Source organism: Pristiophorus japonicus, chromosome 9 (genome assembly GCF_044704955.1).
Source record: "Pristiophorus japonicus isolate sPriJap1 chromosome 9, sPriJap1.hap1, whole genome shotgun sequence".
Taxonomy (NCBI): Eukaryota; Metazoa; Chordata; class Chondrichthyes; family Pristiophoridae; genus Pristiophorus; species Pristiophorus japonicus.
The window spans coordinates 16,599,721-16,743,899 of NC_091985.1; positions in this window are offsets into that span (position 1 = coordinate 16,599,721).

Consider the following 144,179-nt stretch of genomic DNA (forward strand, 5'->3'; position numbering starts at 1 on the left):
TAAAAATCAACTTCACTAACGTCTGGTGACTTGTGCCAAAATTGGGAGAGCTGTCCCACAGACGAGTCAAGCAACAGCCTGACATAGTCATGCTCACAGAATCATACATAGAAACATAGAAACATAGAAAATAGGTGCAGGAGTAGGCCATTCGGCCCTTCTAGCCTGCACCGCCATTCAATGAGTTCATGGCTGAACATTCAACTTCAGTACCCCCTTCCTGCTTTCTCGCCATACCCCTTGATCCCCCTAGTAGTAAGGACCTCATCTAACTCCTTTTTGAATATATTTAGTGAATTGGCCTCAAGAACTTTCTGTGGTAGAGAATTCCACAGGTTCACCACTCTCTGGGTGAAGAAGTTCCTCCGCATCTCGGTCCTAAATGGCTTACCCCTTATCCTTAGACTGTGACATCTGGTTCTGGACTTCCCCAACATTGGGAACATTCTTCCTGCATCTAACCTGTCTAACCCCGTCAGAATTTTAAATGTTTCTATGAGGTCCCCTCTCATTCTTCTGAACTCCAGTGAATACAAGCCCAGTTGATCCAGTCTTTCTTGATAGGTCAGTCCCGCCATCCCGGGAATCAGTCTGGTGAACCTTCGCTGCACTCCCTCAATAGCAAGAATGTCCTTCCTCAGGTTAGGAGACCAAAACTGTACACAATACTCCAGGTGTGGCCTCACCAAGGCCCTGTACAACTGTAGCAACACCTCCCTGTCCCTGTACTCAAATCCCCTTGCTATGAAGGCCAACATGCCATTTGCTTTCTTAACCGCCTGCTGCACCTGCATGCCAACCTTCAATGACTGATGTACCATGACACCCAGGTCTCTTTGCACCTCCCCTTTTCCTAATCTGTCACCATTCAGATAATAGTCTGTCTCTCTGTTTTTACCACCAAAGTGGATAACCTCACATTTATCCACATTATACTTCATCTGCCATGCATTTGCCCACTCACCTAACCTATCCAAGTCGCTCTGCAGCCTCACAGCATCCTCCTCGCAGCTCACACTGCCACCCAACTTAGTGTCATCCGCAAATTTGGAGATACTACATTTAATCCCCTCATCTAAATCATTAATGTACAGTGTAAACAGCTGGGGCCCCAGCACAGAACCTTGCGGTACCCCACTAGTCACTGCCTGCCATTCTGAAAAGTACCCATTTACTCTTACTCTTTGCTTCCTGTCTGACAACCAGTTCTCAATCCATGTCAGTACACTACCCCCAATCCCATGTGCTCTAACTTTGCACCTCAATCTCTTGTGTGGGACCTTGTCGAACGCCTTCTGAAAGTCCAAATATACCACATCAACTGGTTCTCCCTTATCCACTCTACTGGAAACATCCTCAAAAAATTCCAGAAGATTTGTCAAGCATGATTTCCCTTTCACAAATCCATGCTGACTTGGACCTATCATGTCACCTCTTTCCAAATGCACTGCTATGACATCCTTAATAATTGATTCCATCATTTTACCCACTACCGATGTCAGGCTGACCGGTCTATAATTCCCTGTTTTCTCTCTCCCTCCTTTTTTAAAAAGTGGGGTTACATTGGCTACCCTCCACTCCATAGGAACTGATCCAGAGTCAATGGAATGTTGAAAAATGACTGTCAATGCATCCACTATTTCCAAGGCCACCTCCTTAAGTACTCTGGGATGCAGTCCATCAGGCCCTGGGGATTTATCGGCCTTCAATCCCATCAATTTCCCCAACACAATTTCCCGGCTAATAAGGATTTCCCTCAGTTCCTCCTCCTTACTAGACCCCCCGACCCCTTTTATAACCGGAAGGTTGTTCGTGTCCTCCTTCGTGAATACCGAACCAAAGTACTTGTTCAATTGGTCCGCCATTTCTTTGTTCCCCGTTATGACTTCCCCTGATTCTGACTGCAGGGGACCTACGTTTGTCTTTACTAACCTTTTTCTCTTTACATATCTATGGAAACTTTTGCAATCCGTCTTAATGTTCCCTGCAAGCTTCTTCTCATACTCCATTTTCCCTGCCCTAATTAAACCCTTTGTCCTCCTCTGCTGAGTTCTAAATTTCTCCCAGTCCCCAGGTTCGCTGCTATTTCTGGCCAATTTGTATGCCACTTCCTTGGCTTTAATACTATCCCTGATTTCCCTTGATAGCCACGGTTGAGCCACTTTCCCTTTTTTATTTTTATGCCAGACAGGAATGTACAATTGTTGTAGTTCATCCATGCGGTCTCTAAATGTCTGCCATTGCCCATCCACAGTCAACCCCTTAAGTATCATTCGCCAATCCATCCCAGCCAATTCACGCCTCATACCTTCAAAGTTAGCCTTCTTTAAGTTCTGGACCATGGTCTCTGAATTAACTGTTTCATTCTCCATCCCAATGCAGAATTCCATCATATTATGGTCACTCTTCCCCAAGGGGCCTCACACAACGAGATTGCTAATTAATCCTCTCTCATTACATAACACACAGTCTAAGATGGCCTCCCCCCTCGTTGGTTCCTCGACATATTGGTCTAAAAAACCATCCCTTATGCACTCCAGAAAATCCTCCTCCACCGTATTGCTTCCAGTTTGGCTAGCCCAATCTATGTGCATATTAAAGTCACCCATTATAACTGCTGCACCTTTATTGCACGCACCCCTAATTTCATGTTTGATGCCCTCCCCAACATCACTACTACTGTTTGGAGGTCTGTACACAACTCCCACTAACGTTTTTTGCCCTTTGGTGTTCTGCAGCTCTACCCATATAGATTCCACATCATCCAAGCTAATGTCCTTCCTAACTATTGCCTTAATCTCCTCCTTAACCAGCAATGCTACCCCACCTCCTTTTCCTTTTATTCTATCCTTCTTGAATGTTGAATACCCCTGGATGTTGAGTTCCCAGCCCTGATCATCCTGGAGCCACGTCTCCGTAATCCCAATCACATCATATTTGTTAACATCTATTTGCACAGTTAATTCATCCACCTTATTGCGGATACTCCTTGCATTAAGACACAAAGCCTTCAGGCTTGTTTTTTTAACACCCTCTGTCCTTTTAGAATTTTGCTGTACAATGTCCCTTTTTGTTCTTTACCTTGGGTTTCTCTGCCCTCCACTTTTCCTCATCTCCTTTCTGTCTTTTGTTTTTGCCTCCTTTTTGTTTCCCTCTATCTCCCTGCATTGGTTCCCATCCCCCTGCCATATTAGTTTAACTCCTCCCCAACAGCACTAGCAAACACTCCCCCGAGGACATTGGTTCCGATTCTGCCCAGGTGCAGACCGTCCGGATTGTACTGGTCCCACCTCCCCCAGAACCGGTTCCAATGCCCCAGGAATTTGAATCCCTCCCTGCTGCACCATTGCTCAAGCCACGTATTCATCTGAGCTATCCTGCAATTCCTACTCTGACTAGCACGTGGCACTGGTAGCAATCCCGAGATTACTACTTTTGAGGTCCTACTTTTTAATTTAGCTCCTAGCTCCTTAAATTCATTTCGTAGGAACTCATCCCTTTTTTTACCTATGTCATTGGTACCAACGTGCACCACGACAACTGGCTGTTCTCCCTCCCTTTTTAGAATGTCTTGCACCCGCTCCGAAACATCCTTGACCCTTGCACCAGGGAGGCAACATACCATCCTGGAGTCTCGGTTGCGGCCGCAGAAACGCCTATCTATTCCCCTTACAATTGAATCCCCTATCACTAGCGCTCTCCCACTCTTTTTCCTGCCCTCCTGTGCAACAGAGCCAGCCATGGTGCCATGAACTTGGCTGCTGCTGCCCGCTCCTGGGAGGTGCTGGCCAACGTCCCAGAATCCTCCATCACCACCCCTGAGTGTGTCCTGTCCCACCGATAGGACAGTCCCATCAGGCATGGTGGCACAGTGGTAAACAGATGGGAGGGAAAGCCAATTCTGCGGACACAAAAAATCTGCAGAGGGAGTGGGCAGAAATTTGGCAGATGGAGTATAATGTGAGAAAATGTGAGGTTATCCACTTTTGCAGAAAAAATAGAAAAGCTAATTATTTAAATGGAGAAGAATTGCAAAGTGCTGCAGTACAGAGAGACCTGGGGGTCCTTGTGCACGAAACACAAAAAGTGAGTATCCAGGTACATCAAGTGATCAGGAAGGCAAATGGAAGGGGGATCGAGTATAAAAGCAAGGAAGTCCTGCTACAACTGTACAGGGTATTGGTGGGGCCACATCTCGAGTACAGCGTGCAGTTTTGGTCTCTGTATTTAAGGCAGGATAGACTTGCATTGCAGACTGTTCAGAGAAGGTTCACTAGGTTGATTCCGGAGATGAGGGTGTTAACTTATGAGGATAGGTTGAGTAGGTTGAGCCTATACACATTGGCGTTCAGAAGAATGAGAGGTGATCTTATCGAAACATATAAGATAATGAGGGGGCGCGACAAGGTATTTGCAGAGAGGATATTTCCACTGATAGGGGAAACTAAAACTAGGGGGCATAGTCTTCGAATAAGGGGCCATCGATTTAAAACTGAAATGAGGAGGAATTTCTTCTACTCAGAGGGTTGTAAATCTATGGAATTCTCTGCCCCAGAGAGCTGTGGAGGCTGGGTCACTGAATATATTTAAGGCAGAGATTGACAGATTTTTGAGCGATTAGGGAATAAAGGGGTTATGAGGAGCGGGCAGGAAAATGGAGCTGAGTCCATGATCAGATCAGCCATGATCTTATTACATGGCGGAGCAGGCTCAAGGAGCCAGGTGGCCTACTCCTGCTACTATTTCTTATGTTCTTATGAGAGGGAGTAGTCCTGGGAGCCCTCAACAGTGACTCTTGACCCCATGAAGTCTCATGGCATCAGTTGTACCAAGTCAGGAGTGTGATGGAATACTCTCCACTTGCCTGGATGAGTGCAGCTCCAACAACTCTCAAGAAGCTCGACACCATCCAGGACAAAGCAACCCGCTTGATTAGCACCACATCCACCACCTTCAACACTCACTCCCTCCACCACCGGCGCACCGTGGCTGCAGTGTGTACCATCTACAAGATGCACTGCAGCAACTCGCCAAGGTTTCTCCGGCAGCACCTCCCAAACCTGCGACCTCCATCATCTAGGACAAGGCCGTCAGGCACATGGGAACACCATCACCTGCAGGTTCCCCTCCAAGTCACACACCTCCCTGACTTGGGAATATATCACCGTTCCTCGATCGTCGCTGGGTCAAAATCCTTCGTAACAGCACTGTGGGAGCACCTTCACTACACGGACTGCAGCGGTTCAAGAAGGCAGCTCACCACCAGCTTTTCAAGGGCAATTCGGGACGGGCAATAAATGCTGGCCTTGCCAGTCATGCCCACATCCCAGGAACGAATAAAAAAATGTAGCACACTCCTTATCGCCACTGCCAGCGCCTAATCACTCCTGCAGTTGTACACTTACAGCACTAGCTGAAGCTCCATCAGCTCCAGAAGCTACAGATCCCAAACCTGTGCCAACAATTCCGACAACCTCACTACTCCAGGACACTGTCAACATTCTTGACTACCCTCCTAGACAACAGGATCACCAGTTCCTCTTTCCTTTACCTCAGTTTACCCGTCCATGTTTAACTAAATGGTTTATGGGACTTTCCTGATTTGTGTTTTTCTCTCTGAGAGACTGAGTCCGCATGTTGCTGCCAGCAAGTTGCCTGGACCCCATTTCTCCCCTTGTGGCGCTGCCTTTTAAAATCACATTACTTCCTTTCTACCTGTTTGGCCTGGTTTTTGTAAATCTGCCAAGTTTTTCTCTCTCCAGGCTGTTTCTGCCACCTCCCTTCATATCAGCAGGTTCACACCTACCACTAGATAAAACTTTATGTAGACATACATACGATATACGGCACAGAAACAGGCCATTCGGCCCAACTAGTCCATGCCGGCGTTTATGCTCCACTCGAGCCCCCTCCCGTCTTTCCTCATCTAAATCTATCAGCATAACCCTCTATTCCCTTCTCCCTCATGTGCTGGTCCAGCCTCCCCTTAAATGCATCGATACTATTTGCTTCAACCACTCCCTGTGGTAGTGAGTTCCACATTCTCACCACTCTCTGGGTAAAGAGGTTTCTTCTGAATTCCCTATTGGATTTCTTGATGGCCATCAGAGGGTTGTAAATCTGTGGAATTCTCTGCCCCAGAGAGCTGTGGAGGCTGGGTCATTGAATATATTTAAAGTGGAGATGGACAGATTTTTGAGCAATAAAGGGGTAAATGGTTATGGGGAGCGGGCAGGGAAGAGGAGCTGAGTCCATGACCAGATCAGCCATGATCTTATTGAATGGCGGAGCAGGTTCGAGGGGCCAAATGGCCTACTCCTGCTCCTATTTTTTATGTTCTTATGTTCTTATGATGGCCTCTAGTTATGCTTTCCCCCACAAGTGGGAACATTCTGTATCCACTCTATCAAAACCATTCAAGATTTCAAAGACCTCTACTAGGTCACCCTTCAGCCTTCTTTTTTCAAGAGAAAAGAGACCCAGCCTGTTCATCCTTCCCTGATATGTATACCCTTGCATTTCTGGTATCATCCTTGTAAATCTTCTCTGCACCCTCTCCAGTGGCTCTATATCCTTTTCATAATATGGCGACCAGAACTGAATGCAGTACTCCAAGTGTGGTCTAACCAGGGTTCGATACAGGTTTAGCATAACTTCCCTACTTTTCAATTCTATACCTCTAGAAATAAACCCTCGTGCTTGGTTTGATATTTTTATGACCTTGTTAATCTGTGTCGATACTTTTAGTGATTTGTGTATTTGTACTCCGAGATCCTTTTGCTTCTCTACCCCATTTAGATTCCTATATTCCAAGTAATACGTGACCCCCTTATTTTTCTTATGTAATACCTCACACTTATCGATGTTGAAATTCATTTGCCCATTCTGCCAGATTATTAATGTCTGTCCATTTGTTGCAGTCCTCCAATGAGTTGACTTTGGTGTTGTCCGCAAATTTAGGAAGGTCTAACTGGTCAATATAAATTGAGAGCAAGAGGGGTCCCGGCGCTGGTCCTTGTGGGAACCCATTTCTGCCACACTGAGCAGCTCCCCTTTACTGTCTGTCAGCCAGCCGGCTGAAGGTGCTGTTGAGCTGTCATCTGGAATGTGACTGAATGGCTCGCTAGGTTATTTCAGAGAGCAGTTCGGAGACAGCCACATTGCCGTGGGTCTGGAGTCACATATAGGGCAGCAGATTTCCTTCTCTAAAGAACCTTTGTCAACCAGATGTTTTTTTTTTTACGGCCAACCAGTAGTTCCATGGGCACCATTTCAGATTTCCTTAATTATTTGAATGTAAACTCCCCAGCTGCTTTGGATGGGACTTGAAATGAAGTTCCTCGGAGCATTAGTCCAAGCCCCTAGGATTACTAGTTCAGTAACATCACCACTGCACTACTGCACCCCACTTGGGGCAACCCAAACCAAAGTGGTACACTTTGTTATAGATGCAAAACAACGTATTTATTTTTTAAAAAGCGAACGCGAGCTAGGCTTTGACCCGGAGCGTGGAATTTACAAGCAATGCACTGACCTCAACTACAAAGACAAGCAGCTACAATTATCTGGTGTCCCACAGGAAACAGTCGAGCAGTTGCCTTAAAGGGACAGGCACGCGTGTCAGCTAAATAACACAGCCATGCTCCAGATCCCCCAAATACCCGTGAGCAACACCGCAGGAGAGCCACCAGCATAAATAAATATTTTACGACGTGAATACTGTTTCATATGACAGTGATTGTGACAAAATGAAAGTTAATGAGCAAAACCTCCTGCTTTCCAACAGAAATTTATTAAATTGACTTTTTAAAAACCACCAAAGGACATGACATTAAGAGGTTTTATGACACCAATTAAAGCTTATTGATGTCAACTATTGCATAGCATTTTGAAATGTTATGCTGTGTTTGCATGCCGGATATTGTCGGCTGGTCTGGAGAACAACAAATGACTTTTACCAGGAAATACCTCAACATTGTCTTTATTTTTTTTGACAGATTAAAAAAAACCCAAAGGACCGGAACACGAAACGTCACATTGTAAGAACAAACACCTTTCCATTTATCACACCCACAGGGCAGCCCGAGTGCATTACAACCAATGCATGTTTAGCAAAGGCAGCTGCTCGTGCTCTATAAGCAAATGCAGTGCTGTGCATGGCAGGATCCCACGGAGAGCAAATTAGACGAATGACCAGTTCATCTGCATCCGCGGCGTTGGGTGAGAGCTAACCATCGGCTGGGACACCGGGGGAGTTTCCTACTGCCCTTCGGATAGTGGCATGGCACCCACCTGAGAGGGCAGATGCAGCTTCAAGATAATGGGCCTGAAATTTGCGCTCTCCATGGGTGTGTATGAGGTGCACAGGCGCCTGTGAGACCCCTGCAAGTTCCGGGTCTAGGTGTGCGAAGCGCCTGGGCCGAAACCGGGCACTTGCGATCTGTCAAAACAGATTGCGCGCATGCGAAGGAAAAGGACCTCTGCGGGCGGAGAGTTGGGCTATTTGCTCAACTCCTGCCCAGCGAATGTCCTTCAAATTTTTACGAGTTTAAAAAAATAGAAAAATAAAATGGTATAGGGTATCACTCATTTATGTATTAAAAACCCTGTCCATTAAGGTAAATTTATCCTTAGCCCTGTGAAAACATTTTTAAAAAGAATTTCAACAAAATTCCTTTTTGTATAAAATATTTAATAAAACTGCATTTTAGTTAATTTTTAATGTGTAATGGCCCAGAAATCCCAGTCGGCTGCTTCCCGCGGGCGATCGGGTAAAAAAAGTTTTTTAAAAAAGCGCACTTACCTGTTCCTGCTGTGCCCACGCGAGTTCCCGGTCCTGAGGCCTCCACTGACTGCGTGTTGCAGCGCGTGCATGTCAGGACATGCGCAGGTCTGGAGCTGTAGTCACATGGCTCTGGTCAGCCAAATCCAGGTACAGTATTTTCTCATTCATAATAATGGGAACTCTGTAAGTTGGAGTTCCCATGATTATTAATGAGAAGCCCCCCCCCAAACACACAAAACACGCATAAAAAATAGAAAAAAATACACACCATATTTTAATTTAAATTAGTTATATATATTTTTCCGATTTTTTAAAAAGTTTTTTTAATTATAGTTTAAAATAAACTTACCGTAGTGGGGAGGGTTTTTAACAATAAAATATGTTTTTAAAATTTATTTTATAATGTTTTTGTGTATTTTAAAACTCTTGCGCCTGTAAAAGTAGGCTATGTGCTTTTACCAGGAGCAAGAGTTTTTAGGACATCAGCTGGGCAAGTTATGGGTAAATACCACAATCTTGCCGGTGCAAATGTCCTGGCTGTGAGGATACGAAGGATCTATCAAGCTGGAGCTTGACAGATTGGAAAAGCCGGTTTTCAGCGCATGCGCACTGTGCACTGAAAATCGGCTTTTGCGATGCCTTCTCGGGTCCGTACACACTCCATACGGACCCAGGGAAGCCGGGCTTTCCGGGCCATTGTGTTTTGTAAGTTTATTTTCAGTGTTTGTGTGTTTTGGGGGGTATTCCCATTCATACTTACGGCAGCTCCGTACATTCAGATTTACCAAAAGTATGAATGGGATTTCGTCTACTCTGATTGGTTGGGCCGGCCCACGTGCACTGGTGATTCCTTAACATGAAAGGGTTAAATACAACATAACATCAATCAATGTAAACTTTAACTGGCACCAAGGTGATGGGCACCATTGATGTCTGAGCTGCACACACACAGCAGTGTGTCAGCGTTGTCACTCACACCAGCGCTCCTTCAGGCAAATCGTTCAGATTTCAGCTCCTCACGTAAGAGTGGAATTTAACAAATGCCAACCACACTGTTGACGTTCGTTCAGAATAGTTCCACTTTTTGTGGGTGTTTTTTTGGGCGAGCGATATTGTGGGCGATATGTGTGCGAGGTGGGGAAATTGACGATGGGCAATCTCATGACGGCTAGTTTGGGTAAATGTGCTCTTTACGACAAAAAACAGTGGGCAGGCTTTAATATTGAATCTCGGTGTTAATTTCTTGCGGAAAGTAACGCTGGGTGATATTATGGGTGTTGATTTCGGCCACTCTGATGATTTCGCCCCAAAAAAGTGGGCTGGCGGTAATATTTTTCCCGCCGTTAAGCCCATTGGGAAAGTAATGCTCGGCGATAAGTTTCCTAAACATGCCCGTCAGTTTCCATTTTGTGCCAAAATGGGCGATATCTGGCCGTTATACATCATTTCACCGTTAAAATGGGCGTTAAGTTGGCGTTAAGCAGGCAAACAAAGTGGAGGTTTTAGCCCCATGTATTTTATATTCCATCACTGCTCACCACATCCGCTGCACATCACAGCCTGATCCCCTCCCCCATTCTGATCCCCCCTCCCATGCTGATCCCCCCCTCCCATGCTGATCCCCCCCCCACGCTGTTCCCCCCCCACCCTGATCCCCCCTCCCAGCCTGATCGCCCCCCCACCCTGATTCTCCCTCCCACCCTGACCACCCCCCCACGCTGATCCCCCCCACCCTGACCACCCCCCCATGCTGATCCCCCCCTCCCTGATCCTCCCCCCACATACTGATCCCCCCCACCCTGATCCCTCCCCCCAGCCTGATTACCCCCTCCCATGCTGATCCCCCCCTCCCATGCTGATCCCCCCCCCATGCTGTTCCCCCCCACCCTGATCCCCCCTCCCAGCCTGATCGCCCCCCCAAGCCTGATCGCCCCCTCCCATCGTGAACCCTCCCCCCAGCCTGATCCCTCCCTCAAGCCTGATTGCCCTCCTCCCCAACCTGTTCCCCCCTCAAACCTGATCGCCCCCCTCCCACCCTGATCCCCCCCCTCCCACCCTGAGTCCCGCCTCCCACCCCGAGCCCCACCTCCCACCCCGAGCCCCGCCTCCCACCTCGAGCCCCACCTCCCACCCAACCTCAGGACAGTGTCCGACTTGGAGCCTAATGAAACACTTATATTTATAATCAGGGATGCGGAAGAGGGTAGAATTAGAGGAGCACAGACGTCTCAGGGGATTGTGGGGCTGGAGGAGATTACAGAGATTAGGGAGGGGGTGATGACAGAGTGCACCATGAGACAAACCAGTCCTGTCCTCACTTAAGAGCCACAAACAGCCACTTTCCAGCATGAAGCAGCACTCATGGAGTAGGACTCCTGGCAAATGTTTCCCCATCTTAGCCCAAAGCCACCGAGACCAATTGTTAACATCTGTGTACACCAACTGGTGCCTGAGAGCAGCTCACGTGACACAGACCACCGGCTGAAGCCGGGATCTTCCCCATCTGTATCGGGCAGGAAGTCTCTACACCAGTTGTTTGAGCGAGAGAGCAAGGCTCATCTCAGCACTATCACCACCAATCACATCACTCATTGGCCATTTCTGTCAGTTAGGAAGGTTCACCAGGTTGATCCCTGGGATGAGAGGGTTGTCTATGAGGAGAGATTGTGCAGAATGGGCCTGTACACTCTGGAGTTTAGAAGAATGAGAGGTGATTTCATTGAAACATATCAGATTCTGAAGGGGATTGACAGGGTAGATGCTGAGAGGTTGTTTCCTCTGGCTGGACAGTCTAGAAGTCTCAGCATAGTCTCAGCATAAGGGGTCGGCCATTTAAGACTGAGATGAGGAGGAATTTCTTTACTCGGAGGGTTGTGAATCTCTGGAATTCTCCACTCCAGAGGGCTGTGGATGCTCAGTCATTGAATATATTCAAGGCTGAGATCGATAGATTTTTGGATTCTAGGGGAATCTAGGGATATGGGGATAGGGCGGGAAAGTGGAGTTGAGGTCGATGATCAGCCATGATCTTATTGAATGGCAGGGGCCATATGGCCTACTCCTGCTCCTAATTGTATATTCTTATGGCTTGTGAAGGATGGTATGAAGTCCTATTTAATTTGCACTGAAGATAGGCAGAGACTGCAGGGAGTTATGCCAGCTTTAGCTCAGTGACAGCTCTCTTCTGTCTGAGCCTTTATTGCAATGGGGATAAAAGCAGAGAAGTCCTGCTACAACTGTACAGGCTATTGGTGAGGCCACACCTGGAATACTGCGTGCAGTTTTGGTCTCCGTACTTAAGAAAGGATATACTTGAATTGGAGGCTCCTATTTCTTATGTTCTTATGAGTCAGACGATCGTGACTTCAAGCCCCAGTTCAGAGACTTGAATGCATAATCTAGGATGGTACACAGGCTGACCTCTCAGGAGGACGTAAAAGATCCCATTTCACTGTTTGCAGAAGAGTAGGGGAGTTCTCCCCGGTGTCCTGTTCAACATTTATTCCTCAATCAACACCACCAAAAACAGATTATCCAGTCATTTATTGCACTGCTCTTTGTGCACGCCTGCTGCTCACAAATAAAAACAGAGAATGCTGGAAACACTCAGCAGGTCAGACAGCATCTGTAGAGAAAGACAGAGTTAACAACGGGGGCGATTTTAACCTCAATCGCTGAGCAGAAACCTGGCAGTTAAAATCGCTCTGGCTCTTCCCTGTCCGAAAGCCGCCATGCTCGAGTCATCTGCAATGTTAACCTACTCTCCTGAGCAGGCAGCAAGGACACCCGCCCGGAGCCAACAGGGTCCTTCTTTGCATGTGCATGTCGCGGCCCGATTACATCATTGAGACCCGACTGTAATTTTAACTCAGGCCTGAGCGGGGAATCCACCTGGGGTTAAAATCGGGGCCAGCGTTTCAGGCCGATGACCTTTCGTCAGTTCACGAATTGGTGACCGCATTTCCCTAAATTACAGCTGTGGCAACACTTTGCAAATGACTTCATTGGTTGTGAGGCGATTTGTGATATCATAAGGATGTGAAAGTTACTGCAAGTTCTATCTTTAGCGATGTACTTTTCTGGGTAACTTTCCGTCATTTCCCTTTTAAATGGCTCGTACAGTTGAAATTGTTGTCAACAATTGTTTCACAGGGAGCCAGGCCAATAGCGATCTCGTGCCCCCAGGGAGAAATTTCCTCAGTTCAGAGTTTCCAGTGAAGCTATAAACATATTCTAGTTATAATGTGAGATTTGGATGCCTTCTAATCTGCACATTACAATGATAGTTTATTGTACTCAAATTAGTATTTACCCATATATTACTGACTTTTTCCTCTGCAAATTTACTTGGCCTATCTTGTCCGCTTTCCTCAATGTCTGTGAAGGGGAACACGGGGAGAAGTGTGCTATGGGAGCACAAGCTTCAAATAGGCCTTAGAGCCAATCCCGAGCCACCTGACCCGAGGAAGCACACTTTGCTGGTAACATATTTTAATCGGCCACATTGGCGTTACTGATTCAGGTGAGTATGAGCACACTTGATTCTTGGCTCATCCCAACTACAACATCATAGGCAGTCCCTCGAAATAGTTCCACTCCAAAAGGCTCATCTCAACTACATCATAGAATCATAGAATAATAAAGCACAGGAAGAGTCCATTTGTACATCGAGTCTGTTCCGGAAGAGCAATCCAGTTAGTCCCAGTCTCCCGCTCTTTTCCCATATCCCTGCAGACTTTTCTCCTTTAAGTATTTATCCAATTCCCTTTTGAAGGCTACTGTTGAATCTGCTTCCACCGCCCTCTCAGGCAGCGGATTCCAAATCCTAACCTCTCGTTGCGTGAGGAAAAGCTTTCCCTCTGGTTCTCTTTACTTACTCTATCTAAATCTTGCATGATTTTAAACACCTCTAACAAATCTCTTCTCGACCTTCTCTGCTCTGGGGAGAACAGCTTCTCCAGTTTATCCATCCAACTGTAATCTCTCATCCCTTCAACCATTCTCGTAAATCTCTTCTCCACCCTCTCCAAACGACTTGCTTAACAGCATTTATATGGAACCTTCTCATGTCTCTCAGAAAACTCTTAAAGCATTTCACACTGTTGTGCCAGAGACCAATTGGCACACAGTGGAGTCCCACAAACAACAACAGTGAGATAGATGACTGACCACTTATGCTATTTTGGATGGTGTTGTCTGAGGGACGAATGTTGGCTAGAACTCCAGACAGACCTCCTACTCTTCACCGAATAGCACCATGCGGACTTTAGCATCGGCCTGAACAAGCAGGCTTAGCCCAACTTAGCATCTGATCCAGAGGCTGGCACCTCTGACAGTGCCACACACCCTCAGTACTTTACCACACTGGAGAAAATCCCGGAAGCCCCGGGCTTCTGAACCAAAGGCTCAAGTCCTACCAACTGAGTCAAGCTGACACTTAACAAGCCACGTCGGCATGAGAAATATGTGTGTCCAACAAATAGTCAATGCACTCAAAATTCCCGGTGACGAGTTCAACATTTCAAATAAATAAAGAGAAAGTGATCCTCATGCATATTGCTCAAAAAAGTGTGCTTCGTAATGATTGGATCTAACTGATAGAGTGAGGCAAAAAAGGGAGCCTGCAATTTAAAGGTTAACATGCAGGTACAGCAAGCAATTAGGAAAGCAAATGGTATGTTGGCCTTTATTACAAAAGGATTGATGTATGAGTAAAGATCTTACTGCAATTATACAGGGCCCTGGTGAGACCGCCTGGAGTATTGTGTACAGTTTTGGTCTCCTTACCTAAGGAAGGATATACTTGCCTTAGGGGGCATGCAACGAAGGTTCACCAGACTGATTCCTGGGATGGGGGGATTGTCCTATGAGGAGAGTTTGAGTAGACTAGGCCTAGATTTTCTAGATTTTAGAAGAATGAGAGGTGATCTCATTGAAACGGGACTTGACAGGGTAGATGCAGGGAAGATGTTTCCCAGGGCTGGGGAGTCGAGAACCAGGGGTCACAGTCTCAGAATAAGGGGTAGGCCATTTAGGACTGTGTTGAGGAGAAATTTCATCACTCAGAGGGTTGTGAATCTTTGGAATTCCCTGCTCCAGAGAACTGCAGATGCTTATATGATGAGTATATTCAAGACAGAGGACGATAGATTTTTGGACTCGAGGAGAATCACGGGATATGGGGATAATGTGGGAAGGTGGAGTTGAGGTGGAAGATCAGCCATGGCGGTGCAGGCTCGAGGGGCCAAATGGCCTACTCCTGCTCCTAGTTCTTATGTTCTTAAATTCTCACCACATAACACCAGAGCAATTAACAAAACAAATTATTTCCTATGTTGCAAAAGTGACGACATTGGCTGTAAAGCGCTTTGAGACATCCAGTGGTCGTGAAAGGTGCTCTGTATATATCCAAGTCTTTCTTTCTTTCAAATAGAATACATGGATATTGGGCCCGAATGGTAGCGTATGTAGGGCCCAGGATTCCTGGAGCATCACTCCCACACCAAGCTGGGAATTCTGCATTCCAGTCTGCCTTGGCCCTGAGTCTGGGCCAAATCTCCAGGACAGGGTATTAATAATAAAGGGGATGATCCATTGGACATAAGGGAATCCTGCCACTCTGTAAAATTGCAGCGCCCTGTCCTGGTGGTACCAATTGTCTATGGGGACACTCATGGCACTGCTAGTTCGAGAGGACAATGCAGCTGTGCCTTCCTGAATTCATGTGTGTCCAGCTGCTTTGTCTAATATTGCAGATATCCCCAGCGACCCCTCTTTGCATCCTCCTCAAAACTTATATTCCCGCCTAGCTTTGTATCATCACCAAACTTGGATATACAGGTTGAACCTCTCTTATCCGGCACTCTCGGGATCTGTCCTGTTCCGGATAAGGGATTTTGCTGGACGCGGGGTGGTCACGTTAAATTGGATGGTCCAGGTGATGAGCAATGGGATATCGGGGCTGTCTGGCTTGGGGCTGGGAGTGCGGCAGAGAGATCACGTGGAGTGTGGGGGTGGATCGCGGGGTCAGGCCAGCGATTGCGGGAGTCGGCAGCGAGGAAGGACTTCAATTTGTTCAATTTGTTCACGTCGGAGTTCTGCGCAAGCGCCACCCGGTGGCTGGAAATGGTGCTGGACGGGGGGGGGGGGGGTGGTTCCGGATAAGGGAGTTCTGGATAAAGGAGGTTCAACCTTTATTTTATTTGATCCCCTCATCCAAATCATCGATATAGATTGTGAAGGGCATAGTGCTTGTCTGAAATGGGGGAGAAGGGGAGGCGGTGGGGCTGGGTAGGGCAGTAGGCTAATGGAAGCCCCTCAGGCACCAAGGCAGATGACAAAAGAGTTGACAACAGCAAAAGAAACCGCCACAGCAACAGCAACAAATCGGGTCGGCACTGAAGCTGGGCGAAGCTGCCATTACTGATCCCTGCCCCGTTGCTCACTGCCACCACCCTTATCAGCGCCCCAAAATAGAGAGAAGGGCAGCAGACATTCCAGGCTAAGCACATCGGCAACCAAATTTTGGGAAAAATCCAGTGAGGATGACGCCGAGGCAAAAATACCAAGGAATGCTCAAAATGAGGCTGGAGACTTAAGTGGGACGCATAAGATCCCATGGGATGGGAATATTCTAAAAAGGAACAGGCAGTTCTGCTGGTGCGACCATCACGCGAAGCCACTGCAGACCATGTAACGGCCACTCTTCCTCGGGCAACCAACACGGCCAAAAAATACAGTATCTGCTCACTCATTCATTCGCTCGTTGTGGGATCTTGCTCTGCTCAAGGTGGCTGCTGAGCCTGTCAAAAATTACAACAGTAACGTCAAAAAGTAATTCACTGGCTGCAAAGATCTTTTTAATTCCGTCTCGGGATGTGGGCACGATCAGCATTTATTGCCCATCCCTAATTGCCCTTGAGAAGGTGGTGGTGAGCTGCCTTATAGAACTGAGCGGCCATTTCAGAGGGCAGTTAAGAGTGAACCATTTTGCTGTGGGTCTGGAGTCACATATAGGCAGACTGGGTAAGGATGGCAGATTTCCTTCCCTAAAGGGCATTAGTGAACGAGTTGTTTTTTTTTTCAATGGACAATCTGGTAGTTTCATGGTCACAGTTTACTGATACTGACTTATTATTCCAGACTTATTTAATTATTTGAATTTAAATTCCCCAATTTGCTTTGATTTGAACTCAAGTCCCTGGATGATGAGAGTGGTAGAAGTTTGGAACTCTCTTCCGTAAATGGCAATTGATGCTAGATTAATTGTTAATTTTAAATCAGAGATTGTTAGCTTTCTGTTATCCAAAGGTATTCAGGGATAATCTCTCCAATCCGGTTTCCATGCCTGCCACAGTAACGAAGCAGCTCTCATCAGTGTCAAGACATCCTTTGTGACTGTGACAAAAGTAAGCTATCCCTCCCTGTCCTCCTGGATCTGTCTGCAGTCTTTGACACGGTTGACCATTCCATCCTCCTCCAACGCCTCTCCACCATCGTTCAGCTGGGTGGGACTGCACTCACCTGGTTCCATTCTTATCTATCTAATCGCAGCCAGAAAATCTCCTGCAATGGCTTCTCTTCCCAATCCCGCATCGTTACCTTTGGTGTCCCCCAAGGATCTATCCTTGGCCCCCTCCTATTTCTCATCTATATGATGCTCCTTGGCGACATCATCCGAAAACACAGCGTCAGTTTCCACATGTACGCTGACGACACCCAGCTCTACCTGACCACCACTTCTCTCGACCCCTCCACGGCCTCTAAATTGTCAGACTGTTTGTCCAACATCCAGTTCTGGATGAGCAGAACTTTTCTCCAATTGAATACTGGGAAGACCAAAGCCATTGTTTTTGGTCCCGCCACAAACTCCGTTCCCGAGCCACTGACTCCATCCCTCTCCCCAACTCCTGTCTGACGCTGAACCACACTGTTCGCAACCTTGGTGTTATATTTGACCCTGAAATGAGTTTTCAACCACATATCCACAGCATAACTAAGACCGTCAATTTCCACCTCCATAACATCGCCCGTCTACACTCTTGCTTCAGCTCATCAGTTACTGAAGCCTTCATCCATGCTTTTGTTGCCTCTTTTATTCCAACTCCTGGCTGACCTCACACATTTTACCCTATGTAAACTAGAGGTGATCCAAAAACATGGCTGCCCTTGTCCTAACTCGTACCAAGTCCCGCTCACCCATCACCCCCTGTGCTCACTGCCCCGTGTCCTAACTCACACCAAGTCCCGCTCACCCATCACCCCTGTGCTCGCTGACCTACATTGGCTTCCGGTTAAGCAACACCTCGATTTCAAAATTTTCCTCCTTGTTTTCAAATCCCTCCATGATCTCGCCCCCTCCCTATCTCTGTTATCTCTGTCTATCTGCCCCACCTGTGACATAGACAGTAATTCCCGCATTGGACCGTTCAGTCACCTGAGAACTCACTTTTGGAGTGGAAGTAAGTCTTCCTCGATTTCGAGGGACTGCCTATGATGATGATGATAAATCTCCTCCAGCCCCACAACCCGAGATATTTGCGCTCCTCTAATTCTGCCCTCTAGAGCATCACTGATTATAATCGCTCAAATATATTGGTGGTCATGTCTTCTGTTGCCTGGGCCCCAAGGTCTGGGAACCCCTGCCTAAACCTTTCCGCCTCTCTACCTCTCTTTCCTCCTTCAAGGTGCTCCTTAAAACCTACCTCTTTGACCAAGCTTTTGGTCACCTGCGCTAATTTCTACTTATGCAGCTCGGTGATAAATCTTTTGTCTTATAATACTGCTGTGAAGCACCTTGGGACGTTTCACTACATTAAAGACGCTATATAAATGCAAGTTGTTGTTGTTATTGATATGGGCCAAAGGAGTTAGGTCGAAGATCTCATTGAATGGTGGAGCAGGCTTGAGGGCTGAATGGCCTACTCCTGTTACCTATGTTCCTATCCAGGCCTCTGGATTACTAGCCCAGTGACATAACCACTATGCTACCGTTCCCCAGAAGCTGTCCTGACAATATGAGAAGATGCCATGTTAAGTATCGAATAACTCCATGAGGCTAAGTACATAAGAATATAACATAAGAACAATTAGGAACAGGAGTAGGCCATCTAGACCCTCGAGCCTGCTCCGCCACTCAACAAGATCATGGCTGATCTGGCCATGGACTCAGCTCCACTTACCCGCCCGCTCCCCATAACGCTTAATTCCCTTATTGGTTAAAAATCTATCTATCTGTGATTTGAATACATTCAATGAGCTAGCCTCAACTGCTTCCCTGGGCAGAGAATTCCACAGATTCACAACCCTCTGGGAGAAGAAATTCCTTCTTAACTCAGTTTTAAATTGGCTTCCCTGTATTTGAGGCTGTGCCCCCTAGTTCTAGTCTCCCCTACCAGTGGAAACAACCTCTCTGCCTCTATCTTGTCTATCCCTTTCATTATTTTAAATGTTTCAATAAGATCACCCCTCATCCTTCTGAAGTCCAATGAGTAAAGACCCAGTCTACTCAATCTATCATCATAAGGTAACCCCCTCATCTCTGGAATCAGCCTAGTGAATCGTCTCTGTACCCCCTCCAAAACTAGTATATCCTTCCTTAAGTAAGGTGACCAAAACTGTATGCAGTACTCCAGGTACGGCCTCGCCAATACCCTATACAGTTGCAGTATGGTGAGTTAGTTCAGGCGTGACCTTACTCCAGTTTATTTATTCACAAAGTGAGGATTCAACATGGCTGCCAACATTATATACACAGCTTGCACGTGTCTGCCAGTGACCAGTAGGACTCCTACAGTCGCGCCCTCTGGTGGCAGGTAAAACCCAGTTAACATACATAACATCATTCCCCTAAATTCCTTGGTATGGGTTGTATTTACAAATTGATACGGTCTGTGGCCTTCCGCTCCCTGGTTGATCTTCTCAGTTCGAACCCAAGCTTGGGTGAGTTAGTAGGACCATTGCTGCATTGTGGAGCAGTCGGTCTGACAGGAGAATCGTGAATGGTAGGTTCGTCTTTGTGAATGACACAGGGGTCAATTGATGGTTGGATGTGTGTCATTGGTCGATGATGAAGTCATCTTCAATTTGTTCTGGGTTGTCTGTGTCATGTATCTCACAGTACTGTATATAACTGCATCTTACCATGCTATACATGACTGTAACTAGATATAACCTGTAACCACAAGCATACTTTACCACCAGGGGTGCACTTGCAGGAGACACTGCATACCTGTTCCACACAGGTATATAAAGGCAGGTCTCAGGCAAGTGTGGCACTCGAGAGCTGTGAAATAAAGGTGCAGGCCCAGAGTGACCTTGACTTCAGCATGTGCCTCGTGTTAATCTGTACTGCAGGGTCAGGACTTTACAGTGGCGACGAGTTACGGGATCACAGAATCAACAGAATGGCTACCAACGGCTCAGATGAGAAATACAATGCTGGAGACAATTGGGAGGACTTTATAGAAAGGCTCCAGCAAAGTTTTGTGACCAAAGACTGGTTAGGCGACGATATGGCAGACAGGAGAAGAGCCCATCTCTTGACCAGCTGTGGCTCGAAAACATACGCCTTAATGAAGGACCTGCTGGCACCCAAGAAACCAGCAAGCAAGTCGTTTGAGGAGTTGAGCACACTGGTGAGAGACCACCTGAAGCCAGCGAGCAGCCTACACATGGCCAGACACAGGTTCTACAACTACAGACGCTGTGTGGGCCAGAGCATACCCGACTTTGTGGTGGAACTTCGGAGGCTGGCTAGTTTATGTGAGTTCTCCGATGAACTAAGGAGAGAAGTACTGAGAGACTTTTTTATTGAAGGAATAGGCCACGCAGGCATATTCCGAAAGCTCATAGAGACTAAGAACTTGACCCGAGAGGCAGCAGCACTGGCCGCACAGACATTCTTGGCAGGAGAAGAAGAAACATGGTTGATCTATACTGCGGGTACGACAACTAACGAAACATCGGAACAAGGGGTTCACAGCGTGAAACAAGCCGCTACCCCCACACACAGACAAAGGCAGGAGAGCAGGCCTTCAACAGCAGGCAGTGGCGCCAGAAGCCATCAAGGGCCACATGAGGTTCACACCTCATCAACCCACAATGCGAGCAATCAACTACAATCTGAGAGAAACGCAAGAGAGATCAGCCAGACGCAGCTCATCCTTTGGAAACAATGGAAGCGGTCTGTGCTGGAGATGTGGGGGAAGGCACTCAACAAGGGGATGTCGATATCAGCATGCTGTTTGCAGAAACTGCAACTATACAGGGCATCTGGCTCACATGTGCAAAAAAACAGCAGCTCGGCTGGTATACGAATCGGAAGGGTCGGAAAGCGGACCAGAAGACAGTGGGGACAGTGCCCGGGATACCGAGGTACAGCGGGTCAACACAATCAATGTCCACTGTTCTTACAACAAGACGCCTCCAATAATGATGAGGGTCCTACTCAAAGGGATACCCGTCAACATGGAACTGGACACGGGAGCTCGTCAATTTCTCATGAGCGTCCAACAATTTGAACAGCTGTGGCCGCACAAAAGCAACAGACCAAAACTCACAAGGATCGACACCAAACTAAGGACCTATACCAAAGAAATCATCCCAGTCCTTGGCAGCGCCATGCTCTCAGTCACACACAAAGGGACGGTGAACCGACTTCCCCTGTGGATTGTCCCCGGAGATCTCCCAGCACTGTTGGGGAGAAGCTGGCTGGCAAAACTAAATTGGAAATGGGATGATGTTCACACCATGTCGTCAGAGGAATGGACCTCCTGCTCAACAGTTCAAAGTCATTTTGAACATCACTTTCAGCCAGGTGTGGGCACCTTCAAAGAGGCTATTTAAAATCTACATCACACAGGATGCCAGACCGGTCCATGACAAGGCTAGGGCTGTGCCTTATGTGATGAGGGAAAAGATTGAACACGAATTGGACCGGCTTCTGCGGGAAGGCATTATCTCACCCATGGAATTTAGTGACTGGGCAAGTCCCATCATCCCTGTCATGAAGCCTGATGGATCCATACGAATCTGTGGGGATTACAAGTCTACCATAAACAGAGTCTCCCTACAGGACCAATAGCCGCTGCTCAGAGCAGAGGACCTATTTGCCACGTTGGCTGGAGGAAAACTTTTCTCGAAACTAGATCTCACATCTGCGTATATGACAGAAGAACTGACCGAAGAGTCTAAGCTACTCACCAACATCAACACACATCGAGGCCTTTTTATGTACAATCGATGCCCATTCGGCATCAGGTCAGCAGCTGCTATATTCCAGCGCAACATGGAGAGTCTGCTCATGTCCATCCCGGGGACGGTTGTGTTTCAAGATGACATACTCATCACGGGTAGGGACACTGACTCCCATCTCCGCAATTTGGAGGAAGTACTAAGTCGATTGGATCGGGTAGACCTACGAGTCAAGAAATCCAAGTGTCTGTTTCTTGTGCCCGAGGTTGAATTTTTGGGCAGAAGGATTGCCACGGATGGAATCCACCCAACAGAGTCCAAAACAGAAGCAATTCGTCTGGCACTCAGGCCCCGGAATGTCTCGGAACTGCGCGCCTTTCTCAGGCTACTCAATTACTTTGGGAGCTTTATGCAGAACTTGAGCATGCTGCTGGAGCCTCTCCACGTGCTACTCAGGAAGGGGTGCGATTGGTTTTGGGGAGACGCCCAGGAACGCGCCTTCGATAAGGCACGCAACCTTCTATGTTAACAGTGTTTTAGCCTTTCTTGACCCAGGAAAAAAGCTAGTTCTTACATGTGATGTGTCAGCGTACGGGGTCGGGTGCATTTTACAACATGTCAATAGTGCGGATAAATTACAACCCATAGCTTATGCCTCCAGGTCACTTTCGCGGGCGGACCACGGGTACAGTATGGTTGAGAAGGAGGCGCTCGTGTGCATGTACGGTGTCAAAAAGATGCACCAATACCTTTTCGGGGCCAAGTTCGCGTTAGAAACCAACCACAAACCCCTCACGTCCCTGCTATCTGAGTGCAATGCAATAAACGCCAACGCCTTGGCGCGCATTCAGTGGTGGGCACTCATGCTGGCGTCTTACGACTACACAATAAGGCACAGACCAGGCACAGACAACTGTGCCGACACACTTAGCAGGCTACCCCTGGCGACCATGGAAGCGTCTGACGAACAGGACTGTGAGATGGTCATGGCAATCAATGCCTTTGAATCCACAGGTTCACCCATGACGGTCCGTCAAATCAGAGCCTGGATGACTAGCGACCCCACGTTATCCTTTGTCAAAAGATATATTTTAACTGGTGACTGGGCAGAGACTCGCGATGCCTGCCCCGAGGAGATCAAACCTTTCCATAGGCGCATGCATGAACTATCACTACAGGCAGACTGCCTGATGTGGGGCAGCTGAGTAGTTATGCCCTTGCGAGGCAGAGAGGCGTTTGTCCGGGAGCTCCACCGCGAGCACCTGGGGATCGTCCTTATGAAGGCCATAGCCAGATCCCATGTCTGGTGGCCAGACATTGAAACGGACTTGGAGCTCTGCGTCCTGCGGGGCACCATTTGTGCCCAACTCAGTAATGCCCCCAGGGAGGCCTCCCTAAGCCCCTGGCCCTGGCCCACCAAACCATGGTCGCGGATGCACACAGACTATGCGGGCCCATTCATGGGCAAAATGTTCCTCGTAGTTGTCGATGCATTTTCAAAGTGGATCGAGTGCACCATTTTAAACTCGAGCACCACCTCCACCACTGTGGAGAGCCTTAGAACCATGTTTGCAACGCACGGAATTCCTGACATATTGGTCAGTGATAATGGTCCGTGCTTCACCAGCGCAGAATTTCAAGATTTTATAGTTGACCACGGCATAAATCACGGCACTGTTCAAGCCAGCCTCCAGTGGCCAGGCGGAGCGAGCAGTGCAAATCGTTAAACAAGGCATGCTAAAAATCCAAGGTCCCACGCTGCAGAGCCGCCTGTCGCGACTGCTGCTGGCATACAGATCTCATCCGCATTCGTTGACTGGGGTTCCCCCCGCACAACTATTGATGAAACGGACCTTAAAGGCTAGGCTCTCATTAATCCTCCTAGACATGCATGAAATTGTTGAGGCAAAGCGCCGGAAGTTAACTGAGTACCATGACAGAAATTCGAGGGGGAGGTGGAATGAGATAGGGGACAAAGTATTCGTGCTAAACTATGTCAGGGGTCCCAAATGGCTTGCAGGGACAGTAACAGGCAAGGAAGGAAACAGGCTACTGGTTATACAAATGGACAATGGCCAAACCTGCCGGAGGCATGTAGACCAAGTAAAAAGTAGATTCACCAACAACCCTGAAGAACCAGAGGCAGACTACAATGTGGAACTCACACCACACCTGGTGGACAGACAGAGGGAACAACCTGAGGAAAGGGCAGTCTCAACAGACAGCCCAGGCGAGATACCAGCAATCATACTGAACGAAACAGACAGCCCAGGCGAGATACCAGCAATTACACCAAAAGAAAAACAGGCACCAAGGCAAACAACTGAACCACAACTAAGACGCTCCACGCGAGAGCGTAGACCATCTGAGAGACTGAATCTATAAAGACAATAAGACCTTGGGGGAGGGTGATGTCATGTATCTCACACTACTGTATGTAACTGTATCTTACCATGCTATACATGATTGTAACTAGATATGACCTGTAACTACAAGCATACTTTACCACCACGGGTGCACTTGCAGGAGACACTGCATATCTGTCCCACACAGGTATATAAAGGCAGGTCTCAGGCAAGTGTGGCACTCGAGAGCTGTGAAATAAAGGTGCAGGTTCAGAGTGCCCTTGACTTCAGCATGTCCCTCGTGTGAGTCTGTACTGCAGGGTCAGGACTTTATCGCAGTTTGGTTTGGTCAAGGTGCTTCTTGCACGTTTGGCCATTTAACAGTTTGACTACAAACACCCTGTTCCCCTCCTTGGCCAAAACCGTGCCAGCAACCCACTTTGGACCATGACCATAATTCAGGACAAACATAAGGTCATGAACAGCAATGTCACATGACACAGTCGCACGATCATGGTACCATTGCTGCCGTTGCCTTCTGGTTTCGACATGATCATTGCGATCCGGGTGTACAAGGGAGAGCCTGGTTTTGAGGCCTCTCTTCATTAACAGCTCGACAGAAGGGACCCCGGTGAGCGAGCGGGGTCTCGTCCGGTAACTGAGCAGAATGTGAGACAAGCGGGTCTGTAGGGAGCCGTGAGTCACGCGTTTTAGGCTCTGCTTCATGGTTTGGACAGCCCGCTCCGCTTGACCGTTAGACTCGGGTTTGAAAGGAGCCATTACGAGTCATAAACTCCTGGAACTCCGAACTGGTGAAACACGGTCCGTTGTCGCTGACAAGGACGTCGGACAGGCCATGGGTGGCGAACATGGCCCGGAGGCTTTCAATAGTGGCTGCGGACATGCTGGATGACATGATTACGCATTCAATCCATTTGGAGTAAGCGTCCACTACCACTATAAACATTTTGCCGAGAAAAGGGCCGGAAAGTCTACGTGAATCCTTGATCACGGTTTGGATGGCCATGACCACAGACTCAGCAGAGCCTCCACAGGTGCGTTACTCAGTTGTATGCAAGTTTTGCACTGATGCACGCATGACTCCAAGTCCGAGTCAATGCCAGGCCACCAAACGTGAGACATGGCCTTCATCATGACAATGCCTGGGTGAGTACTGTGTGTAAATCTCGCACAAAAGTTTCCCTACCTTTTTTTGGCATAACAACATAATTACCCCATAACAGACAATCAGACTGAATAAAAATTCATCTTTGCAGCTGCTATAAGGCTTACTTTCATCCTGCATTTCCCTGGGAATGGCAGACCAATTTCCATTTAGGACAAACCCTTTTACGCTTGACAGTACAGGATCCTGGCTAGTCGAGGTTCTAATTTGGCGAGCCGTGACGGGTGATCCCTTATTCTCGAAGGCATCCATGACCAGCAGCAAGTCTGCGGGCTGCGGCATTTCCACCCCAGTTGTGGGCAATGGTAGCCGATTAAGCGCATCAGCACAGTTTTAGTGCCTGGTCTGTGGCAGAATACATAATCATAAGCGAATATGTCAGTTCTCATCTTTGGATGCGGGACGAGGCATTGGTGTTTATACCTTTGCTCTCAGAAAACAATGAAATGAGCGGCTTGTGGTCTGTTTCAAGCTCAAACCGAAGCCCAAACAGGTATTGGTGCATTTTCCTAACCCCATATACACATGCTAAAGCCTCTTTCTCTACCATACTATAGGATCTTTCAGCCTTAGACAGACTTCTGGATGCATATGCAACTGGTTGGAGTTTGCCTGATACATCGGCTTGCTGGAGCACACAACTGACCCCATGAGATGAGGCGTCGCAGGCCAGCACTAACCGCTTACATGGGTCATAGTGTTCCAATAATTTATTGGAACATAGCAGGTTCCTAGCCTTCTCAAAGGCTCTGTCTTGAGATTTGCCCCAAACCCAGTTATTACCCTTTCTCAGCAACATATGCAAGGGCTCTATTAATGTGCTCAAACTAAATAGAAAGTTACCAAAATAGTTGAGAAGACCCAGGAACGAACACAGCTCTGTCACACTCTGGGGTCTGGATGCATCCTTGATGGCCTCTGTCTTCGAGTCCGAGACCTGATGCAGTCTGCTGCAATCTTTCTCCCCAGGAATACGACTTCTGGTGCCATGAAAACGCACTTAGAGCATTTTAGCCTGAGTCCCACTCTCTCCAGACGACGTAGAACCTCTTCCAGGTTGTGCAGGTGTGCGGTGGCATCGCGACCGGTGATCAGGATGTCATCTTGGAACACAACGGTTCTGGGGATGGACCAGCAAACTCTCTGAAATATGGCTACTGCCTAGTGAATTCCAAAAGGGCATCTGTGGTATATAAACAGTCCTCTGTGTGCGTTGATGCACGTCAGTTTTTTCGAAGATTCGGCCAGCTCCTGTTTTATGTAAGTGGAGGTCAGGTCCAATTTGGTGAACGACTTCCCCCCCGCTAGTGTTGCAAGCAGGTCGTCAGCCTTGGATAACGGGTACTAATCCTGCATCGAGACTCGGTTGATCGTTACCTTGTAGTCGCCGCAGATCCTGATCGTGCCATCACTTTTCAACACCGGGACAATTGGACTGGCCCATTCGCTGAACTCGACTGGTGATATGATTCCTTCCCATTGAAGTCTGTCCAGTTCGATCTCAACTTTCTCCCTCATCATGTATGGAACCGCCCGAGCCTTGTGATGGACGGGTCTTGCATCCAGGCCTAGGTGGATCTGTACCTTGGCTCCTGTGAAGTTGCCGATGCCTGGTTCGAACAACGAGGGAAACTTGCTCAGCACTTGAGCACACAAAGTGTCATCCACTGATGAAAAGGCTTTAATATCGTACCAGTTCCATTTAATTTTCTCAAGCCAACTCCTGCCGCACAGCATTGGGTCATTGGCTGGAACGTTCCACAACAATAAATCATTCACAGCTCCATTGTACGATATCTTTACTGCTGCGCTTCCAATGACTAGTATGAGCTCTTTGATGTAGGTACACAGCTTCGCATTGATTGGGTTCAGTTTGGGTCTTTTTGCCTTAGTGTCCCACAGCTTTTCGAAAGCCCTCTGGCTCATTATTGACTGACTCGCACCCGTGTCGAATTCCATGGATACTGGAACCCCATTAAATTTAACTTCCAGCATTATCGGAGGTAAAAAAATGTACCCTATACACTTCTTCGTCCTGCACCTCAGGTTGAGTTGCCTGTGCCGCTTGATCCTCGCTGGATCGATCATCTCAGCCATGTGGTGTGTCGCAGCACGCTTGCTCGGTTGCGGACACATTCGCTGAAGGTGCCCCATTGTTGCACAGCCTTTGCACACCTATTACTTGAATCAGCATTGATGGGCCCGATGATGGCCCCAGCAACGCCAACAAGGTGAGATTTGATTCACCCCCGATGGCAGACTTTGAGCAGCTACAGGTCTTACGAACGCGGACCTGCCATGTGCAGCTCTGCCTGCCGATGATATTATTTTATGCACAGTACTTGCCGGTGATTTTCAATGCTGGGAAGATATCTGTTCCGAGTTTTTGCCCTGGGCGATCGTGATGGCCTTGCTCAGGTCTAGAGATCCAGCAGCCAGCAGCTTTCGAAGGATGACCTCGTGGCCAATGCCAAGCAAAAAAAGTCCCACAGCATTTCCTCCAATGCAGCTCCAAAGTTGTACAGCCCAGCGAGACGTCTCAGGTCGGTGACACATTCTGCCATGTCCTGGCCCTCGGAGCGTATAAAAACAATACCTCGCCATGATGATGCTTTCCTTCGGTTTAAAGTGGTTCCGAACCAGCGTACACAATTCATTGGATGAGTCGGTGAGAATAGATTCTTGATAAGGCCATAAACTTTGGACTTAATTGCATTATCAGTTCCTTCCAATCCATTGGCTGTGAAGTATTGGTTGAGGCGATCAGTGAAATCCTCCCAGTCTTCCCCTTCCACGAATCTCTCCAAAATCCCTCCAAAATCCTCCCAATTGCATGAAAGTTCGTATTTTTAACTCGTCGCCAATTGTTAAGTATCAATAATTCCACGAGGGTAAGTACGGTGAGCTAGTTCAGGCATGACTTTACTCCAGTTCATTTATTCTCAAAGTGAGGATTCAACATGGCTGCCAACATTATAGACACGGCGTGAACGTGTCTGCCAGTGACCATTAGGACTCCGACAGTCACGCCCTCCGGTGGCAGGTAAAACCTAGTTAACATACATAACATGCCATAACAATACAATTTCTTTCTTTCTCAGCAGAAGAATGTGTTTTGATGTGCTGGATAATCTTTTCTTTGACCTGGGCTGTTTTTGTTGCCCTTGGTAACTGGTATCAGACTTTATTTTGATTTTATTTTGATGTTTATTTGTTTGCTGCAATGTGACAAGTTAACATGACAAACTATCTCCTCTGCCGACCTTCATCTATCAAATTTAAAATCCATTGGAACATTTCTCATTCCAGTTTTCACCCTCCCCCTGCGCCCCCCCCACTGCCCCGCCACTGCACTCATTCCCTGTCTCAAACCCTTTGTACTGCAGGAACAAGAGGGTTCTTACAAGGAGAACATACTGCAGCTGGTGGCAGCTGTAACCAGTTTAAGCCTTGTAAATAAATGGTATAAACCAACTGCGTGTGCAGTTTGGTTTGAGGGTTGCCTGGTTCCGTGACCTTTTCATAGCCTGCAGTGGGTTTGAGCGATGGTTGCACAACATTGCAAATATTTGCTTAATTCCCTGAATTAAACGACTCATTTCAATAAAAAAGTGGAAAGAGCCATTTTGACAGGACATTAGCCTCTGGAAGAATGCTAAGTGATGTCGCCCTGCTAAAGTCAATGTTCGCAGGAGTTAATGGAGACACACACACACACACACACACAGGCTCAGAACTATTGATCTAGGCCAGATCTTATATTCTGGGTCAGGTTCTAATGAGCGTGGATGCCTGTTCCAGCCGTTGTAAGTAGGGACCAATAACTTGCTCTTTGATACCCACAGTGCTGCTACGCTTTGGTCCTCCACCTCGTAGGATGCTGAGACCTGCTGTGCTGTGTACATCCAAATGTTCCTCCGAAGGGCCTTCAGCACTTACAGCCTGAGCATGTGCTGTGCACCGGAGTCACTAAGGGGCCTAGAAGATGTGTCCCGATCGGGCAGTTGTGCCGTCAGAAGTGCAGCAGTGGGATGGCTTCTGTTTGCCCATGTGCTGACCCTGTCCCAAATCCCCGGGGACCAGGTCATTAGCATAAAAGGGGCAGGCACTTGCGCTATTTATAACAACCACCCCCGCAAGGCTCCTGTTTATCAACAACAACAACAACAATACCTTGTATTTATATAGCCCCTTTAGCATAGTAAAATGGCCCAAGGTGCTTCACAGGAGTGTTATAAGATCAAGAAAAAAAATTTGACACTGAGCCACGTAAGAAAAAATTAGGGCAGCTGACCAAAAGCTTGCTCAGGTAGGTTTTAAAAAGCGTCTTAAGAGAGGAAAGAGAGTTGGAGAGGCGGAGAGTTTTAGGGAGGGAGTTCCAGAGCTTGGGGCCCAGGCAACAGAAGGCACGGCCACCGATGGTTGAATGACTATAATCAGGGATGCTCAAAAGGGCAGAATTGGAGGAGCGCAGACATCTCGGGGCTGGAGGAGATTACAGAGATAGGGAGGGGCGAGGCCATGGAGGGATTTGTAAACAAGGATGAGAATTTTGAAATCGAGGTGTTGCTTAACTGGGAGCCGATGCAGGTCAGCGAGCACAGGGGTGATGTTCTTGTTCAGCTGAAAGGAGCAGTAATGCACACCCTATAACACAAACGTGTGATTCCATCATTTTTCTGCTCATCAAGGACAGGATTGTCAGTGCTGGGGAATAGAACACTTCCCAATTCGCTTCTCAAGAAGGGTCCAAGCCCGTAACGTTGTCTGTCTATTCTCTCTACAGGTGATGATCACTCCGCTACATATTTCCAGCATTTTCTGTTTTTGGTCGACCTGGTATCATCTGGGTGAATCTATGCTGTATGCTCTACATGGCTTTAATGTCCGTGCTATTATGAAGCCTGAAGTTTTGTTGGTTGTTGGGGGATGATAGGCTGGCCAACATGGCCCAAGTGAAACTGTGGGGTTGAAATTAGGTTGCTAACGCCTGCTGATAACGCCGGTGTTAAGTGTTAACTGGGAGTTAGGCAGTTGGAAGTGGCGCTGGGTGCTGTTAACGCCTGACGCGAAATTCGGTGGCCATTTTTTAAGGGCATTGAAACGTTACGTCTCACTGGCTAACGCCATGGAAATCAGGACGTCAGTGCACGTGAAAGCCCTCCTTGGCAGCTCTTTCGCGATATTTAGTTTGTACGGCTGCCGTACCGGCAGGAGGCCACACAGCCTGAACAAAGTGTTGGTTAAACAACGGAATTCAGGCGCGATCGGCCAGAGAGCAAGGTACGTTTTGTTTTTTATTTATTTTTTCTATTTTTCATTGGCTGTAACAGTGGGGAAGTCTGTGTGTGGGTCGGAGAAGTTTGAGGTTATTTTTCTTTCTTTCCTTTTCTTCCCGTTTCCCAGCCAGCATCCTCCCGGAGCGGAATTCAGTCGGCCTCCTGAGCTCCCGCCCGAAGGTAAGTGCAAAACACCACTTTATAGCGCTGCTCTCTCATCTTTGGCCGTAAAAACTGAATTTGGCCGTTGGAGCCTGTACCTAACGCCCGGCGGTAAAACCAGCACTCGGGCGGTGACACTGCCCCAAACACGGCGGGACCCAATTACGACCCCCTGTGCTCTTTGCCATCATTCACCCCCACCCTTGGTCATCCATGTTGAAAAAATACCGAACCTCACTTCCCGCCCCCTCGCCAATCACAGCATCCCATCATTTCTTCAATGACTCCTCGATCCTCCCAAGAAATCGCTTGCAAGTGATCACTTCCTGACCTCTTCCATCAGTCTGAATATGTGCCTCCCTTGCACGGCTGTGACAGTGACTAAATATGTGCACAATATAGGAGGATTGGTCTACACAAAGAGTCGTTGGGGGGTAAGAGATAGAGCAATGAATGATGTCTTTCAGACAATGGGCAGGCCTGACAGAACTATTTCTGCCACAGCACATTCCCACATTTAGGACTTTGTGACAAAACAGCAAAAAGAGCAACCCTCCTCCAATTAGATCCAGTGTGGCTGTATCAGTAAATTACATGCCAATATGTGTCAGTCGTGGCTCAGTGAGTAGCACACTCACCTCTGAGTCAGAAGGTTGTGGGCTGCGACTCTTCCTCCTACTCCTCCGGCACTTTCTCCTCCTTTGAACATCTCATCGCTCAATTAAAATTCTCGTTCTCTACCGCCCACCCTATCACGGATATACCTTCACTGCTTTCCTCCCTCAGCCTCTGTACCGAGCGACTTCTCATCCTTCAACCTCCATCTCAATTCTTCATGCACTCTCTCCTCTGAGTTCACTACCCTCCTGTCCTCCCTTAATCTCTACCTCCATGTCAATTACTCAACCCATATTCACGGCCACCCCCTTGACCTTGCCCTCTCTCGTGGCCTCGCTATTCCTACCGTGTCAATTACAGATAAGGCCATCTCTGATCATTTCCTTCAATCGCTCTCCACTCACATCCCCCTTCCCCCACCCAACCCTACTTCCTTCTGCATCTGCCCCGGGAGAAAACTCTCTCCAAACTCTTTTAATACAGCACTTATCAACTCCAAACCGTCAAGTTGGCCCTCCTTTCACCATGACCTTTCTACAGTCACCGATCTGCTCAACCACACCCTCACCACCATCTCTGATGCCCTAGTCCCTATTAAAACCATTACTCTCTCTCACCCTGGCCATTCCCCGTGGTACAGCCCTCAGCTTCGCTCCCTCAAGTCCAGGGGCGCAGACTTGAACGGATGTGGCAGACAACTGGTTTAGCCATTTACCCCTAGATCTGGCTAGACCACATAAAGCATTATTGGGTCCTACTCATGTCTGCAAAAACTGCTCATTATTCCAGGATCATTCTGGAATGCACAGATAACACTCGGCTCCTATTCTCTATTGTCAACCGTCACCTTAAATCCCTCTCCCGTCTCCACCACACTCGCCTCCGACAAGTGTGAGGAGCTCATGGATTTCTTTGTCTCAAAGATTGAGAATATCTGATCAGCTGCCTCTGCCAGTTCCCTTCCTTCTCCTAACCCACCGGGCCAAACTTCCTCTGAGGCTCCCCCCTGCCTTAGCCCTGAACTCACATCTTTCCCAAGTTTCTCTCTGATCTTCCCTCTTGACCTCTCCGCACTCATCTTGTCCACGAGACCCACTTCCTGCTCCCTTGGCCCTATTCTCACTAAACTGCTGACCACCCAACTTCCTTTACTGGCTCCTGTCATGTTTGTAACCACAATGTAATACCACTGTATTACTGTATATACTCAATCTAGATGCACACTGTCATGTATTCAACCAGCATTGTAACCCATGTATAAACTGACCTAAGTTGTACACCGTGAGAACACTGACCACTAGGTGGGAGACACTCCTAACCTGGACCTTCAGGTATAAAAGGGGAAGCTCCACCCACCTTCATCACTTGAGTGCGAAGGAATAAAGGACAGATCACAGACTGACCTTCTCTCAAGCATGGGCCTCGTGTGCATTTATACTGTGTAGTAAGGACGTATCAATGGCAACAAGAAACTGGGATTTAAACCACGTGAGCATGGCCACTAGCAGAACAGACGAGAGGTACTGTGTTAAGGAATGGTTGGGACAGAGATTCAACATTGTTAAAGCAGCACACAGTTCTCCAGGCAGACAAGGGCAGTCAGGCATGCCCCAATATGTAGACGAACCCAGAGGGGGAGTTCGACAGAGACAATGGCAAGCTGAACAGCGATTCACGCCATTGCAAGGGACAATGCGGCCAGTAATGGGGCCATCAACACCTGTTAATGGTGCACTCAAGGACAATAACAGGGGCAGTCAGGGACGATCGACTGGCAAGGGACCTTTTGTTTCAAACCGCAACTCAAGCTGGAGGCGTGGAGGCAAACATTCAGCCGGAGTTTGCAGAGATGACCAAAATACTTGCAGAAATTGCAGAAATGGACACTGGGGGAAATCGCTGGGAGCTGAAGTTCAGCGAGTTCATGTGGAGCACGTATACAATTCATACACCAGGCTGCCACCGATAATGATGAAAGTGCTCCTCAATGGCATCCCAGTATCAATGGAGTTAGACACGGGTGCCAGCCAGTTCCTGATGGGTATCAAACAGTTCGAAAAGTTGTGGGCATCCAAGGCCGATTGACGCACAGCTACGGACTTACACAAAGCAGATCATTCCGATGCTAGGCAGCGTCACGGTAGTCATGACCAACAAAGATTCGGAGAACAGGTTGCCACTCTGGATTGTCCCAGGGGACGGTCCCGCACTACTGGGAAGGAGTTGGCTTGCTGTCATGAACTGGAAATGGGGCGATGTCAATGCAATTTTCTCTGTGGAGCGAGTATCATGCTCACAGGTCCTGGACAAATTTGACTCATTATTTCAACCCGGCATTGGCACTTTCATGGGGGCCAAGATAGTGATTCACATAAACCCGGACGCCAGACCAGTACACCACAAGGCCAGAGCGGTGCCGTACGTGATGCGGGAAAAGATAGAAGACGAATTGGACCGCCTGTTGAGGGAAGGCATCATCTCGCCAGTCGAATTCAGTGACTGGGCGAGCCCGATTGTGCCGGTGCTCAAGGTGGATGGGTCGGTCAGGATATGTGGCGATTACAAGGCCACCATCAATTGGGTGTCACTCTAAGACCAGTACCCGCTACCGAGAGTGGAGGACCTCTTTGCGACGATATCCGGTGGCAAACTTTTTTCAAAATTGGACCTGACCTCCGCTTACATGAGCCAGGAGCTGGCGAGTGAGTCAAAGAAGCTGACCACCATCACGACACACAAGGGGTTGTTTGAGTACAACAGATGTCCGTTCAGGATTCGCTCGGCCGCCGCGATCTTCCAACGAAATATGGAAAGCCTCCTCAAGTCGATTCCAGGGACGGTGGTTTTTCAGGACGACATCCTCATTACGGGTTACGATACTGAATAACACCTCCACAACCTGGAGGAGGTGCTACGCAGACTGGACCGGGTAGGTCTGCGACTGAAAAAGGCGAAATGCGTCTTCGTAGCTCCAGAGGTAGAATTCCTGGGGATGAGGGTAGCAGCAGACGGGATCAGCCCTACTGCATCCAAGACTGAAGAGATCTAGAGAGCACCCAGACCCCGTAACACGACGGAGCTGCGTTCGTTCCTGGGGCTCCTGAACTATTTTGGAAACTTTCTTCCCAAATTGAGCACGCTGCTAGAGCCGCTACACGTGCTCCTACGCAAAGGTCACGAATGGGTCTGGGGGGACAGCCAGGAAAGGGCTTTTAATAGAGCACGCAATTTGTTATGCTCCAACAATCTGTTAACGCTATATGACGCATGTAAGAAACTTGTGTTAACGTGCGATGCGTCGTCCTATGGTGTCGGGTGTGTGTTGCAGCATGTCAATGCCAAGGGTCAGTTACAGCCGGTAGCTTATGCCTCCAGGAGTCTGTCCCAGGCAGAAAGGGGCTACGGGATGGTAGAAAAGGAGGCGCTCGCATGTGTATATGCGGTAAAGAAAATGCACCAGTATCTGTTTGGCAGGAAATTTGAGCTGGAGACAGATCACAAACCCCTAACGTCCCTTTTGGCCAACAACAAGGCCATAAATGCAAACGCATCGGCCCACATACAGAGGTGGGCACTCACGTTAGCTGCCTATGACTACACAATTCGGCACAGACCGGGCACCGAAAACTGCGCCGATGCACTCAGCAGGCTCCCACTAGCCACCACTGAGGGGGCTACCGAGCATGGTGCTGAGATGGTCATGGCTGTTGAAGTTTTCGGAAGCGAAGGCTCACCCGTGACAGCCCGTCAGATTAAAGTCTGGACAAATAGAGACCCGCTATTGTCTTTAATCAAGAAATGTGTCCTGAATGGGGACTGGGCAGCCACGTACAGGGCATGCCCTGAGAAATTTAAACCATTTCACAGGCGCAAGGATGAACTCTCGATTCAGGCCTATTGCTTACTGTGGGGAAACCGCGTAGTCATGCCCCAGATGGGCAGAGAGGTGTTCATCAGAGAACTCCACAATGGGCACCCGGGCATTGTCACGATGAAGGCAATTGCCAGGTCACACGTTTGGTGGCCAGGGATAGATGCAGATCTGGAACTTTGTGTTCGCAGGTGCAACACGTGTGCCCAACTGGGCCATGCACCCAGGGAAGCCCCCCTTAGCCCCTGGCCATGGTTACGCATCCATGTGGACTACGCAGGTCCTTTCATGGGGAAAATGTTTTTGGTTGTTGTAGACGCCTACTCCAAATGGATCGAGTGTGACATTTTAAATTCAAGCACATCCTCTGCCACGGTAGAAAGTCTACGTGCAATGTTCGCCGCCCACGGTCGACCGGACATCTTGGTCAGCGACAATGGCCCGTGCTTCACAAGCACTGAATTCCAGGACTTCATGGCAGGCAATGGAATTAACCATGTTAGAACGGCACCGTTCAAGCCGGCCTCAAACGGCCAGGCAGAACGAGCAGTGCAGATAATCAAACAGGGGATGCTCAGATTCCAAGGGGGTTCCCTACAAACCTGCTTATCACGCCTCCTGTTGGCCTATAGATCCCGACCACACTCGCTCACAGGGGTTCCACCCGCTGAGCTACTAATGAAAAGGACGCTCAAAACCCGATTATCCCTTATACACCCCACCATGAAATAAATTGTCGAGAGCAGGAGCCAGTCACAATATCACTACCATGACAGGAATGCGAGGGCGCGATGTATTGATGTAAATGATCCTGTTTTTGTCCTCAACTACGCTGCAGGGCCCAAATGGCTCGCAGGCACTGTGGTTGCCAAAGAGGGAAATAGGATTCTGGTAGTTAAACTTACCAATGGACAAATCTGCCGCAAACATGTGGATCAAACAAAAAGGAGGTTCAGCAACCCCATAGAAGAAGCAGAGGAAGAACACGATATAGAGTTCACTCCACCACAGGTGACCGAACATCGGAACCAAAGGGAGGAGAGCCCAGTCACTGTGGGCATTTCGGACAGGCCTGAGGCACTGCAAACAGCAGACACTCAGGCCAGCGCCCAACAACCGGAGCCCCAACTCAGGCACTCTACAAGGGAGCGTAAACCACCAGAGAGACTCAACCTGTGATCCCAAAAAGACTTTGGGGGGGGAGGTGATGTCATGTATTCAACCAGCATTATAACCCATGTATAAACTGACCTAAGTTGTACACCGTGAGAACACTGACCACTAGGTGGGAGACACTCCTAACCTGGACCTTCAGATATAAAAGGGGAAGCTCCACCCACCTTCATCACTTGAGTGCTAAGGAATAAAGGACAGGTCACAGACTGACCTTCTCTCAAGCATGGGCCTCGTGTGCATTTATACTGTGTAGTAAGGACGTATCACACACCTTGACCACAAGGGGTGAACTTGTGGGAGACACCCCTTACCTGATCACTCAGGTATATAAAGGGAGGTCCCACACAGGGTCATCACTTCTGGAGTCCTGAAATAAAGAGCTAAAGTCACGGAGTGACCTTGTCCCCAGAATGTGCCTCATGTGGTTTCATGCCCTACAGTAAGGACTTTGCATTGGCGACGAGAAACGGGAATTCATGAACCACGAGAATGGCCACCGGTAGCACAGAGGAACGGTATTGTGTTGGGGAGGACTGGGACGATTTTGTCGAGAGGCTTCAGCAAAGCTTCGTTACCAAAGAATGTCTGGGAGATGCAGCAGCCGACAAACGAATGGCTCATCTTTTGACCAGCTGTGGGCCAAAGACTCATGATGGAATTACTAGCACCTGAAAAGTCGTCAGACAAAACCTTTTAAGAACTTAGCAAATTGATCGGGGAGCACCTCAAACCGGCGAGCAGCATACATATGGCCCGACACAGATTCTACACCCACCGACGTCATGAAGGATAGAGCATACCGGACTTCGTAGCGGACCTCCGGCGTTTGGCCAGCCTCTGTACGTTCACAAATGCCTGCAGGGGGTGATGCTAAGGGACGTTTTTATCGAGGGCATCGGTCATGCGGGAATCTTCCGCAAATTAATTGAGACCAAGGATTTGACCTTGGAAGCGACGGCGTTGTTAGCTCAAATTTTCATGGCGGGGGAGGAAGAGACGAAAATAATATACGCGCGCAATTTTGCCTCCAACGCGGCGATGGATCAGGGAGTCAACATCATCAACGCGACTCAGAGCCCCGCAGGCAGGCAGGGGCAGTTCAACATTCCCCAGGCAGCAATGGACCCCAGAGCAGGGCCTCAACAGAGACACTGGCAGGCTGAACGGACATTTACGTCATCACAATGGACAATGCGGCATGGGATGGGGCCATTGACACCCACTACTAGGGTACTTAAGAGCAGTCAAAGGGACAGTCAGTGTGGAATTCCTGGCCATAGTCCCTTTGTCCCCAACAATGCAAACTTTAACTCATGCTGGAGGTGTGGGGGAAAACACTCAGCAAGATCTTGCAGATTCCAACAGCTTGTCTGCAGAAAGTGCAATCTCAGTGGCCATTTAGCTCGAATGTGTAGAAAGCCTGTAACCAGACTAATATATGAGGTGGATGGACCAAAAGACGGTTCTTTGAGGCAGGGTGACTTTTGGGGCAAATCGATGGACGCCGAGGTTCAGCGGGTCCATGTGGCGAATATTCACAGTTCATATACCCAAACGCCACCAATGATGATGAGGGTCTTACTAAACGGTATGCCAGTATGAATGGAGCTGGACATTGGGGCCAGCCAGTCACTCATGGGCGTTCGGCAATTTGAGAAGCTATGGCCACTTAAAGCTAGTAGACCCAAATTAGCACACATTGAGACACAATTACGGACTTACACCAAAGAAATCATTCCGGTACTAGGCAGTGCAATAATGGCTGTCACACACAATGGGTCAGTGAATTGGCTGCCACTCTGGATTGTCCTGGGCAATGGTCCCGCACTGTTGGGGAGGAGCTGGTTAGCCGTGATGAACTGGAAATAGGGGGATGTTCACGCAATGTCCTCGGTGGAGCGAAGTTTGTGCTCACAAGTTCTACAACAACTCGACTCACTATTCCAACCGGCCGTCGGGACTTTCAAAGGCACTAAAGTAGTGATACACATCACCCCGGACGCCAGACCAGTGCACCACAAAGCCAGAGCGGTGCCGTATGTGATGCGGGAAAAATATCGCGAGCGAATTGGACTGGCTGTTGAGAGAGGGCATCATCTCGCCTGTTGAATTCAGCGACTGGGCGAGCCCCATCATTCCCGTTCTAAAAGCGGATGGCTCTGTCAGGGTTTGTGGCGACTACAAGGCCACCATCAACCGGGTGTCCCTACAAGACCAATACCCGCTCCCAAGAGCGGAGGACCTCTTCGCCACGCTGGCAGGCAGCAAGCTATTCATCAAGTTGGACCTCACTTCAGCCTACATGACCCAGGAACTGGCCGACGAATCCAAACTACTGACCGCCATCACCACGCACAAGGGACTGTTCACTTATAACAGGTGCCCATTTGGCATTCGATCAATGGCCACAATTTTTCAACGTAACATAGAAAGCCTGCTTAAATCCATTCCTGGAACGATCATATTCCAGGACGACATCCTCATCACGGGTCGAGACACCGAGGAATACCTCCACAACCTGGAGGAGGTGCTACGCCGACTGGACCGGGTAGGCCTGCAACTCAAGAAGTCGAAATGTGTGCTTTTAGCTCCTGAGGTTGAGTTTCTGGGCAGGGGGGTTGCTGCAGATGGGATTCGGCCCACCGAACCCAAAACAGAGGCGATTCGACGAGCACCCAGGCCCTGCAACACATCGGACTTGCGTTCATTCCTGGAACTGTTGAACTATTTCGGGATATTTTTGCCGAACTTGAGCACGTTGCTGGAGTCCATACATGTGCTCCTGCGTAAGGGTTGTGATTGGTTTTGGGGGGACTGTCAGGAACGGGCTTTTGATCGGGCGCGAAACCTACTTTGTTCGAACAAGTTGTTGACCCTGTACGACCCCTGTAAAAAATTGGTTCTGACATGTGACGCATCGTCCTATGGGGTTGGGTGCGTGTTGCAGCAGGGTAATGCTGAGGGTCAACTACAACCTGTGGCTTATGCCTCCAGGTCGCTCTCTCAAGCAGAATGGAGATATGGGATGGTCGAGAAGGAAGCGCTCGCATGCGTCTATGGTGTAAAAAAAATGCATCAGTACCTCTTTGGTAGGAAGTTTGAATTAGAGACGGACCACAAGCCATTAACATCCCTGTTGTCAGACAGCAAAGCTGTCAATGACAATGCATCAGCCCGCATACAGCGATGGGCTCCATCTGGCACTGGCCCAGCACTGAAAACTGCGCTGACGCGCTTAGCAGGCTCCCACTGGCCACCACTGAGGGAGCAGCTGAGCAAAGCGCTGAGATGGTCATGGCTCTCGCTCGATGCCTTTGACACCCCAGGCTCCTCCATCACAGCCCACCAGATCAAAATCTGGACGAACAGAAACCCCCTCCTATCCCTGATTAAGAAATGTGTCCTGACTGAGGATTGGGCGCCCGCACATGGAGCATGCCCTGAGCAGGTCAGGCCGTTCCACAGACGGATGGATAGAAAATAGGTGCAGGAGTAGGCCATTCGGCCCTTCTAGCCTGCACTGCCATTGAATAAGTTCATGGCTGAACATGTAACTTCAGTACCCCATTCCTGCTTTCTCGCCATACCCCTTGATTCCTCTAGAAGTAAGGACTTCATCTAACTCCTTTTTGAATATATTTAGTGAATTGGCCTCAACAACTTCCTGTGGTAGAGAATTCTACAGGTTCACCACTCTCTGGGTGAAGAAGTTTCTCCTCATCTCGGTCCTAAATGGCTTACCCCTTATCCTTAGACTGTGACCCCTGGTTCTGGAATTCCCCAACATTGGGTACATTCTTCCTGCATCTAACCTGTCTGAACCCGTCAGAATTTTAAACGTTTCTATGAGGTCCCCTCTCATTCTTCTGAACTCCAGTGAATACAAGCCCAGTTGATCCAGTCTTTCTTGATAGGTCAGTCCCGCCATCCCGGGAATCAGTCTGGTGAACCTTCGCTGCACTCCCTCAATAGCAAGAATGTCCTTCCTCAGGTTAGGAGACCAAAATTGTACACAATACTCCAGGTGTGGCCTCACCAAGGCCCTGTACAACTGTAGCAACAGATCCCTGCCCCTGTACTCAAATTCCCTCGCTATGAAGGCCAACATGCCATTTGCTTTCTTAACCGCCTGCTGTACCTGCATGCCAACCTTCAATGAATGATGTACCATGACACCCAGGTCTCGTTGCACCTCCCCTTTTCCTAATCTGTCACCATCCAGATAATAGTCTGTCTCTCTGTTTTTACCACCAAAGTGGATAACCTCACATTTATCCACATTATACTTCATCTGCCATGCATTTGCCCATTCACCTAATCTATCCAAGTCGCTCTGCAGCCTCACAGCATCCTCCTCGCAGCTCATACTGCCACCCAACTTAGTGTCATCCGCAAATTTGGAGATACTACATTTAATCCCCTCGTCTAAATCATTAATGTACAGTGTAAACAGCTGGGGCCCCAGCACAGAACCTTGCGGTACCCTACTAGTCACTGCCTGCCATTCTGAAAAGTCCCCATTTACTCCTACTCTTTGCTTCCTGTCTGACAACCAGTTCTCAACCCATGTCAGCACACTACCCCCAATCGCACGTGCTTTAACTTTGCACATTAATCTCTTGTGTGGGACCTTGTCAAAAGCCTTCTGAAAGTCCAAATATACCACATCAACTGGTTCTCCCTTGTCCACTCTACTGGAAACATCCTCAAAAAATTCCAGAAGACTTTTCAAAAATGATTTCCCTTTCACAAATCCATGCTGACTTGGACCTATCATGTCACCTTTTTCCAAATACGCTGCTATGACATCCTTAATAATTGATTCCATCATTTTACCCACTACCGATGTCAGGCTGACCGGTCTATAATTCCCTGTTTTCTCTCTCCCTCCTTTTTTAAAAAGCGGGGTTCCATTGGCTACCGTACACTAGATAGGAACTGATCCAGAGTCAATGGAATGTTGGAAAATGACTGTCAATGCATCCGCTATTTCCAAGGCCACCTCCTTAAGTACTCTGGGATGCAGTCCATCAGGCCCTGGGGATTTATCGGCCTTCAATCCCATCAATTTCCCCAACACAATTTCCCGACTAATAAGGATTTCCCTCAGTTCCTCCTCCTTACTAGACCCCCTGACCCCTTTTATATCCGGAAGGTTGTTTGTGTCCTCCTTAGTGAATACCGAACCAAAGTACTTGTTCAATTGGTCCGCCATTTCTTTGTTCCCCGTTATGACTTCCCCTGATTCTGACTGCAGGGGACCTACGTTTGTTATTACTAACCTTTTTCTCTTTATATATCTATAGAAACTTTTGCAATCAGTCTTAATGTTCCCTGAAAGCTTCTTCTCGTACTCCATTTTCCCTGCCCTAATCAAACCCTTTGTCCTCCTCTGCTGAGTTCTAAATTTCTCTCCATCCAAGCCGACTGCCTACTATGGGGCAGCCGGGTAGTCATGCATTGTGCTGATGAAGGCCATTGCCCAGTCACACGTTTGGTGGCCTGGAATTGATTCAGACCAGGAACACTGTTCGAAGGTGCACAACGTGTGCCCAGCTGGGTAATGCCCTCAGGGAGGCCCCGCTCAGCCCGTGGCCCTGGCCCACCAAGCCATGGTCACGCATTCATGTTGACTACGCGAGCCCATTCATGGGAAAGATGTTCCTTATTGTAGTAGATGTGTACTCGAAATAGATCGAGTGCATCATTTTGAATTCATGCACACCATCCACCACCGTGGAAAGCCTATATGCGATCTTCGCAACCCATGGTTTGACAGACATCCTGGTTAGTGATAATGGCCCATTTTTCACAAGCTATGAATCCCGGGAGTTCATGTCGGACAATGGCACCAACCACGTCAGGACTGCGCCGTTCAAGCCGGCCTCCAATGGCCAGGCGGAACGTGCGGTCCAAATCATTAAGCAAGGTATGCTCAGGATTCAGTGACCCTCCCTATAATGCCGCCTATCGCGCCTCCTGCTGGCCTATAGATCCCGACCGCACTCGCTCACGGGGGTCCAGCCCGCAGAGCTACTCATGAAACGGACATTCAAGGGTATTCAACATTCAGAAAGGATAGAATAAAAGGAAAAGGAGTTGGGTAGCATTGCTGGTTAAAGAGGAGATTAATGCAATAGTTAGGAAGGACATTAGCTTGGATTATGTGGAATCTATATGGGTAGAGCTGCAGAATACCAAAGGACAAAAAACGTTAGTGGGAGTTGTGTACAGACCTCCAAACAGGAGTAGTGATGTTGGGGAGGGCATTAAACAGGAAATTAGGGGTGCATAAAATAAAGGTGCAGCAGTTATCATGGGTGACTTTAATATGCATGTAGATTGGGCTAACCAAATTGGAAGCAATACATGGAGTGCATAAGTGATGGTTTTCTAGACCAATATGTCGAGGAACCAACTAGGGGGGAGGCCATCTTAGACTGGGTGTTGCGTAATGAGAGAGGATTAATTAGCAATCTCATTGTGCGAGGCCCCTTGGGGAAGAGTGACCATAATATGGTGAAATTCTACATTAGGGTGGACAATGAAACAATTAATTCAGAGACCATGGTCCAGAACTTAAAGAAGGGTAACTTTGAAGGTATGAGGCGTGAATTGGCTAGGATAGATTCGTGAATGATACTTAAGGAGTTGACTGTGGATGGGCAATGGCAGACATTTAGAGATCACATGGATGAACTACAACAATTGTACATCCCTGTCTGGCGTAAAAATAAAAAAGGGAAGGTAGCTCAACCGTGGCTATCAAGGCACATCAGGGATAGTATTAAAGCCAAGGAAATGGCATACAAATTGACCAGAAACAGCGAACCCGGGGAATGGGAGAAATTTAGAATTCAGCAGAGGAGGACAAAGGTTTGATTAGAGCAGGGAAAATAGAGTACGCGAGGAAGCTTGCAGGGAACATTAAGACAGACTGCAAAAGCTTCTATAGATATGTAAAGAGAAAAGGTTAGTAAAGACAAACGTAGGTCCCCTGCAGTCAGAATCAGGAGAAGTCATAACGGGGAACAAAGAAATGGCAGACCAATTGAACAAGTACTTTGGTTCGGTATTCACTAAGGAGGATACAAACAACCTTCCGGATATAAAAGGGGTCAGAGGGTCTAGTAAGGAGGAGGAACTGAGGGAAATCCTTATTAGTTGGGAAATTGTGTTGGGGAAATTGATGGGATTGACGGCCGATAGATCGCCATGCCCTGATGGACTGCATCCCAGAGATGGCCTTGGAAATAGCGGATGCATTGACAGTCATTTTCCAACATTCCATTGACTCTGGATCAGTTCCTATGGAGTGGAGGGTAGCCAATGTAACCCCACTTTTTAAAAAAGGAAGGAGAGAGAAAACAGGGAGTTATAGACCGGTCAGCCTGACATCGGTAGTGGGTAAAATGATGGAATCAATTATTAAGGATGTCATAGCAGCGCATTTGGAAAGAGGTGACATGATAGGTCCAAGTCAGCATGGATTTGTGAAAGGGAAATCATGCTTGACAAATCTTCTGGAATTTTTTGAGGATGTTTCCAGTAGAGTGGACAAGGGAGAACCAGTTGATGTAATGTATTTGGATTTTCAGAAGGCCTTCGACAAGGTCCCACACAAGAGATTAATGTGCAAAGTTAAAGCACATGGGATTGGGGGTAGTGTGCTGACATGGATTGAGAACTGGTTGTCAGACAGGAAGCAAAGAGTAGGAGTAAATGGGTACTTTTCAGAATGGCAGGCAGTGACTAGTGGGGTACCGCAAGGTTCTTTGCTGGGGCCCCAGCTGTTTACATTGTACATTAATAATTTAGATGAGGGGATTAAAGGTAGTATCTCCAAATTTGCGGATGACACTAAGTTGGGTGGCAGTGTGAGCAGCGAGGAGGATGCTATGAGGCTGCAGAGTGACTTGGATAGGTTAGGTGAGTGGGCAAATGCATGGCAGATGAAGTATAATGTGGATAAATGTGAGGTTATCCACTTTGGTGGTAAAAACAGAGAGACAGACTATTTCTGAATGGTGACAGATTAGGAAAAGGGGAGATGCAACGAGACCTGGGTGTCATGGTACATCAGTCATTGAAGGTTGGCATGCAGATACAGCAGGCGGTTAAGAAAGCAAATGGCATGTTGGCCTTCATAGCGAGGGAATTTGAGTACAGGGGCAGGGAGGTGTTGCTACAGTTGTACAGGGCCTTGGTGAGGCCACACCTGGAGTATTATGTACAGTTTTGGTCTCCTAACTTGAGGAAGGACATTCTTGCTATTGAGGGAGTGCAGCGAAGGTTCATCATACTGAATCCCGGGATGGCGGGACTGACATATCAAGAAAAACTGGATCAACTGGGCTTGTATTCACTGGAGTTCAGAAGAATGAGAGGGGATCTCATAGAAACGTTTAAAATTCTGACGGGTTTAGACAGGTTAGATGCAGGAAAATGTTCCCAATGTTAGGGAATTCCAGAACCAGGGGTCACAGTCTAAGGATAAGAGGTAAGCCATTTAGGACCGAGATGAGGAGAAACTTCTTCACCCAGAGAGTGGTGAACCTGTAGAGTTGTTGAGGCCAATTCACTAAATATATTCAAAAAGGAGTGAGATGTAGTCGTTACTACTAGAGGGATCAAGGGATATGGCGAGAAAGCAGGAATGGGGTACTGAAGTTGCATGTTCAGCTATAAATTCATTGAATGGCGGTGCAGGCTCGAAGGGCCGAATGGCCTACTCCTGCACCTATTTTCTATGTTTCTATGTTTCTATGTTAAAACTCGGTTGTCCCTCATTCACCCAGTCCTAACCGACATAGTTGAGGGCAAGCGCAAGTCACAAAATGAGTACCATGACTGTAATTCGAGGGGGAGATGTATAGAAATAAATTATCCTGTATTCATCCTCAATCATGTCATGGAGCCCAAATGGCTTGAGGGTACTTTAATTGACAAAGAGGGGAATAGGATCATCATGGTAAAACTCAACAATGGCCAGATATGCCGCAAGCATCTGGACCAAGTTAAAAAAAAAGGTTCAGCATGGACACGGAGGAACCTGAAGTAGACCATGAGATGGAGCTCACAACACTGCCAGTGAAAGAGGAACAAGAGCAATCAGAAGAATGCACAGTCCCTGCGGTCAGCCAGGACAGGCCTGAATCGCCACAGGTGACAGACACTCACATCAGTGTCCAACAACCAGAGCCCCAACTGTGGTGCTCCACAAGGGAGCGTAGACCACCTGAAAGACTAAACCTATGATCCCAATAAGATTTGGGGGGAGGGGGGGAAGGTGATGTCATGTATGTAACCACAATGTAACACCACTGTATTACTGTATACACTCAACCTAGATGCACACCTTGACCACAAGGGATGAACTTGTGGGAGACACTCCTTACCTGATCACTCAGATATATAAAGGAAGGTCCCATGCAGGGTCATCACTTCTGGAGTCCTGAAATAAAGAGTTAAGGTCACGGAGTGACCTTGTCCCCAGAATGTGCCTCATGTGGTTTCATGCCATCGAGTAAAGACTTTACAGCTCCCATGTTAGCTGACATCGTTAACAATTCTCTCTTCTCAGGTACTGTCTCCCTCTCCTTCAAATCTGCCGTCATCACCCCTCTCCCCAAAAAAACAACCCTTGACCCCACTGTGCTTGCTAGCTACCACTCCATCTCCAACCTCCCTTTCCTCTCCAAAGTCCTCGAATGTTTTATTGCCTCCCAAATCTGTGCCCATCTTTCCTAGAACTCCATGTTTGAATCCATTCAATCTGGTCTCCGCGCCTGCCACAGTACCGAAACGGCTCTCATCAAAGTCACAAGTGACATCCTTTGTGACTGTGACAAATGTAAACCATCTCTCCACGTCCTTCTTGACCTGTCTGCAGCCTTTGACACGGTTGACCACTCCATCCTCCTCCAACGCCTCTCCACCAACGTCCAGCTGGGTGGGACTGCACTCGCCTTGTTCCATTCTTATCTATCTAATCGTAGCCAGAAAATCTCCAGCAATGGCTTCTCTTCCCACTCCCGCATCGTTACCTCTGGTGTCCCCTAAGGATTTGTCCTTGGTCCCCTCCTATTTCTCATCTACATGATGCCCCTTGGCGACATCATCAGGAAACACAGCCTCGGTTTCCACATGTACACTGACGACACCCAGCTCTACCTCACTACCTCTTCTCTCGACCCCTCCATGGTCTTTAAATTGTCAGACTGCTTGTCTGACATCCTGTTCTGGATGAGCAGAAATTTCTCCAATTAAATACTGTGAAGACCGGAGCCATTGTCTTTGGTCCCCATCACAAACTGCATTCCCTAGCCACCAACTCCATCCCTCTCCCTAGCATCTGTCTGAGACCGAGCCAGACTTTTTGTAACCTAGGCGTCATATTTGACCCTGAAATGAGCTTCCGACCACATATCCACGGCATAACTAAAACCGCCTATTTCCACCTCCGTAACGTTGCCCACATCTGTCCCTGCCTCAGCTCATCTGCTGCTGAAACCCTCATCCGTGCCTGTGTACCTCTAGACTTGATGGGGCCGAAATTTATCGCCGCCCATAAAGGGGCACACCTACTGCTTTTGTTATGTTTTCATCGTAGATGAGATGGCCTCTTGCTAGCACAGTGACAATCTTCTGAAATGCGCTTGGTGCAGAAGATAGTCCATAGGGCATGCGTCGATACTGATACAGACCATCATGCGTCGTGAATGCCGTGAGGCAGTTTGCTGTCCTCCGCTAGGGGTATTTGCAGGTAACTGTGGCGCATGTCGAGTTTCATAAAAACTATTGAGCCGTGGAATTCTGAAGACAGTTCATCGATGGTAGGAAAAGGGTACTTATCGGGGATGATGGTCTTGTTGACCTCTTTCAGGTCGATGCATAGGCGGATCTCCCCATTTTTACGCCAAGCAATAATAACATTGAGATCCAGGGTGAGGAGTTGATGCTCTCAATGATTCCCTGAGATACTTGGTCGTGAATGGGAGACGGCGAAGTCTCTGCGTAACCAGTTTGACGGAAGGGTCAACGCGGAGACGATGGAAGAATTGTGTTGTCACTCCAAACCCTGTGACGATTGAGGGATACTGCTTGTCAAAGTCCACCGTGTTCACTGGTGTGCCAGTTGGGTCGTAAACTTTGAACCCAAGCTTGTCAAAAAGGTCAACACCCATGAGGCTTCATCCCTTCATGACAGGAAAGGTAAAGTTCTCCAATGTTATGTCCTTGTAGTATATCAGGGCAGATATGGCCCCAAGTACCTCAAATTTGTAGACGGTGTACACATGTAGAGTGGAAGTTGCGAGCTGCAGTTGACAGTGTGTGAAGTGGGTTTTATACACAGCCTCGCTCAATATGGAGACTTTGGCTCCAAGGTCACTGAGGAGGCAGCAGGGCATGCCGTCAATGTTTACCTCACAGCCCTTGAATTTGCCTGAACCGATGTGCGAAATGTCACTAACGGTGTAAACCATACTGGGTTCATCACTATCTGCGTTGTCCACATGTCGAATATGCTGCGATGAGCGACAGACACCAGCAAAATGGTTCTTTTTACCACATGCAGAGCATTTCTTCCCACGTGCAGGGCAGTTAGGACACTTTGCTGAATATGATTTGTCCCCACAGTTAAAGCGGCCCGCGATCCGTAGTGGGTGGCTTATTACTAGCCCTGGGTCTCTGCTGTGATTTCTGCTTTGGACAAATGCCTTGCACATGGGCTGTAGCTGCAGTCTGCTGCACAGGGGGAGCAGGGGATCTGATCGCTTTTGAATAGGAAAGCACTGATTCGATTTGGATGGCCAAATGAGTTGCTTTGACTAATGTCAATTTGTCAACCTCCATTAGCAAGTGTTCCCAAATGCAGGGGATCGATGTTTTCTCAATAATTTGATCCCTGATCATTTCCTCTGTGAGTGCTCCAAAGTTACACGTAGCGGCCAGTTCAGCTGATGAAATGATGTACTGTTTGATTGGTTCACCGTTCCCTTGCCCCCTTTTTCAAAATTTGTAAAACTCCATCATGATACTTTTCTTTGGTCCAAAATATTTCTCTAAGGCGCTTACTGCTTTGTCATAGGACTCCGTGTCTTCGATTTGGCCAAAGATGCATTGGCCTTTGGTGCCAAGACAGTGGATAAGCATTGCACGGTGGCGAGCTGGTGTTCCATTGTCACCATCTAATCCACTCACCGTGATGTACGTAAAAAAGCCTTTTATCCTTCTTGGCCATGAAAGTGAAGGGTCCCTGGGTGTAGAGAGGAAAGGCGAGGGGGTAGGAAGGTTAATTTGATTCATCCTCATCACCAAATTATGTTGTGTACATAAATAAACAGACAAACTGAAACAAGAATAAAGTAACTTAACTGTGTCCTTTATAGCAACTCCCAAAATGGTGTCCCAAAACCAGCATGAACCAGCATGTTTACAGCAGTGTGTGAATAGCTCCCGCAGGGTCCTACTGCCTGTCCCATTTCCTGTAACAAGAAAATAGAGCATTTACACAACAGGCCCAGGGCGGATGAAATTGACGGTGGACTCAGTCCCAATCTTGTGTAAGGGGATGGTCTCTATGAGGGGGTCAGGTTCCCTTCTGACCAACTTGAGCGGTTCGAATCGCTCCCACTCCCTTTGGTTCTCGACTCTGGATTTATTTGGGGGATGTGACAAAGTGAAAAGGACACTGGTTTGATGCAAAAGAACTTTGATTTTATTACAGTCAAGAAATTACAAACTTATAATTATTCTAATAAGAAAGTACAATGTCAAAACTTATTCAAACTTATTAAAGAACAATACCTTACACACTCAGAGGGGGTTACAATAGCTTATAATGACTCTAATAGAGAACAACACATTACATGCAAAGGGGGTTACAGTAGAATTACACCTCCCACCTCCCAATACCTAATTCTAGCTAGGTTAGACTCCAAGGCAGGCAGGGACTATGCTTACCAATCCTTTTGACAGTTAGCGGTAGATCGCAGTTCCGGGGTTCACTGGATGTGGTAGGGTCTGCTTGCCATACTCCGAACATCGGAGAAGACTTCTTGCTGCGCAATCTTCAGTTGGGTTGACTACACTGATGCAGTAAGGCGCATTTTGGATCTGTGGGGTAAGTACCCCATTTTCTTCGTTAGAAATAGGTTTCTACAGTCTGTTAGGAAATGTTTTACTCGTTGGTAGGTCAGGATTAGATTGTAGAGTGGAAACTTTTCGATTCTTCGGTTTTTCCCCGTTGGAGTTTTGTTTCGAGTTTGGTCGATCGCGGTGGTTTTCCGTTGATACCACGTTGGCTGTGGTCGGTTGCTGCCGCGATGGTGATGTTCTTCCTTCCTTCAGGACTTCAGGACTTCGAGGCTGGAGAAGTTAGTTTATAACTGTCTCGTTGGTTTCTCTCCTTGACTTGATAAGTTAGTAGCAGCCTTGTAGCTACTTAGCAACCTAACCTCTGTTGAAAACAGGGGTCAGTTATACGGTTTCAGTGGTTCTAATCTTGGTGCCAAATCAGTTCAAAATCCTTTGTTTAAATTTGACTCTTCTTTGTAATATTTTGGCGGGCTCGTTAAAAGTTAATATGTCTGGGTTGGCTGATGTTCGAAAACTGTTTCCTGATGGAAATATTAGCTTGGTAATCGCAATGTCCTTTTGTGCTTAGTTTTTCGCATACAGGCTGGATTGGGCCTCTTTGTGATGTATATGCTGAAATGCTTTTCCAGTTTCAAGTTGATGGTTAGCTATCTCTGGGTCATGTTGCAATGTTAATGTCTCTTGTGGAGAAGGATTCTCGAATACCCATTTCTCCAGACAGGTTACTTTAGTTCTCACACCCAGCTAGTCTCGCTGATCAGGTTGTCTCCTGTTAGTTCTTTAGGCCCGCCCACAGCCTTGAATTTGTCTTGTAAAAGTTCAAAATTCTATTAAAGTTTGTAATTTCTTCCATAAGCACTTTAAGTTTCCAAACTTTTTGGTAGAGAGTCCCAACTTAAATTTCCTTTCGAATGAGCCCAAACATTGGGGGGAGGGGGGGGGGGTTCTTGTGGATTTTGTACCCTTTCACTTGCATCTTCGGGAGTTTCATTTTAGAGCCTACTTAATCCCAAAGAAAGAAAGACTTGTTTTTCTATAGCACCTGTCACGACCTCAAAACGTCCCAAAGCGTTTTACAAGCAATGAATTAATTTATGACATACAGTCACTGTTATAATGTAGGAAACAAGGCAGCCTTTTTGCGCACAGCAAACTCCCACACACAGCAATGTAATAATGACCAGATAATCTGTTTTTGTGATTTTGATTGAGGGATAAATATTGGCCAGGACACCTGGAATAACTCCCCTGATCTTCTTCGAGATAGTGCCATGGGATGTTTTATGTCCACTTGAGAGAGTAGACGGGGCCTCAATTTACCGTCTCATCCAAAAGACGGCACCTCCGACAGTGCAGCACTCCCTCAGCACTGCACTGGAGGGTCAGCCTAGATTTTTGTGCTCAAGTCTCTGAAGTGGAAAGATGCATAATGAGGATAGTCATATTATAAACATTTTTTGTACTACACTGGCAGGCCGGAATGCAGGACTATCACGCAAAATGCAAATGAGATAAAGACCAAGGGTCAATTTTTAACTTGTCACCTGGACGTAAAACTCGATTTTCCACCAGTTAAAGAAACCACCTGATCTTCAATTCCATTGACTTCAGATTACATAGGATTACACAGGATATACGGCACAGAAACAGGACATTCGGCCCAACCAGTCCATGCCAGCCTTTATGTTCCACTCGAGCCTCCTCCCATCTTTCCTCATCTAAAACTATCAGCCTAACCCTCTATTCTATTGCTGGGATTGAAGGCCGATAAATCCCCAGGGCCTGATAATCTGTTCCCAGAGTACTTAAGGAAGTGACCCTAGAAATAGTAGATGCATTGGTGGTCATTTTCCAACATTCCATGGACTCTGCATCAGCTGCTATGGATTGGAGGGCAGCTAATGTAACCCCACTTTTTAAAAAAGGAGGGAGAGAGAAAACAGAATTATAGACCGATTAGCCTGACATCGGTAGTGGGAAAAATGCTGGAATCAATTATCAAAGATGAAATCGCAACGCATTTCGAAAGCAGTGACAGAATCGGTCCAAGTCAGTATGGATTTATGAAAGAGAATCATGCTTGACAAATCTTCTGGAATTTTTTGAGGATGCAACTAGTAGAGTGGATAAGGGAGAACCAGTGGATGTGGTGTATTTGGACTTTCAAAAGGCTTTTGATAAGGGCCCACACAAGAGATTAGTGTGTAAAATTAAGGCACATTGGATTGGGGGTAATGTATTGACATGGATAGAGAACTGGTTGGCAGACATGAAGCAAAGAGTAGGAATAAACGGGTCCTTTTCAGAATGGCAGGCAGTGACTAGTGGAATACCGCAAGGTTCAGTGCTGGGACCCCAGCTATTTACAATATATATTAATGATTTAGACGAAGGAATTGAATGTAATATCTCCAAGTTTGCAGATGACACAAAGCTGGGTGGCAGTGTGAGCTGTGAGGAGGATGCTAAGAGGCTGCAGGGTGACTTGAACAGGTTAGGTGAGTGGGCAAATACATGGCAGATGCAGTATAATGTTGATAAATGTGAGGTTATCCACTTTGGTGGCAAAAATAGGAAGGCAGATTATTATCTGAATGGTGACAGATTAGTAAAAGGGGAGGTGTAACGAGACCTGGGTGTCATGGTACATCAGTCATTGAAAGTAGTCATGCAGGTACGGCAGGCAGTAAAGAAAGCAAATGGCATTTTGGCCTTCATAGTGAGAGGATTTGAGTATAGGAGTAGGAAGGTCTTGCTGCAGTTGTACAGGGCCTTGGTGAGACCACACCTTGAGTATTGTCGAAACATAGAAACGTAGAAAATAGGTGCAGGAGTAGGCCATTCAGTCCTTCAATATTGCAACACCATTCAATATGATCATGGCTGATCATGAAACTTTAGTACCCCATTCCTGCTTTCTCTCCATACCCCTTGATCCCTTTAGCTGCAAGGGTCACAACTAACTCCCTTTTGAATATATCTAACTAACTGGCCTCAACAACTTTCTGTGGTAGAGAATTCCACAGGTTCACAATTCTCTGAGTGAAGATTGTGTGCAGTTTTGGTCTCCTAATCTGAGGAAGGACATTCTTGCTATTGAGGGAGTGCAGCAAAGGTTCACCAGACTGATTCCTGGGATGGCAAGACTGACATATGAAGAAAAACTGGATCGACTAGGCTTATATTCACTGGAATTTAGAAGAATGAGAGGGGATCTCATAGAAGCATATAAAATTCTGATGGGAGTGGACAGGTTAGATGCAGGAAGAATGTTCCTGATGTTGGGAAAGTCCAGAGCCAGGGGTCACAGTTTAAGGATAAGGGGTAAGCCATCTAGGACCAAGATGAGGAGAAACTTTTTCACTCAGAGAGTTGTGAACCTGTGGAATTCTCTGCCACAGAAAGTTGTTGAGGCCAGTTCGTTTGATATATTCAAAAGGGAGTTAGATGTGGCCCTTATGGCTAAAGGGAACAAGGGGTATGGGGAGAAGGTAGGAGTGGTGTACTACAGTTGCATGATCAGCCATGATCATATTGAATGGTAGTGCAGGCTTGAAGTGCCGAATGGCCTGCTCCTGCACCTATTTTCTATGTTTTCTATGTTTCCTCATATGCTTGTCTAGCCTCCCCTTAAATGCATCTATACTATTTGCTTCAATCACTCCCTGTGATAGCGAGTTCCACATTCTCACCACTGGGTAAAGACGTTTCTTCTGAATTCCCGATTGGATTTCTTGGTGACTATCTTATATTGATGGCCTCTAGTTTTTGGTGGAGGGCTAGATATTGGCCAGGCCACTGGGACAATCCCCATTCTTCTTCAAATATCACCATCAGATCCTGTATATTCCCAGAAAGAAAGAAAGAAAGACTTGCATTTATATAGCGCCTTTCATGACCACCGGACATCTCAAGGCGCTTTACAGCCAATTAAGTACTTTTTGGAGTATAATGTGGGAAACTCGGCAGCCAATTGGCACACAAGCAAGCTCCTACAAACAGCAATGTGATAATGACCAGCTAATCTGTTTTTGTTATGTTGATTGAAGGATAAATATTGGCCTGGAGGCAAGACTTTTGTTTAATAGCTCAGGCAGAAGATGACAGCTCCAAAAGCAGCGCTGGAGCATCAGCCTAGATTTTGTGCTTATGTCTCAGGAGAAGGACCTGAACCCGTGACCTTCTGACCCTGAGGCGAGAGTGCGACTGACTGAGCCATGGCCGACACTGATAGTAGGCTCTCATTGTGTGGCTTCCGCAATAAAGTCGAACTCCCCCCGGTAACTCAATTCAGAAGTGCGCTGCCTGACATGCTACGCGCCTTCAGCTTGATCACTGCTCTGTGCTGTGTTAGCTGACCTGATGTACAGAACTACAATTAGCTTCAGCACCCCTGTGGTATGGATTGGGGTGCGGGGATGTGGGGTGAATTAATCAATCAGTCAGTCGGTCGGAAATGTGGTGAAAAGCTGGAAAGGAAAAATTCACAAATGCTTAGAATCTGAAATGAAAGCTGAAAATACTGGATAAACACAGCAAGCCCATCACAGCCCATAGGGTCAGCCATGACTCAGTTGGCAATACTCTCGCCTCTGAGTCAGAAGGTTGCAGGTTCAAGTCCCACTTCAGAGATTTAAGCACAGAACTATTAAGCTGACACTCCCAGTGCAGTGCTGTGGGAGCTTGCTGTGTGCAAATTGACTGCTGTGTTTCCTACATTCAAGGCCAGATTAACCTGCAGGCCCTAATTTTTATATCATTCACCCTAAATCTTTGTCACAATGTTAGTTAAGCAACATCATATCTAACTGCATAATTGTATCTTCAGAGATGCAAAATATTGCGTCCTTATGGCTCAAAGTGTGTATAGAATTCTGTGACAATCTTGAAACATGTATAAATATCCATAAAACCTTAAGCTTGGGAGTTATGTACATAGGATAATAGCACAAATAATATCAGGTTTGATCATTGTGAATGCTTCCGAAAGGATGAAGAATTTTCATTTATCTTTAGAAAGTGGAAATGTAGATCTCAAAGTCAAATGTCAAAAGTATCTAGTAGAGAATATATGTCCTCATAGATACCCCTCGATATCCCTCATAGATACCCCGAGATATCCCTCATAGTTACCCCTAGATATCCCTCATAGATACCCTGAGATATCCCTCATAGACACCCCTCGATATCCCTCATAAATACCCCTATATATCCCCCATAGATACCCGTCGATATCCCTCATAGATACCCGTCGATATCCCTCATAGATACCCCTATATATCCCTCATAGATACCCCTCAATATCCCTCATAGATACCCCTCGATATCCCTCATAGTTACCCCTCGATATCCCTCATAGATACCCCTAGATATCCCTCAAAGTTACCCCTATATATCCCCCATAGATATCCCTCAATATCCCTCATAGATACCCCTCGATATCCCTCATAGATACCCCTCTATATTCTTCATAGATACCCGTCAATATCCCTCATAGATACCCGTCGATATCCCTCATAGATACCCCTCGATATCCCTCAGAGATACCCCTAGATATCCCTCATAGATACCCCTAGATAGATAGAAAGAAGAAAAGTAAAAGTGGAGGGCAGAGAAACCTAAGGCAAAAAACAAAAAGGGCCACATTACAGCAAAATTCTAAAGGGGCAAAGTGTGTTAGAAAGACAAGCCTGAAGGCTCTGTGCCTCAATGCGAGGAGTATTTGGAATAAGGTGGATAAATTAACTGCGCAGATAGCAGTTAACTGGTTATGATGTAATTAGTATCAAGGAGACATGGCTCCAGCGTGACCAAGGTTGGGAACTCAACATCCAGGGGTATTCAACATTTAGGAAGGATAGACAGAAAGGAAAAGGAGGCAGGGTGGCATTGCTGGCTAAAGAGGAAATTGATGCAATAGTAAGAAACGACATTAGCTTGGATGATGTGGAATCGCTATAGGTGGAGCTACGGAATAATAAAGGGCAGAAAACACTAGTGGGAGTTAAGTACAGACCACCAAACAGTAGTAGTGAGGTTGGGGACAGCATCAAACAAGAAATTAGGGATGCGTGCAATAAAGCTACAGCAGTTATCATGGGTGACTTTAATCTGCATATTGATTGGGCTAACCAAACTGGTAGCAATGCAGTGGAGGAGGATTTCCTGGAGTGTATTAGGATGGTTTTCCAGACCAATATGTCACGGAACCAACTAAGGAGCTGGCCATCCTAGATTGGGTGATGTGTAATGACAAAGGACTAATTAGCAATCTTGTTGTGCAAGGCCCCTTGGGGAAGAGTGACCATAACATGGTAGAATACTTCATTAAGATGGAGAGTGACACAGTTAATTCAGAAACCAAGGGTCCTGAACTTAAGGAAAGGTAACATCGATGGTTTGAGGTGTGAATTGGCTAGAATAGACTGGCAACTGATATTTAAAGGGTTGATGGTGGATAGGCAATGGCAGACATTTAAAGATCACATGGATGAACTTCGGCAATTGTACATCCTTGTCTGGAGTGAAAATAAAACAGGAAGGTGGCTCAACCATGGCTAACAAGGGAAATTAAGGATAGTGTTAAAGCCAAGAAAGAGGCATATAAATTGGCCAGAAAAAGCAACAAACCTGAGGACTGGGAGAAATTTAGAATTCAGCAAAGGAGGACAAAGGGTTCAATTAAGAGAGGAAAATAGAGTAAGAGAAGAAGCTTGCTGGGAACAGACTGCAAAAGCTTCTATAGATATGTGAAGAGAAAAAGATTTGTGAAGACAAACGTAGGTCCCTTGCAGTCGGATTCAGGTGAATTTATAATGGGGAACAAAGAAATGGAAGACCAATTGAACAAATACTTTGGTTCTGTCTTCACGAAGGAAGACACAAATAACCTTCCGGAAGTACTAAGGGACCAAGGGTCTAGTGAGAAGGAGGAACTGAAGGATATCTTTATTAGGCAGGAAATTGTGTTAGGGAAATTGATGGGATTGAAGGCCCATAAATCCCCGGGGCCTGATAGTCTGCATCCCAGAGTACTTAAGGAAGAAGCCCTAGAAATAGTGGATGCATTGGTGATCATTTTCCAACAATCTATCCGACTCTGGATCAGCTCCTATGGACTGGAGGGCAGCTCATGTAACACCACTTTTTAAAAATGGAGGGAGAGAGATAGTGGGTAATTATAGACTGGTTAGCCTGACATCAGTGGTGGGGAAAATGTTGGAATCAATTATTAAGGATGAAATAGCAGCGCATTTGGAAAGCAGTGACAGGATCGGTCCAAGTCAGCATGGATTTATGAAGGGGAAATCATGCTTGACAAATCTTCTGGAATTTTTTGAGGATGTAACTAGTAGAGTGGATAAGGGAGAACCAGTGGATCTGGTGTATTTGGACTTTCCAAAGGCTTTTGACAAGGTCCCACACAAAAGATTGGTGTGCAAAATCAAAGCACATGATATTGGCGATAATCTACTGACGTGGATAGAGAACAGGTTGGCAGACAGGAAGCAGAGAGTCGGGATAAATGGGTCCTTTTCAGAATGGCAGGCAATGACTAGTGGAGTGCCGCAGGGCTCAGTGCTAGGACCCCAGCTATTTACAATATATATTAATGATTAAAATGAAGGAATTGTGTGTAATATCTCCAAGGTTGCAGATGACACTAAACTGGGTGGCGGTGTGAGCTGTGAGGGGGACGCTAAGAGGCTGCAAGGTGACTTGGACAGGTTAGGTGAGTGGGCAAATGCATGGCAGATGCAGTATAATGTGAATAAATGTGAGGTTATCCACTTTGGGGGCAAAAACGCGAAGACAGAATATTATCGGAATGGCGGCAGATTCGGAAAAGGGGAGGTGCAACGAAACCTGGGTGTCATGGTTCATCAGTCATTTAAAGTTGGCATACAGGTACAACAGGCGGTGAAGAAGGCAATTGGTATGTTGGCCTTCATAGCTAGGGGATTTGAGTATAGGAGCAGGAAGGTCTTATTTCAGTTGTACAGGGCCTTCGTGAGGCCTCACCTGGAATATTGTTCTCAGTTTTGGTCTCCTAATCTGAGGAAGGACGTTCTTGCTATTGAGGGAGTGCAGCGAAGATTCACCAGACTGATTTCTTGGATGGCTGGACTGACACATGAGGAGAGACTGGATCTTTATACATTGGAGTTTAGAAGGATGAGAGGGGATCTCATAGAAACATATAAGATTCTGACGAGACATGACAGGTTAGATGCGGGAAGAATGTTCCCGATGTTGGGGAAGTCCAGAACCAGGGGACACAGTCTTAGGATAAGCAGTAGGCCATTTAGAACTGAGATGAGGAGAAACTTCTTCACTCAGAGAGTTGTTAACCTGTGGAATTCCCTGCGCAGAGAGTTATTGATGCCAGTTCATTGGATATATTCAAGAGTGAGTTAGATATGGCCCTTACTGCTAAGGGAATCAAGGGGTATGGAGAGAAAGCAGGAAAGGGGTACTGAGGGATTGATCAGCCATGATCTTATTGAATGGCGGTGCAGGCTCGAAGGGCCGAATGGCTTACTCCTGCACCTATTTTCTATGTTTCTATGTTTCTATAGTTACCCCTAGATATCCCTCATAATTACCCCTAGATATCACTCATAGTTACCCCTCGATATCACTCATAGTTACCCCTAGATATCCCTCATAGTTACCCCTAGATATCCCTCATAGATACCCCTAGATATCCCTCATAGTTACCCCTAGATATCCCTCATAGATACCTCTCGATATCCCCCATAGATATCACTAGATATCCCTCATAGATGCTGCTACGTATGAATAAAGAATCTGACTAAATACTGTGAGCTCAAAGTAAAGTGTGACCTTAGTCTTTTATTGCTGGTCTCCAGAGTGCCTCTCCAGTCTGTGAGGCCTCCTTAAGTACCAATGCTCCCAAGGGATTGTGGGATCCCTTGGGACTCCAGGGGATGAGCCCTCTGGTGGCTACACAAGATATATACAGGTTTACATATATAACAACATTCCCCCCAAAGTCAATAGTGTAACTATTTATAAGGTGAGTCGATCTGGGGCCTTTCTTTCCCTGGTTGATCGTCTTGGTGCAAATACTGGTTTTGATGAATCGTTTGTTGGGCCCTCACTGGGCTGCTGTGCAGCTGGCCTTGCTGGACTGTCTGGTGTGGTGAGTCCTGCTGGGCTGCTGCGGGTGATGGGTTCTGCTTCGTGGTTACCACGGTGTCGGTTGCCACTGGTGTGTATGTTGGGGGGTCAAAAAAGGTAATGTCCAAGGTGGGTTGCTCAGGATAGTCCCTGAATCTGAGTTTGATTTGGTCCAAGTGTTTCCGTTGGATGAGTTCATTTGAAAGTTTGACCTGAAACACCCTGCTCCTCTCTTTGGCCACAACAGTGCTGGGAAGCCACTTGGGATCGTCTCCACAGTTCAACACAAATACAGGATCATTGATTTCAAATTCACATGACACAATTGCGCCGCCTGCTCTCTACCTTTTCATGTAGATCAGGATGGACTAATGAGAGCCTTGTCTTAAGTGCTCTTTTCATGAGCAGTTCAGCGGGTGGAATCCCATTGAGCGATTGGGGTCTCGTGCAGTAACTAAGCAGGACTTGGGATAGGTGAGTCTGCAGTGAGCCTTCAGTTACCCTCTTCAAATCCTGCTTGATGGTTTGCACTGCTCTCTCTGCCTGACCATTGGATGCTGGTTTGAATGGGGCAGATGTAACATGTTTGATCCCGTTACGGGTCATGACATCTTTGAATTCGGCATTGGTGAAACATGGCACGTTGTCGCTCACAAGGACATCAGGCAGTCCGTGCGTGATAAACATGACTCGCAGGCTCTCAGTGGTGGCAGCGGAAGTGCTTGTCGACATTATCTCACATGCAATCCATTTGGAGTACGCATCTACAACCACTAGGAACATTTTACCCAAAAACTGGCCTGCATAGTCGACATGGACCCTGGACCATGGTTTGGAGGGCCAAGACCATAAACTCAGTGGTGCCTCCCTGGGTGCATTGATTAACTGCGAGCATGTGTTACATTTGTGCACGCAGGGCTCTAAGTCCGTATCGATACCAGGCCACCATATGTGGGATCTGGCTATCGCTTTCATCATTACAATGCCTGGGTGAATACTGTGAAGATTACTGATGAAAGTGTCCCTGCCCTTCTTGGGGACCATTACCTGATTGCCCCACAGAAGGCAGTCTGCCTATATAGACATTTCACCTTTGCGCCGCTGGTACGGCTTTATCTCTTCCTGCTTTTCCACTGGGAGACTGGACCAGCTCCCGTGAAGCACACAATTTTTAACTAGGGACAGTAAGGGGTCCTGGTTCGTCCACGTTCTAATCTGTCGGGCTGTGATGGGTGATTGCTCACTCTCGAATGCTTCCATTATCATGATTAATCTGCGGGCTGTGCCATTTCCACATCCATGGTGGGCAATAGCAGCCTACTGAGAGCATAGGCAAAGTTTTCTGTGCCTGGCCTGTGGCGGATGGCGTAGTTATATGCGGACAAAGTGAGCGCCCATCTCTGGATGCGGGCCGATGCATTCGTATTTATCCCTTTACTTTCGAAAAAAAGGGATATCAGTGGCTTAAGATCAGTTTCCAATTCAAATTTGAGCCCAAACAGATATTGATGCATTTTCTTTACCCCATAAACACACGCTAACGCTTCTTTTTCAGTCATACTGTAGGCTCTCTCAGCCTTAGACAGACTTCTGGATGCATAAGCAATCGGTTGCAATTTCCCAGATTCATTAGCTTGTTGCAATACACACCCGACCCCGTACCACGACACATCACATGTTAGTACCAAACGTTTACATGGATCATCCAACACAAGCAATTTGTTTGAGCATAACAATTTTCTAGCTTTTACAAAGACATTTCTTGGCTTTTACCCCATACCCATTTGTCTCCTTTTGGCAGTAAGGCGTGCAGTGGTTCTAACAGTGTGCTGAGACCCGGTAAGAAGTTACCAAAGTCGTTCAGGAGTCCCAGAAACGACTGCAGCTCCGTCACGTTCTCTGACCTCGGTACATTCTCGATTGCCTCCGTCTTCGACTTGGAGGGCCTGATGCGATTCTTCTCCCCAGGAACTCCACTTCAGGTGCCAGGAAAACGCACTTCGAGCGTTTTAATCTCAGCCCCATGCGGTTGAGTCGACTCAGAACCTCTTCCAGGTTCTGCAGATGCTCGACTATGCCCGATCTGTGACCAAGATGTCGTCCTGGAAGACCTTCAGGCACGGGACTGACTTCAGTAAGCTTTCAATATTTCTCTGGAATATCGCCGCGGCTGATCGAATTCCAAACGGGCATCTGTTGTAAATGAAGAAACCTTTTTGCGTGTTGATGCAGGTGAGGCCTTTCGATGATTCCTCCAGCTCCTGTGTCATGTAGGTTGAGGTTAAGTCCTGCTTCATGAATGTCTTTCCTCCCGCCAGTGTCGCAAAAAGGTCGTCAGTCTTTGGTAGTGGATATTGATCCTGCAGGGAGAAACGATTGATAGTTACTTTGTAATCACCACAGATTCTGACGGTGCCGTCTCCCTTGAGGACTGGAACAATCGGACTGGCCCACCCTTTGAATTCGATCGGCGAAATGATGCCCTCTCGTTGCAGCCGGTCCAGCTCGATATCCACCCTCTCTCTCATCATGTACGGTACTGTTCTTGCCTTGTGATGGATGGGTCGCGCCCCCGGAATTAGGTGGATCTGCACTTTTGCTCCTTGGAACTTTCCGATGCCTGGGTCGAACAGCAAGGGGAACTTGATTAAGATCTGGTCACACGAAGTGCCATCAGCAGACGAGAGCGCTCGGACATCGTCCCAGTTCCAGCGTATCTTTCCCAGCCAGCTCCTGCCAAGCATCATGGGACCATCGCCCGGTACCACCCAGAGTGGTAGCTTGTGCTATTGTAGGAGACCTTTACAGTAGCACTGTCAATTATGGGAATCAGTTCCTTTGCATAAGTTCTCAGTTTGGTGCGAATGGGAGTCAGGACTGGCCTTGAGGCCTTGCTGCACCACAATTTATCGAAAGTCTTTTTGCTCATAATGGACTGGCTCACACCCATGTCCAGCTCCATTGACACCGGGAGTCCATTTAATTCAACCTTCAGCATTATCGGGGTAAATGTGTGCACTCCACATACTCTCTGCCTCCTCGGTCTGAGGCTCTGGTTCTTCATGATCCGCCATGGATCTGTCCTCTTCTGCAACATGGTGGTTTGCAGGATTAGCAGGGTTTGCAGATCGCGTGCACATACATTGGAGGTGTCCCAATGTTCCACAGCCCTTGCAAACGTACCCTTTGAAGCGGCATGAATGGAAACGATGCTGACCCCTGCAGCGCCAACAAGGTGTTAATGGCCTTACATTCATCACCCTTGATGGTGAACTCTGAGACATCTGCGGATGTGCAGCTACAGGCAAGTAGGGCCTGCCCTGTACGTTGCGGTTTGAAAACAATATCATTTTGTTCACAGTACTTGTAGCAGCACTCATGTGTTGAGAGATTTGCTTAGTATTGTCACTGGTGGCAATGAACACCTGCGCTATCGCTATGGCTTTACTCAAGGTTGGGATCTCTATAGTCAAAAGTTTGCGAAGTATCACTTCATGGCCAATGCCAAGTACAAAGAAATCCCTGAGCATGTGCTCCAAATGTCTTTCAAATTCGCAATGTCCTGCAAGTTGTCTTAGCTCGGCGACATAGTTCGCCACTTCCTGACCTTCAGACCTTTTGTAGGTGTAGAACCGGTACCTCATCATCAGAATGCTTTCCTTCGGGTTCAGATGCTCCCGGACCAATGTGCACAAATCATCGTATGATTTCTCTGTGGGTTTCGCTGGAGCAAGCAGATTTTTCATGATGCCATACGTTGGTGCCCCGCCCTTCATTTGGCAGCGTTTGCTTCTCCTTCCAGCTCATTGGCCACGAAGTATTGGTTGTGCCGCTCCACGAATGTTTTCCAATCATCTCCCTCCGAAAATTTCTCCAGGATGCCCACTGTTTTCTGCATCTTTTGGGTTCGTCATCTGTATCTCATCGCCAGTTGTTACGTATGAATAAAGAATCTGACTAGATATTGTGAGCTCAAAGTAAAGTGTGACCTTAGTCTTTTATTACAGGTCACCAGAGTGCCTCTTCAGCCTGTGAGGCCTCCTTAAGTACCAGTTCTCCCAAGAGATTGTGGAATCCCTTGGGACTTCAGGGGATGAGCCCTCTGGTAGCTACACAAGGTATATACAGGTTTACATATATAACAGATATCGCTAGATATCCCTCATAGTTACCCCTAGATATCCCTCATAGATACCCCTAGATATCCCTCATAGATACCCCTCGATATCCCTCATAGTTACCCCTAGATATCCTATTAGAAACTACTAGGTGTAAAACAAGAATATTCCAAATTAAGACTGATATTGGAATTATGCATTTGTTTTTTGGGGGAGGGCAGCTTCGATAAGCCCTTATGAACCTTAGCGGCTCTCTTTTTCCTATTAATTCCACAAAACGTGAGAACACCAAGCAGAATCGTTATCTGACCAAATCAATGTTTGAATACGTGACGAGCAACAAACAGACTGGCAAATGAGAGTGGCTCATCTACTCACCTTCTACAAAAAAAAGTGTATTGTTTTTATTGCCACTTGTTTTCTGAAGGCAAAATGTGTGTCATGTTCTGTGAAGCCTTCAATGATTGGAAGAATACTGCATACAGAGATAACCATGCAATGATTGAACAGCATCCATTGTCAGTGGGTATATATTGGGCCCGAAAGACAGTCAGTGGCAGAATTGATTCTCAAGTGGAAAAACAGTTTTTGGAAGCTCGATCATGTTAGAAGAATGTCCTGAGACATGTAATTGAAGCCATTATTGTCTTTGCTGCGCATGGTTGGCCATTCTGTAGCTCAGACGAGCCGATTGGACCAAAAACACAACGGCAACTCTCTTGGCATTCTGGAACTGAAATCGTGGAAAAGGCCATACATCGTATTTATCAAATATATCACAGTGATTATGGAGATGATGGGGTTGACTTATGAAGAAAGGTTGAGGAGGTTGGGCCTCTACTCATTGGAATTCAGAAGAATGAGAGGTGATCTTATCGAAACATATAAGATTATGAGGGGCCTTGACAAGGTGGATGCAGAGAGGATGAGTCCACTGATAGGGAAGACTAGAACTAGAGGGCATGATCTTAGAATAAGAGCCACTCATTTAAAACTGAGATGAGGAGGAATTTTTTCTCTCAGAGGGTTGTAAATCTGTGGAATTTGCTGTCTCAGAGAGCTGTGAAAGCTGGGACATTGAATAAATTTAAGACAGAGCTAGACAGTTTCTTCAACGATAAGGGGATAAGGGGTTATGGGGAGCGGGCGGGAAAGTGGAGCTGAGTCCATGATCATATCAGCCATGATCGAATTAAATGATGGAGCAGGTTCGAGGGGCCGTATGGCCGACTCCTGCTCCTATTTCTTATGTTCTTATGTTAAAGCCAGGAAGAAATCATGCTCTGCAAGCTGTTTTTTTTAATGTACATAGTTTTTATTTTTGTTGTTTGTTACATTTGGATAAATATACAATGATATTTGTTTGATGATTTTATGAATTGTATGCAATATATAGTACATATATAGGCCCTTCCCTCCTATTAGCCTTAGGCCCCTCACAGCCTTAATCCGGCACTGTGTACATTACAACCGTGACTACACTTCAAAAAGAAAGTACCCACTGAAGTACGGGACTACTACATGGTCAACCACGTGGAATGTTGCGCGAAGAGAGAGGAGAATAATGCACCATGATCACAATGGAAACGGTTGTTCTCCCTGACTTGTACAAAAGATACAAGCCTTTGGTGCAAAAATGAGTTCTTTGTGACTGTACTTATTCATCCAGTAATCCTCACTTTTCCGGAAGGCAGTGCCTCATGTTGGGACGGGGGGAGGGGGGGCAGCTAAAATCAGACAGGTGACCTAACTAACGGCGTCCCACACCAATCTCAATCTGCTCTTCTGAGCAGGCAGCAAGGACGCCCGTCTGATTACTCGCGGGGTCCTTCTTTAAATATGCAGATTGGGGCCCGGTGATGTCACTGGGACCTGACTGGAATTTTCACTGGGGCCTGAGAGTGGAGCAGCCACTGTGGCTTTCCTGCCAGGTGAGGATGGCAGTAAGAAGACTCATGGCTAGAAGAAGCCCAGACAGCTAAGTTCACTTTTCCTCTGGGATTTTTACCTGTTATTTTGGGGGGAAATCACGTTGCTCAATTCCACCCATTTTTCCTTTGAGAAGCACCAACCTGTAGCCTTGCTGATCACCTATAGTGGTCTCTGCACCTGCCACTGAGTCCCAGAAACCGAGCAGAGCTGGGTTGGGGCTGACTTGATTTCTGATGTTTCCAGGCCCAAAAAGGGAACAGCAATAATCATGGGTGATTTTAACCTCCACGTTGATTGGACAAATCAAATTGGTCAGGGTAGCCTTGAGGAGGAGTTCATAGAGTGCGTAAGAGATGGGTTCCTTGAGCAGTATGTAACGGAACTAACCAGGGGGCAGGCTATCTTAGGTCTGGTCCTGTGTAATGAGACAGGATTAATAAACAATCTCCTGGTAAAGGATCCTCTCGGAATGAGTGATCATAACATGATTGCATTTCAAATTCAGATGGAGGGTGAGAAAGTTGGATCTCAAACAAGTGTCCTAAGCTTAAATAAAGAGACCACAAAGGTATGAGGGCAGAGTTGGCTAAAGTGGACTGGGAAAATAGATTAAAGTGTAGGATGGTTGATGAACAGTGGTGTACATTTAAGGAGATATTTCACAACTCTCAAGAAAAATATATTCCAGTGAGGAGGAAAGGGTGTAAGAGAAAAGATAACCATCCGTGGCTAACTAAAGAAATAAACAAGGGAATACAAAGTGGCCAAAACTAGTGGGAGGACAGAAGACTGGGAAGCTTTTAGAAGCCAGCAAAGAGCGACTAAAAAAATGATTAAGAAAAGGAAGATAGACTATGAAAGTAAACTAGCATGAAATATAAAAACAGATAGCAAGAGTTTCTATAGGTATATAAAAAGGAAAAGTGGCTAAAGTAATTGTTGGTCCCTTAGAGTATGAGACCAGGGAATTAGTAATGGGGAACATGGAGATGGCAGAAACTCTAAACAAATATTTTGTATCAGTCTTTGCGGTAGAGGACACAAACAATATTCCAATAGTGGATAGTCAAGGGGCTATGGTGGGGAGGAATTTAACACAATCACAATCACTAAGGAGGTGGTACTCAGTAAGATAATAGGACTAAAGGTAAATAAGTCCCCTGGACTTGATGGCTTGCATCCTAGGTTTTTAAGAGAAGTAGTGGCAGGGATTGTGGATACATTGGTTGTAATTTACCAAAATTCCCTGGATTCTGGGGAGGTCCCACATTGGAATACTGCAAATGTAACGCATCCATTTAAAAATGGAGGCAGACAAAAATCAGGAAACCATAGACCAGTTAGCCTAACATCTGTGGTTGGGAAAATGTTGCAGTCCATTATTAAAGAACAGTAGCAGGACATTTGGAAAAGCAAAATTCAGTCAGGCAGAGTCAGCATGGCTTTATGAAGGGGAAGTCATGTTTCACAAATTTGCTGGAGTTCTTTGAGGATGTAACGAACAGGGTAGATAAAGGGAAACGAGTGGATGTGGTGTATTTGGACTTCAGAAGGCATTTGACAAGGTGCCACACAAGATAAATATAAAAGGTTACAGCACAAGATAAAAGTTCACGGGGTTGGGGGTAATAGATTGGCTAACTAACAGAGAACAGAGAGTCTGGATAAATGGTTCATTCTCTGGTTGGCAATCAGTAACTAGTGGGGTGCCGCAGGGATCAGTGCTGGGACCCAACTATTTACAATCTATATTAATGACTTGGATGAAGGGACCGAGTGTAATGTAGCCAAGTTTGCTGATATAAAGGTGGGAGGAAAAGCAGTGCGTGAGGAGGACACAAAAAATCTGCAAAAAGACATAGACAGGCTAAGCGAGTGGGCAAAAATTTGGCAGATGGAGTATAATATCTGAAAGTGTGAGGTCATGCACTTTGGCAGAAAAAAATCAAAGAGCAAATTATTATTTAAATGGAAAAAGATTGCAAAGTGCCGCAGTACAGCCAGACCTGGGGTACTTGCGCATGAAACACAAAAGGATAGTATGCAGGAACAGCAAGTGATTAGGAAGGCCAATGGTATCTTGGCCTTTATTGCAAAGGGGATGGAGTATAAGAGCAGGGAAGTCTTGTTACAGTTATACAGGGTATTGATGAGGCCACACCTGGAATACTGCGTGCAGTTTTGGTTTCCATATTTACGAAAGGATATACTTGCTTTGGAGGCAGTTTAGAGGAGGTTCACAAGGTTGATTCCGGGGATGAGGGGGTTGACTTATGAGGAAAGGTTGAGTAGATTGGGCCCCTACTCATTGGAATTCAGAAGAATGAGAGGTGATCTTATTGAAACGTATAAGATTATGAGGGGACTTGACAAGGTGGATGCAGAGAGGATGTTTCCACTGATGGGGGAGACTAGAACTAGAGGGCGTGATCTTAGAATAAGGGGCCGCCCATTTAAAACAGGGATGAGGAGAAATTTATTCTCTCAGAAGGTTGAAAATCTGTGGAATTCACTGCCTCAGAGAGCTGTGGAAGCTGGGACATTGAATAAATTTAAGACAGAAATAGACAGTTTCTTAAACGATAAGGGGATAAGGGGTTATGGGGAGCGGGCGGGAAGTGGAGCTGAGTCCATGATCGGATCAGCCATGATCTTTTTGAATGGTGGAGCAGGCTCGAGGGGCAGTATGGCCTACTCCTGTTCCTATTTCTTATGTTCTTATGTTCTTATTGAAGATGACTCCATTAAAAGCGTAGCAGTTAACAGTCCCAATTCATAACAGCAGTGAATACAAAGAGGTAGGAGTTATGCTGCAGCTATACAAAGCCCTGGTTAGACCACACCTGGAGCACTGTGAGCAGTTCTGGGCACACACCTGAGGAAGGATATATTGGCGGGAGTGCAGAGTAGGTTTACCAGAATGATACCCGGACTCCAGGGGTTAAATTACGAGGAGAGATTACACAAATTGGGGTTATATTCCCTGGAATTTGGAAGGTGTAGCGGTGATTTGATCAAAATTTTCAAGATATTAAGGGGGACAGGTAGGGTAGATCGAGAGAAACTATTTCTGCTGGTCGGGGAGTCTCGGACTAGGAGGGCACAGTCTAAAAATTAAAGCCAGATCTTTCAGGAGTGAAATTAGGAAACACTTCCACACACAAAGGGTGGTAGAAGTTTGGAATTCTCTTCCGCAATTGATGCTAGATTAAATGTTAATTTTAAATCAGAGATTGATAGATTTTTGTTAACCGATAGCATTAAGGGATATGGGGCCAAAGGCGGGTATATGGAATTAGGTCGCAGATCAGCCACGATCTCATTGAATGGTGGATCAGACTTGAGGGGCTGAATGGCCTCCTCCTTTTCCTATGTTCCTAGCAGTGAGAAAAAAATCTAGAGTACTTCATTCGCCATAAATCGCTTTGGGACACCCTGCGGATGTGAAAGGTGCTATAAAAATGCAAGACCTTTGAGACAGAAGATTGTCTTCTATTTTAAACCTCAGAGCTTGGAGGACAATTTGGGAATTTCCAGGTGCTCAAGAACCAGACCCCTTTGATCCAAATCCGGGCAGGTGGCAAAACCATATGGACTCGGACCCTGCCCAATTTGCACTATTCATGTACAAGGGGCCCTTCTGTAGCTGTGTAGTGCCAGCTGTAAGTGGCTTAATCTTCCATCCCAGTTGTCTGCAAATCATTAAATTGTACCATTGATTTACGACGGTGGAAAGTGACTCATTCCCCCCCCCCCCCCCAGAGCCCATATCTTCTCATTACAGGCACGAGGGATGCCTTGATTTATAAAGCTCCCACAAACAAATAGGAGGGAAGAGAAAGAGAACCCGCGGGAGATCAGCGAATAAATTGACGCTGCAACAATCGATTTACCCTCGCCGGGGATTTCCTCGGGCGTTTGGCCGATGGGCAGCCTTCACTTGGGTGGAAGATCGGCGTATGGAGTTTTAACCGTGCTTCCGCTGAAGGTCCGGCAGCTGATCGCGGGAACCCCGGAAAGAAATTCAACCCCTCCCATCCGCCCTCACCCCTCCCAGTTATGTTTTGTTCATTATGTTTGATAAGTACCCTGCCCTGTGCTGAATTTAACTAGTCTCCCTCACGCCAGCTGTCAGTGGGCCCACTATTAACCCGCAACACCCCAGAACCAGGTTCCTGCGCCCGGTTGTCACCTAGTGACCAGGAAGTGCCGGCATGTGGTTGTCCGGCAAGAACCCGGCTTTGGCACAGCTGTGTAATATCCTCCGCATTGTGCACAATTGGATCGGGCAGTGCAGGCAGCCAGTGCTGTCGAACCTTAGTGTCAGCCGTGGTTCAGTGGGTAGCACCCTCGCTTCTGAGTCAGAAGGTCGTGGGTTCAAGTCCCACTCCAGAGACTTGAGCGCAAAAATCTAGGCTGACACTCCCAGTGCAGTACGGAGGGAGTGCTGGACTGTTGGAGGGTGCCGTCTTTCGGATGAGATGTTAAACTGAGGCCCCGCCTGCTCTCTCAGGTGAATGTAAAAGATTGCATGGCACTATTTCGAAGAAGAGCAGGGGGAGTTATCCCCGTTAGTCCGGGCCGATATTTATCCCTCAATCAGCATCACAAAAACGGGATGTCGGGTCATTATCACGTTGCTGGTTGTGGGAGCTTGCTGTGTGAAAATTGGCTGCCGCGTTTCCTACATTACAACAGTGACTGTACTTCAAAGAAATTTTCATTGGCTGCAAAGCGCTTTGGGACATCCGGTGGTCATGAAAGGCGCAATATAAATGCACGTCTTTCTTTTTTTTACTGCCCTTGGGAAAGGGGAGGAGAGATTGGAGAAATCCGGGCTCTTTTGCTCGGGAAGTGCCTCCTGCCAATGATGCTCTGTGTCAGGGCATCCATCAAACCTGAAATTGTGAGGCTCATGCCTGCCATTCCCAATATGTGTTCTCGGAAGGTTGGATCACACAGGGGTGTGGATTGGGACTATCAGGCCGAACACCTTAATGTAGATTAAGGATGAATGTGAGTGAGTGATTGGGTAGTCCCTTTGAAGAGAATTAGATAGTAGTGTGAAAAAGAAGGGTATTAAAGGAGAGATCGTTCTCATTGGGTCCATCTGGTAACTGTATGTTTCTTTGGTAGCCTTTCTTAGCTGTGGCAGCACTCTTGCTTCTCAGTCAGAAGGTTGTGGGTTCAAGTCCCACTCCAGGGATTTGAGCACAAAAATCTCGGCCGACAGTCCAGTGCAGTGCTAAGGGGGTGCAGCACTGTCGGAGGTGCCGTCTTTCGGATGAGACATTAAACCGAGGCCCCGCCTTCTCTCTCAGGTGGACGTAAAAGATCCTATGGCACTATTACAAAGAAGAGCAGGGGAGTTATCCCCGGTATCCTGGCCAATATTTATCCCTCAATCAACATTACAAAACAACAGATTATCTTGTCGTTAGCACATTGCTATTTGTGGGAGCTTGCTGTGCGCAAATTGGCTGCCGCGTTTTCTACATTACAACAGCGACTACACTTCAAAAGTACTTCATTGGGCTGTAAAGCACCTTTCGACGTCTGGTGGTTGTGAAAGGCTTTCTTTCTTTTAGATGGACAAGGAGCCAAAGCTTCACTTTTGAACGCTGCCCCCGCACGCCCCCCTCCCCCCCCCCGCCCCATCCACCCACCACCATCCCAACTCCTCACGTCTGGAAATTGGTCAGTTGAGCTGCCAATCCTAGCACCCTGAGTGTGCGCTTCCCCTTCAGCATTCCCTGCTGTGTTCACATGAATGAAGTCGTACCATCACAGCACCTAATGTCCTCAAAACGAACGTGATAGCGAAGAAATACTTTTCTGGATTGACTACCCCGATTTTAACTCCAGGTGTATGCCCCGCTCAGTTAAAATTACAGTCAGGTCTCAATAATGCCATCGGGCCGTGATATGCACGTGAAAAGAAGGACCCCGTTGGCTCCGAGCGCGTGCCCTTGCTGCCTGCTCAGTTAACGCTGTGAACATTGCGGCTTTCGGAAAGGGAAGAACCAGGCCGAGGTTAACTGCCCGCCAGGTTTCTGCTGAGTGAGTAGGGTTAAAATTGCCCCCAATTTCGTATGTGTTGAATCATAATCCACATCTCCAGATGCTCTCTGTTGTCGATTTAACTGCTGTGAGCTGAAGCTAACTTAATCACAACATCTTAATTTAATTTAGCCAAAATTACTCATAGGTTAAATAGATTTAAAAAATCCCAATAATCTACTTTATTTATAGCATATCATCATAGTCCCAGTAGAATGAACTAATACTGATGCCGTCCAGTCAGGGACATTGAGAAGTCAGGCAAACATTTAAGTCCCCTGATGCCAATGCAGATACGAGCCTCAGAACTTGAGTGTCAGCAGTGGCTCAGTGGATAGCATCGCAACATTGACCACGCTCGACCAGCTCCGTTGGGCGGGCCGCATCGTCTGCAAGCCCGATACGAGACTCCCAAAACAAGCGCTCAACTCGGAGCTTCAGCACAGCAGGCGAACCCCAGATGGGCAGAGGAAATGCTTCAAGGACACCCTCAAAGCCTCCTTGAAAAAGTGCAACATCCCCACTGACTCCTGGGAGTCCCTGGCCCAAGACTGCTCAAAGTGGAGGAAGAGCATCTAGGAAGGCGCCGAACACCTAGAGTCTCGTCGCCGGGAGCAAGCGGAAGCCAAGCATAGACAGCGGAAGGAGCGCACGGCAAGCCAAGCACCCCACCCACCCGTTCCTTCAACCACCGTCTGCCCCTCCTGTGACAGACTGTAGGTCCCGAATTGGACTGTTCAGTCATCTGAGAACTCATTTTTAGTGTGGAAGCAAGTCATCCTCGACTCCGAGGGACTGCCTAAGAAGAAGAAAAAGGAGCGGGTAGCACTTTTGCTTCTTAGTCAGAAGGTTGTAGGTTCAAGCCCCACTCCAGAAACCTGAGTGCAAAAATCGAGGTTGACACTCCACTGCAGTGCTGAGGGAGTGCAGCCCTTTCGGGGGCGCCGTTAAACTGAGGCCCCGTCTGCTCTCTCAGGTGGACGTTAAAGATCCCATGACACTATTTCAAAGAAGCGCAGGGGAGTTATCCCCGGTGTCCCGGCCAATATTTATCCATCAAGCAACAGAATTAAACACAGATTATCTTGTCATTATCAGATTGCTGTTTGTGGGAGCATCTGTGCACAAATTTGCTGCTGGGTTTCCCACATTACAACAGTGACTACACGTCAAAAAATACTTAATTGGCTTTAAAGTGCTTTGGGATATCAGGCAGTCGTGAAAAGGTGCTATAGAAATGCAAGTCTTTGCTTTCTTAGAACTGATCCTGAGAATTAAAGAATTGAATTATGAAGAAAGATTGGACCAAGTTTGACTCTTAAGCTCTGAAAGGAAGTGAATGAGAGTTGACCTCATGGAAGTACGTAAGATAGTAATTGATATTGAAAAGGCAAATCCTCGCACAAACTGAAGCTTTGCTATAAAAGTAAGACAAGAAAGAAAGACAAACTTATATTTATATAGCGCGTTTCACTACCACTGGACAAACATTCCAAAGCGCTTTAAAGCCAATGAAGTACTTTTGAAGTGTAGTCACTGTTGTAATGTGGGAAACCCAGCAGCCAATTTGTGCACAGATGCTCCCACAAACAGCAATCTGATAATGACAAGATAATCTGTGTTTGTGGGTTGAGGGATAAATATTGGCCAGGACACCAGGGTTAATCCCCTGCTCTTCTTCGAAATAATGCCATTGGATTTTTTACGTCCACCTGAGAGAGCAGAATGTGTTATATATGTGGACTTGTATTTATTCTGTACAGCGACCAGAGGGCTCATCCCCTGGAGTTCCAAGGGATCTCATAATCCCTTGGGAGCACAGGTATTTAAGGAAGCTTCACAGGTTGGAGAGGCACTCTGGATACCTGCAATAAAAGACTAAGATCACACTTTATGTTGAGCTCACAGTGTTCAGTCTGACTCTTTCTCCATACACAACAACTGGCAACGAGATACAGATAGTGAGCCCAAAGATGCAGAGAACAGTGGGCATCCTGGAGAAATTTTCGGAGGGAGACGATTGGGAAACTTTTGTGGATTGACTCGACCAATACTTCGTGGTCAACGAGCTAGATGGGGAAGAGAGCGCTGTCAAACGTAGAGTGATCCTCCTCGCCATCTGTGGGGCACCAATGTATATAGCCTCATGAAGAATCTGCTCACTCCAGCGAACCCCACAGAGAAATCGTACGACGATTTGTACACACTGGTCCAAGAGCATTTGAACCCAAAGGAAAGCGTTCTGATGGTGAGGTACCGGTTCTACACCTACAAAAGTTCTGAAGGCCAGGAAGTGGTGAGTTATGTCGCCGAGCTAAGATGCCTTGCAGGACATGGCGAATTTGAAGGACATTTGGAGCATATGTTCAGAGACTTTTTCGTACTTGGCATTGGCCACGAAACCATACTTCGCAAACTTTTGACTGTAGAGCCATAGCGTAGTCCAGGCGGTCATTCCCACCAGTGACAATGCAAAGCAAATCTCTCAGCACACAGGTGCTGCTACAAGTACTGTTAACAGAGCGATGTTGTTTTCGAATCAAAACGTAGAGGGCAGGTCACAAATAGCTGCAGCTGCACGTCTGCAGATGACTCAGAGTCCACCATCAAGGGTGATGAATGCAAGGCCATTAACACCTTGTTGTCGCTGCGGGGGTGATCATCGTTTTCATTCACGCTGATTCAAAGAGTACATTTGCAAGGGCTGTGGAACAATGGGACACCTCCAACGAGTGTGCAGGCGAGCTGCTAAGCCTGTTAAACCTGCAAACCACCATGTTTCAGAGGAGGACAGATCCACAGAGGATCACGATGAACCAGAGCCTCGGATCGAGGAGGCAGAGGTACATGGAGTGCACACATTCACCACAAATTGTCCCCTGATAATGCTGAATGTTGAACTAAATGAACTCCCGGTGTCAATGGAGCTGGACATGGGCTCGAGGCAGTCTATCATGGGCAAAAAGACTTTCAAAAAGTTGTGGTGCAACAAGGCCTCAAGGCCAGTCTTAACTCCAGTTCGCACGAAACTAAGAACTTACACTAAAGAACTGATTCCTGTAATCGGCAGTGCTACCGTAAAGGTCTCCTACGATGGAGCGGTGCACAAGCTACCACTCTGGGTGGTACCAGGTGATGGTCCCACGCTGCTCAGCAGGAGCTGGCTGGAAAAGACACACTGGAACTGGGAAGACATCCGAGCACTATTGCCTGCTGATGACACTTCGTGTGCCCAGGTCTTAAACAAATTTCCTTCGCTGTTTGAACCAGGCATCGGGAAATTCCAAGGAGCAAAAGTGAAGATCCACCAAATTCCGGGGGCGTGACCCATTCATCACAAGGCGAGAGCAGTACCGTACATGATGAGAGAAAGGGTAGAGATCGAGCTAGACCAGCTGCAAAGAGAGGGCATCATTTCACCGATCGAGTTCAGCAAGTGGGCCAGTCCTATTGTCCCAGTCCTCAACGGAGACGCCACCATCAGAATCTGTGGCGATTACAAAGTAACTATCAATCTTTTCTCCCTGCAGGACCAATACCCACTACAAAAGGCTGATGACCTCTTTGCAATGCTGGCAGGAGGAAAGATGTTCATGGAGATGGATCTAACTTCAGCCTACATGACGCAAGAACTGGAAGAATCATCAAAGGCCCTCACCTGCATCAACATGCATAAAGGTCTTTTTGTTTATAACAAATGCCCGTTTGGAATCCGATCAGCAGCGGCAATATTCCAGAGAAACATGGAAAGTTTACTGAAGTCGGTCCCGCACACCATGGTCTTCCAGGATGACATCTTGGTCACAGGTCGGAACACAGTCGAGCACCTGCAGAACCTGGAAGAGGTTCTTAGTTGACTCAACCGCGTGGGGCTCAGGTTAAAACACTCGAAGTGCATTTTCCTGGTGCCTGGCATGGAGTTCTTGAGAAGGAGGATTGCGATGGATGGGATCAAGCCCACCAACGTGAAGGCGGAGGCAATCGAGAACGCACTGAGGCCACAGAACATGATGGAGCTGCGGTCGTTTCTGGGACTCTTGAACTACTTTGGAAACTTCTTACCAGGTCTCAGCTCACTGTTAGAACCACTGCATGTCTTACTATGAAAAGGGGGCGAATGGGTTTGGGGCAAAAGCCAAGAAAATGCCTTTGTAAAGGCAAGAAAATTGTTATGCTCAAACAAATTGTTTGAGTTGTATGATCCATGTAAGCATTTGGTACTAGCATGTGATGTGTTGTCATATGGCGTCGGGTGTGTATTGCAACAAGCTAATGATTTTGGGAAACGGCAACCAGTTGCTTATGCATCCAGGAGTCTGCCTAAAGCTGAGAGAGCCTACAGCATGATTGAAAAAGAAGCGTTAGCGTGTGTCCATGGGGTAAAGAAAATGCATCAATACCTGCTTGGGCTAAAATTTAAATTGGAAACTGACCATAAACCACTTATATCCCTGTTTTCCGAGAGTAAAGGGATAAATACCAATGCATCGGCCGGCATCCAGTGATAGGCGCTCACGTTGTCCACATACAATTACACCATCCTCCACAGGCCAGGCACAGAAAACTGCACCGATGCTCTCAGTAGGCTGCCATTGCCCACCATGGGGTTGGAAATGGCGCAGCCCCCAGATGGTTATGGTAGCATTTGAGAGTGAGCAATCACCCGTCACTGCCCAGCAGATCAAAACCTGGACAAGCCAGAGCCCCTTATTATCTCGAGTCAAAAGCTGTGTGCTTCACGGGAACTGGTTCAGTGTCCCAGTGGAAATGCAGGAAGAGATAAAGCCGTTCCAGCGGCGCAAAGTTGAAATGTCGATACAGGCAGACTGCGTTCTGTGGGGTAAACGAGTAGTGGTCCCCAAGAAGGGCAGAGACACCTTCATCAATGACCTCCACAGTACCCACTCAGGCATTGTAATGCTGAAAGCAATAGCCAGATCCTACGTGTGGTGACCCGGTATCGATGTGGACATAGCGTCCTGCGTTCACAGATAGAAATGTAGAAAATAGGTGCAGGAGTAGGCCATTCGGCCCTTCGAGCCTGCACTGCCATTCAATGAGTTCATGGCTGAACAACTTCAGTAACCCCATTCCTGTTTTCTCGCCATGCCCCTTGATCCCCCGAGTAGCAAGGACTACATCTAACTCCTTTTTGAATATATTTAGTGAATTGGCCTCAACAACGTTCTGTGGTAGAGAATTCCACAGGTTCACCACTCTCTGGGTGAAGAAGTTTCTCCTCATCTCGGTCCTAAATGGCTTTACCCCTTATCTTTCGACTGTGACCCCTGGTTCTGGACTTCCCCAACATTGGGAACATTCTTTCTGCATCTAACCTGTCTAATCCCATCAGAATTTTAAACGTTTCAATGAGATTCCTTCTCATTCTTCTGAACTCCAGTGAATACAAGCCCAGTTGATCCAGTCTTTCTTGATATGTCAGTCCCGCCATCCCGGGAATCATTCTGGTTAACCTTCGCTGCACTCCCTCAATAGCAAGAATGTCCTTCATCAAGTTAGGAGACCAAAACTGTACACAATACTCCAGGTGTGGCCTCACCAAGGCCCTGCACAACTGTAGTAACACCTCCCTGCCCCTGTACTCAAATCCCCTCGCTATGAAGGCCAACATGCCTTTTGCTTTCTTAACTGCCTGCTGTACCTGCATGCCAACCTTCAATGACTGATGTACCATGACACCCAGGTCGCGTTGCACCTCCCCTTTTGCTAATCTGTCACCATTCAGATAATAGTCTGTCTCTCTGTTTTTACCACCAAAGTGGATAACCTCACATTTATCCACATTATACTTCATCTGCCATGCATTTTCCCACTCACCTAACCTATCCAAGTCACTCTGCAGCCTCATAGCATCCTCCTCGCAGTTCACACTGCCACCCAACTTAGTGTCATCCGCAAATTTGGAGACACTACATTTAATCCCCTCATCTAAATCATTAATGTTCAATGTAAACAGCTGGGGCCCCAGCACAGAACCTTGCGGTACCCCACTATTCACTGCTTTCCATTCTGAAAAGTACCCATTTACTCCTACTCTTTGCTTTCTGTCTGCCAACCAGTTCTCAATCCCCGTCAGCACACTACCCCCAATCCCATGTGCTTTAACTTTGCACATTAATCTCTTGTGTGGGACCTTGTCGAAAGCCTTCTGAAAGTCCAAATACACCACATCAACTGGTTCTCCCTTGTCCACTCTACTGGAAACATCCTCAAAAAATTCCAGAAGATTTGTCAAGCATGATTTCCCTTTCACAAATCCATGCTGACTTGGACTATCATGTCACCTCTTTCCAAGTGCACTGCTATGACATCCTAAATAATTGATTCCATCATTTTACCCACTTCCGATGTCAGGCTGACCGGTCTATAATTCCCTCTTTTCTCTCTCCCTCCTTTTTTAAAAAGTGGGGTTACATTGGCTACCCTCCACTCCATAGGAACTGATCCAGAGTCTATGGAATGTTGGAAAATGACTGTCAATGCATCCATTATTTCCAAGGCCACCTCCTTAAGTACTCTGGGATGCAGTCCATCAGGCCCTGGGGATTTATCGGCCTTCATTCCCATCAATTTCCCTAACACAATTTCCCGACTAATAAGGATTTCTCTCAGTTCCTCCTTCTTACTAGACCCTCTGACCGCTTTTATATCCGGAAGGTTGTTTGTGTCCTCCTTAGTGAATACAGAACCAAAGTACTTGTTCAATTGGTCTGCCATTTCTTTGTTCCCAGTTATGACTTCCCCTGATTCTGACTGCAGGGGACCTATGTTTGTCTTTACTAATCTTTTTCTCTTTACATATCTATAGAAGATTTTGCAGTCTATTTTAATGTTCCCTGCAAGCTTCCTCTCGTTTTCCCTGCCCTAACAAATCCTTTGTCCTCTTCTGCTGAGTTCTAAATTTCTCCCAGTCCCCGAGTTCGCTGCTATTTCTGGCCAATTTGTTTGCCACTTCCTTGGCTTTAATACTATCCCTGATTTCCCTTGTAATACATGCTCGCAGTTAAGCAATGTACCCAGGGAAGTGCCACTAAGTTTATGGTCTTGGCCCTCCAAACCATGGTCTAGGGTACACGTCGACTATGCAGGCCCATTCTTGGGTAAAATATTCCATGTGGTTGTAGACGCGTACTCCAAGTGGATTCAATGTGAGATAATGTCGGCTAGCACGTCCGTTGCCACTACTTCAGGCCATGTTTGCCACTCACGGCTTACTCAATGTCCTGGTGAGCGACAACAGGCTGAGTTTTACCAGTGCTGAGTTGAAAGCATTCATGACCCGTAACGGGATCAAACATGTCACATTTGTCCTGTTTAAATCAGTGTCCAATCGTTAGGAAGAGAGAGCAGTGCAAACCATCAAGCAAGGCTTGAAGAGGGTAACTGAAGGCTCACTGCAGACTCACCTATCCCGAGTCCTGCTTAGCTACTGCACGAGACCCCATTCACTCTTTGGGATCCCACCTGCTGAACTGCTCATGAAAAGAGCACTTAAGACAAGGCTCTCATTAGTTCAACCTGATCTACATGAACAGGTTCAGAGCAGACGGCTTCAACAAAGTGCACACCATGATAGAGCAAATGTCGAGGACACTGATGTTAGTCCGCCTGTCCTCCCAGGCGATTTGCAGGATCTTGCGGAGACATCATTGGTGGTATATCTCCAGCGACTTGAGTTGCCTTCTATACATCGTCCATGCCTCAGACCATACAGGAGGACGGGTATTACTACAGCCCTGTAGACCATGAGTTTGGTGGTAGATTTGAGGGCCTGGTCTTCAAACACTCTTTTCCTCAGAAGGCCAAAGGCTGCGCTGGCGCACTGGAGGCGATGCTGAATCTCCGCATCAATGTCTGCCTTTGTTGATATGAGGCTCCCGAGGTATGGGAAATGGTCCACGTTGTCCAGGGCCACGCCGTGGATCTTGATAATTGGAGGGCAGTGCTGTGCGGCGGTGACAGGCTGGTGGAGGACCTTTGTCTTACGGATGTTAAGCGTAAGGCCCATGCTTTCATATGCCTCAGTGACTACATTGACTATATCCTGGAGTTCAGCCTCTGAATGTGCACAGACACCAGCATCGTCCGCACTGCACCTCAACGATAGAGGTTGGGGTGATCTTGGACCTGGCCTGGAGGCAGCGTAGGTTAAACAGCTTCCCACTGGTTCTGTAGTTTAGTTCCACTCCAGCGGGGAGCTTGTTGACTGTGAGGTGGAGCATGGCAGCGAGGAAGATTGAGAAGAGGGTTGGAGCGATAACGCAGCCCTGTTTGACCCCGGTCCAGACGTGGGTTGGGTCTGCAATGGATCCGTTGGTAAGGATCACGGCCTGCATGTCATCGTGAAGCAGGCGAAGGATGTTGACAAACTTTTGGGGGCATCCGAAACGGAGGAGGATGCTCCATAGACCCTCACGGTTGACAGTGTCAAAGGCCTTTGTAAGATCGAAAAAGGCAATGTATAAGGGCTGGCGCTGCTCCCTGCATTTTTCCTGCAACTAACGCGCTGCAAAGATCGTGTCTGTTGTGCCCCATAGGGGACGAAATCCGCATTGTGATTCCGGGAGGAGGTCCTCAGCCACAGGGAGAAGACGATTGAGGAGAACTCAAGCGACAACTTTCCCAGTGGCTGAAAGCAGGGAGATTCCCCTGTAGTTGCCGCCTTTACTGACTTGTCCCCTTTTTTAAAAATGGTCTTTCAGATCTCTCAGATCTCCCGGCATGCCCACCTCCCTCCAGATGAGAGAGATGAGGTCATGTATCCACGTCAACAGCGCCTCGCTACCTTATTTTAGCGCCTCAGCAGGGATTTCATCTGCACCCATAGCCTTGTTATTCTTAAGCTGTTTTATGGCTTCGCCTGCCTTGTGCAATGTTGGAGTTTTACTGAGTTGGAGGCGGGTCGCATGCTGCGGGATGGAATCGAGAACACTCGAGTCAAAGGCAGAGTCTCGATTGAGGAGATCTTCAAAGTGCTCCTTCCATCGGGCCCTGATGGCCTCGGTGTCCTTGATGAGTGTTTCCCCGTTCTTGGCCAGGAGTGGGGCCTTGGGAGTTTGGATTGTAAGTGGCCTTGACTGCAGCGAAGAATCCTCACATATCGTGGCTGTCGACCAGTTGTTGTATCTCCTGTGCTTTCTCCATCCACCACCTGTTCTTTAGGTCCCGGGTTTTTTGTTGGACCTGAGCCTTGAGCCGTCTGTAATGTTGTTTTGCAGCTCCCGAGTTGAGTTGGTGCTTGAGGCTCAGAAATGCTTTGCGCTTGCGATCTATTAGTTCTTTGATCTCCTGATCATTTTCATCAAACCAGTCCTGATGTTTTCTGGTTGAGTGACCAAGTGTCTCTTCACAGTGTAAGGGGTTCTCGGGGAGTGTTGTTGTGCCTTGGGTGTCTCTCTCTGGGCTTCTGCCCTCACAGGTTATGCCTGGCCTGTGAGGTACCCTGAGTGCTGCAAGAGCACCCCTGGAGAGACTGTGTCCACAGCTTATGAAGGGGGTTTTGAGACTCCTGTGTCCCCACAGCTTATGCCTAGCCTGTGAGGCACCTGTGAGTGTCAAACACTCCTAACCCCTTCTTCCCTAGCCTGTGACACGCAGTTGAGCATTTTCAAGGTGCTCCTAGCTTCCCTTACACTGTTCTGACATAAGACTCATGATCAGGAGATGTAATACAATAGAACTGAGACAAGGTGATTCCAAAAGGAACTTAGGCTTCCAATTTATTTGACAAGGTGTATCTCAACAAACAGCAATACACCAACAAAACAATCCCCCTAAATCCCACTAAATGGACACAACGAAAATCTTTACACAAGTTTAGCAGTACAATGCCCAACCTCCCACCTTTTCTGGCCTAACTGAGTTGGGAGTTCTGGGGACCAGAGGTTATACTCATTACTGTGCCTTCTGCAGTCTGGTGGTTTGTTTCTTCTATCTTCGGTGTCTTCGGACACTAGTTTTCCTTCAGTGTCGAGAGGCTTGCTGGTTGTTGGATCACGAAAGCAGGGAACCACCCACACTGTGTCAGAAACCCCTTTTTATAGCCAGATTATCCAGTCCACCTCTCGTGCTGAAATCGATCCTTCCTATTGGTGGGCTTTGTGATTTTGAAAAATGCAGCAGTTTTAGATTATTGTGGGTTTTTTCCACTGATGTTAACCTACTCAAGGTTTGAGTAGGTGTTGATTGTGTTGGCCTCCTGTAGCCATTGTGTAGGCCCCTGGGTTGTTTTGGGTTCCCTAGTTTTATGAAGGTCTGCATAATTTCCCTCCATAGTGTAAACATGGGGAAGACAATAGCCCGATAATGGCGATGAGTCAGTCCCACATTTTTCGAGCAAGTGCTTGAAAGCCCCATGCTTCGGGCTGACTCTGTCCCACCATTGGCCCTCCGGTGTCCTCCCCCGTCCAATCACTGCTCTGCCAAGGTCAAACCGTCTCGGTTTCAATTCACATTGCAGCACAGACAGATCCCACAGCCCTTTTCCTTCTGGGTAAAATGAGGGGCTTTTCGTCCTCCCCTACAACAGGCACTGGTTATAGAGGCCTGGAGAGCATTATGGGGATTCAGCATCTCAGGGTCATCTAGGCACGCCAGATTGGCTGTGAGGCGCTGGCTGTATAGGGCTCTCTTAGCTGGTTCTCTAAGTGCCCCGGCATTAACTTTTTTTGCGGAACTGCTTCTGCTGCCCCTTCTGCTTTGGGGCAATGTTAATGTTGATGATGGATCGGATTAGGCGGTGGTCCGTCCAGCAGTCGTCAGCTCCTGTCATGGCGTGGGTGATGCGCACATCCTTGTGATCCCTGGCTCGGACGATGACATAGTCGAACAGGTGCCAGTGTTTGGAGCGAGGGTGTTGCCACGATGCCTTGTATTTGTCCCTCTGGCGGAACAAGGTGTTGGTGATGAGGAGTTCATGTTCTAGACATTTTGTCAGGAGTAGGGTACCGCTGGAGTTGGCTTTCCTGACCCCCCTCTCCGCCAATCACGCCTCCCAAGAGGGCTGTGTCTTTGCCAACCCTGGCATTAAAATCACCCAGGAGGATCAATTTTCCACCTGTGGGGACGCGGGACAAGGATGTCTCGAGGTGGAATAAAAACCCTCTTTAGCCTCATCCGTTGCATTGAGTGTGGGGGCGTACGCACTGATGACTGTGGCACATTGGTTCTGAGATAGGGTAATACGAAAAGTCATGAGGCATTCGTTAACCCCACAGGGGGAGTCTTTGAGGCGGTCGACCAGCTCATTCTTGACGGCAAAGCCAGCTCCATGAAAGCAGTGTTCTGCCTCTGGTTTCCCTTTCCAGAAGAAGGTGTACCCTCCACCATGTTCCTTCAACTGGCCTTCCCCTGCTCGCCGGGTCTCGCTTCGGGTGGCGATGTCAATGTCGAAACGTCTGATTTTCCGGGCAACTATGGCAGTGCAGCGTTCCGGCCTGTCGCTGTTGGGATTGTCCACGAGGGTCCTGACGTTCCAGGTCCCGAACTTCATACTGACGAAGTGGAAGATGCCTGTGTGTGAGTTCTTGTAACGTGGTGTGGCCGCTGCACACGGGCAAGCACACGGGCTTAGCTGAACAAGGTCTCGGTCCACTCCCTGAGCACTGCACTGGAGTGTCAGCCTAGACTTTTGTGCTCAAGTCCCTGGAGTGGGGACGTCAACCCATGACCTTCTGACTCAGAGGCTAGAGTGCTACCCACTGAGCCACAGCTGACACAGGTTGGGTGTACGGTACAGTAGTGTAGTGGAAATGTTAATTGACTCTTAATCTTCAGGTGGACTCATCCAGTAAACTTGATTTGAAATCGCACCATTTGAATTCAGTTTAAGAAAATCTAGAAATAAAAATCTAGTGTCAGTAAACAAATGTCAGTGTCAGTGTCAGTGTCAGTAAACAAATGACCATGTTGCTGTCAGATTGTCGTAAAAACCCATCTGGTTCCCGAATGTCCTTTAGGGAAGGAAGCCTGCCATCCTTACCTAGTCTGGCCTATCATCATAGGCCGTACCGCGAAATGAGGATGACTTGCTTCCACGCCAAAAAAGGATGAGTTCACAGGTGTTTCAATGAAGGACCAAATATTGATAGCTGCGAGTGTAACTAGAGGATGGCAGGGCAGCTCAGTCCCAAGGATTGCACATCCTGTGGCACGTGGGAAGTCCTGGACACTTCGCTGGGACGACCACGTGTGCAGGAGGTGTCCCCAACTGCACCAACTCGAGTCTCCGCGTTTCGGAGCTTGAGCAGCGGCTGGAGTCACTGCGGTGCATCCGCGAGACTGAGAGCTACGTAGATAGCACGTTTCTAGAGTACACCCCACAGCTGTGCAGGCAGATAGGGTTTGGGTGACCCCTGGACAGAAGAGGAGGACTAGGCAGGTAGTGCAGGAGTCCCCTGAGGTCATCTCACTCTCCAACTGGTACTCTGTTCTGAGTACCGGTGGGGGCGAGGGTGGCTCTGGGGAGTGCAGCCAGAGCCAAATCCACGGCACCACGGGTGGCTCAGCTGCACAAGGAGGGGGGAAGAAGAATGGAAGAGCTATGGTAGGGAATTCAATAGTCAGGGGAGCAGACAGGCATTTCTGTGGCCACACATGTGACACTAAGACGGTATGTTGCCTCCCTGGTGTCAGGGTCAAGGATGTCACTGAGTGGCTGCAGGGCATTCTGGGGGGAGAGGGTGAACAGCCAAGGTCGTGGTCCACATCGGTACCAATGACATAGGTAGAAAGAGGGATGAGGTCCTGCAGGCAGAGTTTAGGGAGCTAGGAGACAGATTAAAAAGCAGGATCTCAATGGTACTAATCGGCAGATTACTCCCAGTGTCAGAGTTAGTGAGTACAGAAATAGGAGGATAGAGCAGATGAATACATGGCTGGAGAGATGGAGGAAGGGCTTTAGTTTCCTGAAGCATTGGGACTGCTTCTGGGGGAGGTGGGACCTGTACAAGCCAGACGGGTTGCACCTCAACAATATCCTCGCGGCGGGTAGGGGTGGGGGGTTGGGGAGGGTTTAAACTAGCTTGGCAGGGGGATGGGAACCTGAAAATAGATTCAGTAAGGAGGGAAGTAAAGCTGGAATTAGAAAGCAAAAATAAGGAAAGTGAGTTTGAAAGAGAGAGGAAACAATCAGGAAAAAAGGGTAACAAAACAAATTTAAAGGTACTTTGTCGAAATGCACGTAGCATTCGTAACAAAATAGATGAGTTGACGGCACAAATTGGGACAAATGGGTATGATCTGATAGCCATTACAGAGATGTGGTTGCAAGGTGACCAGGACTGGGAATTAAATGTTCAGGGGTACTTGACAATCTGAAAGGACAGACAGAAAGGAAAAGGAGGTGCGATAGCTCTATTGATAAAGGATGGAATCACTGCAATAGTGAGAAACGATATTGGCTCAAATCATCAGGATGTTGAAACAGTTTGGGTGGAGATAAGGAATAATAAGGGGAAAAAGTCACTGGTGGGCGTAGTCTATAGGCCCCCTATCAGTAGCAACTCTGTTGGTCGGAGAATAAACCAGGAAATAGTGGGGGCTTGTAAAAAGGGAACAGCAATAATCATGGGTGATTTTAACCTCCGTATTGATTGGACAAATCAAATTGATTAGAGTAGTCATGAGGAGGAGTTCACAGAGTGCATAAGGGACTGGTTCCTTGAGCATGTAATAGAACCAAACAGGGGGCAGGCTATCTTAGATCTGGTCCTGTGTAATGAGACAGGATTAATAAATAATCTACGAGTAAAGGATCCTCTCGGAATGAGTGATCACAGCATGATTAAATTTCAAATTCAGATGGAGGGTGAGAAAGTTGGATCTCTAACCAGCGTACTAAGCTTAAATAAAGGAGACTATGAAGGTATGAGGGCAGAGTTGGCTAAAGTGGACTGGGAAAATAGATTAAAGTGTAGGACGGTTGATGAACAGTGGTGTACATTGAAGGAGATATTTCACAACTCTTAAGAAAAATCTATTCCAGTGAGGAGGAAAGGGTGTAAGAGAAAAGATAGTCATCCGTGGTTAACTAAAGAAATAAAGGAGGTATCCAATTAAAAACAAGGGCATACAAAGTGGCCAAAACTAATGGGAGGACAGAAGACTGGGAAACTTTTAAAAGCAAACAAAGAATGACTAAAAAAATGATAAAGAAAGGGAAGATAAACTATGAAAGTAAACTAGCATGAAATATAAAAACAGATAGCAAGAGTTTCTATAGGTATATAAAAAGGAAAAGAGTGGCTAAAGTAAATGTTGGTCCCTTAGAGAATGAGACCGGGGAATTAGTAATGGGGAACTTGGAGAAGACAGAAACTCTGAACAAATATTTTGTATCAGTCTTTACGGTAGAGGAAACTAACAATATTCCAATAGTGGATAGTCAAGGGGCTATAGGGGGGAGAGGAACTTAACACAATCACAATCACTAAGGAGGTGGTACTCAGTAAGATAATGGGACTAAAGGCAGATAAATCCCCTGGACCTGATGGCTTGCATCCTAGGGTGTTAAGAGAAGCAGTGGCAGGGATTGTGGATGCATTGGTTGTAATTTACCAAAATTCCCTGGATTCTGGGGAGGTCCCAGCAGATTGGAAAACTGCAAATGTAACACCCCTATTTAAAAAAGGAGGCAGACAAAAAGCAGGAAACTATAGACCAGTTAGCCAAACATCTGTGATTGGGAAAATGTTGGAGTCCATTATTAAAGAAGCAGTAGCAGGACATTTGGAAAAGCAAAATTCGGTCAGGCAGAGTCAGCATGGATTTATGAAGGGAAAGTCATGTTTGACAAATTTTCTGGAATTCTTTGAGGATGTAACAAACAGGGTGGATAGAGGGGAACCAGTGGATGTGATGTATTTAGATTTCCAGAAGGTATTTGACAAGGTGCCACATAAAAGGTTACTGCACAAGATAAAAGTTCACTGGGCTGGGGGGTAATATATTAGCATGGATAGAGAATTGGCTAACTAACAGAAAACAGAGAGTCGGGATAAATGGTTCATTCTCTGGTTGGCAATCAGTAACTAGTGGAGTGCCGCAGGGATCAGTTTACAATCTATATTAACGACTTGGAAGAAGGGACCGAGTGCAACGTAGCTAAGTTTACTGATGATTCAAAGATGGAAGGAAAAGCAATGTGTGAGGAGGACACAAAAAAATCTGCAAAAGACCATTGACAGGCAAAAATTTGGCAGATGGAGTATAATATCGGAAAGTGTGAGGTCATGCACTTTGGCAGAAAAAAATCAAAGAGCAAGCTTTTATTTAAGTGGAGAAAGATTGTAAAGTGCCGCAGTACGGCAGGACCCGGGGGTCCTGGTGCATGAAACACAAAAGGATAGTACGCGGGTACAGCAAGTGATCAGGAAGGCCAATGGAATCTTGGCCTTTATTGCAAAGAGGATGGAGTATAAAAGCAGGGAAGTCTTGCTACAGCTTTACAGGGCATTGGTGAGGCCACACCTGGAATACTACGTGCAGTTTTGCTTTCCATATTTATGAAAGGATTTATTTGCTTTGGAGGAAGCTTAGAGAAGGTTCACAAGGTTGATTCCGGAGATGAGGGGGTTGACTTTTGAGGAAAGGTTGAGTAGGTTGGGCCTCTACTCATTGGAATTCAGAAGAATGAGAGGTGATCTTATCGAAACGTATAAGATTATGAGGGGCCTTGACGAGGTGGATGCAGAGAGGATGTTGCCACTGATAGGGGAGACTAGAACTAGGGGGCATAATCTTAGAATAAGGGGCTGCCCATTTAAAACTGAGATGAGGAGAAATGTATTCTCTCTGAGGATTGTAAATCTGTGGAATTTTCTGCCTCAGAGAGCTGTGGAAGCTGGGACATTGAATATATTTAAGACAGAAATAGGCAGTTTCTTAAACGATAAGGGAATAAGGGGTTAAGGGGAGTGGGCAGGGAAATAGACCTGAGTCCATGATCGGATCAGCCATGATCGTATTAAATGGTGGAGCAGGCTTGAGGGGCCGTATGGCCTACTCCTGCTCCTATTTCTTATGTTCTTATGTTCTTATTCCAAGTCCTGAACTACATCGTGAAGGGTGGAAGATGCCTTTGCGTGGATTTTTTTAACGTGGGGTGGCCATTGCACACCAGCCACCACACGGACTTGACAGAGCTGGGTCTTGGTCCAGTGGCAAGCATTATCCAAGACGACTGGAGACCTGCTCTGCTGCATGGACCTAGTGCGCACACATATAGCAGTGTGGGCTGGCCCGTGCTGCCCCTGGACCCATGGCCCCAGACTCACGCCTCCCCTGGGCCCCGATCACATCCCTTCATAGTCTCTCGTCCCTCCTGCTGATTCTGCCCACATCCAATCACTAGCCTGGACCTTGATGACGTCACTCTTCGCTGCCATCGCCCTCCTGCACCAGCTTGCTCTGCTCCCTGAAGTGGCCTCCACGCTGTTCCCTGGCCGCCGCTCCTTTTGTGGCCTATATGTGACACCTGTCCAACACCAAATTGGTTGACTCTTAACTGCCCTCTGAAGGGTAAGTAGGGGCGGGCAAGGAATGCTGCCCTTGTCAGCAATGCCCACACCCCAAGAGCCACGAACTTAAAAGAAGAGTTCATCGTGGTGAAAGACAAACTTGGGTCTGATTTCAGGAAGTCCTTCACACAAAGAAAAAAAAAGAAAGGTTTGCATTTATATAGCACCTTTCATGACCTCAGGACGTCCCAAAGTGTTTTACAGCCAATGAAGTACTTTTTCAAGTGTAGTCACTGTTGTAATGTGGGAAATGTGGCACCAATTTGCACACAGCAAACTCCCAAAAGCAGCAATGTGATAATGACCAGATAATCTGTTTTTTGTGATGTTGATTGAGGGATAAATATTGGCCAGGACACTGGGGATAGCTCCTCTGCTCTTCTTATGAAATAGTGCCGTGGGATCTTTTACATCCACCTGCGAGAGCAGACGGGGCATCGGTTTAACGTCTCATCCGAAAGATGGCACCTCTGACAGTGCAGCATTTCCTCAGCACTGCACTGGAGCATCAGCCTAGATTTTGTGCTTATGTCTCTTGAGTGGGATTTGAACCCACGACCTTCTGACACATGAATGGACTTCCAGGGATGGTAATGGAAGCAAAAACGGTAATTGAAGAGACTTTTGGATAGTGTGGGTGGGGAGGGGGAGGAACTGTAAATTGTTTGAATGTGGATGAGTGTGGTAATGATATGTTGGGAGTACTGGCTTGGAGCCAACACACACAACATACTACGCAATGAAGGCTGAATTATCCCTCACTTAACTCACCTAATAACCCTGCTCCCATGTGTTAAGAGTGCCAGGATCTTGGCTGCTATCATCACCACACACTGTCTAAACAAAATCTTTTTTTTTAATCCTCAGAGCAGTGGTGCGTGTTGAAGTGATACCTGGCCATTAACACGCTCTCCTTCGGCTTGAGGTGGTTCTGAACCAGCGTACACAACTCTGTATATGTCTTCTCCGCTGGTTTCTCCGGTGCTAGCATATTCTGGACCCACACACTGTGAGGAGAATCGTCCTGCATTTGATTGCTTTATCATAGAAACATAGAAACATAGAAAATAGGTGCAGGTGTAGGCCCTTCGAGCCTGCACCACCATTCAATAAGATCATGGCTGATCATTCACCTCAGTACACCTTTCCTGCTTTCTCTCCATACCCCTTGATCCCTTTAGCAATAAGGGCCAAATCTAACTCCCTCTTGAATATATCTAAACAATTGGCATCAACAACTCTCTGCAGCAGAGAATTCCACAGGTTAACAACTCTCTGGGTGAAGAAGTTTCTCCTCATCTCGGTCCTAAATGGCTTACCTCTTATCCTTTGACTGTGATCCCTGATTCTGGACTTCCCCAACATCGGGAACATTCTTCTTGCATCTAACCTGTCCAGTCCCATCAGAATTTTATCTGTTTCTATGAGATACCCTCTCATTCTTCTAAACTCCTGTGAATACAGGCCCAATCGATCCAGTCTCTCCTCATATGTCAGTCCTGCCATCCCGGGAATCAGTCTGGTGAACCTTCGCTGCACTCCCTCAATAGCATGAATGTCCTTCCTCAGACTAGGAGACCAAAACTGAACACAATATTCCAGGTGTGGCCTCACCAAGGCCCTGTACAACTGCAGTAAGAGCTCCCTGCTCCTATACTCAAATCCCCGAGCTATGAAGGTCAACATGCCATTTGCCTTTTTCACCGCCTGCTGTACTTGCATGCAACTTTCAATGACTGATATACCAAGACACCCAGGTCTCGTTGCACCTCCCCTTTTCCTAATCTGCTACCATTCAGATGATATTCTGCCTTCATGTTTCTTCCACCAAAGTGGATAACCTCACATTTATCCACATTATACTGCATCTGCCATAAATTTGTCCCTAATGTCCAAGTCACCCTGAAACCTTTTAACATCCTCCTCACAGCTCACACCACCACCCAGCTTTGTGTCATCTGCAAACTTGGAGATATTACACTCAATTTCTTCATCTAAATCATTAATGTATATTGTAAATAGCTGGGGTCCCAGCACTGAACCTTGCAGTACCCCACTAGTCACTGCCTGCCATTCTGAAAAGGACCTGTTTATCCCAACTCTCTTCTTACTGTCCGCCAACCAGTTCTCTATCCACGTCAATACATTACCCCCAATATCATGTGCTATAATTTTGCACACCAATCTCTTGTGTGGGACCTTGTCAAAAGCCTTTTGAAAGCCCAAATACACCACATTCACTGGTTCTCCCTTGTCCACTCTACTAGTTACATCCTCAAAAATTTCTAGAAGATTTGTTAAGCATGATTTCCCTTTCATAAATCCATGCTGACTTGGACCGATCCTGTCACTGCTTTCCAAATGCGCTGCTATTTCATCTTGAATAATTGATTCCAACATTTTCCCCACTACTGATGTCAGGCTGACCGGTCTATAATTCCCTGCTTTCTCTCTCCTTCCTTTTTTAAAAAGTGGGGTTACATTGGCTACCCTCCACTCGATAGGAACTGATCCAGAGTCAATGGAATGTTGGAAAATGACTGTCAATGCATCCGCTATTTCCAAGGCCACCTCCTTAAGTACTCTGGGATGCAGTCCATCAGGCCCTGGGGATTTATCGGCCTTCAATCCCATCAATTTCCCCAACACAATTTCCCGACTAATAAATAGTGGAAGCATTGTTGATCATTTTCCAACAGTCTATCGAGTCTGGATCAGTTCCTATGGACTGGATGTTAGGTAATGTAACACCACTTTTTAAAAAAGGAGGGAGAGATAAGACAGGGAATTATAGACCAGTCAGCCTGACCTCAGTAGTGGGTAAAATGATGGAATCAATTATTAAGGATGTCATAGCAGCGCATTTGGAAAATGGTGACATGATAGGCCCAAGTCAGCATGGATTTGTGAAAGGGAGATCATGCTTGACAAATCTTCTGGAATTTTTTGAGGATGTTTCCAGTAAAGTGGACAAAGGAGAACCAGTTGATGTGGTATATTTGGACTTTCAGAAGGCTTTCGACAAGGTCCCACACAGGAGATTAATGTGCAAAGTTAAAGCACATGGGATTGGGGGTAGTGTGCTGACGTGGATTGAGAACTGGTTGTCAGACAGGAAGCAAAGAGTAGGAGTAAATGGGTACTTTTCAGAATGGCAGGCAGTGACTAGTGGGGTACCGCAAGGTTCTGTGCTGGGGCCCCAGCTGTTTACATTGTACATTAATGATTTAGACGAGGGGATTAAATGTAGTATCTCCAAATTTGCGGATGACACTAAGTTGGGTGGCAGTGTGAGCTGCGAGGAGGATGCTATGAGGCTGCAGAGTGACTTGGATAGGTTAGGTGAGTGGACAAATGCGTGGCAGATGAAGTATAATGTGAATAAATGTGAGGTTATCCACTTTGGTGGTAAAAACAGAGAGACAGACTATTATCTGAATGGTGACAGATTAGGAAGGGGGAAGGTGCAGCGAGACCTGGGTGTCATGGTACAACAGTCATCGAAGGTTGGCATGCAGGTACAGCAGTCAGTTAAGAAAGCAAATGGCATGTTGGCCTTCATAGCGAGGGGATTTGAGTACAGGGGCAGGGAGGTGTTGCTACAGCTGTATAGGGCCTTGGTGAGGCCACACCTGGAGTATTGTGTACAGTTTTGGTCTCCTAACTTGAGGAAGGACGTTCTTGCTATTGAGGGAGTGCAGCGTAGATTCACCAGACTGATTCCCGGGATGGTGGGACTGACCTATCAAGAAAGACTGGATCAACTGGGCTTGTATTCACTGGAGTTCAGAAGAGTGAGAGGGGACCTCATAGAAACGTTTAAAATTCTGACGGGTTTGGACAGGTTGGATGCAGGAAGAATGTTCCCAATGTTGGGGAAGTCCAGAACCAGGGGTCACAGTCTAAGGATAAGGGGTAAGCCATTTAGGACCGAGATGAGGAGAAACTTCTTCACCCAGAGAGTGGTGAACCTGTGGAATTCTCTACCACAGAAAGTAGTTGAGGCCAATTCACTAAATATATTCAAAAGGTAGTTAGATGAAGTCCTTACTACTCGGGGGATCAAGGGGTATGGCGTGAAAGCAGGAAGGGGGTACTGAAGTTTCATGTTCAGCCATGAACTCATTGAATGGCGGTGCAGGCTAGAAGGGCTGAATGGCCTGCTCCTGCACCTATTTTCTATGTTTCTATGTTTCTATTTCTAAGGCCATTTCCTTAAGTACTTTGTGATGCAGACTATCAGGCCCCGGGGATTTATCGGCCTTCAATCCCATCAATTTCCCTAACACAATTTCCTGACTAATAAGGATTTCCTTCAGTTCCTCCTTCTTACAAGACCCTCGGTCCCCTAGTATTTTCCCAAGGTTATTTGTGTCTTCCTTAGTGAAGGCAGAACCAAAGTATTTGTTCAATTGGTCCGCCATTTCTTTGTTCTCCTTCATAAATTCACCTGATTCTGACTGCAAGGGACCCACCTTTGATTCATTAATCTTTTTCTCTTCACATATCTATAGAAGCTTTTGCAGTCAGTTTTTATGTTCCCAGCAAGCTTCCTCTCATACTCTATTTTCTCCCTCCTAATTAAACCCTTTGACTTCCTCTGCTGATTCCAAAATTTCTCCCAGTCCTCAGGTTTGTTGCTTTATCTGGCCAATGTATATGCATCTTCCTTAGATTTAACACTATTCCTAATTTCCCTTGTTAGCCATGGTTGAGCCACCTTCCCCATTTTATTTTTACTCCAGATAGTTATGTACAATTGTTTAAGTTCATCGATGTGATCTTTAAATGTTTGACATTGCCTACCCACCATCAATCCTTTAAGTATCATTCACCAGTCTATTCTAGCCAATTCACGTCTCGTACCATTGAAGTTACCTTTCCTTTATCGTCGCCATCCAGCTTGTTGACCACAAAATACTGGTCGAGATGCTCAACGCAGGCTTCCCAATCATCACCCTCTACAAATCTTTCTAAGATATCAACGGCAGCCATGAACGCGTGAACGTTCGTAATCTGTTACTCATCGCCAATTGTTAAGTATGGAAGAACTCCACAAGGCTGAGTACTGTGAGCTAAAACTGGTGTGACCTTAGTCTCTTTAATACAACTCCAGAGTGCCTAAGCAGCATGCAGACAACCTTTTATACTCCCTTAAACGAGGTGTGCAGGTGACCCTTGGGCCTCCAACAGTTGCGTGCTCTGGTGGTAAGTCTTACACAGTTACAATGTTTATATACATAACAGAAACAGGCCATCCTAGCAGACTAGGCCTACATTCCCAAGAGTTTAGAAGAATGAGAGGTGATCAAATTCAAACATTTAGGGCTAGATTTTCCACTTTTTTAGCATGCTTACCGCCCACTTAACATCCATTTTAATGCTGGATGACGTATAACACACCGATATCGCCCATTTAGCCACAAAATGAAAACTGGCGGCATTTTTCGGATACTTATCACCGAGCGTTACTTTCTCCATATGCTGGAAAAAACAATACCGCCCGCCCACTTTTTTTGGGCGGAATCATCAGAATGGGCAAACTCAACGCCCATAATATCAGCCAGCGTTAGTTCCCGCACGTAATTAACGCCGAGATTCAATAAGACCGCCCGCCCACTTTGTTTTGTCTTGAAGATCACATTTGCTGAAACTAACACCCAGGAGATCGCTCAGCGTCACTTTCACCACCTCGCACACATCTCGCCCACAATATCGCTCGCCCAAAAAACCGCTGGGACAAAGTGGAACTAACCGGAACTACTCACAGCATTATGGACACCGTGTTCTACATCACATGTCGCATCATTTAAAAGGCTGCTCTGCTTCAACCTCGGGGGAGTTTGGATTTACTCTGGAGGTCTTTGGAGGTGATGTGAACATCTTTATTATACTGTGAACGATTGGAATTCAATAGGTGTCTTCGTCGGGACATTAATTCTTTGTGACCAATCGGTGGAAAACAGAGCTATTGCAATGGGGCCTGTCCTTTGTCACTCTCTCTTGATGACCAATTTCATGCTGCAGACTCGAGATGGCAGAAGGTACGCTCGACACCATTATGTGCCCAATGTAAGACGTGACAGACAGATGAGGAGGACCAGACATTACACCCCCCCACAAGTACAGGGAGAAGCATTCTTAACTCAACTTGCCCGACACCACCTGCCTTCGGAGACTGCGCTTCCACAAAAAGGTTATCACTGAGCTACGCCGGCTCATAAGGGGAGATCTGCAGTCTACCAGCACCATCAGTACTGCACTGTCCATCGAGGTCAAAGTCACCGCGGCACTGTCGTTCTACACGTCGGATTCTTTTCAGGCCTCAGCTGGAGAGATTTGCGGTCTGTCTCAGCATGCCATACATTGCTGCATTAGACAGGTCACTGAAGCCCTGTACACATGAAGGATGGACTTTATCAGCTTCCCTATGACCAGGGAGGCTCAGACTGAGAGGGCTTTAGGATTCTACCGAATTGCTAACTTCCCCAAGGTGCAGGGAGCAATATAATGTATGCACATCGTGATGCGGGCACCTTTTCAGGATGCAGAGGTTTTCAGGAACCTCAAGGGATTCCACTCCCTGAATGTGCAACTTGTTGTTGACCACCAGCAAATTATACTGGCAGTGAATGCTAAATTTACGGGCAGCATCCATGATGCTCACATCCTGCGTGAGAGCACTGTATCTGACTTATTTCACAGTCAGACACAAGGTCAATGCTGGATGCTTGGTGACAAAGGATATGGCCTCGCCACCTGGCTGATGACCCCCCCTGCGTGACACCCACACCGAAGCTGAGAGGCAATACAACGAGAGCCACAGAGCTACTCGCAATATCGTGGAGAAAATCATTGAGTGCTTAAGCAGCGCTTTAGATGTCTGGACCACTCGGGAGGCGAGCTCCAATATCACCCTGAGCAGGTAGCTCAATTCATGGTGGTGTGCTCCATGCTGCATAACTTGGCTATCAGGAGGGGACAAAAATTGCCTGAAGAGTCTGACAGTCCACCTCACCAGAGAGAGGAAGAGGAGGACGAGGCGGTGAACGCTGACATCGGCCCAGACAATCAGGCTGACGCTGAAGCCATGCTCCCATCCTCCTGTAGACCGCATGAAAGGGCCCATGGTGGCATGACAGCTGCAAGACTCTTATGTCAGCAGCTCATCAATGAGCACTTTTCCTGAAAGAACGTTGGTGGTATTTACAATGCTGACACACTGCTGGGTGTGCAGGTCATACATCAATGGTGGGCATCACCTTGGTATCAGTTAAAGTTTAATTTGATTGAAGTTAAGTTTCATTAGACCCTTTGATGTTTGACCAGTGTGTAGTGGTACAGCTATCTGAGCCAATGCACTACAAGGTGTTGTTAAATAAAAATCATTTAAACCGAACATTTGTCTGAAATCATAAGTATTTCTGTAAAAACCAACCATTCCCCCGCCCTCCTCCGCTTCTCCTCCCCACCTCTACCCCTTTCCCTTTCCTCCTGACTCCAAGCCGCCTGGCCGAGGAGCTCCTCAGGCAATGCTTCATTGTGGGGGGGGATGACGGCTGAACCGCTGCTTGGACAGATACGGGAGAGGACGGTGCCGAGTTGGGAACATGCTCTGAGCCAGAAACAAGATGTTGTTCCTGGCTCTCATGTGTGGTTGGCAATGGGCGTGCGGCACCTTGGGGTTCAGTGTCGTGCTCCGGGACCACTGGGAGCCCTCTGCCACCAGTGTTCCTGGCTACCAGCTCCAGGGCCTCCTCCATCCCTTCCATGTTATATATTATTTGTTGGACAAAAACTCAGTGCCAACTACATTCTTGGTGCTTAGTAGGCTTTTTACTGCTGGTGAATCTCCCTCGTGCCTCCCACAACAGCCAAACAAGCACACACCACAGCCATACACGCTTTCAGTCCCTCTCTGCTCCCTCTCTCTCTGTCTCCTCTTCTGCGCATGTTATTATGACCCTTGACCTCCTAAATCGTAGGAATCGAGCATTGCCATGCCATTGCTAAGGACGGCGACACTTTATGGCAGAAGGTCAGAGAGATTTAACGCTACCGCCCATTTCATATCACTCGCGTAACGCCCAATTTCAAAAATGGAGACTAGGTGCTTTGAGAATGGGCAACAAGCCAGCGATCCGAAAACCCATTTTTACCGGCAACGCCGGAAATACCGCCCATTTTTGAGCGATCTGCACAAAAGTGTAAACTCTAGCCCATAAAATTCTTAAGGGGCTTGACAGGGTTAATGCTGAGAAGATGTTTCCCCTGGTTGGTGAATCTAGAACACGGGGTCACAGTCGCAGAAGAAGAGGTCGGCCATTTAGGACTGAGTATATTCAAGACAGAGTTTGATTACATTTTGGGAACTACAGGAATTAAGGGACATGGGGACAGTGCAGGAAGATGGAGTTGAGGCAGAAGTTCAGCCATGATCTTGTTGAATGGCAGAGTAGGTTCGAAGGGCCAGCTCCTATATTGTATGTTATGTTCATTCGGCACAACAGGTCCATGCCAGTGTTTCTGCAACACAAGCGCCTCCTCCCACCTCACTTCCTCTCACCCTATCAGCATATCTTTCTATTCCCTTCTCCCTTATGTGCTTATCGAGCTTCCCCTTAAATACATCTATGCTATTTGTTGCGTATGCAATAACTCAATAGGCTTAGTACCGTGAATTCAATCAGGTGCGACCTGATTCTACTTTATTAGCTCTCAAAGTGAGGATTAAACATGAAAGCTTTCTTTATATCCAAGGGCTGCATGGGTGTGTCTATGGCCCAATGACCTCTGACAGTCGCTCCCCCTGGTGGCAGATAAACCAGGCATACATACATTACATCATTCCACCCCAAGATCTTAGTATCAGTCCTATTTACAAATTGAGATGGTTCGGGGCTTTCCGCTCTCTATTTGATCGTCTCAGTTCAATTCCAGATCTGGGCGAGCTCTCGGAGTCATTCATGACTTGAGGCTGGGTAGCCAATGTAATGGGATTGGCAGTGTCCATGTCGGGGATTGAAGGTCCAGATTCATTGACAACAGCAGGGTCTTCTGATGAATCGGTTGGTCATTGATGGTGTCTTCTTCAAGCTGTTTCGGTTCGTCTGTATGCCGCAATTTTGTCTGATCAATGTGCCTCCTGCATGTTTGCCCATTAGTGAGCATGACAATAAGCACCCTGTTACCCTCCTTGGCCGTAACAGTGCCAGTGACCCACTTGGGGCCTTGACCATAATTTAGCACATAAACAGGATCATTAATAGAGATGTCGCGTGACACGGCAGTGCGATCATGATGCCACTGCTAATGTTGACGTCTGTTTTCGATGTGATCGTTAAGATCAGGGTGGACAAGTGAGAACCTGGTCTTGAGACCTCTCCATCAACAGTTCAGCAGTGGGGACCCCGGTAAGTGTGTGGGGTCTCGTTCTGTAACTAAGCAATATGCGTGACAAGCAAGTCTGCAAAGAACCGTGAGTTACGAGTTTCAGGCTATGCTTGATGGTTTGGATGGCCCGCTCCGCTTGACCATTGCAAATGGGTTTGAATGATGCTGACCATACATGCTTAATACCATTGAGTCTCATAAACTCTTGAAACTCCAAACTCGTGAAGCACAATCCGTTGTAGCTTACAACGATATTGGGTAGACCATGTGTGGAGAACATGGCACGAAGGCTCTTAATGGTGGCTGTGGATGAGCTGGATGACATGATTACACATTCTATCCAGGACCGGAAAAGTGTTTGCTAGTGCTGTTTTGAAGGGTTTAAACTAATATGGCAGGGGGATGGGAACCTATGCAGGGAGACAAAGGGAAGTAGAATGGGGGAAGAAGCAAAAGATAGAAAAAAGAAAAGTAAAAGTGGAGGGCAGAGAAACCAAAGGCAAAAATCAAAAAGGGCCACATTACAGTAAAAGTCTAAAGGGACAAAGTGTGTTAAAAAGATAAACCTGAAGGCTCTGTACCTCAATGCAAGGAGTATTCGTAATAAGGTGGACTAATTAACCGCACAGGCAGCAATTAATGAATATGATATCATTGGCATCACGGATACATGGCTCCAGGGTGACCAAGGCTGGGAACTCAACATCCAGGGGTATTCAACATTCAGTAAGGATAGACAGAAAGGAAAAGGAGGTGGGGTAGCATTGCTGGTTAAAGAGGAAATTAACGCAATAGTAAGGAAGGACATTAGCTTAGATGATGTGGAATCTGTATGGGTAGAGCTACGGAATACCAAAGGGCAGAAAATGCTAGTGGGAGTTGTGCACAGACCACCAAACAATAGTAGTGAGGTTGGGGACAGCATCAAGCAAGAAATTAGGGATGCGTGCAATAAAGATATAGCAGTTATAATGGGCGACTTCAATCTACATATAAATTGGGCAAACCAAACTGGTAGCAATACGGTGGAGGAGGATTTCCTGGAGTGTGTTAGGGATGGTTTTCCAGATCAATATGTCGAGGAACCAACTAGAGGGCCATTCTAGACTGGGTGATGTGTAATGAGAAAGGACTAATTAGCAATCTTGATGTGCGACGCCCCTTGGGGAAGAGTGACCATAATATGGTAGACTTCTTTATTAAGATGGAAAGTGACACAGTTAATTTAGAGACTAGGGTCCTGAACTTAAGGAAAGGTAACTTGGATGGCATGAGATGTGAATTGGCTAGAGTACACTGGCAAATTATACTTAAAGGGTTGACTGCGGATAGGCAATGGAAACATTTAAAGATCATATGGATGAACTTCAACAATTATACATTCCTGTCTGGAGTAAAAATAAAACGGGGAAGGTGGCTCAACCGTGGCTAAGAAGGGAAATTAAGGATAGTGTTAAATCCAAGGTAGAGACATATAAATTGGCCAGAAAAAGCAGCAAACCTGAGGACTGGGAGAAATTTAGAATTCAGCAGAGGAGGACAAAGGGTTTAATTAGGAGGAGGAAAATAGAGTATGAGAGGAAGCTTGCTGGGAACATAAAAACTGACTACAAAAGCTTCTACAGATATGCGAAGAGAAAAAGATTAGTGAAGATAAACGTAGGTCCCTTGCAGCCAGGATCAGGTGAATTTATAATGGGGAACAAAGAAATGGCAGACCAGTTGAACAAATACTTTGGTTCTGTCTTCACGAAGGAAGACACAAATAACCTTCCGGAAATACTAGGGGACCAAGAGTTTAGTGAGAAGGAGGAACTGAAGAAAATCCTTATTAGGCGGCAAATTGTGTTAGCAAAATTGATGGGATTGAAGGCCGATAAATCCCCGGGGCCTGATAGTCTGCATCCCAGAGTACTTAAGGAAGTGGCCCTAGAATTTTGCATTGGTGATCATTTTTCAACAGTCTATCGAGTCTGGATCAGTTCCTATGGAATGGAGGGTAGCTAATGTAACACCACTTTTTAAAAAAGGAGGGAGAGAAAATTGGTAATTATAGACCGGTTAACCTGACATCAGTAGTGGGGAAAATGTTGGAATCAATTATTAAAGATGAAATGGCAGCGCATTTGGAAAGCAGTGACAGGATCGGACCAGTCAGCACAGATTTCTGAAAGGGAAATCATGCTTAACAAATCTTCTAGAATTTTTTGAGGATGTAACTAGTAGAGTGGACAAGGGAGAACCAGTGGATGTGATGTATTTGGACTTTCAAAAGGCTTTTGACAAGGTCTCACACAAGAGATCGGTGTGCAAAATTAAAGCACATGGCATTGGGGGTAATGTACTGACGTGGATAAAGAACTGGTTGGCAGAAAGGAAGTAGAGAGTTGGGATAAACGGGTCCTTTTCAGAATGGCAGGCAGTGACTAGTGGGGTGCCGCAGGGCTCAGTGCTGGGACCCCAGCTATTTACAATATACATTAATGATTTTGATGAAGAAATTGAGTGTAATATCTCCAAGTTTCCAGATGACGCTAAGCTGGGTGGCAGTGTAAGCTGTGAGGAGGACGCTAAGAGGCTGCAGGGTGACTTGGACAGGTTAGGTGAGTGGGCAAATGCATGGAAGAGGCAGTATAATGTGGATAAATGTGAGTTTATCCACTTTGGTGGCAAAAACACGAAGGCAGAATATTACCTGAATGGCGCCAAATTAGGAAAAGGGGAGGTGCAACGAGACCTGGGTGTCATGGTACATCAGTCATTGAAAGTTGGCATGCAGGTACAGCAGGCGGTAAAGAAGGCAAATGGTATGTTGGTCTTCATAGCTAGGGGAAGTGAGTATAGGAGCAGGGAGGTCTTACTGCAGTTGTACAGGGCCTTAGTGAGGCTTCACTTGGAATATTGTGTTCAGTTTTGGTCTCCTAATCTGAGGAAGGACATTCTTGCTATTGAGGGAGTGCAACGAAGGTTCACCAAACTGATTCTCGGGATGGCAGGACTGATGTATGAGGAGAGACTGGATCAACTGGGCCTGTATTCACTGGAGTTTAGAAGGATGAGAGGGTATCTCATAGAAACATATAAAATTCTGATGGGACTGGACAGGTTAGATGCAGGAAGAATGTTCCCGATGTTGGGGAAGACCAGAACCAGGGGACACAGTCTAAGGATAAGGTGTAAGCCATTTTGGACTGAGATGAGGAGAAAGTGCTTCACTCAGAGAGTTGTTAACCTGTGGAATTGCTGACCACAGAGATTTGTTGATGCCAGTTCATTGGATATATTCAAAAGGGAGTTAGATATGGCCCTTACAGCTCAAGGGATCAAGGGGTATGGAGAGAAAGCAGGAAAGCGGTACTGAGGTGAATGATCAGCCATGATCTTATTGAATGGTGGTGCAGACTCGAAGGGCCGAATGGGTACTCCTGCACCTATTTTCTATGTTTCTATGTTTTTATTTGGAATACGTATCTTCCACCACCAAAAACCCAGGAAAGGACCCGCAAAGTCGATGTGGATCCTCGACCATGGTTTGGATGGCCACAACCACAGACTTAGCGGAGATTCCACTGGTGCATTGCTTAACTGCATGCAGGTGTTGCACTGATGCACACATGACTCCAAATGAGAGTCAATGCAGGCCACCAAATGTGAGACCTGGCAATGACCTTCATCATCAAAATACCAAGATGGTTACTGTGTAAATCCCATACAAACCTCTCCCTGCCTTTCTTGGGCATAACAACATGATTACCCCAGAGCAAACAATCAGATTGAATGGATAGTTTGTCTTTGCGACAGTTGTAGGATTTAGTCTCATCACACACTTCCCTCGGAATGGCCGACCAATCTCCACTAAGGACACAACGTTTTACAATCGATAAGATCGGACCTGGCTGGTCCAGGTCCTAACTTGTTGAGCAGTGACAGGCAACCCTTCACTCTCAAAGGCATCCATGACCAACAGTAGGTCTGCGGGCTGCGGCGTTTCCACCTCCGGCGAGGACAACAGTAAACGGCTCAATGCATCGGCACAATTCTCTGTGCCAGGTCTGGATGTGGGATGACACGCTGGTATTGATATCTCTATGCTCTGAAAACAAAGATATGATCGGCTTGTGATCGGTTTCGAGCTTGAAACCAAGCCCAAACAGATACTGGTGCATCTTTTTAACCCCATATACGCAGGCTAAAGCTTCTTTCACTACCATGCCATAGGTTCTTTCCGCTTTAGACATGCTTCTCGACCCGTACGCAATGGGTTGTAGTTTGCCCGACTCATTGGATTGTTGGAGCACGCAACCAATCCCATGTGATGAAGCGTCACAGGCCAATATTAAACACTTGCATGGGTCATAATGTACCAGCAATTTGTTGGAACAAAGCAGATTTCAAGCCTTCTCAAAGGTCCTTGAGATACACCCCAAACCCAGTTTTTCTGAGCAGCATGTGCAGTGGCTTGAATAATGTTCTTAATTTAGGTAAGAAATTACTGAAGTAGTTGAGAAGACCAAGGAATGAACGCAGCTCCGTCACATTCTGGGGTCTGGGTGCATTTTTGATGGCCTCTGTTTTCGATGCCATCTGCAGCAATCTTCCTTCCCAGGAATTCGACTTCCAGTGCCATAAAGATGCATTTTGAACATTTCAGCCTGAGCCCAAGTTTGTCCAGCCGACGTAGAACCTCTTCCAGGTTGTGCAGGTGTTCGGCAGTGTCACGACCTATGACCAGAATGTCGTCTTAGAACAGGATGGTTCTAGGGACGGAGTTCAGTAAACTCTCCATGTTTCTCTGAAATATGGCTGCAGCTGAGCGAATTCCAAAAGGTCACCTGTTGTAAATGAACAGTCCTTTATGCGTATTGATGCACATAAGTTTCTTCGACGATTCGACAAGCTCCTGTGTCATTTGGCCGACGTCAGATCCAATTTGGTGAACGACTTTCCCCTGGCTAGCATTGCAAACAGGTCATCAGCCTTTGGTAATGGATACTGATCCTGTTTCAAAGCTCGGTTGATCGTAACCTTGTAAGTCTCCACAATCCTGACAGTGCCATCACTCTTCAGCACAGGAACAACGGGATGAGCCCATTCGTTAAATTCACCCGGTGAAATGACCCCTTCACATTGGAGTCTGTCCAGTTCGATTTTGACCTTCTCCCTCATCATGTACAGGACTGCCCGGGCTTTATGATGGATGGGCCTTGTATCCGAGTCCAGGTGGATCTGCACCTTGGCTCCCGTGAAGTTGTCGATGCCCGGTTCAAACAGCGAGGGAAATTTGCTCAGCACTTGAGCACACGAAGCATCATTCACCGATGACAAAGCTTTAATATCATTTCAGTTCCACTTTATTTTTTTGAGCCAACTCCTGCCGAACAGCGTTGGACCATTGCCTGGAACGATCCATAGCGATAGATCATGAGCCACCCCATCGTACGACACCTTGACTGCTGCACTGCCAATCACTGGTATGAGCTGTTTGGTGTAGGCACGCAATTTTGCATTTGCTATCTTACTGAGTATTCTTGAGTAGATTGAGGAGTGATCAGACCGAGGTGTTTAAAGAGAATCGATAGGGTAGATAGAGAGAAACCATTTCCTCTGGTGGGGAAACTCAAGAACGAGGGGATATAGGGGCCCAAAATTGACCTACTGTGCGCCTGCCATTAGCGCCTCCGGTTTTTCGCTCGATGCAGTAAGAAGGGCAGCGCCGCCCCCCCCCCCCCACCCCTGCGGAATTGGGCGGGGGTTTGCAAAGGTGCTAAAGGTTAGCACACCGCTCCTGCCGGCAGTGTCCCGCTCAGCCGTAACCAGCGATTATGACGTCATCGCCATGCGCAGCGCCCCATTACCGCCCGGAAGAAAAATTCGTCTGCTCCCCCTCATTTACCGCCTGCCACTGACAATGACAGCTTCAGCTATCGAGTTGCAGTCAGCAGTCGGTTGGAGGAGCGCCATTTAAGGGCACCATCTTTACTAACAATTTTTGTCGGCCATTACTCTGTGCAGCTTGCGAACGCAGAGGCAGCGTGGCTGCTGGATGGATTGCAGCGATTATCAAGGACTGTTCTGTCTCCTAACTATTCCCTTGTTTCATTGAGGGCAGTTTTGAAACCACAACATTTATCTTGTTTCATGGGGGCTGTATTGGCACTTGAACTCCTGTCCCGACGTCACTGTCAGAGGTTACTTAGGCGGAGACAAAAGTGGAGACAAATACAGACAGAAAGGAAGAGAGACAGACAGGGAGATGGACATGGATAGGCATGGGGAGCAGGCCAAGGAGCAGTACAGGGAGAGGGAGAGGGAGAGGGAGTGGGAGGGAGAGGGAGAGGGAGTGGGAGGGAGAGGGAGAGGGAGAGGGACAGGGAAGAGGGAGAGGGAGAGGGAGAGGGAAGAGGGAGAGGAAGAGGGAGAGGGACAGGGAGAGGGAAGAGGGAGAGGGAGAGGGAGAGGGAAGAGGGAGAGGGAGAGGGATGGGAAGAGGAAGAGGAAGAGGAAGAGGGAGAGGGAGAGGGAGAGGGAGAGGGATGGGGAGAGGGAGAGGGAGAGGGACAGGGAAGAGGGAGAGGGAGAGGGAGAGGGAAGAGGGAGAGGAAGAGGGAGAGGGAGAGGGAAGAGGGAGAGGGAGAGGGAGAGGGATGGGAAGAGGAAGAGGAAGAGGGAGAGGGAGAGGGAGAGGGAGAGGGATGGGGAGAGGAAGAGGAAGAGGGAGAGGGAGAGGGAGAGGGAGAGGGAAGAGGGAGAGGGACAGGGAGAGACACAGATGATACACTCATAATAAATGATGAGACTGAGTCCTGTGTACAATGAGCAAGTGTGACCTTAGCTCCTTTATTTCAGAGTGCAGGTACCTCGTGGGTGGCCTGCTTATATACTGTGCTCCCAAGCGATGCTGGGATCCCTTGGGACTCCAACAGGTAGGCCATGTGGTGGTGGTGTGATACAAATTGCCAAGTGTTAAATACTCCCTCGTAAAGCTAATAGTACACTTATTTACAAGATGAGATGATCTAGGGCTTTTCGCTCCCTTGTCGATCGTCTCGGTACAAATGCGGGTGTGGGTGAGTGGGTAGTTCTTCACTGGGCTGTTGGGCAGTCGACCTTGCCGGGCTGCTGGGGATGGTGAGTTCGGCTTCGTGGTCAACCATGATGTCAGTTGCCACTTGTGTGTGTGTTGGAGGGTCAAAGTTGGTGGTGACTTCTTCAGGTTGATCGTAGCTGTTGGTGAACCGCAATTTGTTTTGGTCCAAATGTTTTCTGCACGTTAGTCCATTGGTCAATTTGACCTGAAACACCCTACTCCCCTCTTTGGCTATGACCGTGCCAGCGAGCCATTTGGGACCATGTCCATAATTGAGTACAAACAGGGTCATTGACCTCAATATCGCGTGACAAATTTGTGCAGTCATGGTACATACTTTGTTGATGCCGCCTGCCCTCCACGTGATCATAAAGATCAGGGTGGACAAGAGAGAGCCTTGTTTTGAGCACCCTTTTCATGAACAGCTCTGCTGGGGGTACCCCGGTGAGTGAGTGGGGTCTGGTGCGGTAGCTGAGCAGTACTCGGGACAGTCGAGTCTACAGAAAGCCTTCCAACACGCGTTTCAAGCTTTGCTTGATGGTCTGAACTGCCCATTCTGCCTGGCCGTGGGATGTGGGCTTGAACGGGGCAGATGTGACATGCTTGATCCCATTGCGGGTCATGAATTCCTTGAATTCAGCACTGGTGCAACACGGCCCATTGTCTCTGACTAGGACATCAGGCAGGCCGTGCGTGGCAAACATGGCTCGTAGGCTTTCGATGATGACCATGGACGTGCTTACAGACATTATTACACATTCAATCCATTTTGAATAAGCATCCACGACAACCAGGAACATTTTGCCTAGAAATGGGCTGCAAAGTCAACGTGGATCCTAGACCGCGGTTTGGAGGGCCACGACCACAAACTTAGCGGTGCCTCTCTGGGTACATTGATCAGCTGAGAGCAAGTGTTGCACTGGCGCACGCATGACTCTAAATCTGAGTCGATGCTGGGCCACCATACATGGTATCTGGCTATGGCTTTCATCGTTACAATGCCTGGGTGAGTGCTGTGCAGCACACAAATGAATGTGTCCCTGCCTTTGTTGGGCAAGATCACGCAATTACCCCACAACAGACAGTCTGCCTGCAAGGACATTTCGTCTTTGCGCCTGTGGAACGGCTTAATTGCCTCCTGTATCTCCGCTGGGACGCTGGACCAGCTCCCATGGAGGACACAGTTTTTTTACCAAGGACAACAATGGTCGAGGTCCTGATATGACGAGCTGTAACGGGTGAATTTTCATTTTCAAATGCATCCATTACCATGAGCAAGGCTGTGCCATTTCCACCCCGGTGTGGGTAATGGTAACCGACTGAGAGGATCAGCGCAGTTCTCTGTGCCCGGTCTGTGGCGGATTACATAGTTTTATGCTGATAGCATGAGCACCCATCCTTCGATGCGGACAGAGGCATTGGTGTTAATCCCTTTGCTCTCAGAGAATAATGATATGAGCTGCTTGTGGTCAGTTTCAAGCTCATACTTGAGGCCAAACAAGTACTGGAGCATTTTGTTTACCCCATAAACGCACAACAGAGTCTCTTTTTCAATCATGCTGTCGGCCTTTTCAGCCTTGGACAAACTCCTGGGCGCATAAGTAACCGGTTGCAAAATCCCCGATTCGTAAGCCTGTTGTAACACACACCCGACCCCGTAAGACAACGCATCGCAAGCTAGCACTAATCGTTTACACGGGATATACAGGACAAGCAGTTTGTTTGAACACAACAGATTTCTGGCTTTCTCAAAAGTAGCCACTTGTGAATCCCCCCTTACCCAGTCATCTCCCTTGCGCAGTAGTGCATGTAGGAGTTCGAGCAGGGTGCTTATCCCAGGTAGAAAAATACGGAAATAGTTAAGGAGTCCCAGGAACGACCGCAGCTCTGTCACGTTCTGTGGTCTCAGCGCGTTCTTGATGGCCTCCATCTTGGCGCCGGGGGTCTGATGACGTCTGCTATGATTCTTCTTCCCAAGAACTCAACCTCCGGCGCCAGGAAAACACACTTCGAGCATTTCAACCTGAGCCCCACGCGATCCAACCAACTTAGAACCTGTAAGGTTCGAAAATCCACGGCCGCATTTGAAACACCGTAAGGACAAGAAAACTAATATACACTAAATGAACATTTTTGGCCAAGTAAAAGCAGGCTGGGGAAAACGTGTGGGCGGATACAGACATTGTGGAGTCTGGCTCACAAGCGAGACCGAGGCACTGGCCAATGGGGGAAAAGTGCATTCTGACAGGCCAATCAAGGGTCGAGTCGGGCCTGAAGTGGGGAAATCTTCAACCAATAAGGACTCCCCGGCCCAGTTTGAAAATGACTCGCCCCCCCCCCCCCAATCAAACTACGAATGTGGGCCATTATCTACCTAATTAATATGGACAATAGCTCTGAATCAAAACTATGAATCACTGCAGGAATGGCCCACTGACTCCCAGGACTATAACAAAGGACCCACAGACTTTCAGGCACCGATGTGCACTGAACCAATACCCTGATCCTCACACCTGCGTGTACCTGTGACATCTTCTGATTAAATATTCCAAGCTATCTCCCCGCCCAAACTTACGCAATGGACCACCCACTGGGTTTGAGCGCGAAAAGACCAGAACTGAATTGAATACAAATATAGGACACAGAACCACCAGAAAGACAGTTGTGGAGAAAAGGAGTGGTGGAGAAAAGGAGTTGTGGAAAAAGGGAGTTGTGGACCAAAAAGGAGCTGGGCAGAGTTGACAGGGGAGGAAAGGTGTGGAGAGGAAAAGACTTGCAGGAGTTGTGGAGAAAAACAGTTTGGGGTCAGTTCTTGAAAGGGCTGCTGGCTGCTGGAGGGGGAAGGAGCTGAGAGAGCTTTGCAAACTTGGATTTTGGTCGAGACCTGGTTGGTAAGTGGCAGCAGGTGCTGCTGTTAGCCCTGAACACACTGGAAGGGTGAGAATAGCCGAAGCATCAGGCTGGGGCACGCAGAGCTGTGCAGACCTGGTCACCTGGTTCAATAACCTGGATTCACAGCTGTAGGCTGACGATAACCGAGAGGCAGATAGAAGAAACCGACGCAACATCGAAGAGGAAAACCGGACAACAACATAAAACCCACCCCAGAGGGATCCTGAGCTGAAATAAGTGCTACAGAACCCCAGAGTTGATAGGATTGTGATTATAGCCCAAACCCCTTCACAGACTCAATTTAGGATAGGAATTGGTGGGAAGGGTGGGAGTGGGAGTTGAGGCTGTGTGTGAGTGGGATGTTTTAACCTCTTGTTTTCCCCTTCCCTATTGCGAGATATGTCGGGTTGTTGAATGAGATTTTGCCATTACTGCCATTTTATGACCTCTTCCTATGCCCTCTATCTTTGTGTTTGCTAGTCTAAATAAACAACATTAGCCATTTTGTACTCTTATCCACTGTGTCTGGTGCCTCATTACTCACCCACCCTCATAAATCGCACGTATAGAACACAAGGGGAGTGTGGATTCGAACACCCCAAGCTCCCCTTACAAACTTCTTCCAGATTCTTCAAGTGCTCAGTGGTGTCCCGACCTGTAACCAGTATGTTGTTCTGGAAAACCACAGTGCGAGGAACCGACTTTAGCAGATTCTCCATGTTCCGTTGGAAGATTGCCGCGGCCGACCGAATCCCGAACGGGCACCTGTTATAGATGAAGAGACCTTTGTGCGTGTTGATGCAGGTGAGGCCTTTCGAAGACTCCTCCAGCTCCTGCGTCATGTAGGCCGAGGTCAGGTCCAACTTGGTGCCAGGGTCGCAAATAGATCGTCTGCCTTGGGTAGCTGGTACTGGTCCTGTCGCGAAAAATGGTTAATCGTTACTTTATAGTCCCCGCAAATTCTGACCGTACCGTCCTCTTTAAGTACCGGGACAATCGGACTGACCCACTCGTTGAATTCCACCGGCACGATGATGCCTTCTCGCTGCAGCCTGTCCAGCTCAATTTCCACTTTCTCTCGCATCATACATGGTACCGCCCGTGCCTTGTGGTGGATGGGTCACATACCCGGAACCAAATGGATCTGCACTTTCATCCCTGAGAAGCTTCCAATGCCTGGCTCGAACAACGATGGAAATCTACTCAGAACCCGGGCACATGAGGTGTCGTTGATGGACGAAAGCGCTCGAATGTCGTCCCAGTTCCAGTGGATTTTTCCCAGCCAACTTCTGCCAAACAGTGTGGGGCCATCCCCTGGCACGATCTCAGCGGGAGTTCGTGTACTGCTCCATCATAGGAGACTTTGACTTTTGCATAGCCAATTACAGGGATCAGTTCCTTGGTGTAAGTCCTTAGTTTGGTGAGAATGGGGCTGAGCTTGGGCCTGTGTGCCTTATTGCGCCACAGCCTGTCGAAGGCCTTTTTGCTCATTACGGACTGACTCGCACCCGTGTCCAGTTCCATAGATACTGGAATTCCGTTCAGTTCAACTTTCAACATTATTGGTGGACATTTCATTTTTTTAAATTTCAAAATATATTTTATTCATATAAAAATTTGCACAATACATTGGAATGCAGTTCAGTATATTTGAATGCAGTCAGCAATTCCATACAATAAATTTGGATGCTAACGGCAGTTCCGTTCAATACATTTGCTTGCTTTACATTTCGAGGTACATTTCAGTACAATCCAGGATACATTGTAATACAGTCATCATATTGCTTTACTAGTGGCACTATACGGCACACGGAATGGGTGAGGGTACAGTTACATTTCTTTGCAACATACATTACTAAACAGAACTTGCATTATACATGGTGCTGCATAGGTGTTTTCAGATCATGGTGCTCTAAGTATAGAAAAAGTTTACAAGTACAGCCCGAGGGGAGTTTTATACCGATTCCAGCCCCTGGGTTTACCGTGGCGAAAGGGCTTTAAACTGTGGCTCTTCCCCACCGTGCCTTTGCGGCGACTGCACCAATTTTTAGTGGGTCCCTCAGCACGTACTTCTGGATCTTGGATTGCGCTAGTCTGCAACACGCAGAAGTGGACATCTCCTTGCTCTGGAAGACCAGCAAGTTTCGGCAAGACCAAAATGCGTCTTTCACTGAGCTGATGGCCCTCCAGCAACAGATGATGTCTGTCTCGGTGTGTGTCCCTGGGAACAGCCCGTAGAGCACAGAGTCCTGTGTTACGGAACTGCTTGGGATGAACCTCGACAGCAACCACTGCATCTCCTTCCAGACCTGCCTTGCAAAGGGGCAATCCCAAAGGAGCTGGATGACTGTCTCGTCCGCACCACAGCCTACTCGGGGGCAGATTACCGTGTCTCTGAAACCCCGGCTGTGCATGAAGGATCGGATGGGTAGGGCCCTCCCCACCGCCAACCAAGCTATTCGGTGAATGTGTGTACACTGTAAACTTCTGCCTCCTCAGTACAAGTCTCCAATTCAGCCTGATCCACAGTGGATCGATCTTCCTCTGCAACGTGGTGGTTTGCAGGGTTTGCAGCTCACCTGCACATTCGCTGGAGGTGTCCCATTGTTCTGCAACCGTTGCACGCATAGTGCTTAAAGCAGCATTGATGGGGCCGATGATCACCTCCACAATGCCAGCAAGATGTCAACTGCCTCCCATTAACGATTGATGGCGAACTCTGGGTCATCTGAGGTCGGGCAGCAGTAGCCGGCGTGTACATTCTGCCATGTATATTCTTGCTCAAAAACGACGTTACTTTGTGCACAGTACTGGCTGAAACCTCTTTATTCTGCGAAATCTGTTTGGTGTGGTCGCTGGTGGACATAAATGCCTGGGCTATCATTATGGCTTTGCTTAGATTCGGAGTTTCAACAGTCAACAGTTTGCGAAGGATTACCTCATGGTCAATGCCCAGTACAAAAAAGTCTCTCAGCATTTGTTCTGGGAATCCCCCAAATTCGCAATGTCCTGCAAGGTGCCTTAGTTCGGCAACATAGCTCGCCACTTCCTGGCACTCCGACCGTTGACACGTGTAGAACTGACATCTCACCATCAAAACGCTTTCCTTAGGATTTAAGTGGTCCCGGACCAGCGTGCACAATTCTTCATAGGATTTAGTTGGTGGTTTTTTCCGGAACTAGGAGATTCTTCATGAGGCCATAGATTGTTGCCCCACAGACAGTAAGGAGGATCGCCCTTCGTTTGGCCGCATTCTCATCTCCTTCCAGCTGGTTGGCCACAAAGTATTGGTCAAGTCTCTCCACGAAGGCCTTTCCAATCATTCCCTTCTGAGAGCTTCTCCAGGATACCAACTGCCCTTTGCATTTTCGTGCAGCTGTTCGTTACCTCGTCGCCAATTGATACACTCATAATAAAGGATGAAACTGAGTACTGTGAACAATGAGTAAGTGAGACCTTAGCTCCTTTAATAAAACTCCAAAATGCAGGTACCTCGTGGGAGGCTTGCTTATATACTGTGCTCCCAAGGGATGCTGGGATCCCTTGGGACTCCAACAGGTAGGCCCTGTGGTGGTGGTGTGATACAAGTTGCCAAGTGTTAAATACATAACGTCACTCCCTCGTAAAGCTAATAGTACACTTATTTACAGGGTGAGACAATCTGGGGCTTTTCGTTCCCTAGTCGATCGTCTCGGTACAAATATGGGTGTGGGTGATGATACGTCCTTACTATACAGTATAAATGCACACGAGGCCCATGCTTGAAAGGAGGTCAGTCTGTGACCTGTCCTTTATTCCATAGCACTCAAGTGATGAAGGTGGGTGGAGCTTCCCCTTTTATACCTGAAGGTCCAGGTTAGGAGTGTCTCCCAAAAGTTCACCACTTAGTGGTCATTGTTCTCACAGTGTATAACTTGTCAGTTTATACATGCGTTACAATGCTGGTTGAATACATGACATCACCTCACCTCCGCCCCCCAAAGTCATATTGGGATCACAGGTTAAGTCTCTCTGGTGGTTTACGCTCTCTTGTAGAGCGCCTGAGTTGGGGCTCCGGTTGTTGGGCGCTGGCCTGAGTGTCTGCTGTTTGCGGTGCCCCAGGCCTGTCCGGACTGCCCACAGTGACTGGGCTCTCCTCTCTTTGGTTCCGGTGTTCGGTCACCTGTGGTGGAGTGAATTCTATATTGTGTTCTTCCTCTGCTTCTTCTGCTAAACCTCCTTTATGTTTGATCCACATGTTTGCGGCAGATTTGTCCATTGGTAAGTTTAACTACCAGAATCCTATTCCCCTCTTTTGCAATCACAGTGCCTTCGAGCCATTTGGGCCCTGCAGCATAGTTGAGGACAAAGACAGGGTCATTTACATCAATATATTGCGCCCTCGCATTCCTGTCATGGTAGTCACATTGTGACTGGCGCCTGCTCTCGACAATTTCTTTCATGGTGGGGTGTATAAGGGATAACCTGGTTTTGAGCGTCCTTTTCATTAGCAGCTCTGCGGGTGGAACCTCTGTGAGCGAGTGTGGTCGGGATCTTTAGGCCAACAGGATAAGCGGCTTTGTAGGGAACCCCCTTGGATTCTGAGCATCCCCTGTTTGATTATCTGCACTGCTCGTTCTGCCTGGCCGTTTGAGGCCGTCTTGAACGGTGCCATTCTGACATGGTTAATCCCATTGCCTGCCATGAAGTCCTGGAATTCAGTGCTTGTGAAGCACAGGCCATTGTCGCTGACCAAGATGTCCGGTAGACCGTGGGCGGCGAACATTGCCCGTAGACTTTCTACCGTGGCAGAGGATGTGCTTGAACTTAAAATGTCACACTCGATCCATTTGGAGTAGGCGTCTACTACAACCAAAAACATTTTTCCCATGAAAGGGCCTGCGTAGTCCACATGGATGCGTGACCAAGGTTTGGCGGGCCAGGACCAGGGGCTAAGGGGGGCTTCCCTGGGCGCATTGCCTAGCTGGGCACACGTGTTGCACCTGCGAACACAAAGTTCCAGATCTGCGACTATCCCTGGCCACCAAACGTGTGACCTGGCAATTGCCTTCATCATGACAATGCCCGGGTGCTCATTGTGGAGTTCTCTGATGAACACCTCTCTGCCCATCTGGGGCATGACTACGCGGTTTCCCCACAGTAGGCAATCGGCCTGAATCGAGAGTTCATCCCTGTGTCTGTGAAATGGTTTAAATTCCTCAGGGCATGCCCCATACGTGGCTGCCCAGTCCCCATTCAGGACACATTTCTTGACTAAAGACAATAGTGGGTCTCTAGTTGCCCAGACTTTGATCTGACGGGCTGTCACGGGTGAGCCTTCACTTCCGAAAGCTTCAACAGCCATGACCATCTCAGCAGCATGCTCGGTAGCCCCCTCGGTGGTGGCTAGTGGGAGCCTGTTGAGTGCATCGGCGCAGTTTTCGGTGCCCGGTCTGTGCCGAATTGTATAGTCATAGGCGGCTAACGCGAGTGTCCACCTCTGTATGCGGGCTGATACGTTTGCATTTGTGGCCTTGTTGTCGGCCAAAAGGGACGTTAGGGGTTTGTGATCTGTCTCCAGCTCAAATTTCCTGCCAAACAGGTACTGGTGCATTTTCTTTACCGCATATACACATGCGAGCGCCTCCTTTTCTACCATCCCGTAGCCCCTTTCTGCCAAGGACAGACTTCTGGATGTATAAGCTACCAGCTGTAACTGACCCTTGGCATTGACATGCTGCAACACACACCCGACACCATAGGACGACGCATCGCACGTTAACACAAGTTTCTTACATGGGTCATATAGCGTTAACAGATTGTTGGAACATAACAAATTGCATGCTCTATTAAAAGCCCTTTCCTGGCTGTCCTCCCGATCCATTCGCGACCTTTGCGTAGGAGCACGTGTAGCGGCTCTATCAGCGTGCTCAATTTGGGAAGAAAGTTACCAAAATAGTTCAGGAGCCCCAGGAACGAACGCAGCTCCGTCGTGTTACGGGGTCTGGCTGCTCTCTGGATCGCTTCCATCTTGGACGCAGTAGGGCTGATCCCGTCTGCTGCTACCCTCATCCCCAGGAATTCTACCTCTGGAGCTAGGAAGACGCACTTCGCCTTTTTCAGTCGCAGCCCTACCCGGTCCAATCTGTGTAGCACCTCCTCCAGGTTGTGGAGGTGTTCTTCAGTATCGCAACCCGTGATGAGGATGTCATCTTGAAAAACCACCGTCCCTGAAATCGACTTGAGGAGGCTTTCCATATTTCGTTGGAAGATCGCGGCGGCCGAGCGAATCCCGAATGGACATCTGTTGTACTCAAACAACCCCTTGTGTGTCGTGGTGGTGGTCAGCTTCTTCGACTCACTCGCCTTCTCCTGGGTCATGTAAGCTGAGGTCAGGTCCAATTTTGACAAAGGTTTGCCACCGGATAGCGTTGCAAAGAGGACTTCCGCTCTCGGTAGCGGGTACTGGTCTTGGAGTGACACCCGATTGATGGTGGCCTTGTAATCACCACATATCCTGACCGGTGCGGGACCGTCCCCTGGATCAATCCAGAGTGGGAACCTGTTCTCCGAATCTTTGTGGGTCACAACTACCGTGGCGCTGCCGAGCACCGGAATGATCTGCTTTGTGTAAGTTCATAGCTGTGCATCAATCGTCGATAATTTTGGCCTCCTGGCCTTGGACGCCCACCACTTTTTGAACTGTTTGATACTCATCAGGGACTGGCTGGCCCCCGTGTCTAGCTCCATTGATACTGGGATGCCATTAAGGAGCACTTTCATGATTATCGGTGGCGTCCTGGTGTATGAACTTATACGTGCTCTACATGAACTCATTGAACTTCAGTTTCCAGCGATTTCCCCCAGCGTTCATTTCTGCAATTTCTTCAGGTATTTTGCTCATCTCTGCAAACTCCGGCTGAGTATGTGCCTCCACACCTCCAACATGAGCTGTTGTTGGAAACAAAAGGTCCCTTCCCAGTAGATCATCTCTGACTGTCTCTGTGACTGTCCTGAAGTTCGCTATTAACAGGTGTTGATGGCCCCATTACTGGCCGCATTGTCCCTTGCAATGGCGTGAATCGCCATTCAACTTGCCATTGTCTCTGTCGAACTCCCCCTCTGGGCTCGACCACATGTTGGAGCATGCCTGATTGCCCTTGTCTGCCTGGAGAACTGCGTGCTGCTTTAACAATGTTGATTCTCTGTCCTAACCATTCCTTAACACAGTACCTCTCGTCTGTTCTGCTAGTGGCCATGCTCGCGTAGCTTAAATCCCAGTTTCTCGTCGCCATTGATACGTCCTTACTATACGGTATAAATGCACACGAGGCCCATGTCGCTGGTGGACATAAATGCCTGGGCTATCATTATGGCTTTGCTTAGATTCGGAGTTTCAACAGTCAACAGTTTGCGAAGGATTACCTCATGGTCAATGCTGAGTACAAAAAAGTCTCTCAGCATTTGTTCTAGGAATCCTTCAAATTCGCAATGTCCTGCGAGGCACCTTAGTTCGGCCACACAGCTCGCCACTTCCTGGCCCTCCGACCGTTGACACGTGTAGAACTCATATCTCGCCATCAAAACGCTTTCCTTAGGATTTAGGTGGTCCCGGACCAGCTTCATAGAATTCTTCATAGGACATAGGAGCTAGAAGATTCTTCATGAGGCCATAGATTGTTGCCCCACAGATAGTAAGGAGGATCGCCCTTCGTTTGGCAGCATTCTCGTCCCCTTCCAGCTCGTTGGCCACAAAGTATTGGTCAAGTCTCTCCATGAAGGCCTTCCCAATCATCCCCTTCTGAGAGCTTCTCCAGGATACCAACTGTCCTTTGCATTTTCACGCAATTGTTCGTTACCACGTCGCCAATTGATACACTCATAATAAAGGATGAAACTGAGTTCTGTGAACAATGAGTAAGTGTGACCTTAGCTCCTTTAATAAGACTCCATAATGCAGGTACCTCTGGGAGGCCTGCTTATATACTGTGCTCCCAAGGGATGCTAGGATCCCTTGGGACTCCAACAGGTAGGCCCTCTGGTGGTGGTGTGATGCAGATTGTAAAGGGTTAAATACATAACAACAGTGAGCAGGACAGGGAACGGGACAGGCAGCAGGACAGGGAGAGTCACAGGGAGAGGGACAGGGAGAGGGACAGGGGGCAGGGACAGAGAGAAATGCAACAAAATATGGCCAGCGGGAGAAGGTCCAACAGGGCTGGCAACAGGAGATCTTACCATCCCAGGGTATTCCAGCAGCAGTTCTCCTACATCAATGTCACTGAGGAACAGTGTGTTCGAAGGCTGCACTTCAGCAAGGATGTGGTCACAGAGCTCTGCCACCTGTTAGAACCAGACCTCGAGCCTCAGGCCACGGTGAGCTCAGCTCTCTCAGTGACAGTCAAGGTCACAAATCGCGTTCAATTTCTATGAGATTTGGATCCTTCCAGTGTGCAACAGGAGACATCTCCAACATCTCCCAGTGTGCCATCCATCGCTCCATCCGTGAGGTCACAGATGCTCTGTACAGAAGGAGAAGGGAATACATAAGAACATAAGAAATAGGAGCAGGAGTAGGCCATTGTTGCAGCTTCCCCAGGTTTGCACTGTGGTGTCCCTGCAAATTCACACGAGGCATGTACTGCAGACACAGTCACTACGTGACCTTACCCTTTATTGCCAGGACAAAGGAGTGCTGACCCTGGGTTGGGACCTCTCCTTTTATATCTGGAAACCCAGGTGAGGAGTGTCTCCCACAAGTTCACCCCCTGTGGTCAGGGTGTGCATTTCTAGGGTATAAGTATAATGTACAGGAGTTGCATGAAGGTTACAGTTACATGAAGATTACCATTGCATGATGGTTACATACATGACAGGCAACTCATTTTAGGTACGACTGGTGCTGCTCCTGGCATGCTCTTCTACACGCTTCATTGAGCCAGGCTTGGTCCCCTGGATTGATGTTAATGGTAGAGTGAGGGATATGCCGTGCCCTGAGGTTACAGATTGTGGTACAATACAATTCTGCTGCTGCCGATGGCCCACATCACCTCCTGGATGCCCAGTTTTGAGCTGCTAGAGCTGCCATGGACAGATGCAACTGCGACAGGAAAATTGGTGAGGACAAGTTGGTTTTCGCATTATGTCGGTACTCTCACCATCTGCTGCAGGCCCAATCTGGCAGCTATGTCCTTCATGACACATCCAGCTCGGTCAGTAGTGGTGCTACCAAGCCCCTCTTGGTGATGGACATTGAAGCCCTCCCACCCCGAGTACATTCTGTGCCCTTGCTACCATCAGTGCTTCTTCCAATTGGTGTTCAACATGGAGGAGTACTGATTCATCAGCCAAGGGAGGGCGGTAGGTGGTAATCAGCAGGAGGTTTCCTTGCCCATGCTTGACCTGAAGCCATGAGACTTCATGGGGTCCGGAGTCAATGTTGAGGACTCCCAGGGCCACTCCCTCCAGGCAGTGCCATCACCCCTGGTGGGTCTGCCCCGCGGGTGGGACAGGACACACCCAGGGATGGTGATGGAGGAGTCTGGGACATTGGCTGGAAGTTATGATTCTGTGAGTATGACTGTGTCAGGCTGTTGTTTGACTAGTCTGTGGGACAGCTCTCCCAATTTTGACACAAGTCCCCAGATATTGGTGAGGAGGACTTTGCAGGATTGACTGGGCTGGGTGTGCCGCTGTCATGTCCGAAGCCGATGCCGAGGTCGATGCCGGGTGATCCATCCGGTTTTATTCTTATTTATGTTTCTTGTAGTGGTCTGTTACAACTGAGTGTCTTGCTGGGCCATTTCAGAGGGCAGTTAAGAGTAAATTACATTGCTGTGGGTCTGGAGTCACATATAGGCCAGACCGGGTAAGGACGGCAGATTTCCTTCCAGAAAGGACATTGGTGAACCAGTTGGGTTTTTATGACAAGCCGATAGTTTCATGCTCACCATTACTGACACTAGCTGTCATGGTGGGATTTGAACTCACGTCTCCGGATCCAGGCCTCTGGATTACCAGTCCCATTACTACCATTCCCGGTACTGAGTCTCAGACTGCTCCCATGCAGTCACACTTAGATGCCACGCATCCTCTGACTGCTGCCATCGCCGCTGGGTCCACCACAGTCCACCGGAGATCTCACGGTATCGCAGCAGCCCACCAATCTGTGCCCCAGCAAGGGCAGTCCACCACCATCTCATCAGACTTCACTGCCAGTGAATTCCATCCCACTTCCCAGTTCCTCTGGATGCCCCCATCACCACCTCAATTTGCCCTTCCATACCAAAGCCCCAAAACTGAAATGAGAGACAACAGCAAAGATGAAACATTCCAATCGAAATTCATATAACAACAAATAAATGGTTTCATAATGTATTTAATAATCACCCCTGTGCATTTGCTTATATCCCGTCTTTGCTTTCAACAATTCTAGTGCTCCTCCACAATGTGTCCCCTTTAGCTGCAGCAGGGCTGCTGGAAGGCTGCTGAGTGTCGGGGCCAGAGACTACAGATGGCCTTGCAGGATGCCCTCGACCAGCTTTGGGCCCGGAAGGCCCGGCTACAGACTGCACCACCTCAGGCTGGGCTGGCTGGGTGACAACCAGCGACAAGTGCAATGGCCGAGTGGCAGTGGTGGTCTCAGGAATGCTGTCATCGTGAGAGAATACAGCAGGTTCCTGCTCCATTGACCCACTGCCTCTCCCCCGGGGCAGCACCTCAGCATTCCCACCGATTTGTTGCAGCTCTAACTGCTACCAACCAACCATTGTCTGCATGACAGCACTAAGACGTTGTGTTGCTTCTGCCTGTGCTGTGATGGAAGGTGCCACATCGCCCATGACATGCATCATGAGGTCTGGATCCACACGGTCTCTCTGGGAGTCCACCATCGCCAGCAGACTGGCAATGATAGGCTCCATGGTGTGTGCTGAGCTCTGTGCAATGCGGGAGGCAGAGTCCTCCACACTCCTTACCACAGCCGAGAGCCTCTCGGGCACCGTTGCCTATCATGTCGAGGAACCTATTGTGTTCCTAACACAGATGAGACTGCACACAGGGAGGTTGAAGTTACAGTGACCTCAGTCTTTATTAAGACACTCCAGAGTGAGGAACAGGCCTTAGGGTCCGGCTTAAAAACAATGCTCCCAAGGGATGCTGGGATCCTTTGGGACTTCAGGGGATGAGCTCCCTGGTGGCGGAACATGGAAGTGCATGCTTTACAGATACACAACATCACTCCCCCCCCCCCCCCCCCCCAAAATCAAAGTGAAAACTATTTACAAGGTGAGGCGATCGGGAGCTTTTCTTTCCCTGGTGACCCGCCTCGGTACAAATGTCTGTTCTGGTGTGATGGCTGTGCCCGCGCTGGGCTGGCATGTTGTTGGCCCTGCAGGGCTGCTGGGTGAGCCTGGCCTTGCTGGGCTGTTGGGCATGATGGGTTCGATTTCCTGGTCCGGGGTGGTGTCGTTGATCCTTTGGGTGTGTGTTGTGGGCTTGAAAAAGATCGTGTCTGCTGTGGGTTGTTCAGGGCAGCCTCGTTTGGTCCAGGTGTTTCTGCAAATTTGTCCATTGTCTAGTTTGACTACAAACACCCTACTCCCTTCTTTAGCTATCACCGTGCCCGCAATCCACTTGGGACCATATCCATAGTTTAGCACATACACAGGGTCATTCAGATCAATTTCCCGTGACACAGTGGCGTGACCATCGTTTACATTTTGTTGCTGCCGCCTGCTCTCTACCTGATCATGCAGGTTGGGGTGAACCAGTGAGAATCTAGTTTTAAGTGTCCTTTTCATGAGTAGCTCAGCCGGGGGCATCCCTGTGAGCGAGTGGGGTCTTGTGCGGTGGCTGAGCAGTACTCGGGACAGGCGGATTTGGAGTGAGCCTTCTGTGACTCGTTTAAGACTCTGTTTGATGGTTTGTACTGCCCTCTCTGCCTGCCCATTGGAGGCTGGTTTAAGTGGGGCCGAGGTGACATGTTTGATCCCATTGCGGGTCATGATTTCTTTAAATTCGGCACTGGTGAAACATGGCTCGTTGTCACTGACCAGTATGTCAGGCAGGCCGTGGGTGGCAAACATGGCCCTCAGGCTTTCAATGGTGGCGGTGGCGGTGCTTCCCGACATTATTTCACATTCAATCCATTTTGAAAAAGCATCCACCACCACTAGGAACATTTTACCGAGAAACGGGCCCGCATAGTCAACATGGATCCTCGATCATGGTCGAGAGGGCCAGGACCACAAACTTAGTGATGCCTCTCTGGGCGCGTTGCTCAACTGAGCAAACACGCTGCATTGCCGTACACAGGACTCGAAGTCAGAGTCGATACCGGGCCACCACACGTGGGATCTGGCTATCGCTTTCATCATTACTATACCCGGGTGTGTGCTGTGGAGATCCGAGATGAACGTCTCCCTGCCCTTTTTGGTAGCACTACGCGGTTACCGCACAACAGGCAGTCTGCCTGAATGGACAGCTCGTCCTTTCGCCGCTGGAATGGCTTGATTGGCTCTTGCATTTCAACGAGGATGCTGGCCCAGCTCCCATGCAGTACACAGTTTTATACAAGGGACAGCAGAGGATCTTGGCTGCTCCAAGTCCTAATCTGGTGGGCCGTGACAGGTGATTTACAATTTTCAAATGCTTCCATGACCATCAACAAGTCTGCGGGCTGCGCCATTTCCACCCCCGTGGTGGGCAATGGTAGCCGACTGAGAGCATCCGCACAGTTCTCGGTGCCTGGCCTGTGGCGGATAGTATAGTTATACGCTGATAGCGCGAGTGCCCACCGTTGTATGCACGCTGAGGCATTAGTATTTATCGCCTTGTTTTCAGCGAACAGGGATATGAGGGGCTTGTGATCGGTTTCCAGCTCAAATTTGAGGCTAAACAGGTGCTGATGCATTTTCTTTACCCCGAACACACACGCTAATGCCTCTTTCTCAATCATGCTGTCGGCCCTCTCGGCCTTAGACAAGCTCCTGGAAGCATAGGCGACAGGTTGCAACTTCCCCGCAATGTTAGCTTGTTGTATTACACACCCGACTCGGTACAACGACACATCACATGTTAGCACAAGGCTTTTACATGGGTTACACAATCCAAGCAGCTTGTTGGAGCATAAAATGTTTCTGGCTTTCTCAAAAGCAATTATTTGTTTTTTTTTCCATACCCAGTTCTCACCTTTGCGCAATAACTCATGTAGGGGCTCTAAAAGGGTGCTTAACCCCAGTAGGAAGTTACCAAAATAGTTGAGGAGTCCCAGGAACGACCGCAGCTCCGTGATGTTCTGTGGCCTGGACGCGTTCCTGATAGCCTCTGTCTTGGCTTCTGTGGGCCGAATGCCATCCGCCGGGATCTTTCTCCCCAAAAACTCCACTTCTGTTGCCATGAAGATGCATTTCGACCTCTTCAGCCACAGCCCTACGCGATCCAGTCAGTGGAGGACCTCCTCCAGGTTTTGTAGGTGCTCGCCGTTGCCCCGACCCGTGACCAATATGTCGTCCTGAAAGACCACCATGCGTGGTACCGACTTGAGTAGGCTCTCCATGTTTCTTTGGAAGATCGCTGCAGCCGACCGAATTCCAAGCGGGCATCTGTTGTAGATGAACAGTCCCTTGTGCATGTTGATGCAGGTGAGGCCCTTCAAAGACTCCGCCAGCTCCTGCGTCATGTAGGCCGAAGTCAGGTCGAGCTTGGTGAACGTCTTGCCTCCTGCCAGCGTCGCAAATCGGTCACCTGCCTTAGATAATGGGTATTGGTCCTGTAGCGAGAAACGATTAATAGTTACTTTATAATCGCTGCAAATCCTGACCGTGCCATCACTTTTGAGTACTGGAACAATCGGGCTGGCCCACTCGTTGAATTCCACTGGGGAGATGATGCCCTTGCGTTGCAGCCTGTCCAGCTCGATTTCCACTCTCTCCCTCATCATGTGAGGTACCGCTCGTGCCTTGTGGTGAATGGGTCGTGCCTCTGGGACCAAGTTGATCCGCACCTTTGCCCCGGAAAAGTTTCCAATGCCTGGCTCAAAAAGGGAAGGAAATTTGTTAAGAACCTGGGTACATGAGGCTTCATCGACATGTGATAGCGCTCGGATGTCATCCCAGTTCCAGCGGATTTCGCCCATCCAGCTCCTTCCAAGCAGTGTGGGGCCATCGCCTGGGACAATCCAGAGCGGCAGTTCGTGCACCGTGCCCTCGTAGGTAACCTTGACCATGGCGCTGCACGGGACAGTGATAAGCTCTTTGGTGTACGTCCTCAGTTTCGTGTGGATGGGGCTCAGGGCTGGTCTGAGTACCTTGTTGCACCACAATCTCTCAAACATCTTTTTACTCATGATGGATTGGCTAGCGCCAGTGTCCAGTTCCACGGCTACGGGTAAGCCATTCAATTTTATATTTCGCATTATAGGTGGACATTTCATCAAAAATGTGTGCACCCAGTGTACTTCAGCATCTGCCTCATCTCTCTGAGGCTCAAAATTGCTTTGATCCAACATGGACCGATCTTCCTCTGTAACGTGGTGGTTAGCAGGTTTTACAGAGCTTGCAGCTCATCTGCAAGCTCGTTGGAGGTGCCCCATTGTTCCACAGCTCTTGCCAACATACCCTTTGAAGCGGCATGAATAGGCTGAATTGCCTTGCATTCATCCTTTGTTGCGGACTCTGAGTCACCTGGTCACCTGAGGCCTGCTGGCAGTTGCAGAATCGTGGTTTCTGCCCTGTACATTTCTGCTCGCAAACACAGTTCCAGTTAATTTATGAACATTGCTAGCACTTGCGTGCTGAGAGATTTGTTTGGTGTTATCACTGGTGGACATAAACGCCTGTGCTATCGCAATGGCCTTACTGAGGGTCAGTGTCTCTACAGTCAAAAGTTTTCATAGGATGGTCTCGTGGCCAATGCCCAGTGCAAAAAAGTCTCTGAGCATTTGCTCCAGGTAGCCATCAAACTCACATTGTCCTGCAAGTTGCCTTAGCTCGACGACATAACTCGCCACTTCCTGACCTTCAGATCGCTGGCACGTGTAGAACCGATACCTCGCCATCAGCACGCTCTGCCTCGGGTTAAGATGCTCCCGAACCATAGGTCCTCATATGACTTATCTGTGGGTTTCACCAGAGCCAGAAGATTCTTCATGAGGCTGTAGGTCGGTGTCCCGCAGACCGTGAGGAGGACCGCTCTCCTTTTTGCAGCGCTGTCTTCTCCGTCCAGCTCGTTGGCTACAAAGTACTAGTCTAGCCGTTCGACATAGGCTTCCCAGTCCTCACCCTCCGAGAACTTCTCCAGGATGCTCACAGTTTGCTGCATCTTTGCGTTGGATTTGTATACTCGTCGCCAGTTATTGTGTTCCTAACACAGATGAGACTACACACAGGGAGGTTGAAGTAACAGTGACCCCAGTCTTTATTAAGGCACTCCAGAGTGAGGAACAGGCGTTAGGGACGTGTTTATATACAGTGCTGCCAAGGAATGCGGAACATGGAAGTGCATGCTTTACAGATACAAAACAGAACCAACTAGAGAGCTGGCCTTCCTAGACTGGGTCATGTGTAACGAGAGAGGATTAATTAGCAATCTGGGGAAGAGTGACCATAATATGATAGAATTCTTCATTAAGATGGAAAGTGACACAGTTAATTCAGAGACTAGGGTCCTGAACTTAAAGAAAGGTAACTTCGATGGTTTGAGATGAGAATTGGCTAGGATAGACTGGCAAATGATACTTAAAGGGTTGACAGTGGATAGGCAATGGCAGACATTTAACTATCACATGGATAAACTACAACAATTATACATCCCTGTGTGGCGTAAAAATATAAAAGGGAAGGTGGCTCAACCGTAGCTAACAAGGGAAATTAGGGATAGTGTTAAATCCAAGGAAGAGGCATATAAATTGGCCAGACAAAGCAGCAAACCTGAGGACTGGGAGAAATTTAGAATTCAGCAGAGGAGGACTAATTTAATTAGGAGGGGGAAAATAGAGTATGAGAGTAAACATGCAGGGAACATAAAAACTGACTGAAAAAGCTTCTATAGATATGTGAAGAGAAAAAGATTAGTGAAGACTAATGTAGGTCCCTTGCAGTCAGAATCAGGGGAGTTCATAATAGGGAACAAGGAAATGACAGACCAATTGAACAAATACTTTGATTCTGTCTTCACTAAGTAAGACACGAATAACCTCCCGAAAATACTAGGGGACTGAGGGTCTAGCAAGAAGGGGGAACTGAGGGAATTCCTTATTAGTCAGGAAATGGTGTTAGGGAAATTGAAGGGACTGAAAGCTGATAAATCCCCGAGGCCTGATAGTCTGCATCCCAGAGTACTTAAGGAAGTGGCCCTAGAAATAGTAGATGCATTGGTAGTCATTTTCCAACATTCCATCCATGGACTCTGGTTCAGTTCCTATGGATTGGATGGGCAGCTAATGTAACCCCACTTTTTAAAAAAGAAGGGAGAGAGAAAACAGGGAATTATAGGCCGGTTAGCCTGATATCAGTGGTGGGGAAAATGCTGGAATCAATCATTAAAGATGTAATAGCAGCGCATTTGGAAAGCAGTGACAGGATCGCTCCAAGTCAGCATGGATTTACAAAAGGGAAATCATGCTTGACAAATCTTCTGGAGTTTTTTGAGGATGTAACTAGTACAGTGGATGTGGTGTATTTGGACTTTCAAAAGGCTTTTGACAAAGTCTCACACAAGAGATTAGTGTGCAAAATTAAGGCACATGGTATTGGGGGTAATGTATTGACGTGGATAGAGAACTGGTTGGCAGACAGGAAGCAAAAAGTGGGAATAAACGGGTCCTTTTCAGAATGGGAAGCAGTGACTAGTGGGGTGCCGCAGGGTTCAGTGCTGGGACCCAGCTATTTACAATATACATTAATGATTTAGACAAAGGAATTGAATGTAATATCTCCAAGTTTGCAGATGACACTAAGCTGAGTGTCAGTGTGAGCTGCGAGGAATGCGCTTGGAGGCTGCAGGGTGACTTGGACAGGTTAGGTGAATGGGCAAATGCATGGCAGATGCAGTATAATGTGGATAAGTGTGAAGTTAGCCACTTTGGAGGCAAAAACAGGAAGACAGATTATTATCTGAATGGTGACAGATTAGGAAAAGGGGGAGGTGCAACGAGACCTGGGTGTCATGGTACATCAGTCATTGAAGATAGGCATGCAGGTACAGCAGGCAGTAAAGAAAGCAAATGGCATGTTGGACTTCATAGCGAGGGAATTTGAGTACAGGAGCAGGGAGGTCTTACTGCAGCTGTACAGGGCCTTGGTGAGACCACACAATGAGTATTGTGTGCAGTTTTGGTCTCCTAATCTGAGGAAGTTCATTCTTGCTATTGAGGGAGTGCAGCGAAGGTTCACCAGACTGATTCCCGGGATGGCAGGACTGACATATGAAGGAAGACTGGATCGACTAGGCTTATATTCACTGGAATTTAGAAGATTGAGAGGGGACCTCATAGAAACATATAAAATTCTGACGGGATTGGACAGGTTAGATGCAGGAAGAATGTTCCCAATGTTGGGGAAGTCCAGAACCAGGGGTCACAGTCTAACGATAAGGGGTAAGCCATTTAGGACCGAGATGAGGAGAAACTTCTTCACTCAGAGAATTGTGAACCTGTGGAATTCTCTACCACAGAAAGTTGTTGAGGCCAGTTCGTTAGATATATTCAAAAGAGAGTTAGATGTGGCCCTTATGGGTAAAGGGATCAGGCGGTATCGAGAGAAAGCAGGAATGGGGTGCTGACGTTGCATGATCAGCCATGATCATATTGAGTGGTGGTGCAGGTTCGAAGGGCCGAATGGCCTACTCCTGCACCTACTTTCTATGTTTCTATGTCGGATGCATGTCCATCACCCTTCTTATGAACGCCACCCCATTGCTGTCCTCATCTGAGTCCTGTGGAACAGAACCCGAACTCGCCCTCTTAGGAGATGGCTACCGAGTTACCTTTTCCCCTTGGCCTTGCTGCAGCCCGCTAGGCCCTGGTGCATGACCCAGTGCAGATCCCTCTATTAGCCTAACTTCTAAGGAATGCGTAGTACCAGTTTCTGAGCTGGTGCCTGTGGGCGAGAGAAGCAATGACATAGCGCTTGGCCCCTCCACCTGCTGCTCCTCCTCCTCTTCATCTCCCTCCAGACTCAGCTTCCTGGTTATCTAAAAGCATCAATGGCACAACACTCGCATTAAGGTGAGGGCAGTGGGGCAGGAATGGAGCAAGGAATGTAGACAATATCAGGAGCTGGAAAATGATAAAGCCTTCTGATGTGAGGGGGAAGTCGGATGAGAGAAGGAGAGAGGATGGAGGTACTGTTGTTGCCCCCGGCGGCTTCAACGTCGCCACCGGCAATGGCACCTATCACCTGCAGGCCAATGAGCCCCAGCACTCACTCCTAGAGGTCACTCAGCTGGCGCAGTTCAGGTTCCCCTCCTCCAGTCTGCAGCTGCTCACTTCTGTTATGTGCCATCTTAGCCTGCAAAACATAAGAACATAAGAACATAAGAAATAGGAGCAGGAGTAGGCCATGCGGCCCCTCGAGCCTGCTCCGCCATTTAATATGACATGGCTGATCCGATCTTGGACTCAGGTCCACTTCCCCGCCTGCTCCCCATAATCCTTGACTCCCTTATCGGTTAAGAAACTGCCTATCTCTGCCTTAAATTTATTCAATGACCCAATTTCCACAGCTCTCTGAGGCAATGAATTCCACAGATTTATAACCATCTGGGAGAAGAAATTCCTCCTCATTTCAGTTTTAAATGGGTGGCCCCTTATTCTAAGATTATGCCCCCTAGTTCTAGTCTCCCCCATCAGTGGAAACATTCTCTCTGCATCCACCTTGTCAAGCCCCCTCATAATAGAAACATAGAAAATAGGTGCAGGAGTAGGCCATTCGGCCCTTCTAGCCTGCACCGCCATTCAATGAGTTCATGGCTGAACATGCAACTTCAGTACCCCATTCCTGCTTTCTCACCATACCCCTTGATTCCCCTAGTAGTAAGGACTTCTTATACGTTTCTGAATTCCAATGAGTAGAAGCTCAACCTACTCAACCTTTTCTCATAAGTCAACCCCCTCATCCCCGGAATCAACCTAGTGAACCTTCAATGCCTCAAAAGCAAGTATATCCTTTCGTAAATATGGAAACTAAAACTACATGCAGTATTCCAGGTGTGGCCTCACCAATACCCTGTATAACTGTAGCACGACTTCCTTGCTCTTTTATACTCCATCCCCTTTGCAATAAAGGCCAAGATTCCATTGGCCTTCCTGATCACTTGCTGCATCTGCATACTATTCTTTTGTGTTTCATGCACCAGGACCCCCACGTCCCGCTGTACTGAAGCACTTTGTAATTTTTCTCCATTTAAGTAATAATTTGCTCTTGGTTTTTTTCTGCCAAAGTGCATGACCTCACACTTTCCAACATTGTACTCCATCTGCCAAATTTTTGCCCACTCACTTAGCCTGTCTATATCCTTTTGCAGATTGTTTGTGTCCTCCTCACACATTGCTTTTCCTCCCATCTTTGTATCGTCAGCAAACTTGGCTACATTACACTCAGTCCCTTCATCCTCGTCATTAAAATAGATTGTAAATAGTTGGGGTCCCAGCACTGATCCCTGAGGCACCCTACTAGTTACTGGTTGCCAACCCAAGAATGAACCATTTATCCCGACTCAGTGTTTTCTGTTAGTTAGCCAATCCTCTATCCATGCTAATATATTACTCCCAACCCTGTGAACTTTTATCTTGTCAGTAACCTTTTTTGTGGCACTTGTCAAATGCATTCTGGAAATCCAAATACACCATGTCCACTCGTTCCCCGTTATCCACCCTGTTCATTACATCCTCACAGAATTCCAGCAAATTTGTCAAGCATGACTTCCCCTTCATAAATCTATGCTGACTCAGCCTGACTAAAATATGCTTTTCCAAATGTCCTGCTACTGCTTCTTTAATAAAAAGAAAGGAACTTGTGTGAGTAAGAGTTCAGCTATATATGTGGAAGATATTCCTGCCGTGGTTGAATAGCTGTAAATGTAAGCAAGGCGTGAGAATGATGGGATTGGGTGTGGGTGTCGGATTGGGTGAGATGTAGGATTGGGTATAAATTGTAGGCTTGGGTGTGAGGTGTAGATTGGGTGTGAGGTGTAGATTGAGTGTGAGGCGTAGGATTGGGTGTGATCGTGTAGTGGTCATGTTATTGGTAATGTTAAGATCTGGACAAATAATCCAGATTGGAGCTTGAGTTCAAATCCCAACAATGGTTGAACGATTATACTCAGGGATGCTCAAGTGGGCAGAATTAGAGGAGTGCAGACATCTTGGGGGTGTTGTGGGGCTGGAGGAGATTACAGAGATAGGGAGGGGCGAGGCCATGGAAGAATTTGAAAATAAGGATGAGAATTTTGAAATCAAGACATTGCTTAACTGGAAGCCAATGTAGGTCAGCGAGCACAGGGGTGATGGGTGAATGGGACTTGGTGCGAGTTAGGACACGGGCATCCGGGTTTTGGATCACCTCTAGTTTACGTCGAGTAGAATGTGGGAGACCAGCCAGGAGTGCAATGGAATAGTCAAGTCTAGAGGTAACAAAGGCATAGATGAGGGCTTCAGCAGCGGATGAGCTGAGACGAGGGTGGAGATGGGCGATGTTACGGAGGTGGAAATAGACGGTCTTAATTATGCTGCGGATATGTGGTCGAAAGCTCATTTCAGGGTCAAGTATGACACCAAGGTTGCGAACAGTGTAGTTCAGCCTCAGACAGGAGTTGGGGAGAGGGATGGGGTCAGTGGATAGGGAACGGAGTTTATGGCGGGGACCGAAAACAATGGGCTCAATTTTCCCCCAAGCTTTTTTTTTGGCATACTTGAAGAGTTCCGCCCATTTTTTGGGGGGCCCCAAGTACACCAAAAAAAAAGTTCTAAGTTTCCCCGTTGGATTTCTTCATTTTGGCGCAGCCTAACCTGTCCGTTAGTTTTTGGGGGCTGGACCCTTGATCTGTGCCAAAAAGATCGGGTTGCCATGGTAACCAGGGACACAATGCGAGCTGAGGCTGCAAAGTGAAACATACAGCCAGCTCGCAACATATTAAAACACATTGCATCAATTTAAAAACACATTAAAATATATTGCAGCAACTTACCTCCAATTATGAAAGCCAGTCCCACTACCCCCGCCTCTAGCCCTGGCCGAAGGGCTTGCGGGTCCGCTCCCCCGCCCGACATAGCTGTCTCTTTCTCTCTCTCTCTCTCTCTCTCTCTCTCTCTTTCTCTCCCCCATTCCCCCTTCTGTCCGGGCATCTGCTGCACTTACCTGCACCGATTTCCTTACCTGCGCCGATTTCGTTAACTCTCCGGAAGGTTGTTCTGCAGAGGCCACATACGCTGGTCTATGCAGAACTGGAGTAACTCTCAGCTGGCCAAACTTGCCTAAATGGCCAGAATTGGCGTGGGTGGCAGGTTACGCCGCTGAAAAAAAAACTAACCTAAAAAAATCGTAACTAACTGAGTTACGCTGGTGCGAATTGATTGAGGAAACCGTGTATTTTTAACTTAGGCCTAAAAAAGCAGCCTGCTCAAAAAAAACGGCACAAATCACTGGGGAAAATTGAGCCCAATTGCTTTGGTCCAATTGAAGGGGGAGCAGGCTCCAGGGGCTGAATGGCCAGTTCCTGCTCCTATATTGGCAAGCACTCTCAGAGAGAGCAGGAGAGTGGGAAGTGTGAAGATGTCACACCAACGCAGATGGTGGTTATATTGTTCCCTTCTCCAGCACCAATATCTCTCCAGTCGATGGGCTTAAACATTTCCACTAAAACTGTAAAGGATCACAAATATCAAAATTGATGCATTTTCTGCAGCAAGTTAACTTTTAATACAGAATAGCTTTTTTGCTCTGACTTCACGCAAGTACCGGAGTCTCTGGGGCTGCTGGCTCACTCCAGATGCTGAAGGATAATTTGCACACAAATCAAAACGTCAATAACAGAGGCTGCAAACTTTGAAATGAAATGTCTCCTCAAAGGAAAACAATTTTATTGCCCTTATTTTTCAGCATAATTTCAATTTATGGAGGCACAAAAATGCTTTCTGCAAATTGTTTGATCATCTAGCTTTAACCTTCAGACTGCCGGCAGACCCAGGATAGCTCTTCTCCCAAGGCTGAAGGCTTGTATTTAGCTTCAGCTCACGCACTGTGACCCTGGCCTTGACATCACCGGGTACAGTAGCATAGTGGTTATGTTACTGGACCAGTAATCCGGAGTTTTGGACTAATGATCGAGAGACATGAGTTCATAATCCCACCACGGCAGCTGGGGGATTTAAATTCAATTAAATAACTCTGGAATAAAAATCTCGTACCAGTAATTGTGGCAATGAAACTGCCGGATTGTCATAAAAACCCCATCTGCTTCGCGAATGTGCTTTCGGGAAGGAAATTTGCTGCCCTTTCCTGGGCTGGGCCTATATGTGACTCCAGACCCACAGCAATGGGGTTGACTCTTCACTGCCTTCTGAAGTTGCCTAGCAACGCACGCAGTTGTATAAGGCGGCTCACCACCACCTTTAGGGATGGTCATGTTCACATCCACTGATCGAATAAATTGAAGATCGGTTCTGTTTCTGGGACATGTCGTGTTACTTTCTTTACATTTGTGCCTGAATTATATTTTTGGCATAAGATGGGGAGGGGGAGGGGGGAGGTGCATGGGGAGGCGGGGGGGGGGGGGTGGGGGGGGTTGAGAACTTCACAAAGATCACAATGTTAAGTACAAATGAGCGACTCATCCTTTCATAGAAATCTACAATTTCCCCACAACACCTAACTAGCTCCTGAATGACTCCTTGGGCTGGATTTTGTGGCTTTTTGCGCTTTCGCCCATTTCCGGGCGCAATTCGCGACGGATGCAAAAATTTATCGCTGGCTTAACGTTAGCGCCAGAGTGAGGAACTTTCACTGAATGAAAGATCACGAGCAGCGTTAGCGTTAACTCCTGCGTTGCACCACAGACGTTGTGCGCCGGAGCCGAAAGTTCCAGCACTGAAAAAAATCGGCTGTTCTGCGCATGCGCAAATGTTTATTGAAATTTTTTCTTCTTGCACTTCTGGTCTGATCTCCTATCGCAAACACTAATGCAGGACACGGCCGCGCGCATGCGCAGTATAACCGGGGCTGAATCAGCCATTTTTGACGATGGAGGACGACAATTGCAGACAGCATGCCAGGCGATTCAGCCATGAGGCTAATGAAACTCTAGTGGGGGCTGTGGAAAGAAGACGGCAGGAGTTACATCGTAGGGCTGGTTCTAGACCACTGCCATCCATATTTAAAAGGATTTGGAGGGAAATCGCTGAGGAGGTCTCTGCCTCAGACACTGTGGTCAGGACTGGCACACAGTGCCGAGAGAAGTTTAATGATCTGACAAGGGTGGTCAGAGTGAGTACAATTATAATTCATGCACTCCTTCATTACTTCAATTATAACTCTGACACACTATTTGTTCTCATGCTGATGGTGCCTCTCAGCACTCTGTGGGTTGCCACCTAAAATGCATGACACATAGGTAGACTTAGTGTGGCACCCTATTTGCTATGAATGATCTTTACACATTATTAAGATTGCTTTCTGAGATCTCATAAGATGTCTCCGCACTTCGATGTCCTCCTGATGAACCATGTGCAACTTCCAAGGCCATTAAACAGAGGACTCTATTACGTTCAGACAGTATAGTATAAGTGCTTTGGTGGCTATCTGTGCCACAATAGCAGATGGACCCTCTTGTAACCATTCCCATTTTCATCTTTGCAGGCAAAGAAGTCGCATAATCGCCGCGAGCAGGTACGGACAAGCGGCAGTCCGCCTCAAACCCTGCCACTCACTGACATGGAGGAGAGAGCAGCAGGCCTCATCGGCGTCATTGGTCAGGCAACTGCCACCAGGAGCGCTGACTCTGCTCGGATACTGAGGGTAAGTCCTGCACACTCCCTGGGATATGTTGGGGCAATGTCCTGTACATTCCCTGGGATAGGTTGGGGCAATGTTCTGTACATTCCCTGGGATAGGTTGGGGCAATGTCCTGTACATTCCCTGGGATAGGTTGGGGCAATGTCCTGCACATTCCCTGGGATAGGTTGGGGCAATGTCCTGCACATTCCGTGGGATAGGTTGGAGCAATGTCATGCAGTGTCTCTGGTCTAGGTTGGGGCAATGTCCTGCACACTCCCTGGGATAGGTTGGGGTAATGTCCTGCAGTGTTTCTGGACTAGGTTTGGGGCATTGTCATGCAGTGCCTCTGGACTAGGTTGGGCCAATGTCCTGCACACTCCCTGGACTAGGTTGGACTAATGTCCTGCACACTCCATGGACTAGGCTGGGCCAATGTCCTGCACACTCCCTGGGATAGGTTGGGCCAATGTCATGCAGTGTCTCTGGACTTGGTTGGGCCAATGTCATGCAGTGCCTCTGGACTAGGTTGGGCCAATGACCTGCAATGTCTCTGGACTAGGTTGGGGCATTGTCATGCAGTGCCTCTGGACTAGGTTGGGCCAATGTCCTGCAGTGTCTCTGGACTAGATATAATGGAGTAGCAGCGGTCCTTTAAATGAGCCTGTGCTACCTTCCTCATGTCACCCTGCCCCTTCCCCTGCTGCTAACCACTTGTCTGTTGCTTTCTACTTCCAGATGACCAGTCACAGGCGCAGCGTTCCTCAAGGGACCACCCCACATCAGGCCATCGTCTGGAGGAGGAAGAGGAGGATAACGATGAGCCGACTCTGGCACAGAATCCGGCGCAGCACCAATCGACTCCTGTTCCACCACTGCCAATCAGCTCCTCTGAGGACGTGACGTTCTCGGGGTTCGAGAAATCCGAGGTTCCTGGGACCAGTGGCGTGCAGCATCGCAGTGCTGCAGTTGAATCCCGTATGCCATCTCTCCGGAGGGTGAGTCGGCAAAGTCGGTCTGCTGACAGATAGGCAGACCTGGAACTGGACATGGTAGGAATGGAGAGAGCATCCAGGTCAGCCGTCAGCTCTTTGATGTCTTGGGTAGGATCCTGACAAGCATTGACAGTCTGAAAGCGACCATTACGGAGGTAGCGTCGCAGATTGTCGGTGTGAGCCGTGAAACCTGCGAGGCCATCAATGCCCACACGAGGCTGGAGCCTCCAGCAGTGACAGTGGAGTCCCAGAATGTGTGGCGTGAACCCTTGCAGAATATGGCGCATCACAGGCACAAGCCTTGCTTCAGCTTGGGCAGGTGATACAGTCCATGCCTGCCGCCATACTCTCTGCATTTCCCACTGTCACACCCAAACCCAAACCACCTGTGACTGGCCAATCAGAAACTGGGCTTTCCACGCCATGAGCTGTTCCAGTGTGTCTCCAGATGGCATCTCCATTGTCTCTCCTCCCAATACAGAAGCCTTACTGCACGCCAACTTGGTGCCACTTTGAGTCAGAGCAGCAGGCAAGGGAGGGTGATAAGAGGAAGGGGGGCAAAGGATGGTGGTAAAAAATAGTGGAGAAAGATATGATGTTGCTGCATTATGTTGTTGATGCTGGATGCATCGTACGTTTTATGTTACAGTATTATTATGTTACAGATTATGTTAAAGTATCACACTGGATTATGTTGTTGATAATGTTGTTGAATTATCGCACTGCTGGATGCAGCTCATTTTATTTTGTTATTTAAGTCTCCCAGTAAAGTTTACAATGTTACAATGCTTAATATATTTTTTGTTCCCCTTAACCATTCCTGTGTAGTGTCTCATTTGAAAAATAAGAAGGGGAATGGTCAACATGGTGGGATAGAATGGCATGCTCAAACGCACCCTTCACTCTTCAAGCAAAGCGATGAATTAGGAACTGCTGACATGAGGCTTTTGCAGCGGCGAAATCTCCACGATGCCTCCCCTGTGGTTGTGGTGATCATGGCATGGGTTCCTCGCCAGGCTCCTCTTCCTCATCTTCCTCTTCCTCCTCCCCCCTCTCTCCTGAGGTGGTCCTGCAATCCCCATTGGCACCTCATGATGGCTAAGTTGTGTAGCATGCAGCACACCACAATGAACTCATAGACTACTGAGCGGAGTATTGCAGGCAGCCTCCAGGGTGGTCCAGGCATCGGAAGCGCTGCTTGAGCACTCCAATTGTCTGCTCGACGATGTTGCGTGTGGCTGCATGGCTCTCATTATAGCGATGCTCGGCTTCTGTCTGAGGGTTCCGGAGGCGGGGTGTTGAGCCAGGTGGCGAGGCCGTAACCTTTGTCCCCGAGCATTCAGCTCTGGCCTTGTGGTTGACGCTGGAACAAGCATGAGACACTGCTCTCACGCAAGATGAAAGCATCATGGATGCTTCCTGGATATTGGGCATTGACTGCCATGATGAGCTGAGTATGGTCGCAGATTGTTCATGGAGTGGAATCCCTTTCAGTTTCGGAAAAACCCTGCATTCTGTAAAGGTGCTTGCAGGGCAATGTGCGTGCAGTCAAAGGCACCCTGAACCTTGGGGAAGCCAGCAAATCATCCAAAACCTATAGCCCTCTCATTTCGGGTCTCTCTGCTCAATGGGAAGTTTATGAAGCCCATCCTGCATGTGTACAGTGCAGTAGTCACCTGGTGAATGCAGCAATGTGCAGCATGCTGTGAGATGGAGCATATGTCCCCCACTGATGCCTGAAAGGAGCCGGAGGCATAGAAGGCCAGTGCCGCAGTCACCTTCACGTTAATGGGCAGCGCAGTCCTGTTGCCACTGGTAGGCTGCAGATCTGCCTTTCTGAGCTGGCATATATCTGTGACCATCTCTTTTCAGAAGCACAGCTTTCTAACGCACTCAGAGAGCTGGAGGTATGAGCGATGTTCCCTGTAAACACGTGGTGGGTAAGGCCTCCTCCCCATACGTCTGCGACCTCTTCGATTATGTTGCAAATGACCAACAATAAGTCTTCTTCCAGCTCGAAGCCGTATGGCAATAGCAGCCAGGATTACTGGCACCCGACCTAGCATGACCCCTATCTTTTAAAATGTCTTTCAATGTTCTTTAATACAAGCTATAAATACACATAAACTTCACAATAAAAAGTATGCAGTAACGCAGCGTTCTTATCCCAATCCCTTTAATCACTCACAACTGTGGCTTACTCCTCCACTTTCAACATGGCGCCGTTAGTGCCTGGTGCACCCTGGGACCGCCTGTTTTTTCTGGGCGGGTTCCCGGGCAGATGCTAAATCGGGGAAATGCTCGAAAGTTCCGCTCAGGCCGCTAGCGCAGCGATGCTCGACGACTTACGTCATCCAAACGGTGAAAACAGCAGCGGGACAGTAAGTTTTAGAACCGCCACAAAACCACAGAAATATAGAAACATAGAAACATAGAAAATAGATGCAGGAGTAGGCCATTTGGCACTTCGAGCCTGCACCACCATTCAATAAGATCATGGCTGATCATTCCCTCAGTACACCTTTCCTGCTTTCTCTCCATACCCCTTGATCCCTTTAGCCGTAAGGGCCATATCTAACTCCTTCTTGAATATATCCAATGAACTGGCATCAACAACTCTCTGCGGTAGGGAATTCCACAGGTTAACAACTCTCTGAGTGAAGAAGTTTCTCCTCATCTCGGTCCTAAATGGCTTTCCCCTTATCCTTAGACTATGGCCACTGGTTCTGGACTTCCCCAACATCGGGAACATTCTTCCTGCATTTAACCTGTCCAGTCCCGTCAGAATTTTATATGTTTCTATGAGATCCCCTCTCATCCTTCTAAACTCCAGTGAATAAAGGCCCAGTTGATCCAGTTTCTCCTCATATGTCAGTCCTGCCATCCTGGGAATCAGTCTGGTGAACCTTCGCTGCACTCCCTCAATAGCAAGAACATCCTTCCTCAGATTAGGAGACCAAAACTGAACACAATATTCCAGGTGAGGCCTCACCAAGGCCCTGTACAACTGCAGTAAGAACTCCCTGCTCGTATACTCAAATCCCTGAGCTATGAAGGCCAACATACCATTTGCCTTCTTCACCACCTGCTGTACCTGCATGCCTACCTTCAATGACTGATGTACCATGTCACCCAGGCCTCGTAGCACCTCCCCTTTTCTTAATCTGCCGCCATTCAGATAATATTCTGCCTTCCTGTTTTTGCCTCCAAAGTGGATAACCTCACATTTATCCACATTATACTGAATCTGCCATGCATTTGCCCACTCACCTAACCTGTCCAAGTCACCCTGCAGCCTCTTAGCGTCCTCCTCACAGCTCACACCACCACCCAGCTTAGTGTCATCTGCAAACTTAGAGATATTACACACAATTCGTTCATCTAAATCATTAATGTATATTGTAAATAGCTGGGATCCCAGCACTGAGCCCTGCTGCACCCCACTAGTCACTGAAAAGGACCCCGTTTATCCCGATTCTCTGCTTCCTGTCTGCCAACCAGTTCTCTATCCACGTCAGTACATTACCCCCAATTCCATCTGCTTTAATTTTGCACACCAATCTCTTGTGTGGGACCTTGTCAAAAGTCTTTTGCAAGTCAAAATGCACCACATTCACTGGTTCTCCCTTGTCCACTCTACTAGTTACATCCTCAAAAAATTTCCCTTTCATAAATCCATGCTGACTTGAACCGATCCTGTTACTGCTTTCCAAATGCGCTGCTATTTCATCCTTAATAATTGATTCTGTAAAGTCCTGTCCCCTCAGTACAGATTCACACTGGACCTGCACCTTTATTTCACAGCTCTGGAATGCTGCACTTGCCTGAGACCTACCCTTATATACCTGTCTCTTGCAAGTGCACCCCTGGTGGTAAGGTATGCTGGTGGTTACAGGTCATATTTTATTACAGTCATGTATAGCATGTTAGGATACATTTATATATAATAATGTAAGATACATGACATCACCCTCCCCCAAGGTCTTATTGTCTTTATAGGTTCAGTCTCTCAGGTGGTCTACGCTCTCGCGTGGAGCGTCTGAGTTGTGGTTCAGTTGTTTGCCTTGGTGTCTGTTTTTCTTTGGGTGTGGTTGCTGATATCTCGCCTGGGCTGTCTGTTTCGATTGGTGTGATTGTTTTTGACCCGCCTGGGCTGTCTGTTGGGATTTCCCTTTCCTCAGGTTGTTCTCTCTGTCTGTCCACCAGGTGTGGTGCGAGTTCCACATTGTAGTCTGCCTCTGGTTCCGCAGTATTGTTGGTAAATCTGCTTTTGACTTGGTCTACATGCCTCTGGCAGGTTTTGTCATTGTCCATTTGTACTACCAGTAATCTGTTTCCTTCCTTGCCCATTACTGTCCCTGCAAGCCATTTGGGACCCCTGCCACAGTTTAGTACAAACACTTTGTCCCCTATCTCATTCCATCTCCCCTCGAATTTCTGTCATGATACTCAGTAAACTTACAGCGCTTTGCCTCAACGATTTCGTGCATGTCTGGGAGGATTAATGAGAGCTTTGTTTTTAAAGTCCTTTTCATCAACAGTTGCGCGGGGGGGGATCCCAGTCAGTGAGTGCGGACGAGATCTGTATGCCAGCAGCAGTCGTGACAGGCGACCCTGCAGCGTGGGACCTTGGATTTTAAGCATGCCTTGTTTCATGATTTGCACTGCTCTCTCCACCTGGCCATTGGAGGCCGGCTTGAACGGTGCCGTCTTGATGTGATTTATGCCGTGGTCAATTATAAAGTCTTGGAATTCTGCGCTGGTGAAGCACGGACCATTGTCACTGACCAATATGTCAGGGATTCTGTGCGTTGCAAATATGGTTGCGAGGCTCTCCACAGTGGTGGAGGTGGTGCTCGAGTTTAAAATGGTGCATTCGATCCACTTTGAAAATGCATCTACAACTACGAGGAACATTTTGCCCATGAATGGGCCCGCATAGTCTACGTGCACCCGCGACCACGGTTTGGTAGGCCAGGGCCAGGGGCTCAGTGGAGCCTCCCTGGGGGCATTACTGAGTTGGGCACAAATGGTGCAACTTCGGACGCAGAGCTCCAAGTCCGCGTCAATACCAGGCCACCAGACGTGGGATCTGGCTATGGCCTTCATGAGAACGCTCCCCGGGTGTGCGCGGTGGAGCTCCCGGACAAATGCCTCTCTGCCTCACAGAGGCATGACTACGCGGCTGCCCCACATCAGGCAGTCTGCTTGTAGTGATAGCTCATGCATGCGCCCGTGAAAGGGTTTAATTCCTCGGGGCAAGCATCGCTAGCCTCTGCCCAGTCACCGGTTAGGACACATCTTTTTACTAAGGATAACCTGGGGTCGCTGGCCGTCCAGGCTCTGAATTGGCGAGCCCTCATGGGCGAACCTGTGGACTCAAAGGCATTGATTGCCATGACTATCTCACAGTCCTGTTTGTCAGACCCTTCCGTGGTCACCAGGGGTAGCCTGCTGAGCGCGTCGGCACAGTTGTCTGTGCCTGGTCTGTGCCTTATGGTATAGTCGTAGGACGCCAGCATGAGTGCCCACCGTTGAATTCGCGCCGAGGCGTTGTTGTTTATTGCCTTGCTCTCGGATAGGAGGGACGTGAGGGGCTTGTGGTCGGTTTCTAACGCGAACTTGGCCCCAAAAAGGTATTGGTGCATCTTTTTGACACCGTACACGCACGCGAGCGCTTCCTTCTCTACATTCCGTACCCGCGCTCCGCCCGCGAAAGTGACCTGGAAACATAAGCTATGGGTTGTAATTTGCCCGCACTATTGACATGTTGCAAAACGCACCCGACCCCATACGCTGACGCATCGCATGTGAGAACTAGCTTTTTACCTGGGTCAAAGAAAGTCAAAACACTGTTGGAACACAGAGGGTTGCGTGCCTTATTATTCCTGGGCGTCCCCCCAAAACCAATCGCACCCCTTCCTGAGTAGCACATGGAGAGGCTCCAGCAGCATACTTAAGTTCTGCATAAAGTTCCCAAAGTAATTGAGTAGCCCGAGAAAGGCGTGCAGTTCTGAGACATTCCGGGGCCTGGATGCCAGGCGAATTGCTTCTGTTTTGGACCCTGTTGGGCGGATTCCATCAGCGGCAATCCTTCTGCCCAAAAATTCAACTTCGGGTGCGAGAAACAGGCACTTGGATTTCTTGACTCGTAGGCCTAACCGATCCAACCGCTTTAGTACTTCCTCCAAATTACGGAGATGGGAGTCGGTGTCCCTGCCCGTTATAAGTATATCGTCTTGAAATACAACCGTCCCCGGGATGGACTTGAGCAGACTCTCCATGTTGCGCTGGAATTTGGCAGCTGCCGACCTGATGCCGAATGGGCATCGATTGTACATGAAAAGGCCTCAATGTATGTTGATGGTGTTGAGTAGCTTGGATTCCTCGGTCAATTCTTGCATCATATACGCAGATGTGAGGTCTAATTTTGAGAAAAGTTTACCTCCAGCCAATGTGGCAAATAAGTCCTCCGCTCTGGGCAGCGGGTACTGGTCCTGTAGGGAGACTCTGTTTATGGTAGATTTGTAGTCCCCACAGATTCGTACGGATCCATCAGACTTCATGACTGAGACGATAGGACTTGTCCAGTCGCTAAATTTCACAGGTGATATAATGTCTTCCCGCAGAAGCCTGTCTAGTTCGTGTTCAATATTTTCCCTCATCACATAGGGTACAGCTCTGGCCTTGTGATGGACCGGTCTAGCATCCTGTGTGATGTAGATTTTGACTTTGGCCCCTTTGAAAGTGCCCACACCTGGCTGAAAGAGATGTTCAAATCACTTTATAACTGTTGAGCAGGAGGTCCGTTCGTCTAATGACATGGCATGGACATCATCCCATTTCCAGTTTAGTTTTGCCAGCCAGCTTCTCCCCAGCAGCGCTGGGGGGTCTCCGGGGACAATCCACAGGGGAAGTCAGTTCACTGTCCCTTTGTGTGTGACAGAGAGCATGGTGCTGCCGAGGACTGGTACGATTTCTTTGGTATAGGTCCTTAGTTTGGTGTCGACCCTTGTGAGTTTTGGTCTGTCTCTTTTATGCGGCCACAGTTGTTCAAATTGTTGAGCGCCCATGAGAGATTGACTCACTCCCGTATCCAGCTCCATGTTGACAGATATCCCGTTGAGTAGGACCATCATCATTATAGGAGGCGTCCTGTTGTAGGAGCAGCGGCCATTGATCGTGTTGACCCGCTGTACGTCGGTGTCCCGGGTACTGACCCCACCATCTTCTGGTCCGCTTTCCGACCCATCCGATTCGTATACCAGCCGAGCTGTTGTTTGTTTGCACATGCGGGCCAAATGCTCTGTATATTCACAATTTCTGCCAACAGCCTGCTGAAATCGACATCCCCTTGACGAGTGCCCACCCCCACACCTCCAGCACAGACCTGTTGCATTGTTCAAAGAATGAGCTGCGTCTGGCTGATCTCTCTTGAGCTTCTCTCAGTTTGTAGTTGATTGCTCGCATTGTGGGTTGATGAGGTGTGAACGGCCGTTCCTGTGGCCCTTGATGGCCTCTGCCTGCTGTCGAGAGCCTGTTCTCCCGGTTTTGTCTGTGTGTGGGGGTAGCAACTTGTTTAGTGCTGCGAACTTCTTGTTCCGATATTTCGTTAGTTGTCGTACCTGCATTGTAAATCAACCTCATTTCTTCTTCCCCTACCAAGAATGTCTGTGCAACCAGTGCTGCTGCCTCTAAGGTCAGGTTTCTGGTCTCTATGAGCTTTCGGAATATGCCTGTGTGGCCTATTCCTTCAATGAAAAAGTTTCTCAGCATTTCTCTCCTCAGTTCATCGGAGAACTTACATAAACTAGCCAACCTCTGAAGTTCCGCCACGAAGTCGGGTATGCTCTGGCCCACACAGCGTCTGTAGTTGTAGAACCTGTGTCTGGCCATGTGTAGGCTGCTCGCTGGCTTCAGGTGGTCTCTTACCAGTGTGCTCAATTCTTCAAACTTGCTTGCTGGTTTCTTGGGTGCCAACAGATCCTTCATTAAAGCGTATGTTTTCGAGCCACAGCTGGTCAAGAGATGGGCTCTTCTATTGTCTGCCTTTTATCGTCGCCCGGCCAGTCTTTGGTTACAAAGCTTTGCTGGAGCCTTTCTATGAAGTCCTCCCAATTGTCTCCTGCATTGTACTTTTCATCTGATCCGTTGTTCGCCATTCTGTGGATTCTGTAATCCCGTAACTCGTCGCCACTGTAAAGTCCTGTCCCCTCAGTACAGATTCACACAAGGCATGTAGTGAAGTCAAGGTCACTCTGGACCTGCACCTTTATTTTACAGCTCTAGAATGCTGCACTTGCCTGAGACCTGTCCTTATATACCTGTCTCCGGCAAGTGCACCCCTGGTGGTAAGGTATGCTGGTGGTCACAGGTCATATCTTATTACAGTCATGTATAGCATGTTAGGATACAGTTATATATAATAATGTAAGATACATGACAATTCCACCATTTTCCCCACTACTGATGTCAGGCTGATGATACTCTATTTTCCGCCTCCTAATTAAATCCTTTGTCCTCCTCTGCTGAATTCTAAATTTCTCCCAGTCCTTAGGTTTGCTGCCTTTTCTGGCCAATTTATATGCCTCTTCCTTGGATTTAACACTATCCTTAATTTCCCTTCTTAGCCACGGTTGAGCCACCTTCCCCGTTTTATTTTTCCTCCAGTCAGGGATGTACAATTGTTGAAGTTCATCCATGTGATCTTTAAATGTTTGCCATTGCCTATCCACCGTCAACCCTCTAAGTATCATTTGCCAGTCTATTCTAGCCAATTCACATCTCATACCATCAAAGTTACCTTTCCTTAAGTTCAGGACCCTAGTCTCTGAATTAACTGTGTCACTCTCCATCTTAATAAAGAATTCTATCATATTATGGTCACTCTTCCCCAAGGGGCCTCGCACAGCAAGATTGCTAATTAGTCCTTTCTCATTGCACATCACACAGTCTAGGATGGCCAGCCCTCTAATTGGGTCCTCAACATATTGGTCTAGAAAACCATCCCTAATACACTCCAGGAAATCCTCCTCCACCGTATTGCTACCAGTTTGGTTAGCCTAATCTATATGTAGGTTAAAGTCGCCTTTGATAACTGCTGTACCTTTATTGCACGCAACCCTAATTTCTTGTTTGATGCTGTCCCCAACCTCACTACTACTGTTTGGTGGTCTGTACACAACTCCCACTAGCGTTTTCTGCCCTTTGGTATTCCGTAGCTCCACCTACACAGATTCCACATCATCCAAGCTAATGTTCTTCCTTACTATTGCATTAATTTCCTCCTTAACCAGCAACGCTACCCCACCTCTTTTTCCTTTCTGTCTATCCTTTCTGAATGTTGAATATTCCTGGATGTTGAGTTCCCAGCCTTGGTAACCCTGGAGCCTTGTCTCCGTGATGCCAATTATATCATATTTATTAATTGCTGCCTGTGCAGTTAATTCGTCCACCTTTTTACGAATACTCCTTGCATTGAGGCACAGACCCTTCAGGCTTGTCTTTTTAACACACTTTGCCCTTTTAGAATTTTGTTGTAATGTGGCCCTTTTTGATTTTTGCCTTGGGTTTCTCTGCCCTCCACTTTTACTTTTCTTCTTTCTATCTTTTGCTTCTGTCCCCATTCTACTTCCCTCTGTCTCCCTGCATAGGTTTCCATTCTCCTGCCATATTGGTTTAGCCCCTCCCCAACAGCACTATCAAACACTCCCCCTCGGACATTGGTCCCGGTCCTGCCCAGGTGCAGACCGTCCGGTTTGTACTGGTCCCACCTCCCCCAGAACCGGTTCCAATGTCCCAGGAATTTGAATCCCTCCCTTCTGCACCACTCCTCAAGCCACATATTCATCTGAGCTATCCTGTGATTCCTACTCTGACTAGCATGTGGCACTTGTAGCAATCCTGAGATTATTACCTTTGAGGTCCTACTTTTTAATTTAGCTCCTAGCTCCCCAAATTCAGCTTGTAGGGCCTCATCCCACTTTTTACCTTTTTCCTTGGTACCTATATGCACCACGACAACTGGCTGTTCATCTTCCCCCTACAAAATGTCCTGCAACCGCTCTGAGACATCCTTGACCCTTGCACCAGGGAGGCAACATACCATCCTGGAGTCTCGATTGCGGACACAAAAACATGTATCTATTCCTCTTACAATAGAATCCCCTACCACTATAGCTCTCCCATTCTTTTTCCTGCCCTCCTATGCAGCAGAACCACCCACGTAGCCATGGACTTGGCTGCTGCTGCCCTCCCCTGATGAGTCATCCCCCCTAACAGTACCCAAAGTGGTATATCTGTTTTGGAGGGGGATGACCGCAGGGGACCTCTGCACTACCTTCCTTCCACTGCTCTTCCTGTTAGTCATCCATTCCCTATCTGTCTGTGTAACCTTTACCTGCGGTATGACCAACTCACTAAACATGCTATTCACGGCATTCTCAGCATCGCGGATGCTCCAGAGTGAATCCACCCGCAGCTCCAGTGCCGCAATGTGGTCTGTCAGGAGTGCAGCAGGATACACTGGAAGCGTCCCTAACTTTCCACATCGCACAAGAGGAGCATGACACGTGTCCGGGCTCTCCTGCCATGACTTAACACTTAGATTAACTTAATTTGGCAACAACAATGATAAAGTTTACCTACCGATAAGGAAAAGAAAAAGAAAAACTACTCACCAATCACCAGCCAATCACTTACTTCCTTGGCTGTTGTGGTGTATGTAGCACACAAATCACTGACTCCACACGGTCTGGTGTTGATCTAACTGCTGTGACCTTAGTCCTTTATTGAACAGCTCCAGAGTGCTCCACAGGTGTGGTGGGCAGCCTTTTATACTGCCTCGTGCAGGTACTTTCAGGTCTCCCACCACAGCGCCCTCTGTGGTGCACCATTGTACTTATCATACATTTAATGTACCAGAGCAATACACAACATCACTGCCCCTCCCCAGTTCAAAAAGCCGTTGCTTGAATCCCCTAAATCGAAAGACGCATTAGCCCATTGGTAATGTTGGTCACGGATCCACGTCCCAGAATTTAAACACATTGATCTTTAAGGATTGAAATATTAACTCTTGTCGTAATTCGCAATTCATGCCCATTATTTTAAACACAGTGACCGCCCGGCATTAAAATATTATTTCTTGTCGTAAATCGATCATCCTACATTCACATAGCACTCTAGCCTTACAAAAGTCCAAAAGTCTTTATGTGGGGACCGCAGTGCTGTGAGGCCCTTTTAAGACTCCCGGGAGCATTTCCCTTTTAAGACGTCACCTTGTGGCTCCCACGAGGCTACCGTTGGGCGCCGCCATCTTAGGTGTTCTGCTGGCCAAGAAAGGAGAAGCAGAAACAAGGGAGGAGGGAAAGGGAAGTTTGTGTAAGTGTTTGTGAGATTGTGGAAATGTCGGGAAGAGGAAAAGGGAATTTTGCAGTGTTTTTAGGAAGGTTTCAGGCACCCGATGCCAGAATCGATTAGTTCCAGGTCCATGGCACAAAGTTCTCTCCATTTGTCCAGCTGCTGCTGCCACCCAACTAACCCGAAAGAGGAGCAAGAACATCAGCGGCAGGGCCGGTTTGCTTGCTGCCGCGCCCGCCACTGCCGCAGCCTCCGCTCCCGCCATGGCCGCCCCTCCTGCTGCCTCCGTGGCCGCTACCATCGCGGCCACTGCCGCTGCCCGACTGCTCCGCTGTGTGGCCCCCCCACCCCGATCCGCCGGCCATCAATGGGCCTCCTGCTTCTCGCCCGCAGCGCCCCGCCGGCCCGCAGCCCAGCAATGAGCCCGCCCCTGCGACTTTGAGTGGAGGCTGAGGCTGCAGGATTGCTTGGGGCCAGGGGTTCTGGGCTGCTGCTGCAGCTCCAGCTCGGTTGTCGCTGCTCTTTGGAAACCCGGGGAGCAGCAGTCTGTGGGGGAGTGAAGAAGTCTTCCCAGCTCCCACGGACCTTTCCCATCCATCTTCTGCCGAGGAGCGTCGGCCCATCGCCTGCAATGACCCATAAGGGTAAACCGTGCATCTCGCCCCCGTGAGATACCTGCACATCCGCTCTGCCGAGAACAGGTATCAGTTCCCTGGTGTAGGTACGCAGCTTCGCCGTGACCGGGACCAGCTTGGGTCGTGCGGCCGGGTTACCCCACAGTTTATCAAAAGTTCTCTGACTCATCAACGACGGACCCGATCCCGTATCCACTGCCACACTCACTGGGACTCCATCAATTTTTACTTCCATTATCACTGGGGGCGAATCGTCGGTGCACGTATACAGTCCCAACACCTCATCATCTTCTGCCTGCTCCTCGCTGAACAGTGGATCATCCCCCATCTCCTCAGCCACG